This window comes from Toxotes jaculatrix, chromosome 20 (assembly GCF_017976425.1).
Source record: "Toxotes jaculatrix isolate fToxJac2 chromosome 20, fToxJac2.pri, whole genome shotgun sequence".
NCBI lineage: Eukaryota > Metazoa > Chordata > Actinopteri > Toxotidae > Toxotes > Toxotes jaculatrix.
In genome coordinates, this window is record NC_054413.1 from 14,916,148 (window position 1) to 15,060,326 (window position 144,179).

Here is a 144,179-nt window from a genome sequence, read left to right on the forward strand (position 1 = left end):
TGTGTCGCAGTCGTGTAGCTGCCGCTTAGCTTGTTAGCCTAGCTGATTAACCTTAGGCTATCTCGGTTGCTCTGAGCTAAGTGGCCGGGTTCTCCCTGGCTGACCCATAGAGTAACCGCCTCTTCGCCAAATATGGAAAGTACCCTCCCACTAAAATCCAAGATGGTACAGCTCAAATGCCCATGGTTTGGTCACAAAACCGACTCCCCGAAACCAATGGGTGACGTCACGGGTGCTACGTCAATGTCTTATACAGTCTATGGTTCAGGTTGAGAATCGGTAGTAAACCGCTCTAGCGAGCTAGCTACTACATTTTCTATCAATAACAGCTAGTAATTGCTTCGTATCTGTATTTATTAGAGCCAGATTGTTCATAAGAGGTGAGTAAAAGGTCCACAAATCATTTATAAACATTAACAGACATTTGTAAATAATAATGTTCACTTTAGATTAAGGGACATAACGTCTGCAAATCATTTATATATTTTTTATGAATGCCTAACAAATCATTTGTTAAACATGAATAAACAAATAGTACAGTGGGTTTTTTAACACACTATACACTATTTCACCAATAATTTACTAATAAGGTTGATCATGTTGAAAATTATTTGATGATGAATAAATCATGCACAATGTTGACACAGCACTTTTAATAATGTCTAAATCATACATAAATGTGCAAATTTAGTTAGTCTTGACTGTCAATTTTTCTGTCTTTGTTTATTTTTTTGTTTAATAATCAAGCTTTTCTTTGTGTTTTATGCTATTGCTTTGAGTCATATTCCAAATCCAATAAGGTATATGGGCTAATTCTGTCTTATTACAACTGCCCTAACAGGGCCATCGGCTGTCCGATGTCATTTTGAAGTCATTCCTATCTGCCATTCTAGATTGTCAGTGAGGCCCTTTGGCCCCCAGAGGCCTGTGGCTGATGAGCCACTGGCTGTATATCAATCTCAATGGGCAGCACTTGCAATCACCCAAATCCAGTTTACACACACTCACTTGTCTTGTTAAATGGCAAGGCTTCCAGACTGTGAGTTCATGCAAAGCACAGAAAGAGAAAAATCTACAAAGTGAAGGTAGAATTTCCTCTGAATCTCCTAACAGTCCCGGCCAAGGACAGAGGGTTCGTTCCAGCTTCTGGAGGGACAGAATCCACACAGCAAATCACAATGACATATGAACAGTGTTCATCACAAACCGGATTAGGGGAGGCCGATGAAACAAGAAGATAACATGGCAAAGCAGTGATGCCTGTGTAGCGTCAGGAGTGGGCTGCGGTCATTAAGTCGTATTATGTCACACTGTGAGTCTGGATCTCTGTTGGCCTCAGGGCTCACTGCGTGGGACACAGTGCTCACATGATTTCAGAAATAGAAAGAGCAGGCTGGGCCGTCAGTGTTTGCTGGATGAGAAAAATGTGATGATTCATTTTAGAACGTGTTTTGTGGTTCAATAAAGGACAAGATGGCGGTGCAGGGATTTTACAATGTTCCTTACATTAATTCAGCTGGCCCAGAGACAGCTGTATTGTTTGATATTGTCTCAGCATTTATGCATAATAATTGCTACTGTGAAAATTGTATTTAATTTGACTTTTTCACTTGAGATTTATTTATTTATTATTTAAGATTTACTGGGTCATTACAAAGAAATGAAGAAGAGGAAGCATGCTTTGGTTGAACTATTTTGGTGATGTCATGATGTCTCATCAGCACTTCATGGGCCCATGAGGGGAAATTAAATTAAATTATGCTAGCAACTGCTTCTGCTCATGTGTTTATTCTAATTTGTCCACAGAGCCACAGAGAACTCACACTGTTAGCATTATCAGTGATGAAAAATTACTAAGAGGCCAAAACAAGATGAAAGAGGTGTCTGATGTGACAGGGTTAGGGTTCAGTCCACAGAGGAGTTTGACTGACGGCTTTCACTAGCCACAGCAAATGTGACAAAATACACAACCAAAACAAAGCTCCTTGAAACTAAAATATTTTTTCTGTTAAAAAAAAATGCTTTTTTTGTTTGCTGTCCTTCCATCATAGTTCAACATGGAATCACTGTCCAGGAAAACAGAGGGCATTTTATACTAACAAGATATAAATAGTACAGTTTTTCTTTACCTGGAAAACTACTTGGTAACAAGTAAGTTGAAATTCATTTAGAAACATGCAACTTGTACACACAAACCTGACATAATGAAAAATCTTGAAAATAGATTTTGATACAGTCCCTGTTTAAGACAAGGCCTGAAATTTAGGTAATGCAGGACCTTTCTAAGGTTCCTTATGACGACAGTTGATATTAGACTTGTATGGTGGTCTCAAAACAGAATTTTATTTCTTAATATGAAGAGATACACTATTTAAGAATGGTGTTTCATAGTGGCTGTGTATGAATGCTGCTAAGCCAATGAGTGGTGCAGAGGATTTTTTACTTTGACAGGAAGAAGATTTGGAAAAAGACTGTGAACATTACTGTTCTTTTTTCAATTAGATCAACATGAACTCACTGAATAAAGGCAGAAAATATTGCCTAGTAGCAATACTGACTGCTACTTTACTGTGTTTTGAGGTACAGTGGCTGCTGCATGCTTATCCTATCCACCTCTGGAAGACTCATGTTGATCCTCCTGTGATGGACACTGTTCAAGTCAGCATGAACAACTGTGACTCCTATAAATTACTACTACTTTTCCTAAATGTGTTTTGAAGGAAACATATTTGCTGACTGGATTAAGTTCTCTGGCAATATTCTTTCCAGTCCCCAGAGCACTTACGCTCTGGAACAACAGCAGTAATTTTTGCCCAAGGACTCCCTGACAGGTTAAACCAGCCAAGAATAAGCATTTCCTGTCTCATGCTTCAAGTCATTGTTGACTTTTTACCAAACCAGTTGCTATGATTTGCCTTAACAGAACCATAGCAACATTAATGGTGACTAAAGTGCCTGAATTATTCCAAAAAGGATGTGGACACAGACAGCAGATGTATACAAAGTTCTGTTTATAGTATCCTACACTGGCTGTAAAGCTGGTGCATAGGAGGATGTGTTCATGCATGTGCATTTGGCGCCATACAATCTGTTATTTCATTAATTTCAAGCTGCAGGTGGGCATTTGTTAGAAGTCTATAATGGGCAGTCGTGGACACAGACAGGCAATGAAATTTACGTGACATTGACCCTTGTAGCTTTGTAGACACATTTAGCTGTGGTGAGTAGGAAAACAAATCAAACAGAATTGATACTGTACATTCATTAAAAATGTTTCCTTGCAATGTTGATTAGAAAATGTAATCTAGACAGCATACACTCTTTCAAAGCAAAATGCACTTGCACATTAGTAGTATAAACACATAATTTCTAGAAGACTGGATTGCATGAGACATAAAAACATATTGTCACAAACCATATGGTCTGCCCATATTGGTAACAGGCAGAGAAGAAGTAGGACATGCATAGTTAAACACATTAATAATGTGAGTGCATGTGTTATGGACACAAACAAACATGCACACATGTACATTTAGTGCACATGTACATAGAGCCATGCCTGCAGGGCCTCAAGAGGTCCCTCAGTGCTGTCATACTTGGATTGAATCCATCACAGTGAGCGTGTCATATAGTACCAGCACACTTGGCTTTGGTTCATTTATGCTAATGGAACATTCATCCTCTGCCAGGCCAATGCTGTAGCCATGAAGATTTTTTTCTCTCTTGGTAAATTATGAAACCTCTCTCCACCTGAGGGATGTGCCATTAGTCCATATGTGCTGTCCAAAGTTTTCAAGAAATGAGGCTAAAGAGGCAGATCTCAGCCATGTTTTTTTTTTTTTTTTTTTTGCAGAAGAAACAACATTTTAAAAGAGAAGATACATTATTCAGCAGCTTGTCCCACGGAGTACAGTAAAGACTGTTTGAAATATATGAGCCACTGAAGGAGCCAGATGTTGTTATGAACAAACAACAAGGTTCAGGGAAATTCATGTCTTTGCTTTTGTTGTGTGCATGATTTCACACCAGTGTAACAAAATAAAAAAATATATAGTAATATGTAGTAATGCATGTTTTATTGGAGCACTAATTGCTATCAATGAGTCCTCAAACTCTTGGCAAACTCCAGGTCTCCATATGCATGTCCAGAAAAATGCTCAAGCCTTTGAATGAACTAAATAAACAATGGTGCTATTCAAGAAAGTTGGAGTCTTCAACCATGCCCTAAAAAAGTAAAGTGGAACTTCTGATAAAAAGCTTTTATTGGCTTCATGGCTTGTTGACAATTTAAGAGCCAAGCGGTTTCAACCTGTTTTCAGGATTTTACAGTCATCTCTTGGGAGGTTTGTGAATAAATGACCCTGCTCTTGATGCATGATTTTACCTACTCCACGGTTGACAAACTACATACTATAATCTATCCTTGTACATTTCCTGAACAAAAACAGTGCAATACAAAAGCAAAATGTCACTGTCAAAACTTTTCAAAGAAGCACTTAAAGGTACCCTGTTAAGTATTTGACCGTTTGTTTTTACTCATTCGTTCCCCTGTTTTGTTTTGTTTTTTGTCTTTCATACACACAAGGACATCCCTTCAGAGTGAATGTGCATATGGGTTATGCAACACAAAGTGCTGCCAATGGTTTCACACTACTCCACTAAATGACAGTCGGTGATGGGAACACACAGACATGGATGTACACAGTGTTGGTTTCAAGTTCTTTCAAACATAGGCTCTGCAAATGTTTTGTGAGGAAGGAAATGTATTGAAGCATATTGTTGACAAAAGATTTTAGTGAGCACAAAACCAAGAGCCATTCAGTTTGAAAGTTAACATTTGAGAGCCCACAGGTACAGATCTGTAAAAGCAGAGTCAGATTTGAGGGAGAGGAATGACAGAATTGTAAGAGTAACAACTGTGTAACTACATCTGTGTAAGGAATAGGAATTGTGGTGCTTGTTACAGTATAATTGAAACTGCTCGCCCTCACTTTTGGCAGTCTGAATCCTCTGAGTACAGACTCGTACTGAGAGTAGAGTGCAACTTCAGTTTGACCAATTTGAAATTGAAGGGTCAGCCTGTTAGACTCTAGCAGTTAGTTGATTACCTCAACTACCAAAATAAAAGCTCAGACAAAGGAGTCTTTTTAACTACCAGATCAAGACAATGAGCACACAGCAAGAGGGTTCCAGGTTCGAACACTGGTCTGGGCTCTTCTGTGCAGAGTTTGCATGTTCTCCATGTGCCTGCATGGGTTTTCTCTGGGTACTTCAGTTTCCTCACACAATCCCCAAAACATGCACATTAGGTTAATTGGCTACTCTAAATTGCCCCTAAGTGTGAGTGTGTGCGTGAGTGGTTGTCTTTGTGTGTGAGCCCTGCGATTGACCAGTGACCAGTCCAGGGTTTACAAAACCTCTCGCCCATAGTCAGCTGGGATAGGCTCCAGCTCACCCACGACCCTGACGAATCAAGCGGTATAGAAGGTGACTGAATGAATGAATTTCAGAGGAAATGAATTGAATTGCTATAAGTAAAACATCTATGAATAAGACTTATTGTCACTTGTGAGTCAAGTATATCACAAATCACAAATTTGCCTATACAATCTGTACAGGTTACAACAGCCTCTGTCCTCAGACCCTCTGTCCATAAAAACTGCAAGTCAGGACTGCCTGAGAAAACTGACAACATCATCTGTCATGCAGTCACGTGCTACCTCTGACTCTGGGGCTTGTCACCCAAGGAGGTCCTTGGCCGGATTTGACCTGATTTGACCCACTCAGACTACGACCTCTTCCCCAAGATGAAGAAGGAGCTCAATGATCGCCATTTTGACAGTGATGATGACATTATTGCTGCTGTGGACCACTTTCTGTAGGTCCAAGATTCTGACTACTACAAAGAAGGGATCCATATGCTCCATGACTGCTGGACTAAGTGTATAAATGTAGAAGGGGACTATTCTGAGAAATGAATATGCAAGGTTTTCTAAAATTGACTACCTTAGGCCACTAACTCATCAATTACCCCTTGTAGATTGTAAACATATATTAAGAATATGAACCCAGCAGGATGTCAAGAAATTTCCAGGAGCCATCAAACAAACAGAATCTGAGCCACATAATGTCCTGTCCATCATGAAGACCCAGAAAGAGGGCAGACTACACCATCACATAAGAGGTAAACTCAAGCATTGATGAGGGGTGGTTGGGTTTACAGTCATGTGATCCAACTCCATGTGGGGTTCAAAAAGCAAATAGTTCAAACAAATAATATAAAAATGAACGATGATGGGTTGTGGGTAAGTTCAGAGCGATAACAGGCGTGGTGCAAGTCTGACATTCTGGTATGGATAACCAAGATGATGGTTGAAATTTTAGGCTAAAAGAGAAAGGGCGGGTTATACTCTATTAGAATTAGTGCTGTCTGACCAAGTCAGAAATAAAAAGTGTTTATAAACTGGCACAGTTTAGTCAAAAGTCAGCTGTCATGGACAGAGGGGAGAGAAAAGGAGGAGACGCAGTATTGTTTAAATGTGAGGGTAACAATGCACATTTTCACACTGTCTCTCCAGGAAGCAAGAGAGAGATGTTCAAATCCAGTGTACTTTCTCATCTCCACATAGCTCACCAATTATAGAATGTGGGCCGAATTTTGTTGTAACTATACTTTGATAGGACAGGACAGGACAAATCTCTGGGAGATGAACTCCCTGTCATTTCATAGAATATTGGAATCTGATAACATGTCTGGCTGATGCACAGTTTCACTTTACATCTGACAACACAGTGAACAAATCCCGAAATTATATTTTTGCTCCAAATATACATCTGCAACAGATTCAAAATAAAATATGGGAACCTGTCCTTCCATAAAAACCAACCCCATAGGTTTTCTGAGGACACTGAAGATATGTCTTTTGTTTGTTTGTTTTTTTTTGTTTTTTTTTTGAGTAATTGGCAGTTTTAGTGATGAAGGGAAAGTTAGCATTCTATAATTAAATATTTACATGAAGCAGATGCCAGTATACATTCAGTATGTTAAATGTATCTATCTTTAAGCCAAAATCTATAAATAAATAAATAAGAAATTAACCACTTCCCTACCAGATTTTTACTTTTATTACTGGCAGAAAAACTGAATTAGACCTTTATCGTAGAAAATACAATTTGTAGACACTATAATGAAACATCTGAATAAATAAAACATGTAGAATCATGGGGTTTCAGCCACCCTAACTCTAACCTTAAAAATGGTTCTTGTGCATAAACCTATTTTGTTGTATACACTACTCACAATAAGTAAGGGATATTGTTATTTACATGAGTGCTTTTCCTATTTGGTTGGAATTTTAATGAAATAAGTAAAAGTTCCCTTTGATATTACTAATAATGAATGAGAAGAAACACCATTTTCATTAGTTTAATATTTATTACCCCAAAAATTTAGACAATAACAAGGATAGCCCCAAATAACAAAAACTGACAATGTCAGTAGCGGGTGTTTCCACCATTTGCTGCAATGACAGCTTGACAGCGACGTCTCATGCTTCTCACTAGCCTCATGATGTTGTTCTGAGGCAATGTGTTCCACTCTTCCACAAGTGCTACACGCAGTTCTGCCAGGTCACTTGGGGGTGGGGTACGATCATCCAGTCTCTGTTTCAGCTAGTCCCAGATGTGCTCTATGGGGTTCAGGTCAGGGGACATTGCTGGCCATACCATATGAGGCACCCCGACTTCCTGAAGTCGAGCTGTGGCAATTCTGGCACGATGTGGTGGAGCATTATCATCCATGAACAGAAAGTTGGGGGTGTGCTGGCGGAATTGGGGGATGATGATGGGCTCTATGATGTCTCTGAGGTAAGAACGTGCAGTGACTGAGCCATCTACAATAACCAAATCTGTTTCGCTGACGACCATCATTTCTGTGCAAGGTGACCTGACACTCATCAGTGAACAAGACGGTAGACCACTGCTGCATTGTCCAGGTCACATGGTCTTGTGCCCACTGCAAACGTTCACGGTGGTGTCTTGGCGTCAGTGGAGTCACCTGCAATGGTCGGAGTCGGAGTCGGTTGCGAATGGTTTGTCTTGAAACCCTAGTACCCCTCATATCTCGTAAATGGACCTGCAGCTGTGTGGCAGTTGCATAATGATGTCAGAGTGCATAGGTCCTTAGGTACTGGTCATCGTTGCGGTCTGTCACTCGTTGGGCTCTACTCCTGGGTCTGTCATGAACTCTGCCAGTAGTTCTGTGTATTGATGCAAGTCTGCTGATGACACTTTGAGACACACCAAGTTCACGAGCAACATCTGACTGCCTGCCACTGACCCAAAGGCGTGCTATGGCCAGGTGGCGCTGCTCATCCGTTAAGTGACGTTGTGTGTTCATGGCTGTTTGAATGATAAACTTGGAATGACTTACTGACAATACCAACTTTTTATACCCACAGAATGTTGAAATTGATGCCACATTGAAAAGGGTTGTCTTTTAGTATTTTTTGGTATTGTGTTTGATATTGGAGTTACTGCAATATTCTTTACTTGATTTTCATTATACTATACTTTTATTTTGTTTTCATTTCACTTATTTATTCTAGAAATTTTTTTCTCTTACCACACACTATGTGCAATTTTCCTCTTTTCTTCATTTTCAACTGGGAGATAAGTAACAGCAAGAATTTCCCTACGGGGATTAATAAGGTTATTCTGATTCTGATTTGCTGATGTGGACTGTGAGATACAGATAAATTCATTGGAACAAAGCTAGTTTGTGAACTTCCTCAAGTTAAGATTTATTTTGTCAAACAAAATATTTTGTGATTCAGGTTAGAAGAATTGTTGATAATTGCCAATGACCCCTTTACATAGTCATTTGAAGCATTGTAATCATAAACAGTTACTGGTAGAGCAGCTTTAAATAAATGCAGTAAAATTAAATTGGTCAATTTAGCAGTGTAATGATAACAGACTAGACAAACTCACAAAGCCTGCAAAAATCAATTTCTGACAAACTCTACTCATAAAAATCTGTAGTTACAGTTTCTAACCAAAAAGCTTTGGTAACAGTTGAGGTCAAGCACAGTGCATTACATACTGTGCAATAACTGTGTGCAAGTAGGAACAACCTCTTCAGCTTCAGAAATGTCACAAAAAGTGACATTTCTTATCTATTCCTCTCTCCCTGCTTGGTGGGGACTGTGTAGCTGTACATGCTACTAAGTAGGTTATCCTACACACTTAATCACATTAAATATTAGAGGGTTCTTTAAATAAAGTAGCAATGCCTTGGAAAATAGACACTCCACATGTGCTTTTTTAATGCAAAGGGGAATACAAGCGAGTGAGAAGAAAAGGGTGGGAAGGAGAGAACATGATTATACATGTAGGCCACATACAGAAGTGGTCTACCCTGGTGTTAAGTGTGCTGACGACTACTGTGTTCACTATTCACTGTTCCCTGCATGGAGGTCCCTGTAGAGAGAAAGAATTGTGTTGAATTGTTTGCACGTTTTTTTGTGTATATGACATTAACAGCACTCTCTTTGAAAATTGACTCCATCAGACTAGTGCGGACTAGATAGACCGATGCGTATGAACTGATGAAGCCCCTTGGATAAGAGGCGAAACGTCTTCCCAGACAAACATATGTCCAGTTGCCTTCGATTCAATTTTCAAAGAGAGAACTATGACCTGGATGAATGAGAACATTCACAGACATTAACAGCACTGTTAAAGTCTGCTCCTGTAATTAGTTCACACGTGAAGGCACAAAAGAGTTTTGTGATATTCTTTATTTTTCCTTCAATCCGCCATTCTTAAGAAAAGATCCAAACCAACAGGTAATGTATATCCAAAGCATGTTCTACATTTTTCCTCTGTGCCACAGAGCTCCATCTTTGTTCAAAACTGTAATTTATTTTGACTCAACCCCAAATACACCATCCTGCTGGCCCAAATACTCAGCAGACCACAAAATGTGTATTTGTCTGCTGCTGAAAATGATTCACAACAAATACACAAATTAAACTACAGTGACCAGCTGTTCTGGAAGATTTTTTTTTTTTAATGTTTTTTTTATGTGCCTCAGATCCATGTCTTCAATAGAATACTGTTACGGAGAATGTAATTTCCATTCTCCGTTTAGCTTTGGTTTTGTCTCTACCAACTAAAACTGAAGCAATATTTGCCAAGCAATTCTTTGTAAGTTGGGTGGACTTCTTGGCATTTTTAGTTGGAAAAACTCAACTAAATATGGTAATTGTAACTAAAAATTAGGTAGAGTTAATATGAGCTTACTTAAAAACCTTCACAGCACAGATACTGCAGAGCAGTAACACATGTGCTAAGTGTCCCAAGAAAGTTGACAGTAATCTTACTTTCCAAAAAGACAAACCTCTGGAAAAATAATTTTAGTGCAGCTCAGTATCTTGTTCATAAACACAGTTCATTACATAGTGATCTCTAACAATTTAAATATTTTCAGGCTCTACTCTACAGCCCACATACTGAAACACACAGTATAAACAGACACAGTAGTGGTGCTGTACACGGTAAAAAGAGTCATCATCCATGTCTAATTATCTAAGCCAGGCTGATGTACTTGTTGGTTAGCTGTTTTACACCTCAAAAATTTGGTGGAAAAAGACTGTTAGTGGATTTCAGGATCAACACTGCAACAATCCATCCCTGTGTGGTGTCAACAGGGTCCAAGAAGAGTCTCCTGGTCCTCCTGAGTACAAATGTCTGCGCCCTCAGTCACTTTAATCAACTCATACATTGTATTATACTGAGATAGTTGTAACTTAAGGTCTTGGCCCACAAGTATAGCATAGTACAGTATTAAAAGACATACATGTATTTACATTCTGCAGACTGAAGCAAGTCCAAAACCAGGTGTTTTTTTCTTTATCAGCTGAAGTCATGACATACCAAATTTAACATCACCTGTTCAACCAACCTCAACTGTGCTCCATGTGCAACTGACCCCAACATTGAAACTAGACCCAACAAAATAAGTATCAAACTGGTTCTATTGGTTGGTGCTGCGTAGGTCAACACAGAAACATTTGATTTAAACACTTCCACAGAGTTTTGTGAACACAACCACTTAAAGCATAATTTCATGAGAAAAATTAACTACCACAGAAACTTAAAGAGATTTCCCTATTGAAAGAATTGGAGTTTAGTGAAATAAAATGAGCCTAACTTCAGGTAAAGCTGATCATTTACTGACACATCTCTCTCTCTCTCTCATTAGTTGTTGATGTCAGTTGCAAATTTTGAACATGTTTAACAAAATTTCAGACTGGATCTTAAGACCTAAGATTAGAATTTTTTCATATCACACTCTATGAAACCATATGCTCAATGGTCCTAATGTGTGTCCCTGCCTTTAGATGTTTGCCCATGTTCTTCACTTCTACGTAACATTAATTAGGTTACCACAAACATGAGACACACAATGCTCTACACAGCACAATGCAGAGGGAGGGCCCTCCGCATCATGAAGGACTCCACCCATCCCACACACAGTTCCTTCCAACCCCTCCCCTCAGGCAGGCAGCTGAGGAGCATCCGGAGCAGGACCACCAGGCTCACGAACAGCTTCTTCCCTGAAGCTGTAAGACTGCTGAACTCTAGCCCTACCCTGTAGACCCCCCCCTCCTCACCGCACACTGACAGACCTGCACTACAACACTATCTCACTAAGTGCAATACTTGGCCATCATAGGGCAACATGTTCCTATAGGTGCAATATACGGACTACCTCTTTGCACTACCACTACCTCCTACTTGCACATGCGTATTTATGCACATGCTAACCTCGGCTTCCTTATCTTATTTTTATTTTTATTTTAATTGTTAATTGTTTATATTTCACAATGTTTATATATCTGCTCTAATGTTTATATTTATTTCTCTATTTTAATGTTTATATTTCACTCTTATTCACATCTTGCTCTTGATGGCTTAAAGTGGGACCTGAGTACTAATTTCATGCCATAACATGTAAATGTCCTGGTATGACAATAAAAGTTCCTTGATCCTTGATCCTTCTGTGTCTGCCATGTCTTACAGTAGGCTTTACATAATTATATTTATGTAAAAATATTGTGAATGCAAAAGCTATAAGACTAAACCTAATACACACCTCTCCTCTCTCAGCAAAACCACAAATCTTGACATTAATGTTGGACCAAATCGGGTTCTTCTTTTTAGGTCCTGAAAGTAGTTCATGAACAGACAGACAGCAAGGTAAAGAAAATGATAAAAATCCATCGACACAAACTCCACAGAAGTCAGATAATGGCTGTGGAAATAGGTTGAGCGCAACCTTTCCTAGAATTGTTTTTCATCATGGGGTGAATCTCCCCTGTACCTGACAAATGATAAGCATAAAACCTTTGTCTGTGTGCAGCAGAACTCCAGCAGAGTGATTTGTTTCAACAGCTTAAACCTTTTTAACAGACAAGCAGGGCTTTTCAGTTCAGGCCTGGAGTGATAAGCATTACATGTACTCCAAAAACATTTTCTAAAAACACATTTCAATCAGTATGCTGTCATAAAAGTGTTGAACATAACTGCTGCTTTCAGAATTAGTCCTGCCAACTGGCATAACTTTTTAAGACACTTTGACAGTGGGGGAGACAAAATATGTTTATTGTGGATACACAGCCTGCAAAAAGCTTAATTTTCAATCTGATATGTGTGATTCATTTTGAGTCTGAATACCTGGGGGAGACATTCTGCACCTTTGTTTTTCACATCATTTTTATGCTTTTACAGTCTACACACAGAAGGTGAGATCTGTCTATATAACTATACAACACCGAATATGGCAGGAGGGGGAGAGGGAGAGGGAAGGAGTACAGCCTGCCGGACACTACTATTCATGTGCAATAACCCATGGGCAATAACAATACTATCCATGTGCAATAACTCATGTGCAGTAATTTATTATTATTTCCACCTCTAAGAGTGCAATGTTTGTTTGCAATGTTTGTATATACTTTATATTTTAATTTTTTACTTGAATCCACCCTTGTTCTATTTTAGTACTAATTATTCAAGAGTTTATTCTACTTTTTTATTTCATTTACATTCTATTTTTATACCAGCACCTTAGTTAGTTACTTTAGTAACTAACTTAACTTAGTTAGTTACTTTTTACTTTTTTACTTTGTACTGCTGCTTTACTGTGTTTTTTGGTGTTGTACTGCTGCTGGTACCCAAATTTCCCCAAGGGACCTCCCAAAGGGATCAATAAAGTATATTCTATTCTATTCTATTCTATTCTATTCTTTATTATTATTATGTCAACATCTCAAAAACAATTTTATTCAGACTTTTCTTTTACATATTCAGTAATGAAAAAAGCAAAAACAAAGCTAGAGAAAATAGATTAGAAAAAAAGATTAGAAAAAAACACTATTAGAAAAAGGATTACAAAGACATTGCACAGAGCTAGTCTTCATTACACATGTAAACATGAAATCTCTATCGGCACAAACAACCAAACATTTGTGTAATAATTCATGGTCAATGGTTCATTAGGCATTTACAGCTTCTCTGCATAAAGTACAGCAGATCAGTAGTATTGTGTGTTATTCATACCATTCTGATGTCACATATTAGCCTAAAAGTAAATCACTAGCTAGATGTAGATACCACCTCCAGTTTATGTGAGCTATTTTGTAATGGAATGTTATAATTTTACTTTTTGGTGTACACTCTGTGCATAAAGCTACACTGGCTGATTCCTTTTCAGAGGACACCAGAACTTCAAATACATTGGCACAATGCCTCAACTTGTGTATTAATTGAAAATTTGATGATTTATTTGTGCCAGATCAGACTAAACAATACGTGAGATGGTCTCCGATTAGGGGATCCTAAATTCTTGCTGTGACTTGGATGAAAGACATAGCAGACTTCACGTAGGACGCCAACCAATAAGTGCTCACCACAAAGCTCAAATTAGGCTTCCTGTATCTACATGACAGTGTGTGTGTAATGTAAACATCTGCACGTCTGCATGACTGTACACATGAACATATGTAACACTTCAGTATACGCAGGCACCCAGTGCAGTGTCAACAGATCTTCTTGCACATTCAGTGTCCGTGTCTGAACTATAAACAGCCCTTAAAGGTTCACTGTGCAGTTTTTGACCTGTAGTAGTCCTACAGAGCTGTTTTTGTGTAATGACCATTATCATGCAGGTATCATGTAGTCTGATCTTGACATGAGATGTATCCATAACTATGGCCATGCCTCTAACTCCAACTACAGAATTCTGGTCTATTGAGGCTACTGTAAGGAAAACAGACAAGACAAAGACAAATTTTTGTCAAAAAACATCTTGTCTTGGTCTACTCAATAGCTATTTCCAGAAATTTTAACCAGATATCAGTGTGGAAAAAGCTGCATAAGTGGACCTTGAATGAAGATTTTTCTTTAGTTTCTTGGTTCCCAAGATCATAAACAAACAATTTCTCACACTCAATACACAGGCAAGTCTCCTGGAACCATGTCACCAACTATGAAAGTAGTTTGGTTAAGATTTGAGGAAAAAAAAAAACAGTGGTCATGTCTGAAATGCTATAATATGGCTACAAAAGTTACGGTCAGTCACTTGGCTGTGTGACATTGGTATTACTGATGCAATACAAACTTATTTGTTGTCATGGCAACATTACTGTAAGTCAGCAGCATTTTTAAAAGGCAGCAAAAAACCTCAGTTATATCTACCATTCTTCTATCAATGGTTTCAAATCCATACACACCACATTGCTTTGGAGCTTTTAGTGTCCTCTATGATGGAACTTCAACTATAGTTCACTACACCTATTTTGATGGTTGAGCACCACTTTCTCATAGTAAAGTTGGAAAATTCCAGCCAGTAAAGTACAAGAGGGTCACCCAAATGCATCATTAGTTTGGTCTGTCAGAAAGGGGTTAAACTTATGATGATGCCACACCTTGTGGATTGTGCATCCTTTCAAGGAGGCATCCCCTGAAATGGAACACAGCTGCTCACAATGGTAGGAGATGTTTCAAAGTGGCACTATGTCTTCTGCATGGAGTGTAGTTTGTATCTATGAAAAAAAAATGCACCACAAAACAGCAAAGTGGAACCAGAAGAGCCAGGGGTCTTTGAAATTTTGGCCATGTACAGGTGGTACTAAGTAATATGTGGATACTTGGATCACAGTGTAGGTTTCAGTGATGTCCTATCATCACTGGAATGGTGAAACTGGGATTAACTTCTTTGGCCAGATAGAAGGAAAGAGAGAAAGAGAAAGAGAGAGAGAGAGAGAGAGAGAGAGAGAGAGAGATGCAGTGTGCTTGTTTCGTACATGATGCATTTTTGCATAAGTGGATATTGATTCAAAGTCTGTATTAGGAAAATTTCTGGTAGACAGACAACAAATGCTTTATGTTGTTTTGAAAGAGGAGGTGATCTCCACACTTCTCCAAACTTTAAGAGACATCTTCCCCATCTCTTTGCTTACTAGGCTCCACCCTCTGAGACAGGAGGAACAACTCCCACACAGCCAGGCACTGAAAGAGAAGACAGACCATCATCAGCATCATTGTCATAGTATAGCTTTTGGTGGATTCCTTTAATGTTTAAGTTGTCAGTGGTATAAAGTGCTTGTCAGTTGTTTAACAGCATCCGAAATACTGCTACTACAACCAAACTACTTTGGGCTCAAATGACTCATTCCATTGCTATCTGCCACGGATCTCTCTCAAAGCGGACACATCACATCTGCTGTTTTCAATATGTGTTAAAAGAGAAATCAAAACACTGTGGGTTAACAAACAGCCAACCGGTGACAGCACACTGGGTACATGTTATTTATTGTCCAACATCAGTGATTAAATGTTAATGTTACAGCTCCAGGAGTGGAGAACAGTCTCTTTGCTACAGTGCTAGTACTGTAGGTGTAGGTGCAGGGCTTTTGAAATAAAACAGGCTACGGACTGAGTTTTTTTTTTTTTGCCCCATTAAAGATGGTTGAAATTTTGTAATGTGCTGCAATGTATGTTGATTAGCTGGTCTTGTTGATCAAACAAGCAGGGTGAGATTGCATGGAAGGCAGGATCTGTGCTGGATTCTTGTCCAACTTTAATATTTGTGGTGTGAAAGCAACCAGAGCAACCACAATTTTTCATAAAGCGATCTTACAAGTATTCCATATAAAGTAGTGATGTATACATTTATGTGAATCATTTGGTAACCATGGTAGCAAGTTTGCACATCCGCATGAGCACAGGGTTTTTCCCTGATCAATCAGTGTGTATTCTTGTCTCTTACTCCATGTACTATGGCAGGTCATTAAGTCAATTAAAAGTGTATGACAGTGATTCAACAGTAATACTGCCTTGATTCCTGTAAAAGATGTCTCTTTTTTTTCATCCCATTTCTACCTATTTGTCATTATTCATAACATGTGGTCAACTTGCAGTCTAATGAAAACCAGAATAATAGTACGGCTTTACAGTAAATTTAAATATAATGTATTATAGTTATTCTTTGTTGTAAGTTATCTTGCATTTATTTTGACATAAAATTTTAAAATGAGTTTTGTAAAATTTCCACGTAACAGAGAATCATCATTGGGATTTTTCACAACATTTTCCTAATTGCTGTTCCACTTTTACCTCTATGGTGCTCATTAGATATGAAACACTGTTCTATAACGGTCTGAGGAGCTTTCCCGTTCTCTTTTGATCAGTCTTTTCTTTCTTTCTCCAACTCCCTTGCCATCCCATCAGTGAAAGCACATTATTGCACACACACATGCACCCCTGTCTTACTATAGTTGTGAGACCCTTACCATCACCTAAAACTAATTCTAACCTGAACCCTAAGTCTTAACACTCAAACAGCCCTTTAAAGTTGTGAGCTCCAGCCAAAGCCTCACAATGATGCTTTCGAACCAAAATTTGTCCAACCAACCAAAGATAGACATGCACACACACACAGAGGCACTGAGAAAGCACTTGACAGAGCAAATCACACTTTTATGTCAAAGACGCAGTTATCTAGATAACAGGACAGGCAGGAAGTCATGCAAACAGAAAATGAAAATGACAAGTGCTCACCAACAGGCACAGATACGCTCAAAAGCCAATCTGTGAACTTGGGTTCCACTCTGTCAGCACACATCAATAAAGTGCAGTCAGTTTTTCCAAGGTAATAGCAGTTCGTTTAGAGGCGGCAATAAGTCAGAGCCTTGGCCTGCCAACTCTCCATTTAACAGCCAATTTCTCTCAATAGCATCCACAGAACCTCGGTTGCAGGCTGCATCTACATGGTCTACATTATCAGTGCAGGCCTAAATTTCCTTGGGAGGAGTCAAAAAGTTAAGTGCACAGGAAAGGGACATAAGACAGCATCAAAACTAGAACCCATGCTCCTAATCTCATGCTAAATACCCACTTACCTAGAATTCAACTTCTAACAATAAATGTCTGCTCACATGAAGAGGGTGCACATCCACAGTACATCCATGTCTCATCAAACAGAAGCATCAGCCATTTGCTTTCACCTGACAATGGTGACCAGGAGAGCAAACACATTCAGAGGTTCTCATGACACCCCCCCCCCCCCCCCCCCCCCCCAAGTCCTGTTTTACTGGCACTGATCATTACTAGTAAACTCATGCTGGAGACACTGCTGTTAGGGGTTGAACAGTAATTGGTGAGTGCTCCATGACAACTAATTCTTAATTCAAATTCTTTTGCAAAATAGTAGTTGACCAGTCGTCAACTAGTTGATCACCTTTGTAACATTTTGGAAGTTAGAGGTCTGACCAGTCAGTGTAAATCTCCTGCCCTTTTATCCATTTATTGTTCCAAACCAACATCCCAACAGGAAGTGAGGAAAGTATCTGTCTCATATTAAAAAGATGTAAGGCATATGTCTTACATCTTTTTTGAAGGTAATGTTACAGAATCATGAGTCAAGTGTTCATTAGCTAAATGCACTAGCATTGTCAACACTTTGTTTTTGTTTCACAATAAAGGCATCCTACTGTCTTCACAATCAACAAATTCATTGTGTTACATAGTAGTTTTATCATTAGCTTAACAAGTTATTTGGAGTGCACTGCAACCACGGCACTAGTGCGCTGGTATATACTGATAAGTACAGTAATATTTTGCACTGCTGTAAATTTGACAATACAGGCTGAAATAATATTACCCATGAGTAGTCACCCATTGCCTATAGTGCCTACTAGAGGTTTTAGGAGGTGACTACACGAAAAAAGGAAATTTAAAAAAAAAAGGAAATTAAAAAAAAAAGGAATCACATCACTACAGATTGTGATGGAAAAATCTGTTGTACATTTATTCAAATTGTCTCACAAGCAAAATGTTTTTGTAACCAGCTGAAAAGACTTCCAACATAAATGTTATTTTCATCAACTACATTGATGACATAATGGACTGACACTGACCACTTTTATTGACCTTACAACACTGGTTACCCTCAGCTTTAGCTTTCAATACACACTCCTGAATTCTGTTAATTAGCCTTTCAGAGAACATTTACATTTTTAGCACTGTAGATAATGTATTAAATGTTTGAACTGGCTTATCGACAAAGCCATGTGATTAAAGTTAGTAACAACTGTTTTCATTGCAGCATAATTTTAAATTCTAAGACCTGGTGCTTTTGGCTCCAGAGGAGGATATAACAGCAAGGGTGTTTCTAACAAAGCAGATTCAGATGTTCCAGCGGAGCACTAAATCTGTCCAAGAAGCCTGGATTTAACAGGCTGTCGACTCAGCACAGCCTTTTTTAAGGAAGACTACAGAGCAAGCCAAGAGACAAGGAAATTGCACGTTAATCTGACAACAACAAAAAGCTGGAAAAGGAAACAGGATTGATTCATTTCCAGTTAACACACAGAAAAGAATTCATGGTTTTGTACCGAAGCCTCTGATTGGATGGGGTTTGGATTCCTTTCAGTTTACTGGATAAACAACTGCTCTTTAAAGGCACAGTGAAATAAAAAATAAAATTTCCTCGTTTTAATCCTGTATCCCTGTGTTGATTTTTCAATCCCTTGGTTTATGTCCAAAATATAGTATGTTGCACATTTTTTATACATTGAAATCATTATACATTATACATAGTGAACCTACTATTGAGTAATCAAGCACTGATTTGATCAAATCTATCTAAAAATTATACCCCATCTGCATGTTTCACATTGAAATATGTCACATCCAAACTGCCATTTCAGTAGGTCTTCAGGTTTAACTTTTGTAGCTTCAGCCATCAGTTCTAGGCTGATAGTTCAGTTTAAAATTGAATAGTATCCTGGCTTTGATGCATGACTGAAATAAATAAAACACAGATAGTGATCCTCACACACTTCACATGAGAGTCAAGGTTTGGTTTAAATAAATACATGCATGGAACATAGACAAGAACACACTTATTAACATAACAGCACACACAAAAGCGCAAGGCTTCAATCAGCTACAAGTACATGCGCACACACACACAAGATTAAGCAGACAAACCCAGTGCTAAAGCTCTAATTACAGGGTTCATTAGGAAAGCAGAGCCCTGATTAGCTATGAGCTTTCATTTAAATAAATCCATCAATCAACAATACCAGCTTTAGTAATATATGTTGAATATTTCTGATGTTAATGATGGACTGTCACCTTTCTCCTATCTTGCTACTATAAGGCAATATGCAGACTGTGCAATAGGAACAACTGTGAAGAAAACTGCATGTAGACGTGCTAATAGAATTGTAAATATCAGCGCATCCTCATTCTGCTACGCCCACACACAGCACTGTGATGACAGCATGGCTTAAAGACCTAATACACTGTAGCACATGTATTTCTACCAGCCAGTATATATTGCTAAATTACAGCAGCATCAGGTTATTATTACTGACATTACAGAGATAAAATTTCTCAAACAGTGAGCAGGAGGTGTGTCACATCCACACATGAAATGGAGGTAATCACCTCCATTTCATAGTGTGAACCACATAAGTAGACTCTTCTCCACGTGTATTAATATCTACTGCCCATCAGTATCATCAACAGTATCATCAACATCTTCTTCTACATTATCTAATTCAGTGAAAGTGTCTTAACAGTAGAGCACTGGCAGAACAAAACACACACACACACACACAAACATAAAAACACATAATGTACCTAATGTTTTGTATGCACACATACTGACAATGAGGAAACATCAGGACTGATGCCTAAGGATTCACCACTGTCCTATCTTCCAGTACTGATGTGCATTATTAATGTGCATCAGAAACACCCTTGAAAAACAAATTTCATTGAATCCACACCCAAGATTGATACATACCAGTTACCATCCCTTAAAGTAATAGTTAAACCTAAACATTTCTTAGCTTTATTGCTAACAGGGAGATGAAATGATGGACACCATTAATCATGTCTGTCTGCTAAGTATGGAAACTGCTGTCCTGGCTATGTCCATCAGTCACTTATTCTCATGCAATCAAGGGCTCCAAAATAAGTATTTTTTCATTGCACTTAATGTAAATCTGCTGATGATTCTAATTAAGTTCCTTGTTCTTTTCATTGTCCAATAATGTGTTCATTAATCTTTGGTCTTTAAAATGCCAGGAAATACTGAAAAATGTCCATCACCACATTTTTTGTTTGTCTGTCTTATCTCACCTTCTTCATCCACTGTCCCCTCTGTATCTAGCCGTCTCACTAATATCAGAGCACTAGTGGAAAAAAAACAGTACATGTGCAGAGAGGTTTGAAGGTACCCCAAGGTCAAGGGTGCATTACATGCTAAACTGAAATAACGTGTACGTACCAGAAGAGATCTTAAAGTGTTGAACAGTTTGTGTTAAGTAGTGACTCCTTGTGACTTGAGGACACTTGCCAAATGTTACAACAATCTAGCCATGTAAGGGAGTCCTCATTGACTTGATATTTTGCCTTTGACTGGCACTTCCATATTAGATCAGATAAATCTCTCTTTGGTAACAGGGTTATGTTCCACAGGCTTTTAAGGTTGCAGTTATCAAACCTTTACTTAAAAAGCCTTCTCTTGACTCTGGCATTTTGGCAAACTATAGACCTATATCCAATCTCCCCTTTACTTCTAAAATTCAGTCTGTTGCAACTCAGTTGTGTGACCGTCTGCATAGGAACGGTTTGTTTGAAATTTTTCAGTCAGGATTTAGAGTTCATCATAGCACAGAAACAGCACTGGTGAAAGTTACCAACGACCTTCTCATAGCATCAGACAATGGACTCATCTCTATACTTGTCCTACTAGATCTTAGTGCTGCATTTGACACTATTGATCATAGTATCCTATTGGAAAGATTGGAACATGTCACTGGGATTAAAGGAACAGCACTAGGTTGGTTTAAGTCATATCTATCAGATAGATACCAGTTTGTTCATGTTAATGACGATTCCTCCATTTACACCAGAGTTAGTCATGGAGTTCCACAGGGTTCTGTGCTTGGACTGATATTGTTCACCTTATACATGCTTCCCCTTAGCAATATTATCAGGAAGCATGAAATAAAATTCCATTGTCATGCAGATGATACCCAGCCAGATGAAACAGATCAGTTAGCCATACTTCAGGCCTGTCTTAAAGACAAAGGTCTGGATGACCTGTAACTTTCTTCTTCTTAATTCAGACAAAACTGAGGTTATTGTGTTTGGTCCTAAACACCTCAGAAACAGTTTATCTAATCAATTACTCTGAATGGCATTAATTTAGCCTCCAGCACGACTGTGAGGAACCTTGGAGTTATTTTTGATCAGAATTTGTCCTTTAACTCGCATATAAAACAAGTCTCTAGGACTGCCTTCTTTAACCTGCACAATATCGTTAAGATTAGGAACATTCTGTCTCAGAGTGATGCTGAAAAACTAGTCCATGCATTTGTTACTTCTCGGCTGGACTACTGTAATTCCCTATTATCAGGATGTCCAGTAAACTCTCTAAAAAGCCTCCAGCTGATCCAAAATTTAGCTAAGTAAATAGCGGCATTTGTGCTGAGCACACAGTATCCACTAAGTGTTCTGTAATCTGAATGCTGGCCCTCTAACATTGTCTGCTTCCAACCCTGTTTGTATCATTTTTTATATGCTGCATGTCCTTCTCCTCCTCTCCTCTATTTCCAGCTGTTCTATCTTCGTTCTTTTACTCCTTTCACCCAGCCTGGCCATCGGCAGGAGGGTCCCCCATATGAGCCAGGTTCTGCTCAGGGTTTCTTCCTGTTAAAAGGGAGTTTTTTCTTGCCACTGTCGCCTTAAGTGCTTGCTCTGGGGTCAGGCTCTGGGTCTCTGTAAAGCGCTTTGAGACAATTTTGATTGTGGAAGGCGCTATATAAATAAAATTGAATTGAAATTGAATTAAATTGAATCAATATGTTCCATGTACAAGTTAGCTGGGTGGAAGATGGGTGACGACATGACTTTCATTGTTGTATTTTGTGTCTAATGTGCTGTGATACAGGGCCAAAGCAACGACAACAGAAAAGAAAATGGTTATCTAAGGTACAAGTAAGTTTGTCCTGCCTTCCGCTTCACACCCACCCTCCCATGCCTGCTCCTCTGTCACCCTGTGTTAATGGTACATGCACGTCATATGGGAATAACTGTCACAAGGACTTGACAGTTTAAGTGATGATTTGGTGGAATTCAAGCGTTGAAAAATGTCTAAATCCCTTAAGATGCCATGACTAAAGTTCTTTGTTGACAGAAGTGCTGCAAATAATAATTTTCATTATCTATTAATGTCTTGATTATTTAGTTGATCAATCTTACAAAGACTAGTTAATAAAACTGCAGAGAATAAGGACAAACGTCCATCACAAAGTCCCAAATCCTCATATTTAGCAAACTGGAACTGGAAGAGAATGTTGCACATGTCAGCACTAGTTGACACTGGTCACTAATCAGTTTTCAAACTTCATACACACATGCCCTTTGTAATGTAAATTATTTGAGTTCAATGCTCTCATTTCTATATTCAAAGCCTCCTACTTCCAGTCCTGTGTCTTCCTCTTGCTCTTTGTGACTTTGTCTTTTTCTGTTAAGTCTCCCCCACGTTCCCCAACACTCCTCACCCATTCTCGCTTCTTTGTGCTCTTTATGACTCCTTCTTTCCTCACATTGATCTTTTCCTTGATCTCCCCATCCAACCTCATTCATCCTCCCTCTCTATTTCCCTGCCTTCACCTACACCTCACCTAGGTGGTATAAAACCCTCCCAGGTACAGGTGTCTTATTAGATTCTTATAGGCCATCTCTCTGTGCTCCATTCCAATAAATCATTCACAAGCCCCGTGGCTACAATAGCCCACATCTGCATCTGAATAACAATATCGGCAGACAGCAACTAGTGATCTCATCCTTTGGGATCATTCTCAGTAGGGCACTAAGTGAGTTATTGTTTGCTCACCATGTACTACGGAATGTCTGGAAAACATCACAAGTGTTAAATACATTTTAAATTCATTGGTTTACTGTGTAGCCCCGAACTCAAGAGTTCTGCCAAAGGAGTTACCAAGACAATATAGTAATGAGCTGTCATTACAAAAAAACTGTGGATTTAATGACAGCTAGTATCACTATGGAGAAAGGCTTTTATTATTATTTATTTATTTATTTTTTAATATCTCATATGCACAAGGATACTGATTGTTTCATGTTATTCCACTGATCTGACAGTAGCTGGTGGGAGGCAAGAAGGACTATTAGCAAGTCAACATGGATTTAAACAATGAAAATTCAAAATTCTTATAAAATCAGCTTGCAAATGAAGAGGGAAATGTATTCAGCAGCTTTGTCGGACTTCAACAATACAAAATGTGTTCTGGTGAGAAACACTGAATGTAAACATAACTGTCTCTGCACAGGGTACCTTTACTAGGTGGAGTGGTTAAAATTGGATGCTGTACTGGGAGATGACAGAAATTTGCCAGTTGTCAGAGTTTTTTCTATTGTGGTGTACATATATTTATATTTATATTTATATTTATATTTATATAGATATATATACAAATTGAGAGGTTGTAATTCTTTCTGCTTCCTTATTCATTTTTACTAGCTTGTCTAACAAAATTAACAAGTCTGATTATTTACAGTCCATAGCTGGAATTGAGTTCTATTATTATTTATACTAAAATCAATATAATACATTTGTTTACTATTTCATACATTTAAGCATGCAACTTAAAGGTAGTTTAACCACATAAAATAACATGGAATTCACTTCAGTCAAAAAAGATAGCAGTCACCGAGATCTGCTAGGCTGGTTAGCTTTAGTGGAAGCTCTGCGGAAGTTCAGCAGTAGCACAACAGATGTCAGAAAGTCAAAAGGCTGTGACTCAGTTTTGACAAGGATATGTGGTCACTGCATTTTGCCTTTGTAGGGCAGTATGGCTAAGCAGCTGATTAGCTATATAGCCTGCAAACTTTTGCAGCATTTGCAAAAGGACGTTAGCAGCTTTTGGATATATTGACATGTGTCCATTGTTTGTAGAAGGAGGTATTGTCAAGACAGCTAATCTGGTCATAGTTTTAGCTCTTGTTGTCTCTGTTAGTTCAGATTATGAAACCATTACTTTTTTTCCTCTTTGTCAATAGATTGCTACTAGTATACAAAGAAGAAAAAAAGTATATTGTATAGATTGTTGAGGAAATTTACAGAGCAAATTTGCATTCTGTAGCAAAAATAAATGAGTAAATGAAAAAAAAAATAATTGTAAAGCCAATGCCAAAACACAGAAAGTACATCATTTGCTTGTTACTATTAACTACAAGTCTTTGTTTAATAACTAATGGAGTTTCTGTCTCTTCCCAGTGACAGAGCAATTATCCTGGAGAGGCCACTGCAGCTTAATAAATAATAAAGAGAACACAGTGCTAACAAGATAAGTGAATGGCTGAGCTGTGTCAACTTGATGTACTGACTTGGCAGTAGACACATCTATTTGAATTATGGAACATGCATTGCATACATTACAGGGCATGACTGATCTGTGTACCCCTCTAACTTGCCTTCAAACAAGTTGTTTTCTTTGCATGAAGACAAACTTGTCTTTCAGAGCTGCTTCATCAAAAATGCACTCTGAAGCAACATAAGGGGAAAAATGAGTGATGGGTTTTTAACTGCCATCAATATGGCAGATACAATTATTATTAGGTAAGAATCATTGAGTATTGAATTTGCAATTCACTCAGTTATACATACACACTTAAAAGAAAATGGCAAACAGGACCAGGAACAATAACACTACAGCTTGCAATATACCAAGCCTTTTTTTACAACAGCCTTTAATTACGCACACATCATAACTATTAACCGGAAACTATTTTTTAGCTTGTTATGGCTCAGTTTTGTCCTGTCTCAGCGCACTCATCAAACTCGCTACCAGCAGCAGCAGGCAGCTGAGAAAAAGCTCTCATAAACCCAATGTACACTTAGCACCAAACTTCAGACAGGCACAGAAATTTTTCTCAGGAGTTGGACGAGACCAAACCAGAGCTAAAAGCAGAGAGAATATTGGACTGTTCATTTTCTGTAACCTTAATAATGCAGTCAGCTAATGATATGCTAATCCTTGGCCTTGGATGTAGCTTACTACGCTAGGTAGAGACCTAATTCACCAGGCATGCCAGTTCTAGAAGCTCAGATTTTAGCAGATAAATAAGCTATTCAATACATTTTTACATCCTTGTTTTTGGTTTTGGAAAGACAAAAACGTCTCATGATGCTTAAAAGTCTTGGTATAGTGAGGATCTCCCTTACTGCAGCCCCATGCACCTAGCTTCAATATGTGGAGAAATCCAGAGCTATCCAGTAGGCTACTGTCTTGTACTGATATGCTTAGACATCATTGGACACCTGCTGTTTGCATTGGGCAAAGGGGTAGTGAAAGGTCAATTCAACCTACTATTACCAAAATGGAGGACTTTGTATTACAAATATTTTCCCTAACAACTTTTATGTGGATCACATGGATAACTGTCTCCAAAGCAGAGCTTGAACACTTCTAAAGAAAAGGGAAGCCATTTACTCAGCCTTAATACACACAAATCTGTTGTTGGCATGTGAGTGATCAAATTAAGAATATTTGAGATTCATTAATATTTTTACATTTAAAAGTAGGGATTGCATTCAAAAGTAGGAATTACATTCAAAAGCAGGAATTAAATTTATGTATAGTATAACTCATACAAAAAGCACCCTCATTTCTCTTTATTATTGTGTATGTCAATGGCTGTATCCATGAGTCAGGCAAAATGATTGTTTTAAAGCTCAGTCTCTAACAAATAGTTTCACTGCTTATATTAGAAATGCTTTCATTCAGAAGATGAGCACCCTTTGGCTGCTTCTATATTCATATTTTTACACCACAGTCAAGACACGTGCATATATGCACAGACACACACACACGCACACACCGTACTCATTTGTTGTATTGCATTTACTTGCCGGGGGCCACGGTGCTGGGTGATGAGTGTTTTTGTCAGGGCTGCTGAGGGGAGAGGCCAGGAGAGACGGCCTACCCCTGCAGAGAGAGACACTGGAAAGAAAACCCAAATATGACAAGGACACACACATGCACACACATTCTCGATTATTACACTCACTGTTAAAGACGAAATGTCCACTCATACACCATCTTCAGATGTGTTAGCAGTAGTAGAAACTGTTGACTAATATTTATTTTTGCTTGCCACAGTATTAAAGTAGAAATAAAACATCTCAATTTTACAAGACATGGCCATAAATACATGGGCAATCAAAGTATGTACCTGAACATTCCAGCATTAATCTGTGGCTACAACAGCCTCTTCTCTCAGTTTTTCATTAGATGTTAGAATGTGGCTGTGTGGATCTGCTCTCATTCAGACACAAGAGCATGTGTGAGGTCTGCCACTGATATTGGGTAATAATGTCCATCCAGGGTTGAGGGTGGATAGAGCTGAGGTCATTTCCTCAAACCACTTCTTTATGCTGCTGGCCTTGTGCACAGGGATGTTGTTATGCCAAAACAGGGAAGGACCAAACACAAACTTTTAACACAAAGCTAAAAGCACACTACTGTCCAAAATATCTCTGTTTAAGCAGCATTAAGAGTTATCTTAACTGGAACAAGGGGTCTACACAGAAAACATTTGATACATTTGGTACAAATATCAGTTTCTGGTAAGTCTTTTCATTCTTGAATCATATGTCTGACATAATGTGGCCTGATAGGACAGATATCTGACTGATTCCATCAAGGCTTGATTGCTTATGATCCACAAGTTTGGATGTGGCTAAACTCGTTGACATTATTTGCTTGTTTTCTTGATCTTGTATGATAAACTGAACATCTCTGGGTTTTGGACTGTTCATGGGACAAAAGATTTGTTTTTTGACCAAATGGTTAAACAATTAATTGAGAGGTTTAGGCATAACCAATGTGTTAACCGTTAATTGCAGCAAAAGTCTGAATTTCACTGATTAAGACTTGACTTGATCTTTAAGTCTCAATCATAATTTCTGAACCTTTAAAAAATTCTGTGGTTTTTATGTTTCAAGATTAAGTATTCAGTTGTGATCAGCTTTCAAATTTATCATTCCATAGCTGCCATCCATCAACTAGTGACAACCAAGATCTTTATCTTCTGAGAAAAACTTCAGTCCTGCACAGAAGCAGTTCAACAGAGCAGTCAGCCAAAACCACTGATAAAAAGGTTCCTTATTTGAAGAGAGATAAATCTTAAGCGCTGCTACCCTCTGCTGGCAGAGTTCCAGTCTCCAGGACCAAAATACATCAAAAGTAAATGGAAGCATATTTCTGTCCTAACTGCATGCTTAAGACTCCAGCATGGCTAACAAAGCCTATAACGGACTAAATGATTTTTACTGTAACAGCTTCACTGTCTCATTCTCCTGCTGTAATGCTTTCTCCTTCTCGCTCACTCCATTGTTCTTTTCTCAGTATCTAACTCCCTTCTGTCTCTGCTGAGCTGCCTGCTCGTTAATCTGGATATAGGATCATCTCTTCTACATTGCAATTTGCTTTCTCTCTGTTTCTCTCCTTACTCTCCTCCCTCCTCTATCGATATCCCTATCCTCTCCCTCTGAGATCAGTCATAAAACACAACTCGCTAGCTTGGGTTTTGGTGCCAAAATTGATACAAGACAAATTTAGATTTTTTTGCTGGGTGACAAAGCATTTGTAAGAGGACCAGCCTTAACTAGCCTGTGTGACCAATCCAAATAAGTCTAGGCATGACAGGAGACACTAAACAGTCTGATGGAATTCATTGTAGAGAGCTCTTTATTGCAGCAAATCGGTAAAAAGGCCACAGTAGTGTGTGTTTACTCTGATTGTAATGGAATCTCCTGTTTGAGCTAGACTATACCACACTACATGTTGACCACTTGAAGCACCTGCTTCATGGACTCCCTAAATCAACTACAAGCAGAATATGAAGAAAACAGCCATTTGGTCCACAAGATGGCAATGACTGGTATGGCAATGATGAATGACCAAAGCATCCTGAGAGAATGGGGCTGTGGGTGGTCCAAAGAAGCAACCTACCAAGACCTGTGAATCCTCAAGGGCAAAATGCAGCAGCAGCAACCAGATGCAAGCAGTCCACAGTACTACTGATCTCCCCATTGCAGCTGGTGCACATCATACCTTGCCCATCCGAAACCTTCTTGCAGTTTGACACTACTGGTAGAGCAAGCAAGAGCTGCATCAGCACCTGGACCAAATGGCGTACCCTATAGGGTGAACAAGAACTACCGCAGGCTCCTGAAGCTTTTGTGGAAGCTGATGGGCATTGCCTGGAAAACCCAAATCATCCCCTAAGTGTGGAACAAAGTGGTCACCATTTTCATAGTGAAGAAAAAAGACAACATCAGTCAACTCAGAGGCATCTGACAATATTCTTTATTCATCCCTAAATGGCTGGACCTTCCTAGTTGTCTTTCCAACATAGCACTGTTTGGAAGAAAGACCCTGAACCTTCCACTGTAATCCGTTAGCATGGGCTACAAATAGGAGAGGGCCAGGCTCATGTTTTAGCTGGGAGAATCACCTGTCCTCTCTGTCCAAAAAACCAAACCCCAAGTTCACACAGGACACAAGTGGAATGCTATCGAAACACCAGAACAGACAAGATTGCTGGGTTGCTGCAGCAGTTTGGATGTGAAACAGCACCTATTATGTGGCCCCAGGATAAGTTTAAAAATCAGAGGTGGGAGCGAACAGCAGCAAGGGAGCTGGAAAACCTGGAAGGCTGTGATCAACAGTGATGTTAGTCGGAAGATACGTGAAGGGTACCCCAAGCATGGCTGTGTTCCCTTATCAGGGTCACATGTGATAGTCTTCCCTGTGCCCGGAACCTGCACCTCTGGTATGGCTCAGAGAAGACTTGCCAACTCTATGACTCCCTGGGTATTTAAACATTACAACGACTCCCAGAATTTTTAAACATTATAATGACTACAATTTTTACACAAAAATATATTTTCTTACTAAACTATAAAATAAAAAAAAATATTATTATAGGAATATAACTGTATGCTGACAACAGTTTAATTTTATGGCTGTAGCCACTGGCTGTTTGATTAGGTGTATAAGCACAGCTTCACTGAAAAGAGAGGGAGTGTTGAACAGATGGAAGTTGTTAACTCTCCTTTTGATTCAAGTACTGAAGTTGCGTTTGTTTGCTGTGTTTTAAACTAGCTAGTACAAAATCAGATGAGCTGGACTGGTCAACTGTTACAAAGTGAGCAGACTGAGAGTAACAAGTCCATGAGTATGGACGTAATTATAAATATGGAAGTATGACTAATTCAGCATGGTCTTGCATGGCATGAAGTTAATTTATGGATTCTCCAGTGCTGGGGGGTTCTGGTGGTTGTGACAAATAATATTTTTTTTAAATTATACTTTCTGACAATCTTTCCTATCTTCTGTCCTATGATTTCTGTCAGATATGAGGACAAACATGCTGGAGTCAAATGTTACTTTGTCTGACAGCTGATGGATCTCAGTGGTAGAACGAAATAATACATATACACTTCTGTGAATATTATTATGTTTAACTGTCCCCAGCTCTCTTGTTACTTCCACACATTCCATTAGAGGCCCCAGTCATTTCCTTTTGTTTTCTTTTCCATGCAGGTAAGAGAAAAGTAAGATTATAATCAGGCTGAATAACTGAGAATAACTGAGAAACGTTTACTGAACTTTGTGTCATTTTACTCGATATTTTCTTCATCACATTATGTCTGCAGTAATATGTTCTGATAAACTGTGGGTAGTTGACTGCTCTCTATTTTGCAGCCCCTCAGTTGTAACAATGTGTCAACCAATTACTAATTACTGTCCTCTTGAATTATCCACTTAGCTGCTCCTATTCCACAGTCGTCTAGTTCTCCAAGTTGATGTGAATCTATGTGCTGCCACCCTCTCCCCCATTCATACAAACTATCCCATTAACGTGTGAAGACAGAAGTTTTCTAGATTGATGATGACCTTCTATAATTAAAAATCAACTCCAAATGCAGTTCATTCTTAGAACTTATTTAAGCTAAATCAATAGATTTAGCATTATTAAATTGATGGCTTGACAGTGTGATTATATATAGATACATATACATATTGTTCTTTGGTCTGAATCTTGAGCTCACCTTCTCATAGTACTCCACATTCTTCTCAGCCATGGAAATAAAGGCTGATTTGAGGTCAGTTCTCATGCTGTTTTGCCAGCGGGACCAGTCCCCCTTCAAGGCATTGTTAGCCACCTCCATCCGGTCTGCCAGACCATCCACCTCTTCCTGCAGCTGCCAGTCAAACACACAAAGCAATGAATGAATACTTAAGAAAACAAAAATCACAGTCTGACATCATGTTCATGAGATTTCACTGTTCATCATAAAAAAAAACAACTACATCTTCCTGTTCAGGTTGTGGTAAAGTTTAATTTATAAAAAATGTTACCCACTAGTAAAAAGAACAATTCTACACAGTGCAGCTTGTAATACTGCTTTTGGAAATCGGCAAACAAATTTAGCAGCCTCAGAAGTATTATAGAATTAGACAATATTAATAGTACATCTATCAACAATGTGTCATCAGACTACTACAATATAGACGTAACTGCCTAACATGAAGTGAAAACTATGCTAAAACAGTCTTTCTGAAATAAAGCAGTACATTACTAATATGAGAGATGGTCAAGGGGACATTGCAGTAGAAGATGAAAAAGATGAAGAGGAAGATGAAGATGATTACATGATGAACTGAATATGTTTTTTTTATTTATATATTTTTGGCATCATATTTAAACTCCAAATTCATTCATTAAGGCTTTATGATTTCAGGTCAAGAATAGATAGAGAGAGAACGCATACCGGTTAAAACAAATCAGTTCATATGTGGTTCTTGCATATGGACCACTGTTTATCAAGTTACAAATAAGTCTTGGCTATGTAATCCAGAGTAAAATCTAACTTCAAGACCAACAAGCCCAAAGTCAAGTCTTACACTTTGCATTTCAAGTCTTTATGTGCCCTTTAATGTACTCTTAACACAGTGAGAGCAAAAGTTAAATATAAAATGTGTATGTGGACCATTGCTACGTTTCACAGTATTTAGAGCCAAAGTTAGCTCGCTACATCCATTCCCAGGTTGGCATTACACCCAACTCAACAAAAATCACACTGGACCATACGAAGCATATACAAAACAATAAAAATATCACAAAAATTTCAGTGAAAAGCACCTGGTCACCCATGCCTCTGTGAGTAATCCCTTTTAAATGACTATGTGTAATGTGAGACGTTTCACTTGTAGTGATCACTGACTCCACATTTCCTCTCAGCTGTACATGGTGTTTTAGCCTTTTGCCCTTTTGTTTCAGAGCTAAAAGTACGGTGGCCATTGGACTGAAATTTATCAGGTGGGCAAAAACTAAATTCCAAATAAATGATAATGTTGCTCTTCATCTGAAGTGGAAGTAGGCAACTGTTTGTAGGCAACCTTTGTAAGGTTATATCATGCTTTTTCTGCTGCATCCCCAGTGGACATAAAAATCAATGAATACTGCTTTAAAAATAGTTTTAACTTGAGTTTAAAATGATCCCAAGCCAGCCATGGTGTTCTGTGGCTGAGGAGTTTCACATATTGATCCTCTGCACAGGGAAAGAAATCAGTACAAAATAGGTTTTATTAAAGGGTATCTGTAATTCCTCTCAGACACACTGAGTTACTGAACCAAACACCCTGAGAGGTTTCACTAGGTCACTGAGCATCACAGGAGCCTGCTTATTTGGTCATTTATGGACAAATCTAGCATGAGACAATTTAATAAAATTATGAAAAAGTGAAATATTTAGCGATGAGATCTTTTTTTGACTTCCAACCCAAAATCCTATCTGCATGATTATACTGTAGATCATCAGCAGACTTGATCAATGTAGAAAGTGCTTGCAATCCAAAAGCTGTAAATGTGAAAAGATGGCTGAATTTTAAAAATTATATGCAGCATAGAACAGGAAATAATGAGCTTAAATGCCTGTACATTTGTTTGGCAATCATGTTCATGTTCTATTTGAGTTAGTGTGTTTTTCCTTTTCCTCCATACAGAAGTTCAGTACACTGCAGATAACTAAGGAGGAAGCTGGGGAGTTAGAAATAAGCAGACATTATGTTTTTTGTAAGTTGTAAGTTGTAGTTCATAAATTATTGGCCTCTAAGCCACTTTAGAGCAGCATTATATAACTGTTGAAAAACTACTGTAGACAATAAAAGAAACACCCACCACATCAAGCAATCTTTGCTAAATGACTCATAAGTTCATTACACTAAACCAAAGTTATTATTAGGTACACCACCTACCACCATGTTTTAGCATAAATACATTTAACCTGAAACTGGGAAAGGACCTAAAGTTCATATAGTTTTACCCTATTCAAAGTGCAAACAACCGGTTGTTATCATGTTGCTGGATGAAGGTGGATTCACTGAGCCTGTGCAGGGATTAGCTGTCTAACATTTAGACTGACAATGGCATTTACTCAAGTACACACACACACAGACATACATGTGTGCACACAAACACACCATGGGGATCTCAGTGGCCTGCTTGTTACTGCAGTGATATCGATCCAGCCACCTTGTTAAGGCTATGGCTGAACAGCATCTAGCATCTGTGTGTGTGAACCATTACTTTTCGTCCTTGCAAAAGTTTCTGGTTGTAACATATGGGCCAAGGAGAGCATTACCTGATGTAAATCAGTGTCTAGAGTGTCAGAGCTACATAATTAGACAATGAAATAAAAAATGCCTTCAACACATAGTAATTCACTCAATGAATGTGAAAAGTAACACTAAAACTAAAAAGTTATTTACCTAGTATTAAACTGCACAGACTGTGCTGACTTGGCTGGCACTGACTTTTTCTCCAGAGTTTTACTGAGACCATTTAGAGGAACACTAGAATCACAGTTTAGATTAGGTGTTTGGAATATGTTGGTTGTGTGTTGCTGGGAAGCTTCTCAACAAGCCAACAAAATAATGTTCTACAGCCTGTAAACTGACATACTCTTACAATTAAAACATTATTTCTGACATATTTTTATCCTGATTCTTGATTTCATCAAATTAAACCAACTGAAGTTTTTAAATGCTAAAAAAAACATTCAAATGAGACAAACATCCAAAAGACTTTGGATAATAGTGGGATATGCTTTAATGAAACTGTGTGCTGCTAAATTAGGGCAACACTGCCTCCTCCTGGCTGTGTTGTGTCATAGAAACTCAATACTGACACAAGAGTTCAGTACTTTCTTTCCAATAAAGGTCAAGTAAATGTGTACAGAAGAGAAGAATTTTATTCTATGATGTTCAGATGTTCAGAAAGATTGTCATCATTTTGGTTAGTGCAGTTCTGAATTACTGCACACACCTCACCTTTCTGGATGACTGTTCGTATCTTTTCCAGTCTGTAATCCAGATCTGGCAGCAGAAGGAACTAAACAGCAATGCTATAAAGAAATATACTGCCACACACAGTGATGATAACAAAAGATGCTACATGTTTTGTGTTTCAGACAGTTCAGTCATGGTATGTGCCTTTCAGTTCAGACTGAACAGATGCCACAATCCAAACTGATCAGCTTCCCTCTGCTGTGTCTGAGTGTTCTTTGTGACACTGCCTCAGCCAAGCTGGCTTTTTGGGCCACATCTAAAAATATAACTCCATTCAGCTATTTGTTGGTCACATCAGAAAACATAGTGAGGGGGGAAAAGAATAAAGGCCTGCTAGCAACCTCCATAATGTTCATTAAGACATATTGTCACTCAAACTCAACCTGCTCCAGTCAAACTCATTTTAAAGTCAGCCTATCTCACGTGACATTTCCTATGTTAGGTTTTGGGCAATAGAAACCAAATGGACCAGTGAAGACCTCCAGTCTAGTTCAAAGACCCACAAGCCATTAAAAAAAGCCTTTGCTCCTTAAATTCCATTTTTGTATGTGTTTTTTTTCCCCCGAGATGCCTTTTCATGGATCATCATCCAAGTGTGTGGAAGGAAATTGTTTGTTGAAAGGTGTGGGAGGTGAGGGTGTGGGGGTCATCCGAATCTTTAGGAATCATCACACTCACTCTGTCAAGTAGTAAAGGAGATATAGTATCTCACTCTGGACCAAAGGGCTGAGCTGCAAGATGAACAGACTGAACATGGATATGGTGAGTGGGTAGGTTTGGATATTGAACCACAAGTTTTTTGATACCTACACAAATGTATCTGCATCACCAACCATGGAAAACCGTCAAATACTGAAAGTTGGAATCAGATGTCTGGCCAGATTATTAGTTTACTTATTCTGTGATCATTAAAAAAAGAAATAAATAAAATAATTTTTAAAAAAGAGTTCTTGTAGGACTACTTGTGCTTAAACAACCCGAAGCCATTGAAACATTTTGGTGAGTTAGCTTCAAACTCACCAAAATGTACAACAAATATACTTTTTTTTTTTTTTTTTTTCCATAATCAGTATATTTTTGACAGATCTAAAGTTCAGAATGTCCGATCAACACAGGTCTCATATCCTTGGAATACTAACACTCTCCTCTATGCATTCATAAACACACTGTATACTGATTATGATGTAGTGGAGGTTTGTTTTTTTTTTTTTCTTTTTTTTTAAATAAGTATTTCTGTTCTCCTCTGCCCAGAGGTAATAAGAAAATTGCATTTTTTTTTAATCTAGTAACACAGGTGGTCTTCCTGATTCCTCAAATGACAACTTCTTACAAATCAACATTTTCCCCACATACTAACTGAAAATGTATAACTCAAAGACAGCTTCTTTAAATAAAAGCTGAATGAAAGGTGTGTCAACAGAGGTAATCATTCAACTTTTTCCTTCTCATTACTCTGTGCTAAATCCGTGCAGAAGCAGATTTTGTTGCATTAGAAGCTGGAGGACCAATTCACACACAAACACACACACAGAACTAATTAAAGGAGAACTAGAATACAAGTCTGTGGGGGAATATCTCAGCCCTGTTTGTTAATTAAAATTTCACAGACAGAGTTTGATATCAGTTGGGAGACACCTGCACATTTACATACAGGTGACAAATTAAAAGAAAAACGAACAGAAAGTGTAAAGTAGGAAGGTGGCCACCATGTGCTGCCAGACCAGCTTCAGTGCACCTTGATACTTTTTCTACATGTCTCTGGGTCAGTGTAAAAATTTTCAAACCAGTCTGATGTTCAGCTAAACACTGGATGGGTTTCAGTAGGTGCCACACACGACTTAGCGTACATTTCCCGAGTGGATCATAATGAGACTGAGGGATCCCATTAATAAGAATGTAGTGACTCCAGTCCAACTTAGTGGCGGTAATGCACCTCTAAGCTGGTTTGTCAATGGCCATTAAACACTAAGAAGAAGAAGCAGAGTGAAGCCGCACAGTAATCAGCAGGACAGCTGAGTGACACATCCTGTTTTTATTTTTCACAATAACCATTCAACTAAACTTTTCTTCTTGAGAAAAACTGTAAAAATGTTATTTACGACCAACAGACCCCTGTAAATAACAAACACAAAATACAAAGGCATAAATCAGTAGCCTTCTCAAAAAGTGCAGTAAGAATGGAAAATGTAAACTAACTGTAAACATCAAGTATCAGTCAAAATTAAATATTGATCTGCCTTGTCTACATTTTTTGGTTCACCCCTTTGGTTGGCTTAAAATCAGAAATAATGCTATATTGATGCAGTTTTGGTTTTCTCTGAGTCTACACCTCCCATCTCTCTTCTCGCTGTTGCCCCAGAAAGCACATGAATTTTCAAGTAAACAAACACAACAAACCCCATGCACAAGTTGCCCCTCCCTCGACTGAGATTTGATCTCCTTCATGTTGCCGGCTATGGTTCTGCTGTAAATTGCACACAGATTGTCAGATACTAGTGGCTTCGTTAGTTTGTGTATAATCAAACATAATATTATGTTAATCATGTTGTCATATTGTATATTACAAATGCAATACAAGTTGAATTTAGCACCATGATGTTTTTGACACAGGTTGCTGATGAAGGCTGCTTTTTAACTGCCAAAAACAGTCCTTTAAAAGATATTATTATTAGATTTTATAAAGATACATAAGCAAGAGTGATATTTTGTGACTGCGGAGGCTATAGCATATGATTCACATAATTTTCATACTCAGAGACCACTCCCATCAGGACAGAAATGTTTGATCATAGAATAAAGGTGATCACTCAGAACAATTCCTTATTGGTTTTGAGTGACCTTTCCCTCTGAGGGGACAAGTAGACCCAAACCATGCCTGTAAAATGCCCCCCACACACAGAACAGAGCCATCCCCTCACTAAAGGGGTCAAGTATTCAGACCTCTATTGTTCTCTTGGTGTTCGCCACAAATGTAGTGAAGGATGACTCATCTCAGCATATCACATGTTCCCACATCTCTTTAGAGTAGTGCCTAAAGTTTTTGCACCTCTGAACACTCAAATATGCATGTGTCTTTGGAATGAGGGGTTTATGCACTGCAACCCTACTATAATATCCCTTTCTATGTAACTGTCGACAGATTGCTCTTGCTGACACAGTCAAATCATATCCTGCACTGACATTCTCAGCCACCTGAGGAAGAGTTGTTTTTCCTTACACTTCGCACTAATGCTCAAGCGTCAGTCATCAAATATGTACTGGTGACCATGATTTCCGACCCTAATTACTGATGTCTTCCCATATATCTAAATGCAAATGCAAACTTTAGACATAGTTCCTATTGAAACACTAGCCAGCTGAGCAGTGACTGAAGCTCCTGTCATCTGTGCCCCAACAGTGAACCCCCTTTCAAAGTCACCTAGATCTTTTCCTCTTGCCATCTTGATACAAAATCAGAGTCCACTGTCCCTGCTCGGTATTTTTTTAAACATGCCACAAAGCATGATTGAATGTTATTTGCTTAACTCTGTTTGAAGGCCTCCGTATTCGTTATGCCTCTCCAATCATTCCTTTTAATTCCTTTTTAATTTATCACCTGTGCAAACACACTCACAAACCCATAAAGGATATTCACAAAGATGCAAACATGCAATTTAAGTAAAGTGTGTAAAAATAGCTCTGTCCTTTGCTTGCCTACCTTTGTGTCTTTGTTCTTTGTCTCCTGACATTTTGAAGCGAGCTGTCGTCTAAAAAGGATATGGGAATTTTCATTACGCCACGATTAGCTGCTGGGCTTACAGTGTAAAATAATATTGACAGCTCCTACTATCACTGAATGAGGACTGACTTCCAGTTGACAAGCCTGGATATCTAGATAATCCTCCCAGGAAGTCCTTTTTCCTCCCAATATGAGCTGAGGGTGGCCCTGTGGGAGAGGCCCCACTCCATGCCTCACTTTATTACACCTAATCTCTGGGAGGATGACTGGAGGACACACAAACACATCAGCTGGGGGATGGAGGGAGGGAGGAGGGGAGCGTGTGCGTGTGGGTGTAAAATCATACTTACTGCTTCTTGGTCAACTTTTTTGGATGCCAGGGCCTCGTTCTTGGCTTCAAACTCAGCTTGGATGTTGTCTCTACGTCTCAGCACAGCCTAGGACAGACCAGTAAAGTGTTACTTTTAATAAAACTTGCTCAAAGTCTTATTTTTTCCAGTAATAACAAATTGTCAGTGGGCCCATTTCCTTGCATAATCTATCTAGGAATATTGTTAATTTACACAAACAGCTGTCAAAGGCATCCAAACATCTCTTTCGATGGTGCCAGACAGGAACTGATTTAAGAGGAAATGACTAACTGAGCTATATGTTGTTTCCCAACCCAATTTCTTGGAAATTTTCAATTACATCAATCAGTATGTGGCTATATGCTTGGACCCAGCTCACGGGCTAGGGGGCATGGTTGTATACATCAAAAACAGTGTTCAGCAGATAATAACATCAATCAAAGCATGTAGACAGTGACATAATGAAAAAACAAGAAGACAACATAACCTGCAACTTACATCCTTTTTGACAACACAGGGCCAGGAAATAAATGGAAAGTTAGGTACTAAAAGTTTATTTTTTTTACACATTTCTGTGTAAATAGAACAGTTTTCACTGTTTACGTTTCTACCACATCTAATGGATTAGTAAAATTACACCAATAAGAGGGTGTGGCTTTGTTGGAGACAATGCATTTTTTGCACATGATGAAACAACCACACAATCATCAGTGTTGTTTGTAATGTAATGTGCGTCAGGCAGGACAAATCTGCAAGGAGACTAATGACACCAAAGCACCTGTCTCAAAAGTAAAAAAAAACAAACCACAAATTCTGTTTATCTCACATTTTCCAACTACTCTCATGGTGTTGCACCGGGGATGTCAATATCAGTCAATCGGGCAGTTACTCCAGTCCAAACTGAAATATCTCAACATCTCATGAATAGATTGGCTCAAAAAAATTGCATCCTGATGATTTTGGTGTTCCCCGACCTTTCACCAGCAGGCCAAAACTTTCATTGAAACATGTCTATGGATTGACACCAATTCACTCATGTTCCCCTCGGGATGAATTGTAATCACTTTGGTTTTCTGTTCATTTTTTCATCTAGCACCATCATCAGATCAGCATTTCAGTTTGTCAGATACTTTGGTTTAAGCCAAAAACCAAAAACCTACAAAACTAACGGCACACACATCAGTCTCATCTGTACATTTTGTACACTATAGTACTGTATTGTAGTGATGCCTGGGAAATGTTATGGATGGTGATCATGGTAAAAACTCTAACTAATAAACATCAGCATGTTTACAAAATCACTGTGAGAATGCAGTTTAAAAATAATTAAGAACACAGAAAATTAAAAAAAACAAAACAAAACATGGAAATCAGCATTAGAGTTAAAACAAGTACAACACAGTGGAAAGAAAAAGAATAAAAACATCCCATGCTGTAGAAAAATATATGCCAATACGAAAAACAGTAAAGTACTCTATGTAAACTGTTTCATTTCTATTTTTTTTTTGTGGGGCAAACAAGACCATTTCTTTCAGAGTAAATATTATTAATGTCTTTATTTAGTCTTGTTTTTTCTAGTACCTCACTGCTGAGTATGTGGGTTAATATATAAGATCCAGTGGATCTGTTAATATACTACAATAGTAATTTGCAAAGTAATCTAACAATGACATTAATTGATAGTTATATTTACAGTTATGCTGAAAACTATAGTAATAGTTTTGCAATCTATGTTGAACCCAAAGTTCTGTGGTCTGCCAATCTTTATTGGACCCTCAAGTAAAGAGACTCGCCTGTTAAACAACTATCCCCATACTGTATCTTTGTTTATCTTTGGACAAGTCAGTTGTGCAAAAAATAGTTTAGCTTAATGGATCTTCATTCATTACTGTGGTGATCTCAGGTTCTCAGCTAGAAGACAATAATACTCTCTCACACAATAAATAAACTAAACATCTATAGACTGTAAGTCTCCTGTCTATACCATTGTGAGGTGGATTTCAGATGGGAGCAGCTCACCTTCAGAGTCTCAGCACAGAGGACATACTCATGCAGGGCAGGGACTAGGTCCTCAGACAAATGGTGGATCTGCTCTTCTGTTTCCTTACTGCACCGCTCCACACAGCTGGCCACACCCTTCAGCGGTTCTGTGAGATCCTCCTCTAACCCCGCCCATTGTGTGCACGTGGGGCCATGCTGCTTCAGCTCATCCAGATACTCTGAAAGCACGGAGGGCACATTTTAACACATCATTATCATTATTATTATTATTATTATTATTATTATTATTATTTAAGGATCAAAAATCCATTCAGCAGAACTGTATATCATTTCTATTTCCTTGCATTCTTCCTCATAAAAACCTGGCAGGTTTGCAGGGGCTTTAAAAGCCTCTGGACTGGAGCCGTGACCGAAGAGCTGCTGAAGTAGGTGAACGAGTTGAAATGGTAGCGGGAGTGTGAAGTAATAAAAGAATGGATGACTTCTTCCAAATCTTTAGGCTGAAGGAAGAGAATGATTTTTGCAGTGTTCTTTAGTTGGATAAAGCCAGACTGGACCAAAGATTTCACATAAGCTCCAAATTTTGATTGAAATCAAAACATGTTGGACAAGCAAACCAACTGAACTTGAGTGTTTATGGGGTCAATAGGCAGTGTGTACAGAGATGACAGGACTGAACTAAGAATGGCTGATGTCATAAAATGTCACTATTGACGGAGACACAGAAAGATCAAGAACATTTAAAAAGGATGAAATTATGGATGGATGGAAAAAAACCCAATAATGACAATAAATGAAAATAAATCTATAAATGTAGAGTGTTGTCGCGACGAGAGCAAGGACTTGGACCCAAACGCACGACCCACCGACGAAATCAAAAATAATAGTTTTTATTCTAACAAAGTACCAACAGAAAATCACTCACAGAGGAAATGGCTTACTGCAATAATAAGAAAAAAAAAATCACTCCTACGAGGAAAAAGCTGACTTTAGTTGTAAGGCAACAGAAAATCACTCTTACGAGGAAAAAGGCTAAATAGCCAACTTGGCAAAGTAACAAAACAATTCTGAATTAACAATAGCAAGGACCAAAAGAAAGTATCAACGAAATACAAGACCTGACTTGATAAGGATTTTAACATGGAATAACGCTGGTTCTCTGACGATATGACAAGAGACAAGACATGAGACAAGAACAAACTGACAAAGAACAAAGGGAGACACAGACAATATATACATTCGGTAATAGGGAACAGGTGACACCAATTAGGGCGGGGCAGACGATCACAGATGGTGGGAAACAAGACAAAGACAGGAAGTGGAACAAGACAAGATATACAAGGGCAATGACTTCAGAATAAAACAGGATCTATGAATAGAACTTAAGAAACTAAACAAGACTCTGAAAATGTCCACAAAAGAATTCTAAACATAACAAAAAGGGTTCAGAAAAAAGCCCCCTTAGGGGCTAATCATGACAAGTGTTCAGTTCAAGCTTTTCTCATTTCTTTCAAAACAACACTGCAAACATTGTTTTTCCTCCATAAAAATTGTATTTTTACTATTTCAAATATTTTTATTCTTTTATTATTTCTTTTTTTTCTTCTTCTTTTTCTTGTTTTCCTCAACTGAATTATTATTGATTATGATGAGTGCACCATTTGTTCATCTCCCTCACTGCGATATAAAAAACTGGAAAAAGGATAATGACTGTGATGGAAATATTGTACATGAAGCAATATAAAACAGGATGTAAATTCAGAAACTTCAGAAATGAGTAAGTGTCAAGATTTTATTAAAAAATTCATACAACTTACTTAGTTTCTCTATATCCAGTGTGACATCCAAAACAGTATTTATGATATGCTTTCTAACTCAGACTATAACTTCTGCAAATAACCTCCATAATGTGAGTGTTGCAGTACCTCTCTGTTCCTTGATGATCCTCTGGGTAACTTTGTCAACAGAGCAGATCTTGTTGCTGAAATCCTCCACATACTCCTGCATCACATTGAACTCCTCCGGTCGGCTTTTCAGGCCTCGCACTGAGTTGGCCACTGCCCTCACTGTCTCTCCCACCCTGCTTAGGAATCCTGGACCCTGTTTCTTGTGAGGCGTCAGCTCCTGCAGGAGGTTGTACCACAGGACTTCAAAAACTGTTCCAGTGCTGAAACAGTTGAACCGTTAATACTAATAAAGTTGAATGAAGAGAGAATTTGCAATGACCTGCAACTAAAAACAAACACCAGCTCAAACGTCCCGCAGGCTTGATTTAACAGCATAACCATTATAGGAATAGCTCAAAATCTTAGAAAATAAATTTTTCTTTCTTTCTGAGAGAGACGGAAATTAACCTCTGTGTGTTAAGTACAGAGCTGAAGTCAGGACGTGGTTAGCCTAGCCTAGCATAAAGACTGGAAGTAGGGGGAAACAGCTAGCCTGGCTCTTTCCAAATTTCAACAATGCACCTACCAACACCTTTAAAACTCAGTAATTAACATGTTGTATCTCATTTATTTCATCTGTATAAAAACAGAAATGTAAAGACACAATTTGTAGTCACAGTAGCAGTCAAGTGCTAGAACTATTTCTTGAAGAGCTACTTCCTATTTTTAGTGGGGTATAGGGTGTTAAATTGTGTGGTGGTGGTGTGTAGCCACTGTGGCTGATATGGCTGTACTCTGTAGAGGACGTACTACACAAAGCACTACACATACCCCCTGAATTCTTGATGTGAAAATTAGGGCATTTTGGTCGGTCCTCATTTTTTGACACACCTTCAAAAGGCTGTTTGAGAATTAAGATGTGGTTTCAAGGCTCAGATTAAAATTAGGTTAGATTTAGAGTAAGTACTGGGATTAGGCATTTAGCTGTTACGATAAAGGTTAGGGAAAGGGGCTAGGGGATGCATTATGTCAATGCAAAAGCAGAAGTACAAGTTTGTTTTTCTGTGCGTGTGTGACCTGTGCAGTGAGGAAGACTTTGAAGTGCTGGCTGTAGGACAGGAAGGGATGCTCAGAGATCTTGTTGAGGAAACGGTCCAGCGCTTTCCTCCTGGTCTCGATGAAGTCATCGTTGAAGCGCTCCACCATGCCTTTCATCACAAACTTCTCCGGGAGCGGCTGAGGAAAGACCACAAAAAAAATCAGATTTTTTATCCTTTTATATTTCTTTTTTCTAATCCTTATTTTTCATACTAGTCCTTTAACACAATTTTAAGAGCAAACCACTCCATATTTCTCTATACAAACTACTTTATGTGCCAAAAAAAACCATTGAATACTTGTATCAGGAAAGACAATGCTCATGTAAAATTAAGATATATTAAGCCAAAGAAAAACCTTATTTTCCTTATCTTCGAAGAGAGTTAAGGTTTTTATTGTCTTTCAGTTATAGAAAAACTTACAGCTTTAATCAGAATTATTACAAAGAACCACTTTAACTATTTGTCCAGCAATATAATCTCACAGTCAGCATAATAACACTAATAAACCATTTTTCTTGGTGATCAGCCAAGAGTGTTTGTAATACGAAAATTAAGTTTGGGAAGGAATTAACTTAAACTCAGATTCATTAGGGATGTTAGCGAAAACAAAGGCAACAACTACCTAAAACACTTATAACTATCACTACTAACAAAGAATGACCAAAGAAAGACAATAAAATGCTAATTACACATACAATGGTGGTACTTTGAAGGGATAGAAGAATGCAGAATCAGAGTGACAAAGTGAAATAAAGGTAGTGACTGTCACTGGAAGCAGCTGATAAAAGCCGTGAAAAATGCATAATCACATTTGAATAAAGAAGGAAATTGTGATATCTGAATTCACCTGCTTAGCAGAGAAGAAGTGCACTATGTGTGTGTCTGTGAAATGCACTTTGAAATCTTCCCTGCAAACTCTACTACTTAAAAAGACACCATGAATTAAGTGTGGACAGAAGGTGGCCCAGTATAGAGAAAGAGTCCTGCGTAAGACCCAACAAAAACAGCCTGACTGGTAACAAACTACCCAGAATACTAAAAAAAGATCCAATGAGACACTGCTTTTGGCTTGTAACACACAAGTTCACTGCACTTCACTTGTGTAAAAGCATTTCATCTAACCTCAACTAAGTTACTCCTGCTCTCACAATGAGTAGTTACAAATCAGCTGACTGTCTCTGCTTTTTTAAATAATAATAATAATTTTTAAGTAATAATAATTCAGAAAACAACTACAGTTTCAGTTCTCTACATGTTGATTTCCATGCTGCATGAAATAAATGAAAAACCAAAGGAATTCTGGATGGTAAGAAAATCAAAAAATCCACTGAGATCTTTGGAAAATGGCTGATGGTAATATGAAGCATGTGTGGTAAATCAAACATCCAAAACTCTGGTTTGGTCTGAGAGGACTCTGAAGCAGCCCACAGATGTATTAAGCAGATGATGTGGTGTGCTAATACATACGTGGACAATGAGGGTCGGGTGGTTTTCTTCCAGTCTGCTTCGGAGCCACAGGAAATCCTGGTAGCGCCGGCGTACCTCATATTCGCTGGAGTCGAACTCACTCCGTGTGGTCTATAGAAAGAAGTTGCAAATTAGTACAGAGCCACCATGCAGTTTTAATTACATCTCACAAAGCCAAGTCAGATCAACTTTATTTATATATTGTTAAATCGTAACAGAAGTTTTCCCAATTTTCATCGAGAGCAAGTCTAGACCATACACTTTATAATATTTACAGAGACCCAACCATTCCCACCACGAGCAAGCACTTGGCAACAGTGGCAAAGAAAAACTCCCTTTTAAGATGAAGAAACCTCAGGCCAAACCAGACTCAGGGTAGGTGGCCATCCGTCTCAACCAGTTGGGTTGGGAGAGAAGATAAAGAGATGAGAACAATAACAATAATAATTGTAGTTTCAGGTGTAGGGAAGAAATATGAGGGAAGCAAGAGGCTCAAAAGAGTCAGAGTGTTGCATGTCAAGCCTCCCACTTTATCTACAAGACTCATGTCATCATCTGCGATGTGGAAACTTCAGATTTCCAAAGAAATAAGACATGTTTCCAGGTCCTAGTTCAGTGATAAAGACAGACCTCATCTTTTCTGCGGCTGTTGACAGCCAGCTGAAGTAGTGATTATAAAAGGCACGGCAGTATAGAAAGCAGTGCCACAGTCTGCTTTGGTACTTGGACAGTACTTCAACCAACCTGACCAGCATTTGGCACTATCCTTATGTGAGGTGATGTGAGACTTTGATTTTTAGTGCCATAACTGTTTGTTGCCTAAACTGTAGCTTTTAAAAAAGCTTATTCTAATTTTGCATTCCAAAAGCATCTATCTTCCCACAGACTGTTTCTGTCTGACCTCCATCTCCTGCTGTTCGCAACAAGTTACAACACCTCTCCAGCTGCCTAAACATTAGCATAGAAATGAGTCATTTCCTCACGTAAAAAAGTTGATAAAATTATGCTTTTACTCTTAGCCATTCAAGTAAGACCAAATATGTCACTTGTAGAATTTTCAGTCAGTTAGCACTGGCCTTCTACTCTGTGATGCTTGATGAATAACGTCATATTACTATGCTGCAAGCATACAGATATGTATGACCCCCTCACCTTGGTCAAGACCCTGTACATGATGAAGGTCTCGATGGCAGTGACATGGCTCTCTGGGTTGTCAACGGTGATGAAGATGTCTTTGGTGTTAGCATCCTGATCTTCTTCCTCATCGTCCTCCAGTCTGTACTGGTTGACCAAGGAGCTGGGAGAGTTGAGCATGGGGCTTCCATCTGCCAGAGATGTGTTCTAGACCAATGAGACAGTGTTATTGTTAGCCCACACTGATGTTTACAACAAACAAATTCCTAAAGTTTTGTTGCTTTTCATGTTAACGACAACATTATGCATTCATGGAGACACTGATTATTCCCATTTGTACTTTTTGCAAGGAGCCCATCTTCTTCAAACAACTACACAGACGAAGTTCATTAATGCAAAATATGTACATTTTATTACATCCTCACAGCTTGGTATAAGACAAAAAAGTGAAAAAAAAAAAACAAAAAAAAGTGTTGAGAGCTTCACTGTTTAGCAGACCAGGGACTGCAAAAACAATAACTTAATTTAATCAAATTTCTCTTTTTCCCCTTCATTTCTGACAGGACATAAAGGACAAAGTACAAGATGTGATCATTGTTTCTAAGAGTAGCTCAGAGCTGTTTTTGAGGTCTGTACGAAACACTAGTGACCCTACAGCGTGACTGTATTCTACGGTGTGACTGTCTTTTTGTGACTATAATGCACTGTAATCGCATAATTTCATAAACCTTCTAAACAGCACAGTTAATATTTGCACAAGCTTAGCTTAACTTAAAACCCCACTGCTGGAGGCAATTGGATTGTCTGGTTATGATAATATGACAATATGAAAATACAGATGACTGCCCAACCTCATATACTTGCCAGAGTGCTTTGACAAGTACAAATGGGCTTCACCTCATCTGCTATGCCAAAACACCATCAGAGCAAGCTCCATTAAATTTCTAAAACCTTTAACTGCAGTGTCACTGTACCTGTATTTCCTCTCTCTTAAAAATGTATCTAGGGTGCAAAATTTCAATCCCATAAATTGCCAAGAACAATAACAATACGCCCAGTTACTGGGAATACTGAAGTAACCATAGTTTAGTTCAGTGCATTTAAATGCATCCATCTATAACACTGAATACAATAAAGGTGTCCAGGGAAATGCAGTAAATTTGTAAATTAATGCTCTGAGAATACAGTGTATTGTTAGGACTCCTCATTCACTTAGGCTTACAGAAATAGGTAAGCATTTTAGGAAATGTACTTATTCACTTACCAGCAGAAACTTGGGTGTCTGTTCATTAAATCTATGGCTTAGCACAACCACTGGACACAAGGGGAAACAGCCCGCCTGGCTCAGTCTAAAAGTAACAAAGCCCACCTACCAACACCTCCAGAGCTCACTGATTAACAAATAACATATTGTTTGTTTAATCCGTACAAAAACGCAATTGTAAAAACAACAAATCACCATTGTACAGGGGTTGTGTCCCAAACCATTTCTTGGCTTGGGTAATAACCTCCTAGAGGTCTCACTGATTGGCAACTGGTGCGGGCCAAGACATAGCAAGCCAAAGTTTTCCTGGTCTTTTCCTGACATTCAAGGTTGACTAAATCTGTGGTTCCACTTTTGTTTGTTATCACTGTCTTTGAATCTAATTCTACACGCAGACTCTTCCACTCTTCATGGTACAGCCTTTATGTCAGAACAGAATATAACTATTCTTCCTCACCATCACCGTGTTTTTGTTGTTTCTAAAAAGTTTCCTCTTTTCCTGTCTCTCACACACATTTGATTTATTCATCAATGTTCTACCCCAGTCTGCCATGTGGGGTAATGCACACTTGTCATTTATGGATGCAGCTTAGTGAGAAATTAGGTTATTAAGAAAGCTTATTCTCAGGTACTTGGACTACTGAAGCAGTCCTTACTATGATGATTACAACCAAAATTTTCCTTAACTACATGAAAATACATATATTCGAGATGACTGTGACTGTTCTGACTTTCAGAAGTGAAGGTTTTCCACTATGATACACCCAGTTTATTTTCAACTACTAACTTTAGGAGCCATCTGGGCCTTGTGGGCGCATTTTCACTTTGCAAACCTATGCAGATGGTGTGTGGGGTAGAACTTGAGTTAGGTTAAATATGCTCTGTAAAAAAAAAAAAAATTGGACTGGATTAATCCCCACTTGGTGAATCTCCTAGCTCATGCACCGACTGTACTGTACATTCAATAATAAACAGATACACTGTTGTCATTCTCAACTCTGAACCCAGAGCAAGTTACAGCAGAGAGATGAACATGAGAATAAGCTATGATTCCGAGATGAGAAATATTCCACGCAACCAACAGCAATGAAGTAAGAGATCTGCGGTGACAACACTTAATTTACATGATGAGAGTTCATGCATTTTACATAAAGATGAATAACAGCATCTCCAGTACCTGCTTAAGAGGGTGATTTGGGTATACAGACTGAATTGCATTAAAACAACACAGGGGCTGTAATGGTGGGTGCATGATGCTTCAGGTATTGGTACTACACAAAATACAACCCAAGACCATTTCAAATAACAGTTCCTTGAATTTAAAAGAAAGCTTATCAGACAACAAAACAGAGGCACAGAGGTTTATAACTTGGTGTTAACTCGGACAGTGAAGAACCTGGGTGTGACCCTAGACAACAAATCACCGTGCTGCTGGCACAATGTGCATGCCAGCAGCTCCTGTGGCTCCTGTAGATTCATCCTGTCCAGCATTAATAGGTTCCATTCCTTTCTCACCAGGGAAGCAGTCCAAGCCCCTCATTCAGGTACTTCTCATCTCCCACCTAGACTATCACTACTCCCATCTAACTGGAGCCTCCGAATCCACCATCAGACCTCTACGGCTTATGAGAAGCTGATGCTCATCTGTTGTTTCAACCTCTCAAAGTTTTCCCACACCACTCCTCTTCTCTGTGCACTACACTGGCTTGCTGTTGCAGCTCAAATCCAAGACCCTGCTCATTCCTAGCTTCAGCCATGGTCAAACCCTTAACTCTGGGCTATCATTCTGCTTATTCACCTTGGAGTGATAGGCTTCCCCCATCACTTAAAGGATCCTGTGTGATGAACCTGAACTAGGCCCACACGCCGGCAGTATCTTGACAGCAGATCAGCATTCAAATGATCGAATTCATGCAAACAGCAATGAATTACAAGCGTACTGTCTGCAGGTCTGTTTCCTGTAACAACAGCTGAGAAGTTGCTGAGGTCAGCAGACGGCCCAGAGCCCCACCATCCTGTACTGCTCCACTGTACAAAGCAATGGCGACAAACACATTGTGACTTTTCTCTTGTTTATCATGTGACCGTACATATGTAGTAGGGAGCTCTCACTCTGTCTCTTTTTCCAGAAACCACCAACAAGCAGTGTGTCAGTGTATTATTGTAAACTGAGTAACACATGATTCATATTTGAATCTGATGATTGACTGATGATGATTCCTACCTGTTTTCATGTGGTACAAATGTCATTGTAAAGTGTGGCAGATAATCAAAACAAATTTAACTGGGACTTTCTGAAATCAATTAAGATCAGTAAAAAAATCCAGTCTTACAATAAATATTACAGATAATGCTTTGAATAGCAAATAGTCAGCAATAAAGCATAATTAAAACATGAGCTTTGAGAAGATCCTGTAATATAGACTGATGATTACAAGGCATACGCAAGTAAAAATGTAACACAAGATGTCCTAATACAAGTAAATAATGGAAAAGGTGGACACAAAGGAGACATGGGTGTTTACACAACTGAGTCTATTATTTCTTACGACAATACACCTCTGAGTGCATTATCATGCCAACGTCACTTATCAAGGAAAGAAAAGGTATTTAAAATAATTTTAAAGTGTGTTTGTCACTCATGGACAAAATATGCCAATTTTATTTCTTTTTTTGGGTAACAGCTCTAATGCTAAGTGGTCATTACTGTTCTGTTTAATTTATCTATATTATGAATATGATATATTTATTTCACTAGCTGATTATCCTTATTAACACACAGGAAAAAACACTAAAACAAATTCACTGAATATTTTTATGCATTACATGTGAGTTCCAAATGCTTTAACATTGCAACTGGGTTAGTATTTCTGTCTGTTTCAGTCTGTTATTTAAAAATAATTAGCACTTATGAATTTCCTATATGTTATAGTCTTTGTTCAAGACCTTTAGAATGTCAGCTTTCTTGCTTGTATTTTTCAAATACCACAGGACCAAGGCTACTTCTCTAAAGCTTGTCTAACAGCATACTGATCTGTCAGTCTCTGAGGAAAAGAGCAGCTGTGCCCGGAAATGATTTGACAGATAGAGTAAGGTGAAAACAAACTACCCATAACCAAGCTTGGACTTTACAGGTTTGAGGTTAGAGCTCGTACCAGGATGTTCCACAACAGAGACAGCATTAATCTCAAAAAAAAAAAGATCAACCAACACAACAAAAAACACACCCTCCACATCTACCGATTCCAGCTCCCAGGAACCTGACTGAGAATGACTAAAAGGACTGAGCACCACCTTCTACTTCATAGAGCTGCCAGACCAAAATTTGCTTCCCATTCTGTCCATGTGAAAGGGGGCACGACACATTCCCTTCTAGATCCAAACTGTCACTATAATTCCAAACTGTCACTATAATTTCCAACTTTGTGGGCCGCTGTTGTTTACCCGCTTATCCTTATTATTTACTGGCCTCCCTGCTTTTGGCCACACCACAAAGATTTTAGTTTGACTGTGCCATTAGACATCTCCTCTGTGGAAGGATAACAAAGATAAACTGATTAGGCTATTTCAAGTTGATACCACTTCCCTGTTAGAAGTATCATGGTGGTTCTTAAACCTGCATTAAATATTTTTTGGCCACTTGTAGGCTGCAGAAACAGTTTGTGAATGCAACATCACCTTTAAGTTGTTTTTTTAGCAAACTGTTGCTTATTTACCCATCCAGCAGTTACATATCAAAATTATCATTCATTTGGAAGCGTTTGCTTCTCCCTGATGAAGTTAAGTCCAGTATTCGCTCTCTTTTACCTGTTCAGGTTTCCACCAACTTCTGAGAAAAGTATCTGGCTCTTTAGCTAATGTAAGTAAATGTTCCACTATGTTCACCAGCTAGTCTCTGACTATGTTTGCCCGTTGTTTGATGCTGGGCAGATGTACAGCAGGCCTTATACAGTTCTTTTGAAAACAGAGGCCTGAGGAGCCCAAAAATGGCATTACATGAGCGGTGATTATCAACACAGTGGTTCTTTGTTCAAGCCAGAGAAGGAACAAATAAGTGAAGACATACAGAAATATTCACGTGAAATACTCAAATATTCTCTGGTTGCAATTTCTCCATTCTAAGAATTTGTTGCTTTTCTTTGTTTTACAAACTTGTAAACTGAAAAAAAGAGACAAAACAAGATAGATGACATCATCTCAAGCTCAAAATAATCAAAACATGGATAGATAACCAACTAACCTGTTTGCATTTTCATGACATGCGACTTAATGCAAATTTTGACTGACATCGTGTTTCACCAGTAGCAAAGAGGGAAGTATAGAGATGGATAGCTGGCTGTTCAAACTATCCTGTCCATACTGGTCTCTTTAAACTATGACCACAATCTTTTCTAAACCTATTCTAAGTTGTTCTGGATACCTAAACTGAATAGAATGATGTACACACAAATAAATGGAGCATTAGATTCAATTTTTGTGCTATAATAACCATAATTTTGTTCTTCTGTGAAAAATGCTGAGAGAAATGGTGGGCAAAAGTGATGAGTATCTGTGGAGAACATTAATTGCTTTAATTTATTACTGAGAAGTGGATGCAGAAAGAAATCACGCTACAACAATTATTTTCATTACTTGTTGCTGATTAATTTCTATTAATTGTTCACATCATAAAATGCATAATAATAATAATAATTCAATTAACTGTCATGTATAAAAAAGAACAGCAGCAAATAGTGTCATTTCAGAGACTGAGACCAAACCATTTTTGGGATTACTTATTATACGATTATCAAAAAAGTTGCATCTATCCACAACTGTCAAAATGGAAAGAATAGGGCAAAGTCAATATGGAGAAGAAATAACATAATCTAAGAGGCAATTATTGTTTGTATGAAAACATCTGAATACATGGCACACATCAAGTCTCACTGTTGTCTATTATCTTATAGTACCAAACTACATTTATGATCCACCTATAAGGACTGTGACCTTGTACCTGATCTTGGAGCCTGACTGTTGATTTACAATTAAGTAGACTGAAGCTGCAGTTCTTTGACTCCAATGGCTAGGTCCCATTTAGAGTTAGAGCTCAGTGACTGCTGAGCTAAAAAAGAGTGTGACACGAGTAATAATAATTTGTAGATGTAGATAGAAAGTTAATAAATCAGAGGCTATTGTAACAAAAATAATCTATCACATAGTGTATTTGAATAAATAAGCCTTAATACCGAAAACGTTCTTGCATGCTGAGAACGCTGCGCCAAACTCCATATAGAAATGTCACAATATAATGTTTCCTTGATTAAGCCCATTGGGCAATATAAGAGGCAAAAAACTACACCTGGGCTTTCATACAAACATGTAATACTTAAATTCGGCAGCTATATAATCCACCAACAAGTCCCACTTCAATACCATTTCAACGTGAAAACGTTAATTCAACCCTATAGATTGGTAAAAAAAATACTGGTAAAAACTGTATACAGTTTTGCAGCTTAGCATTTATTAGAATATTTTAAAAAGACTGAACACAGTTGAACGTTAAACTTCCCATAAAGGCACTGTACAGCAAAGAGACAGTCGGGACAGGACAGTTGGGTCCTAAGGTCAGCTCATCAGCTGATCCAGGACATTTGGTTTCCTTCCTTCTCAACGTGACAGTCTGTAACCATGATCTCCAACACGGACTGTTACTACATTCTGCACAGAGCGAAATAAACTTCAAAAACTATACTTTCTTCTACATGCTGAAGATAAGGTATGCCAGGGTCAAATCCACGTAGCAAGAAAGCCAATGGAACTATTTGAAGCTGGGAGTCCGAAGCTTTCGGGTTATTTTTGTTGCGTTTTTCTTTACCTTACTGAAAACCTCAAGGTCTTCGTCCTCGTCCAGGTCCAACATGTGTCCTGAGAAGTCCGCAGGGACTGTCTGTTCGCTCATCTCTCTCTCTCAAACTTTCTAAATGAACTGGGTTCATGAGACAGACTTGAGAGCTAAACTTCCACAACTTTAGAGCAGAAAAAAACACCCCAAGAGCGAATGAGAAGTGCATTTCCTCTAAAGTATTTCAAAATAAAAGCCAAATGTCTGCAACCACTCGGATGTAATGTGATTGATTCAACATTCACAAAGAAATTGCCTGTTTATCAGCAACCTATTTTTGAGTCACAGGGCTGTAATGAGATACAAGTTAAATACTTTTGTTTTCCATAGTTTTTTTTTTTTTACTCAAAAATGTTAATGCAATATGCAATTATCAGCCAATCGTGCAGCAGTGCAGTGCAAATTAACCATGCAGATGCACATCAAGGGCTTCAGTTAATATTCACATCAAACATCACAATGGGAAAAAATATGATCTCTATTGTTGTTTGGCATATTATGTTATTTTTAATTCATTCATTACTTCATTCATTTTCCAGAACTGAGTGGACTGAGGTGATGGAGGATTTTATTTTGGCGAAAAATCTAAGTACTTCCGGTATAGTGCCGGTAATGTTGTCCCTCTTGATTCAGTTGAAATTCTGAGCGCGCAGATGCGGAAGGATCAGAGCAGAAATCACTCCATTCGTGAGTCAGGGCGGAGATACTTAGCAGGGCCGGTTGCAAGATTCAGCACTTTAGTTTTCCACATGACTCAAGCCAATGAAAATAAAATAATTTCTGCTCTGAGAGCAGATGAGAAGCCTACAGACTGTCCACTGCACTTGTAATGACTGTTTAAGCTGAAATAACTTTCAAAATATACGTTAGATATATGTTGAAAAGAAAAACAGTGCAGATACCAGCATAGTTTGCATTGTAGTGGTTTTACATGCAGAGTGCTCTTTAAAATTATAGTACTGCCTGAAAGAAAGCAGAAAATACACCACAAGAAAAAATCCTTTTTAGATTCTGAACTTTATTTGATATCTCACACATCTCTCTCAAACGTTCAGAAGTACTACCCATTGAGCACAGTTTACTTATTCATTCATTAACTAACTGTATTTCTGGTTTTACTCCATCAGATTTTTTGTGTTTTTCCTTATCGTTTGTGTTTTTCCTTCTTATAGAGATACTTTATTAATGCCCGTGGGGAAATTCGTTTGTAGCAGCAGTCAGAAGGAGACAATAAATACACTCTATAAAGGAAAAATAGATTTGGAAAAGAAATACAATATATACAGGAGGGGGTCTTATATACACAGACATACACACACACATAGCAGCAGACAATTGCACATACATAAATATATATATATATACACACATACATATATATACATATACAATATATATATAACATATATATACAGTTAATGTAACTGAGATTTATAGTGCACCCTAGATGATGCATTAGTCCAGGTTTGTGAGCACGTGAGCATGTGTTATAGTGGCTGATGGCGGACGGCAGGAATGACTTCCTGTACCGTTCCTTAGAGCACCGTGGTAGCAGAAGTCTGTTGCTGAAGCTGCTTCCCAGATTGTTCACAGTTTCATGGAGCAGGTGGGAGGGACTGTCCATGATTGTCCTCAGCTTTGACAGCATTCTGTCCCTCGCCACCTCCTCCAGGTTGGCAAGTTTAAAGCCTACAACAGACCCTGCCTTTTTAATGAGTTTATCCAGTCTGTTGGCATCCTTTGCTTTAATGCCAGCACCCCAGCACACCACAGCAAAGAAGATGGTGCTCGCCATTACAGACTGGTAGAACATGTGGAGCATCCTGCTGCAAACACTGAAGGACCCGAGTCTCCTCAGGAAGTAAAGTCTACTCATGGCCTTCCTGTAGACAGCATCGGTGTTTGTGGACCACTCCAGTTTGTTGTCCAGGTGAACACCAAGGAACTTATAAGAAGTCACTATTCCTACCTCTTTCCCTCTAATACAGACAGGAGAGGGCGGGGACTGACTCCAGCTGAAGTCCACCACCATCTCCTTTGTCTTGGCCACGTTCAGCTGCAGGTGATTCTCCCCACTCCACCAGACAAAACTCTCCACAAGGCCCCTGTACTCATCCTCCCATCCTCCCATCCTCCCATCCTCTCCACACACCCGACTATGGCTGTGTCATCCGAGTACTCCTGGAGGTGACATGACTCAGAAGAGTACTGGAAGTCAGCTGTGTAGGTGGTAAATAGAAAGGGAGACAGCACAGTTCCTTGAGGAGCCCCCGTGTTGCTGGTCAGGAGGTCAGACTCACAGCCCTGCAGCCTCACAAACTGTGGTCGACCTGTCAGGTAGTCCTCAATCCATGAGACAAGGGGAGCCTCCACCTGCACCCCTTGTCTCATGGACTGAGGATTGAGGATATCATTCTCTTTATTATTTTCCCTGTTATTTATTTATTATTTTGAATTTTTATCCTACCTCTGGTGTTTCCTCATTGCAAATCCATGAGATTTATGATAGCATTTCCTCAGTTCCTTGGTTCCTGTTTTTATTGAAACCACTACTTTTCTTTTACACTGTGATTATTAATGGATTTTGGGTGTGTGCATGTGTGTGTGTCTGTGGGTGCCTGTGTGGGGTGGGGGGATTATTGGGGCCGTTGTGTAAAGCACTTTGTGCTACAATGTATTTGTATGAAAACTGCCATAAAAATAAAGTGTGATTGATTGATAAAGTTCTCATGTATGAAGTTATTTTCAATTGCATAAGTGGACTTGCTACATGTATAAATGTTTAAAAAAAGGGGGGGGCAGCCGTGACGCAGCAAGTTAAGAGTGCGGCTTTGGACTGGCTGTGGTGCCCCTGCGCAAGGCACCGATCCACCCCAGCTCCCCAGGCGCCTCACTAGGCAGCCCTCTGCCCCAGCATCTCTAGTGCATGTGCTTGTGTGTGTGTTTCGTTCACTTGGTGTGGGTAAAATGCAGAGAGTCATTTCCCCAGGAGGGATCAATAAAGCGATTAAAATTTAAAAAATTAAACAGTTTTATTAGGCATCTTATTGGACAGCTGGGAATGGAGGAGAGAAGGACATGCAGCATAGAGCATAATACAAGCAGGGTTAGATTACAGTTAGTGAACAGTTAGTGGATAACTGTGTGCTCAGCAGATTACAGTAGGAGACAGAGCACAGAAGCAAAAAGCTGTCATAATTGGTAATCATTTACATTACATTCTGCAGAGAATATTAATCCAAAATGTATCTGTAGCAGAGTGGAACATTAAACATAGTAATGTGTTAGAAATGGATATTTGTAGACAATATGTTCTCTGGCTCCACAGACATGTTCTCTGTCTGTGGAGCCAGGACCACAGACAGAGAACATACAGCTCCGGAGCCAGAGATACCTGCAGAAAGGTACAGAGAAAGAGGGACCAGAGAGAAACAAGCACAGGACTACGGGAGAGAGAGGACACCAGAGTCAATGACATGTAATAAAGGCTAATACATGTGAGAGTGGGTCTGAGGAGAGAAAGAGAGAAGAAGTGGAAGAGGAGGATCATAGGAAGTCCCCAGGAAGTCCCCAGCAGCCTAGGCCTATAGCAGCATAACTAAGGGATGGTTCAGTTGCCTGAGCCACCCCTACTAAAGGCTATATCCTTAACTATAACAGTGTCTATAGAAATAATTGTGACTAACTATAGGTTTAGTCATAATAACTAAGATTGTAACTACAACTAATTCTAAGCTTTGTCAAACAAAAAGGTTTTAAGCTTAATTTTAAAATTAAAGAGGTTATGTATGTTAGGTAAACCGTAGATTCTTAATTGCCCATAGCTATGAATGTGAGTGTGAATATATGTGGTATGTGCAAGATGTACCTCGCTCAGTGTCCACTGGAATCAGCTCCAGTCCCTCATGACCTTGTGCAGAATGAGCAGGCATGGATAATGGCTCAATGGATAGACATACCGTGTACTACATGTGTTGCATTAGCCTACTTCCCTCTATGTAACAATGTTTACCTGTAGTGCTTGTCTGGTGAAATTAACAATCTTGTTAAGTTATTCTTTGATCAGATAGTTCCTGATTTAAATTTTTTGGCTGTATAGTTGATTTTGTTCAACATTCTCAGAATCTCTTAGAACTTGAAGTTTTTGTTCAATAAAATAAAAGGTTTTTGAAAAATCAGTATAATTTTGGTAGTGATACTAAAACATAGATCTTGTCGGCACTCACAAAAAAAAGAAAAAAATTAAAACCTGCTCTATACTTTATGTCTGGGCCTCCATATATGCAACTTCAAGTATTCCAAAGTTGTTTTATTTACATTTTCTGTGTTCTTCACTGGTCAAATCACTGGCAAATGTTAGCCACAGGTACACATACATTCAGGAGTCACCACTTTTTAGAGTTGGAGGGTGTGTAATTGTGCCTCTGACGTCCGGACTTCTGGAGAACTGTGCAGTCCCTAAGTAACTCCTTGGACGTAAATCCCTCCAAATTGTGGGGCTGCCTGCTTGTTAAACTGCAATGTCTTGATTTCTATTTCCTCATGTGTTAAGTAAAATATTCAATATGGGGGTGAGGAATAATTAGTAAAGAAATGTAATAAATTGTTCCATGCATAATGTGAAATGAGTGCTTCAACTGCTTATCTGCACTGTAAAAAAAAAAATTCAGTGTATTTTACGGTAAAATAACGGCAGCTGTGGTTGCCAGAACTTACGGTAATTTACTATGAAAAATCTTGATACTGTATACCTGTTTAAAGTAATTTACTTTAAATTTTACACTTAGTATGTAAACTTGTTTACAACTATTTGTACTAAAAATACCTGGCATATTATAAATATGTTTACGGTAAATTATTTTAAAACAACAAATGTACTATGAACCAAATTACAGCATTTCTCAGTGATAAAACACGACAACTGTTTAACAAATTACGATACTTTATTGAAATGCTGAAATTTACGGCAAATTTCAGGCACCTGCGGTTGCCAGAATTTTTCCGCAAAAAACGCAGTACAATGCATATGGAAATACAACTGGCGTTGATCTACAACTTATTATTGTTGCTTATCAAGGCAATCACAAAGCCCCTTTGAATTTTTAAGATATTGTTTCACATATTCATACAAAAAGCAGTGTCAAAATCTTCAATTTTTTAATGTTGTAAAAACAACATTAAAAAATAAGCCACTTCCCTATGTGGATCAAGAGTAATGAGTCCAAACCTCACTCAACAAGCCACAGTCTCATATGGTCAGAATGTCTACACACAGAACCTGTGTGTATTGTCTCCAGTTCTGCTCACAGTACTTGCATGTTGTCACTCAGGCATGACCCTCTCTGCACACACAAAAAAAAGAAAAACAATACTTTAACTGATAATAGTGCCTACACAAACAGGATTCTGTTCAACTGAGCTCCAATGAACTGTAAAGAAACCATAGGACTGACCAGCAGTCTAAAATACAGTTTAGGTCACTTTTATGATACAATTAGGCATCAAGGTAAAAGGTATTGGACACATTTCTACACTCAACTAATATCAGTCAATGTGTTGACTCAAGAAATTAATCAAGTTTACTGAAACACAGATTAACAACCAATAAAATATAGCGGTGAAAAACATGGACTTGGAATAGCCAATATAGATGGTAGTACCAAATCAAGAACACTTTTTACAGTTGCCAGTTAGCCGAATACCAGACCTTGAGTCACTGCATTGTCTTTATTATTGATGTTTAAAATAGGTAAGAGGGAAGAGATAGGTAAGAAGCTGTAATCACATTTCAAGTTGAAGATCTTGGTTAAATAAGCACAATATCATCAGTCACTTTGCTCATGATAAGATATAATCTTACCTTATAATCTTACTTTTTTGTCACAATACAGGTTTCTTCTGTATATCTACATGAAGCTGTTAGCCTTTTCACTTGAGACGGATTAAGATTTGAGCGATGCACCTATTGCTGAAGATACAAGGGCTTACCTATATTTGGCCTTGATGGGACCATTGTCTGAGCCATTGTGTCCGGACATGACTGGCAGGACAGACAGTGTCGTAGAGAGGCTGCTGTTACATCTTAGAGGAAGTTTGAGCAGGTGTCATCATTTCACCTTGAAAAGTGGAGCTCTTGACCAGGTGTTCACTGTCAGCTCCTACAGTTTTCTCTGCAGAGAGCAAAAACATAAAAATTGTGGTGATGATTTTGACACCTTTTCATGGATTACCAGACTGACACAACATTTAATTCAATTCAATTCAATTCAAAGTTGTTAATTTGTATAGCATCTTTCAACATCAGAATTATCTCTAGATGCTTTACATTAACACAGAGCCTGACCCCCAAGCAAGCACTTAAAGGCAAACTGGCAGAAATCAATGATGAGATTAGCAATATTCATTTCTAAGCCCATATTTGGGTTAAATATTTGGTAAAAACAGTAAAACAAAATTATGTTTGTCATCAACATGCTCCTTTGTCATCAGGAGTTATTTTAATTATACACAGTAATTGATGGTAAAAAGAAAAACTGCCTATGAGGAGAGAAGGTCAAATGAATACAGCCGAATGTCAGAAGATTTCCAAACAAAGCCTCCTGCCATAATGAAGACACAGCAGTTCCTTTAACAAGACAATGATTCAAAATACAAAGCACAGTCTAATTTTTCATTATTTTATTATTAACTTTATTTTTTAACACTTAGCCCCTTTTTGCTTCCTTTGATGATGACCCTTTGTAGTAGCTGAATGTCAATTAAAAATTATGTTGTACTTAAAAAAGTGATTTGTTGTAAAGGAGAAGACAATATTTGTTTACCTCTGAAGGAACTCAAGTGTGGAGGCCAGGCCCACAGGATAGTGGATATTGAGGGTATAATAACTTCCAAACATCAAACAGATGGCAGAGATGAAGTTGGGGATCTGGTCATTTACAACATTGTGGTCCACACTCAACATGAACAGCTTTGCAGTATAGCATGAGGTTCCTGTGAATATGACACAATTTGAAAGTAGTTAACAATAAACCAGCCAAATGCAGTATTGCTAGTTGTGGTTCTTCTTTATCCACAGGTATTTTCATCTATAACACTGAATGGATTGCAGTGTTATAGAAGAAAATGTGTTTGACCTGCTGACCTGTAAGTGGATTTGGATCAGCAAACAAAGCACAAGAACACGATGCACACGTTATGTGTTCTCCTGCTCAAACTTCGTGGATCTTCTATATTAGTATGGAGAATACTAATGTGTGGGTCGGAAAGAACCACAACCAAACATGACATCCTTTGACGTGAATTCCTTACATTTGCTAACACTTTTTTATTAAAACAGAATATCAACTTACCACATACAATGATGCATGGTGTAACATGCAAGCTTTGCACTTGTACTTCTTTTGCCAGATATGTTTCTTCTGCATAGTGGAAGAGGGTGTCCTCTTGTTCATCAAAATAGCAGAGAAGAAGAAGCACCATGTCCTTGACATCTTCTGAGCAGCCTCCCAACTGTCCTCTCAGAATTTTCAGTTTTGTGACAGCCTGTAGAACTTGTTTGCTCTTGTCTGCACAAGTGTTTCTCATGAAGTCCAGAAGGCGCTTTCCCTTTTTCTACACTGGTGATGAAAGTCTTTTTTAATGATACCCCTGTGAGCTCTTGGAAGTGGAATGTCATGCCAATTTCCTGGAACAAAAAAGGCCACTCCTCCACGAGGGCTCGCACATCTGTTCCCCTGTTTATATCTTTACGCTGGGAGTAGTAAGTACTCTTCATAAGAGTTTTTACCTCATCTAGGTTGACATTAGTCTGTTCACTTAGCACCTTCAGTTTGTCTTTTCTTTTTGACTTTCTGTTGTCTCATTTACGGGTATGAATTTCACATCCCACTTTATGCAGCCATATGTGTCCTGACCTGCAGCTCTCTGTTCTGCTGGGATTTCATCTGTGTCATTGTCGTCTGACTCTTGTTTGCGTTTCATTATTCTCGGTGCTGAAGACCATTTTACATTTTCAATTCGAGCTTGTAACTGCTTGACCTGTGAGTGGTATCCAGATCCCACTACATCACCTTCAATGACATCTTGCAATGACTGTGGATACTTTGTCACCATTTTTTTTGCAACTTCTGTGGAGGTACGTTTACTGGGAGAAGCACAGGCATTCATCATCTGAGAAACAACAATTCGGACCATTTCCCTCCGTAACCGTGGGCTTGGCCAATCAAAGCTTCAGGAAACTTCTCCCATGGAATCTGGAAGCTGTCCACCCAATCTGAAGGACAAATTGGGTAGCTGGGTGATGGGGAGGGAGAGAGTGAGGAGCATGTTGAGGAAGCTGGAGAATTTAATAATGCCTGGCTGTGGACTTATGTTGTCTGTGCTGCAAAACAACAAAGAAATGGACAAAATAAATTACGTGATTGTTTACATCAGGGGTGGGCAATTAATTTTTTACAAGGGGCCACATGAGAAATCTGAATTGTGTCAGAGGGCTGCACCAATGATAACTTGAATTTAATTCTGCTCAATATTAACTTTCTCCAAAACAATCATTGAATCAGTGTTTCATTTCAATTTTATCTTGTAAACATCTGTAACTACTTCAAACAAAAAACAGCAAGTTTAATGTTTTTCACTTCCCTTTACGGCTTCAGTGAGAAAAATCCAGTCTGTCTTGGGCTTGAACAAGTGCACTGAAATCTGGCTGAATGTCTGAGGTGGCTATGCGAAGGACAGCTGAGAGGTGATCATCAGTGATAGCGGATCTGTGTTTGGATTTGTCGAACTTCAACACTGCTTCTAACATGGATGAGTACCTGTGGAGGTGATCAGCTGATGGGGTGGCTTCCTTTAGAGTTGGCAAGTGGGTGAGAATGTTGTCCTTTATTTGGCTTGAGAGAAGCTGCAACTTTCTCATGAAAGCTTTCACTGCACTGTACAGTTCATGCACAAAAACGCCCTTAAATTGCAGTTTGACATTTAGTTCATTCATTAATGCAGTCACATCCACAGCAAAACTGAGGTCTGCCAGCCAGTCTGCATCTGGAAGCTGTGGGATGGCATGTCCTTTCTTCACACAGAAATCCTGAATCTGTTCTCTCAGGTCCCAGACACTTTTCAGCATTTTGCCCAGGCTGAGCCATCTGACAGTGGAGTGATAGCTTATGTCACAATGTTCATTTTCCCCCAAAAGTGCAACAAACTGTCTGTGATTTAATGCTCTCACTCTGATGAAGTTAACCATTTTAGTTACAGCATCAACAACATGGTTCATTTTTAACACAGACTTACACAACACTTCCTGATGTATAATACAATGTAAAAATGTCAGTTTCTGCTCAGGATTCATTTCTGTCACTTTATCTTGCATTCTCTTTAAAAGTCCAACATTTTTCCCCATCAGATTTGGACAACCATTCGTTGTCACACCTCCCAGCTTGTCCCACTTCAGCCCCAACCTGTCCAAACATGCATTTACCTCTGTGAACAAATCACTCCCGGTTGTTGTCCCTTTCATTGACTGCATGGTTGCCAGCTCCTCCGTGATTTGAAAGTCTGCAGTTATCCCATGTAACAAAATGAGGTTGAGCAGGGTGGGGCGCAGGTGACTAGGGTGGGTCAACAAAGGTAAAACAATATAAGGTACCTCACATGTAAAATAACACACACACAAATTAGTGCTAGTATATACTTCATCCCTTACTACTATGGCGCAGTGGTAAGAACATATTCTTACAAGAACAGTGGGGTGAACAGTTGTGTGATAACCAGTACAGCACAACAAAACTACTTATACAAAAACTTTGCCCGCCTTTCTTTCAAATTGGCAAATTTCTCTATGACTCTCTGGTTGAAGTCGGTCATTTCAGTAACCAGCTTTTTTTCCATGGAGAGGGTGGCCAAGGCATTCAGTCTCTCTTGGGTCATTGTGTTCCTCAGAAAATGTTTTACCCTTTTCAAAGTGGAAAAACATCTCTCAGCCTCAGCAGTGGTCATGGGTGTGGTAATAATTACCTTGAGAAGGGTAACTGTCTCTGAAAATACCTCTGACAGGTTATTGTCCATGAAGAGCTGAAAGAGGTCTAGAGCACCACAACAGGATCTGAATTCTTCCTTGCTGTAAATAAGGCTGAGCTCTGTCTTGAGTTTCCTTCCATTGAGCATGGGGTAGGCCCTCAAGGTGGTGTTCAGAGCTGCTTCAGGGAATGCTGTGTTGAACTCAACAAACCGGTCGCCCTGCAGCAAGGTGGCACTGATGAGGTGGTCTGTGAAGGAGAAGCGTTCCCTGGTGTGTCCTAGTATGGTATCACAGATCTAGAGAGAAAAAAATATATACTGTGAATAATTTCCAACTGTCCTTCTTGGCTGCTTTTTGTTCACTCATCTGAATTTAATTTCTACAGTATAAACTCACCTCTGTGGCAATCTGTTCATGATCCTGTGGACTGAGAGCTCGACGCTTCTTCATTTGCTGAGAGCCACTGCTTTGCTCTCCCACCATTGCATGGAGAGAATGCCTGGGGGATGCAGGTTACTTTCATTAATTAATATCATTGTAAATAATAACAATGGAATAATATCTAACTGTAGTAACTACAATGTAACATTTACATTACCTACCTGACATTTTGTATGTCTTGTTGGAACTGCTGGATGCATCCATTTATGTAGACAGAATCTATCTTCCTCTTCTGCAGTTTGGCATAGAGGAAGTCCACATGTGGCATAATGTGGTGAAAAACTTGCAGGAAGAATTTAAAATCTGAATCTTCCAGTAGCCTGGCGTAGGCTCCAGCTTCTCTGACTGTACTGGGGTCAAACTCACCAGAATCCCGTATGCTCTCAAAACAGTAAATGAGAGCCTCTCTGTGCTCAAACACAGTATTGATGGCACGACCGTGAAAGTTCCATCTCACACCGCTTGTTGTCGGCAGTCTGTGGGATACTATTTTATCCAAGACCCCAGTCCGCTTGGGCGATCTGGAAAAAAAACTGGCAAATCCACCAAGTTCAGAAAAAAAAAAATCTCACTTTAAGGATGTGAGAAGTGGCCTGTTGCATTATCAGGTTGAGCTGATGTGCATAGCAGTGGATGTAGTGGGCATTTGGGTACACATCCTGTATTTGCTTCTGAACACCTGCAGTAGCACCCCTCATAACACTGGCTCCATCATATGCCTGGCAGATGAGTTTACCTTTCTGTTCATCAGGAAGGATGGCAGCAAGACGACATTTTAATGCTGCAGTTATGGACTCGGCTGTTGCTGACTGTAGAGGAATGAATTCAAAAAATCTTTCCTGCACATTATTACAGCCATCAATGTAGCGCAGCACAAGCACAAGTTGTGTCTTTGTGGCTATATCCGTTGTCTCATTTGCCTGAATGGATAAGAAGTCGCTGGTCTGGGCTTCTTTGATGATGTGCTCCCTCACAACACTTTGCATACAGTCCAGCAGCTCGTTCTGCACTGTTTTTGATGTCCCCTTGAACACGGTGGCGATCTCAAGGTGCTCCCTCAGCACACTATCAAGTGAGGCCACAAAGTCCACCAAACCACGGAATATCCCCGGGTTATCCGAGCTTTCACTCTCATCATGCCCACGCAAAGCCAACTCAAATGCACCGCAAAATTTTACAATTATTCTAGATAAGATACTTCGATTTTTTGTCACCTCTTCGTTGTGCTTCTTGGTGGCAATTCTGTAGCCTTCTGTAGCCAAGTTGTTCCGCGATGCTAAGTCTCCCAAAAAGACTTAGCTTCATGCTATTATCCAAATGACTGCGGCTACTTTCATGTCGTTTACATTTTTCGCTGAGATGTTTTAATTCCCGCACACCTGTAGCAGTCCACAACGTTTCAGTTCCAGGACTCTGAAAAAAAAGACAGGGAAAGCAAAAAAAGGCATTGCTCATATCACATCCAGCTAGCCACGGTCGTCTGTCATACAGAGAGAGGGAGAAGCTCCTTGTGTAAGATCTTCCCCGATCCGTTTGCTGCTGTTCAACACGTAGTTCTGGACGGTCGGGTCCAAGCTCTTTCACCCTCTTCTTTTCGGCATCTGACCTCCTATAAAATGGGTTTTGTTGTAACGACACAACAGAGTTTTCTTTCACAATTTTTGCGCTTGACATTGCCTCTCCTCGCTTCTGCCGGGTTAAGTTCGGGTTGCCTACTGACGTATATCACACCTAGCGACAGCCGCTCATTGGACAATCTTGTTGGCTATCTAATAAATCTAACAATGCCATTGGTTCGGACGCACAGACAATGCATCCCTGTGGGAATGTTTGATGTCCAATAAAATCTACCTAAAATCACGTCGTAGGGGAAAACATTCAGCTTCTTCCATAGACTTCTATATTGTCTGCGATCGCTACCCCGGAAGGATGTCTCTTTACCCGGGCAGGCATAGTTGCTGACATGAACTTACAGCCAACCATGTATACTGCACAAACAAACATTGTTAATATCTGTTTAGTTTCACACTTATTAAAGTTGTTTTATGTTGTCATATATTTTCTTCTCTTAATATTTTTATGAGGGCGGCGCCCTTCCGCCCTCTATTGACCGGTCGCCACTGGTGTCACGCACATCGCAGCTCTCATCCAAAGCCAGGGAAAAATAGTCAAAGTTGGCCGCTCTGTTTTTCAGCTGAAGCTCCAGGTTTCCCGCGATGTCCTCGACTCTCCTCGTTACAGTGCGCCGGGAGAGTGGCATGTTCTCAAATGCTCCCTTTTTCTCCGGGCATATCAGTGCAACAGAGTCCAGTAAACACTCCTTGATAAATTCTCCGTCAGAAAAGGCCTTTTTTTGCGATTTTGTGAGAAATGACATAACTTGTCCTGACGGCTGCATCCCTGGATGTGCAAAGTTTTGTAAAAAGTCCTTGTTGGGTTTGCAGTTTTGCTAGCAAAGCATCCAACTCCCTTGCGCGCTCTTCATCAGAGAAATTTCTGTATTTATTCTAATGTTTGATCATGTAGTGGCGATTCGAATTGTAGTCTTTTAGCACAGCGACCTGTGTACCACAAATTAAGCACACGGCTTTACCTTTGACTTCTGTAAAGAAAAGTACTTGGCAGTCCAAGTCTTGTTGAAAACACGGCATTCACTATCAACTTTTCTCTTCTTGGCCTGAGCTGACATTTTGAGCGTAACTTGGCTGGCATCACTTGTCACAGTTCACTCAAAGCTCACGCACGCGCATGCATGCGTGCACACCCACCTGCATCCATACGTAAAACGTCACGCTTTTGGCTTTTCAAAATAAAATCAACACAGTAGTATTGCATGGAGGGCACGGAATATTTTTTTTATTTATATTCTAATTTATGACTGGCCTCACGCGGCAGAGACGCACAAAGGGTCGGGTGTGGCCTGCAGGCTGTAATTTGCCCAGGTCTGGTTTACATGGTTGATAATAAGTTTTGTTGATAGGTACTTACTAGATTGTTTCCATGCAGCCACAAGTTTTCTTGCTTGGATTGGCCTCAGTACTGAAAGCAAATCAGCTTCCTGGAGGAAGTGAAAGTCCTCTGTGGTCTCCACCCCCAGGGATTGTAGTGTCTCCACAAGAATATTTAGAATTGAGTCTGGGAGGTCTGGCAATACTTTAGTAATGGCAATGTGTATGATGGTTTGCTCTGCACTATCCATCTCTGTGTGTAAAGTGTGAAAACAACTCAGTTAACACCAGTGACAACTTAGGGTATTCATTACTGTGACAACACACTGTGTTTCAAAGGAACAACTTGGTATCCATCCTTCATGTAAGATGGCAGTGGGTAGAAATCAATCAAGTCATTGATGTTGAGACACAGCAACTTTCATAACACAGTACAGGTGGTACTGAGGAAGGAATTCTGCTATGTACAACGAGACCAGTAGAGTCAATATCACTATAAAGTGCCTTTGGTGTCCTCATCAGAATCACTCAGTCATCATGACAATGTAGCAGAATAATTAAACTCTGAGGTCTTATTATAAGTGACCAAAGATTTGCACACATATCAGTACAATAATATGTCTCTTAAAATGTGTTTCCTTCATTTTATACCATTTTTTTCTTTGGATGTATGCGATTTTGGCATGTCCCACACACTGTTCTGCTAACTTCAGTGTGTGTAATAAGTGGTTAAATGATACTAAATCATTTTTTTTACATGGTGTTCTGCCCTGAATATGTTTAATATGTTTAATAGACACTCAAAATTACATTGAAATGCTTATTACAGTTTTCCTATTCTTATATGTATTAGCGGCGCCTTTATTTTGAAAATCTCGCAAGACCGGAAGTAGGAAATAGAAACGAAGAACGAGAAAAAACGTGTTTACGTCGTCTCACGGCCGCATCTACGCTGTTAATCTCTCAGAAAGCAATCTTTCTTCAGTGGAGACTGAAACAGTGGCTAGTTGCAGAGTAAGTATTTACACTTATGTTTTGTAATTTTCATCATATTAGGTGTGTAGTTAGATGTTGTCAAGCTTAACATGTCCACTCTGTCATAGTGAAATATCAATTAATATAAAAACCTTTCACAAATTCGAAATATGTGTTAAACAGTACGCAGTCTGCTTGCTAACTGAATCATGTTGCTAAGTGAAGGTCCACCATGTGCTCATTAAATGCTAACATTGGCCAAAAATATCCACCCTGTCATTGTCCACCCAGTCAGCAAGCCTTCCATGACAGGGTGGACATGGTTCATGACAGGAAGGACATTTGCATAGTTTTGGCCACATGCTGATAATGTTACACATATTACAACAGCTATTACAGACATTTTATAACAGTACATGCTATACATAGTAAAAATGTATCAGCAAGCCTCATTTGATCAGGCAAGCCAAGTTTACCGGGACTCCCAATTAAAGTGTTTAAGGGAACATTTTGAATTGTCTTTTTCAAGCTATGAGATCAAAAGGAGCTGAGATAGCAAGGAGATATCGAGAACGTTGTGATGCTGACCCAGAAAGAAGAAGAAAGTATTTTGAGAAGGAAAGGGACAATGCTTTCTCATTTGTCACCCAATGCTGAAAACTCCTGGGAATGAGAACATCCGTTTATCTCAGTGGATGACAGAGAAGATTACGAAGGATGAGAATGTGTCAACAATCACAGTGAAAAGGGAGATGACAACAACAGAACATGACCTTAACACAGATATCCCAGAGAGGCTTTTCCATTTTAGGCGCTATGTTTTCAACATTAAATGGCAGTTTGATGCCTACAGGGAGCTCAGGAGCAGCCTGAAGCACAATGAGTCCCTCTTGCATATAGATTTTAGTGAAAATTACTCATGCAAGTACAGTGGAGAAATACAATTTTGGAGGTTCACACAAGTCAAGTGGTGGCCAGTCTGCACACTGCCAGTCTGCACACTGGAGTGCTCTACACCACTGGTGAACAAGCGCCACACACCTTCTGCTCCATATCACCCTCCAGAAGACACGACCCTGTGGCCATCTGGGCCCACCTCGATCCAGTTCTGAAGGTAGTGAGAGAACGACACCCACAAGTCAGCATACTTCATTTTTTCAGTGACGGGCCTGCAACGCAGTATCGACAAAAGGGAAATTTCTTCTACCTCTCAACAGAACCCTACAAGTATGGCTTCAAAGAAATAACATGGAATTTCTTTGAGGCTAGTCATGGCAAGGGGGCACCAGATGGTGTGGGTGGGGCCCTCAAGAGGTCAGCAGACCAGATTGTAGCCCATAGAGAAGACATTCCCGATGCCCAGAGCTTGTATGACAAGCTAAAAAGCCTGGACACATCTGTCGAGCTGTTCTACATCCCAGAGAGGGATATTGAATCCAAGACTGAGGTACCTGCAATAGCTGCCATAAAAGGCACTATGAGAATCCACCAAGCTATCAGTCTGAAACCCGGCCAAATGAAATACAGAGACATTTGATGTCTGTGTAAAAGGGAGGAAGGTGTTTTGGACTGTCCCTACTTTAACCTTCAAGAGGTCACTCTAGCTAACGTTCCTGTTTCATCCGACGAGTCCCCAGCATGTGGAAAGACACCAGATAATCCTTGGAGACCAGAAATGATTGAGGTAAAGCACATTAGAGAGTGGTGCGTCATTAATTACGACAATGAGGCATACCCAGGTGTCATCAGAGATGCTGAAGGGCACAGTGTGAAAGTTAAGTGTATGCACCGCCATGGCATAAACAAGTTCCATTGGCCAAGTCTCCGGGATGACATCTGTTGGTACCATGACTGGCAGGTACCTTGCCTAATACCAGAACCACAGGCTCTGAACAAGCGCTCTGTACAGATTGAAGCGTCTGCATGGAAGTATGTGGTACAGCAACTGCAGAATTGAGTCATGCCTCTGCAGAAAGGGAGACTGTTTGGAGATGTGTCTCAGTGATGTTCAGTGATATTGAGAAGACTTTAGCATAGCCAAACTCTTTGAAATCTTTCTCTCTACACAATAAAACAAGTGATGTGATCTGTGTCATGAAGTACATGAAGTGGCAAATTAGCCACAGATGCATAAACAGCTAATATTTTATGTCTGGTCTTTGCAGAGCCTAAAGGGTTAACAACCTCAAAGGCATCCTGGTACAGTACTAGCTTCAAACATGATGGATTTTGATGAAAAAATGAATTGGATTTAAATATCTTACCATCACTAATGTCACTGAGAACATCAGAGGAAGACTCATTGGAGTGCTCCAATGGAGTGCTCCACACAATTCTGCCAAAGATCAGATTCTAACAAACATTTTAAAGTCTCTGTCAGAGGTACATAATAGCCAAACCTATCTGTCCTGTTTTCATCTGTTCCTAAAAATATTTTCTTTGGTTCCAAATAGTTGAACATTTTTTTGAAAGACTGTACTCTTGAGTATGCTGTCCTCATTGGCCCTCTATGACACTCAGAGAAAAGATCCCATCCCTTGACAGACTCACAAACTTTGCGGATCTCCTCATCTGATGATGTGTCATTTTTTAAAAGTGCAGAAAGCTTACTTAAAGTGTTTGACTGACTCAACTCATGTAAGTTTTGCAGTTTCTCAACAATGTTTTGTATGGTTGAAGCCAGCAGGAGAAACTGCCCCTGCAGTTTCAAGTAGAATAAACTTACATTTCTAAGAAAAAGGTCACTAAAATTTTCTGTCATATCCATATCCAATGCAGATGAACGTGTTTCTGCTGTTTCTGTACCGGTCAGAACTTCAGTATTTTACCAAAAATAAATGGCCTATATCAATATATGGAAATAAGTATGTTTCAAAAAAGTAAAACACAATATCTATTAAGTCAGAAAAATAAAGATTTTTGTTAAAGGTGATAACTTCTGTAAGCAATCATCTAGACTCGATAAAAATTGTGTATTTTATAAAAATGGATATTCTTGACACCATAGTGATAACTTAGTAGCCATTTTGTGCACTTTTGTAACCACCTGCCATTAACACAATCAGTACACTTTACAACTATCTAATACGCCTTACAACAACATAATCGCCAGTGGACAAAATGAGGTAAATAACTACTTTTGTAAGTTATAAGCAGTGGTGGCTGGTCAATAGAGGGCGGAAGGGCGCCGCCCTCATAAAAATATTAAGAGAAGAAAATATATGACAACATAAAACAACTTTAATAAGTGTGAAACTAAACAGATATTAACAATGTTTGTTTGTGCAGTATACATGGTTGGCTGTAAGTTCATGTCAGCAACTATGCCTGCCCGGGTAAAGAGACATCCTTCCGGGGTAGCGGTCGCCGACAATATAGAAGTCTATGGAAGAAGCTGAATGTTTTCCCCTACGACGTGATTTTAGGTAGATTTTATTGGACATCAAACATTCCCACAGGGACGCATTGTCTGTGCGTCGGAACCAATGGCATTGTTAGATTTATTAGATAGCCAACAAGATTGTCCAATGAGCGGCTGTCGCTAGGTGTGATATACGTCAGTAGGCAACCCGAACTTAACCCGGCAGAAGCGAGGAGAGGCAATGGCAAGCGCAAAAATTGTGATAGAAAACTCTGTTGTGTCGTTACAACAAAACCCATTTTATAGGAGGTCAGATGCCGAAAAGAAGAGGGTGAAAGAGCTTGGACCCGACCGTCCAGAACTACGTGTTGAACAGCAGCAAACGGATCGGGGAAGATCTTACACAAGGAGCTTCTCCCTCTCTCTGTATGACAGACGACCGTGGCTAGCTGGATGTGATATGAGCAATGCCTTTTTTTGCTTTCCCTGTCTTTTTTTTCAGAGTCCTGGAACTGAAACGTTGTGGACTGCTACAGGTGTGCGGGATTTAAAACATCTCAGCGAAAAATGTAAACGACATGAAAGTAGCCGCAGTCATTTGGATAATAGCATGAAGCTAAGTCTTTTTGGGAGACTTAGCATCGCGGAACAACTTGGCTACAGAAGGCTACAGAATTGCCACCAAGAAGCACAACGAAGAGGTGACAAAAAATCGACGTATCTTATCTAGAATAATTGTAAAATTTTGCGGTGCATTTGAGTTGGCTTTGCGTGGGCATGATGAGAGTGAAAGCTCGGATAACCCGGGGATATTCCGTGGTTTGGTGGACTTTGTGGCCTCACTTGATAGTGTGCTGAGGGAGCACCTTGAGATCGCCACCGTGTTCAAGGGGACATCAAAAACAGTGCAGAACGAGCTGCTGGACTGTATGCAAAGTGTTGTGAGGGAGCACATCATCAAAGAAGCCCAGACCAGCGACTTCTTATCCATTCAGGCAAATGAGACAACGGATATAGCCACAAAGACACAACTTGTGCTTGTGCTGCGCTACATTGATGGCTGTAATAATGTGCAGGAAAGATTTTTTGAATTCATTCCTCTACAGTCAGCAACAGCCGAGTCCATAACTGCAGCATTAAAATGTCGTCTTGCTGCCATCCTTCCTGATGAACAGAAAGGTAAACTCATCTGCCAGGCATATGATGGAGCCAGTGTTATGAGGGATGCTACTGCAGGTGTTCAGAAGCAAATACAGGATGTGTACCCAAATGCCCACTACATCCACTGCTATGCACATCAGCTCAACCTGATAATGCAACAGGCCACTTCTCACATTCTTAAAGTGAGATTTTTTTTTTCTGAACTTGGTGGATTTGCCAGTTTTTTTTCCAGATCGCCCAAGCGGACTGGGGTCTTGGATAAAATAGTATCCCACAGACTGCCGACAACAAGCGGTGTGAGATGGAACTTTCACGGTCGTGCCATCAATACTGTGTTTGAGCACAGAGAGGCTCTCATTTACTGTTTTGAGAGCATACGGGATTCTGGTTAGTTTGACCCCAGTACAGTCAGAGAAGCTGGAGCCTACGCCAGGCTACTGGAAGATTCAGATTTTAAATTCTTCCTGCAAGTTTTTCACCACATTATGCCACATGTGGACTTCCTCTATGCCAAACTGCAGAAGAGGAAGACAGATTCTGTCTACATAAATGGATGCATCCAGCAGTTCCAACAAGACATACAAAATGTCAGGTAGGTAATGTAAATGTTACATTGTAGTTACTACAGTTAGATATTATTCCATTGTTATTATTTACAATGATATTAATTAATGGAAGTAACCTGCATCCCCCAGACATTCTCTCCATGTAATGGTGGGAGAGCAAAGCAGTGGCTCTCAGCAAATGAAGAAGCGTCGAGCTCTCAGTCCACAGGATCATGAACAGATTGCCACAGAGGTAAGTTTATACTGTAGAAATTAAATTCAGATGAGTGAACAAAAAGCAGCCAAGAAGGACAGTTGGAAATTATTCACAGTATATATTTTTTTCTCTCTAGATCTGTGATACCATACTAGGACACACCAGGGAACGCTTCTCCTTCACAGACCACCTCATCAGTGCCACCTTGCTGCAGGGCGACCGGTTTGTTGAGTTCAACACAGCATTCCCTGAAGCAGCTCTGAACACCACCTTGAGGGCCTACCCCATGCTCAATGGAAGGAAACTCAAGACAGAGCTCAGCCTTATTTACAGCAAGGAAGAATTCAGATCCTGTTGTGGTGCTCTAGACCTCTTTCAGCTCTTCATGGACAATAACCTGTCAGAGGTATTTTCAGAGACAGTTACCCTTCTCAAGGTAATTATTACCACACCCATGACCACTGCTGAGGCTGAGAGATGTTTTTCCACTTTGAAAAGGGTAAGGCAAGGCAAGGCAAGGCAAGGTTTATTTATATAGCACCATTCGTACACAAGGTAATTCATAGTGCTTTACAGATTACATTAAAATCATAGAATAAAAGCAAATCATATTACATTAAAATCATAAATAATAGATTAATAGAATAAAAGTAATATATTAAAACATTGGAGCAGAAAAAAATAGAAAACAGTAAAATAATTAAGTAAGAAGAGTGCAGTTAAGACAATTTAAGAGAATGCGTCAGTAAAAAGGTGTGTTTTCAGGCCTGACTTAAATAAGCTGAGTGTTTGGGCTGACCTCAGGTATTCCGGAAGTTTATTCCACAAGTGAGGGGCAGAATAACTAAATCCTGCTTCACTTTGTTTAGTCCTGACCCTAGGAACACACAGTAGGCCTGTCCCTGATGATCTAAGGGGTCTGGATGCTTCATAAGGAACCAGTAAGTCCATGAGATATTTTGGTCCGAGACCATTCAGTGCTTTGAAGACCAAGAGTAGAACTTTAAACTGTATCCTTTGACTCACAGGAAGCCAGTGCAGTGATTTGAGGACAGGTGTAATGTGGTCCATTTTTCTGGTGTTAGTTAGGACTCTGGCAGCAGCATTTTGGACCAGCTGCAACTGTCTGATAGATCGTTTGTTTAGACCTGTTAGGATGCCATTACAATAATCTAGCCTACTGAAAATGAATGCGTGGATAAGTTTTTCTGTGTCTTGTTTGGATAGTAAACCCTTGATCCTAGCAATGTTTTTCAGGTGGTAATAGGCAGACTTTGTGATAGCTTTTATATGGTTGGTGAAATTCAGGTCTGAGTCAAGGATTACACCGAGATTTCTGGCTTGATTTGTAACCTTCAGTGACATGGAGTCAAGGTGAGCACTGATCTTGGACCTTTCATTTTTGGAGCCAAAAACAATCAATTCTGTCTTATCTGCATTGAGCTGGAGAAAATTCTGGCACATCCACTCATTGATTTGCTGAATACACTTGCTTAGTGAACGTAGGGGACTGTGGTCGTGCGGTGACACTGATATATAAAGTTGTGTGTCGTCTGCATAAGTGTGGTAAGAGATATTGTGATGTTCGATGATCTGAGCTAGGGGCAGCATGTAGATATTGAACAGGAGTGGTCCAAGAATGGACCCCTGAGGAACCCCGTATGTAATCTTAGTTCGGTCAGATTCATAGTTACCTATTGAGACCAAGTAATCCCTACCATGTAAGTAAGATTTGAGCCAACTCAACACTGTGCCAGTGAGTCCTACCCAGTTTTCCAGTCTGTCAAGGAGTATATTGTGATCAACTGTATCAAATGCAGCACTAAGGTCCAGTAATACTAAGACAGAGACTTTGGATGCATCATTATTCAGATGTATGTCATTCAAGACTTTCACAAGTGCTGTCTCAGTGCTGTGATGTGCTCGAAAACCAGACTGAAATTCATTAAAAAGATTGTTTTGCACCAAAAATGCATGAATTTGTTGAAAAGCAGCCTTTTCAATGATCTTTCCCAGAAAAGGAAGGTTGGATATTGGTCTCTAGTTGTTTATAGCTGAAGCATCCAGATTAGATTTTTTAAGAAGAGGTTTAATAACTGCAGTTTTTAGGGCTTGGGGAAACTGCCCTGACTCAAGAGACTTGTTGACTATCTGCAACACATCTGAAGCTAAGCAGTTAAAAACATTTTTGAAAAATTTTGTTGGCAGATCATCGAGTGAGCATGTTGTAGATTTTAGTTGTTTGACAAGTTCTGTAAGTGCTGTATTATCTAGCAGGTTAAAATGTGCTAGGCTAACTGGTGGACAGGAAGGCAGAAGTGACATCATCATTTTACCTGAGCTGGAACTACAAACTGTTTGTCTTATTTTTGATATTTTGTCTGTGAAAAACAGTGCAAAGTCGTTGCATGATCTTTCGGAGAGCAGTTCAGGTGGGACTGATACTTCTGGGTTTGTCAGTCTGTCTATAACAGAAAACAACGTGTGAGCATTGTTACTGTTTCTATCAATAATGTCAGAAAAAAAGGATTGTCTTGCCACTTTCAGTTCTTGGTTGTAGTTATGTAGGCTTTCTTTGTAGATGTCATAATAAACCTGGAGTTTATTTTTTCGCCATCTGCGTTCTGCCTGCCTGCAGATTCTTTTTTGAGCTTTAACCAGTGTGGCATTTCTCCAAGGTGACCTTTTCCTTCCTGATAGAACTTTGGTCTTGAACGGGGCAATTGGATCGATAATAGTTTTAACTTTGGAAATGAAACTATTTACAAGGTCATCAACGGAAGCTGTGGGCAGGGTTGGTGATGGTACAAATGCCTGGGTGAATGCTGCACAGGTGTTATCATTAATACAGCGTTTTCTGACCACCTTTTCTTCAGCTTTGTTATGATTAGCAGGTGTGATGGTTTTAAAAGAAACACAGTAGTGATCAGAAAGAGCAACATCAGTCACCACAACCTCAGAAATATTGAGACCTTTTGAAATAATTAGATCCAATATATGTCCCTTGTTGTGTGTTGGATCTGTTACATGCTGCAAAAGTCCAAAGTTGTCCAGGATGTTGAAGAGTTCTTTAGCACTTCCATCTTTAGGATTGTCAACATGGATCTTAAAGTCACCCACTACAATAACACAATCGAAATCAATGCATACAATAGAAAGCAGTTTGGCAAACTCATCAAAAAACATTGCGTTGTACTTTGGGGTTTTGTAGATGGTTATGAATATTGCTTGGTAGGAGGATTTTACTTGAAGAGCAACATATTCAAAAGAGTCAAACTTTCCATAGGATGTCTTCTTGCATTGGAGGCTGTCATTGAACAAAATTGCGACTCCTCCTCCTTTCTTGTGCAGTCTAGCTTCACTCACAAAACTAAAGTTAGGAGGAGCTGACTCGATAAGAACTGCTGCACTGTTATCTTGCCCCAGCCATGTTTCAGTTAAAAACATAAAATCAAGGTTGTGCTTTTGAATAAAATCATTAATTAAGAATGATTTGCCTGCCAGGGATCTGATATTTAAAAGAGCTAAGTTTAGTTTACTAAAACCCATGACCTGTCCATATTCTGGGACAGACTGTGGCTGACATGGAATAGGTTTTAGGTTTGTAGATGTATTTCTTAAAAATTGACACTTTCTTTTCCTTTTTCTTATCAAAATCGGCACTTTGTGTCCTGGCTTTTCCTTAGAAACGTCAGGAAAAACATTTACTTTACTGTGGGAGAGTGTACTCTCCCTGGGCCTCGGGTTGATAGAGGGATTATTGTGGCTATATGTCCTCAAACAGCAGAGACCCTGGGCATCCTAGTTCCTGATAGCAGTCTTGGTGCTTTTAAAGGCCTTAGCAACCAGTAGTCTGGGTGGGGGTCGAGGAGGCCTAGATGGTGTGTTTAGCGGAGTGGAAGAAGGAGGGGTGGGTTCAGTTGACCTGAGCTGTATAGTTTGTGGGGAAGAAGGGGAGGGGATACTGCATCTGGGGGGCTTTGGAGGTGGTGTCCGGGGGGATGCTGGTTGGGGTTGCAGTGTTGATGATAGTAGCACCCTTGATCTGGCTAGGTTGGGAGTTAGAGGAACCATTTTTATCCCAGACTTCACCAGACTCTCCATGTGACTTGGAAATCCGAGGGGTGAAGCAGGCGGGGAGATGGATGTTGGGGAGTCGGAGGAGGATGCAGTTGAGGGGGTACAGGGCTGTAGAGGAGGACGTGGGATGGGGAGATCCATGTGGAGGGCCAGTGAAGCAGTCCTGTCGTTGTCACCATGCAGCTGTTGCTCTCTTTGCGGTAGAGCTGGTGGAGTAGGGGTGTTGTCTCTCCTTGGGTGATGTTCACTCTGCATTTGAGCTTTAGGCTGGCCCCGAGGAAGGTCAGAAGGGGTTTGGTGCCTCAGTGAGTGGAGAAAGTGATCTGTTAGTCGCCTCAGTCCACGTCTATTCAGATGAGGGCCCTTTCCTTTGAAGAGGTCATCACGTTCCCAAAACAGGTTGAAGTTGTCAATAAAGTTCATTCCTTTTGTTTCACAGGCTTTGGCCAACCATGTATTCAGTGCAAGCAGGCGGCTGAATTTATTTATTCTTCTATCAATGTTTGGGAGCGGCCCGCTGATGAAAAATTGAACATCTGATTTAATGACCATCTCTAAGAGCGCAGAGAAGTCTTTTTTTAGAACTTCTGATTCGCCCCTCTTTGTATCAACTGCACCCACATGCAGAATGATATGTTTGACTCCTGGATGGTTTGATATGACCTGGGGGAGAAGTCCAGCGATATCAGTGACCATGGCACTGGGATAACTGCATGTGTGGATTCTTTCATTCCTTACGTCACTGATAGCGCTGTCTCCAAGCAGCAAGATATCTCTGTCCTTCACTTTTGGCATAGATTCATTGTCTCTGTATGCCCGATATCTCTTCTTCCCTTCGTTTATATCTCTCTCTGGAGATTTTTTATTCTTTATTTCACATTTCTTAATTACAGCAGTGTTTACTGGTTCATTTCCATTTAGCTCAGACAGTGGTTGGTATTTGTTTCTGAGCTGTATGCCCGATGATGCAGCATATACTCCAGTGTGATCAGCATTTACTTTTCTCTTTCTGTGTCGTTTTGGCTTGGCACCGAGTGTATGCCAGACGGGATCAGTCTGTTCAGGTCCTGCTTTCACAAGTTTTGGAAAGGACACAGTGTCATCCAAGTTTAGCCTATCGGAGGCAGAAGTATCATAAATAACACTGCTTTTTGTGGACAAAGATTTAGCCTTCTTACCACCAGGTGTGATCGGGAGAGTCTCATGAAGTCCCTTTTCAGCTTCCAGAGCAAAGATCTTTGCCTGGAGCTCAGTGGTTTCCTTAAGATATTTCCAGCAGTTTCGGCAAAGTGAGTTTGTTGTGTTGTGTACGCCAGACATTTCTCAACCCGGCTGAGGAATAGACAAAACTAAGTTGTAGCTGGTCCGTTCGGTTGTTGAGAGGTTAAATCCAGGTATCCAGTAGTTAAAATCAGGTATCCAGTAGTTAAAAACTTGAGTGCAGTTAAAGGAATGTCATAAAAATTGTATTGTGAAAAAAAAAAGAAGTAAAAGAAGTAAGAAAGCAGGCAGGAGCGGGAGCAAGCAGAAAAGCGTCTGCACTCTTCAGAAGCAAGGTCAACCTTGCTTCTGAACATTTTCTGAGGAACACAATGACCCAAGAGAGACTGAATGCCTTGGCCACCCTCTCCATGGAAAAAAAGCTGGTTACTGAAATGACCGACTTCAACCAGAGAGTCATAGAGAAATTTGCCAATTTGAAAGAAAGGCGGGCAAAGTTTTTGTATAAGTAGTTTTGTTGTGCTGTACTGGTTATCACACAACTGTTCACCGCACTGTTCTTGTAAGAATATGTTCTTACCACTGCGCCATAGTAGTAAGGGATGAAGTATATACTAGCACTAATTTGTGTGTGTGTTATTTTACATGTGAGGTACCTTATATTGTTTTACCTTTGTTGACCCACCCTAGTCACCTGCGCCCCACCCAAAATTTTTATCACCAGCTGCCACTGGTTATAAGGTTCAGTCAGTGCCATTCTTTCGGTGTTTAAATGGTTTCCATGTCAGGTTTCTTAAGATATGTATTACAAAGAGCCTTTAAATCTACAAAATATTACCCTTTTTAGCTAGCAAACTGTCAGAATTCAGCAACGACATTTTGATATCAGAATTTCCCTGCCTATCTAAGATAAAAGCGGGCCGTCTAGTTGTTTTTGGCCACGGCTTTGGTTAAATTGTGTGTGCATGCATTAGGACCGTTCAGATTTAGCTTTGTTTTCCTTAGCTATGTTTTTCTGCAAATTCACAGCGCACACCTCCTTGGACCTGCTTTTATTTGCATGTGCGATTCCGGTATTATGCGGATTCAAATACAGTCGACTGTTCGATATGGTTTACTCTATCGTTACTGCATACTACAGTATTCCTGGCAGCTGTGAACACGACAGTATACAGTAACATTAAATAAATGTGCAAAGCATTTGGCTAGGAGGGGCAGGTGGGCGAGTGGTTTCAAATACAGCGCTCTAGTTCGCCTTTTCACTCTGCTTATAGCGTTAACCGATCAGCTTCCCGATTGTAGTCTGAAAGCACAGAGGAGCCGTGTACAACTGCAGGGACGAACGATGATGCTTGTGTTTAACCCCCGTGTGGATGGGTTATGTTAAGTGTCCTTCTGTATTTAATAAAAGTGTATTAAAAATGCATGTAGTTTAAAAATCAGGCGAGAGAGCAGTTGCTAAAACCAAGAGAACCACAGATCTTAACAGGAACACGGGTGTTTATTCATAAAATAAGAAAAAAATATAAGAACACAGATAAAAACTAAAAAGACTATAAGACCGGGGTTGGTAAAAAGGTATCTTAAAAGGAGAGAGGCTAAAACTGAATGATGGGAGAGTCCAATGGACCAATCCAGGGTCTTATCTGTGGAGGCCGGGTTTGTCGCACACACTCGGGCGCTGGCGGAAAAGGGTCGGTGGCCGCAGAAGCGTCGACCCGTTCGGCACCACGGTCCCACCACGCCGCTGCACCGCGCCCTTGTCTTCCTCGGAACGCCGACCTCGAACCAACAGGAAAGCGGGACAGCAGTCACTGCACTTTTAAACACATACAGGTATCGGTTACGCTTCGCCGCAGATCACTACTCACACCGCTGGGCAGAGTAACACTCTGCCCGCTTCTTCATGGAGCCTGCAAACAATCCGTCCCTGGTTTCTCCGTCAACGGCAGCTCCGGCGTGGTCCTGCAGCCTGTCCCCTGTGTCTCCTCCGCCTCGTCTGTGCTCTCCGCGTCCTCTCTTCCGGTTTCCTCTCCAAACTTATCAGTGCTCGCCAATCTTAAGCTCCACAGGTGCAGGTGATTACACCGTGAGGAGTGACATCCGCATGGGCTTTTCAGAATAAAAGCACAATATACTCCCAGTGTGCAATACATGCAATAAAACACACCACACACTAAAATCAAAGAATATAAATTAAAAACACACTGGGAGTTAAAAGACACACAATAAAATCTTACTTTACCCATGCGTCACCCGTCACACAGCAGAAGTTCAGTGAAGACCCAGAGCACTTGTTCTTCCATGGCAGGGCAGCAGCTTTATTGTTTAACTCCGTTCTGTAGCTACATTTGACACACTTATGCACGCTCTCTCTTTCTCTCTCCCTCCCTCACACGTACGCACACACTCACTGCCGAGTTTCTTAAAGGAGACATGCCACTCTTATAACAGATTGTTGTGGCTCAGCGGCAGAAACAACTTCATAGAATGCAAACAAACTGAAACCGGCGAAGATGCAACAAAATGCGTACTGGAGAGCAGTGAATCGTACTTAAGGGTCAAAATGGGTGCTGAGTACGAGAAATGCGTACATGTTGGCAGGTCTGTAGTTTCCCCAGATTTCATGTCGCTCGAACCGATAGCGATAGCAGTGAGGTAAGCTATAAGCTGTTGTAGGCTAATTCTCGCTAGTTGTTGATATGTCACTTTATTAAGTTCTAACATGTTTTTCATGCGAGAAAGGTTCCGTTTAGATCCCCAATAAAGTTTTCGGAGAAGTGAAGAGCCACCTGTGGGACCAGCCGATCGGCGGCCGCCAGGGTGCTCAGCTACTACCAGCCCAGCTGCTCGCCTCTGAGTGTCAGCCGGGCTCTGTCGTCACCCCGGGGTAGAAAGCAAGCCGATTAACTTACCCACAGATTTTTAGAGGTTAACGGCTGGCTAGTTAAATTCTTCTTGGAAGATAAATGTTGGTCTCATTGATGAAATTTAACAGCTGTGGCAGCCACACTGTTTGAATGAAAAATGAAGCTACAGGTGTGTACTACTGGACAAAAGCGCAGCGCTGCCTCTGGGTTCAGTATTTGGATAGACAGATGTTCACATCATAGAGCATGAGAACATGAGATTCAGAGGGCTACTGGGGTCTCAGCACTATAAATAAATAAAAGCATATTAGTTATCAGCAAATGAGGTGTGGCAGTGTGGAGCAGTTCAACAGTGAGTCTGACTGCTGTATCATGAGTCATTGTTGGCTGGTGAATTAGCTTTTCTGACATGTTGCTGCTTCATAAAATGTCCAATTTTTGGCAAAATGAAATATGAGTCCTGTAAGAGTGTAAGCTGAAAAAAAGAGAATCGTGATTGATTTTTCATTTATTTATTTTTGGACATATTTCTGAACATGTTCCTTTTACAGGTCTGGAGGACTGGCTTGGAGGATCTGTGCCCCAGATGACTTGGATCTGCAAGTATTGTAAATTTTCCACACCAAACCAGCGTAGCATTATAAAACATTACAAAGTAAAGCACTCACATTACAGCAGATCATGCCCCTTGCCATGTATTTATAATGACTTTGTTCTTTTAAAACACAAGTTGCTTTAAAGAATCATTTGTTGAGGCATGGGTTTCATTCTTGTAAATCTGAAGGACTGACTTCTCGATTACAGTGTGATTTATGTGATTTTTCTGAGCCTTGTAGCCTTAAACAATATTTTACTCATTTGAGATGTCATTTGAAAAATAGGGAAACTCTTAAGTGTCCCTTTAAATTGTGTGCATTCAAGTCCAGTGTGTATTCTCACAGACATTCTAGATGTTGCTGTGATACAGGAGGACAAGATTGTCATTCATCAGCTAAAAACTGTACCACACGCCTTTGCTGTGCTAATTGGCCTCTTGTATAGTCTCAACATTGACTACCCAAAGGGACTGAAATATACCTTTGAGGTGATGCAGAAGGTACTCATGGATGTTGGCAGTGCAGCATGTTCATCCAAAGTTCTTGCACTCAAAAACAAGCTTCTACAAAGCATAGTTTGATGAGATCTTTTCAAGTAGTCCATCTGTAGTTGTTTTCCTATGGATAAAGACAGGTGGGACCCCTTAAAATGTTCACAATTTTTCAAGTGCAACTGTTAAAAGCACCTCGAACTTTATAACTGTTATGCTGGTGATTACATGTATTTGGTGTTATGAATTCATTCGGTGTTATGAATTCATGTGGTTTTATGGATTTATAGCTTTGTGACCAAATAAATATTATTTGGGGAAAAAAAGTAATTTCCTTTCAGTCCACTCAGTCTTTTTAGAAAATAAGTGATTTAGTTGGCCTGACAAATAATTCAATTTAAAAGTATTCATCAAACCTAAAATTGTTAGTGAGGTCGACTTCCACTGAAAAAGTTACCTGGCTGCCTTGAAATTTTATGTTGATTCAACTAATGGGTTTAGTTGGAACAACTGATGTTTCCTTGTTTGAGAAACAAATGTAGAAATACATGTTTGTTTGTTGGACATGTAATGTAATGTCATTTCAACTAGGCATTTAGTTCAAACAACTTAAATGTCCTTGTTAGTAGTACAAAAAATTATATTGACTAAGCTTAAAATATCAAGTTGATCTAACTGTTTGTAACTTTCATAGCCTATTAGTCATTTAAACTTATTATTGTAAGTCATAGCAACTTACATGAAAGTGTAAAGAACTAGACATTTTTAGTTGACCTAACTTAAAAATTTAAGGCAGCCAGGTTACTGTTTTTTTTAAGTTGAGCCAACAAATCCATTTTTACAGTGTAGTACCCCCAGCATGTTGTAGGTCTTCCCCCGGGCCTCTTCCCGGTGGGACATGCCCAGAACACCTCCCCAGAGAGCCTCTTTGAACCACTACCTTATCGTGGTAGAGGGTTTTTGAACCCAAATGATTCTAGGAGCTATTTTGTCGGGGCTAAATGCCCTGGTAAGGTCGCCCAAGGCAAACAGGTCCAAGAGGACGGGCCAGACTAAGAGCAGTTCAGAAGCCCCTGTGATTAGAAATGGAGCAAGGCCAGTTATGTCGCCGGACCTCTCCCTATGGGGCCTGGTTTGGCAGAGCCTGAAGGAGCGACATGGGGCCATCCTCCCATGGACCCACCACCCGCAGGAGGAGCTGTAGGGGGCCGGTGCATTGTGAATTGGGTAGTGGTCGAAGGCAGGGGCCTCTCTGGACACGGAAACTAGCTGAACATGTGATTCCAAAACCATGAGCATTAATCTGCCACCATTCCTTTGGTTTCAGTCTTTCCACCAGATGTTGAACCTGGGTGCAGGGATCTTCTCCCATTTAGCCACAAGAACATTAGGGAGCGTTCATGCCTAACCTGTTTGGTTCATTTCATGGCTGGACTGAAAGCAGTCAAGCAAAGTAAAAGCAAAGTAGAGCAACCACATCTCTTAAGATAGTATAGTATGATAGATATGTGATTATAATGGAATTGTACCATTAGATCAATTTGCTTACTATTGAGACTGTCAAAGTAGTTATCTCTATGAGAGGTATATTTATTTGTGAAAGATCATTAGGTAACCATGGTAACATGTTTACTCATCAATACATGTGCAGGATTTTCCTTGATACATCAGAAAGTGAGGAGGAGTTAAATCACAGTTGTGTTATGTATTGTAACAGTTCCTCATTAAAAAAGGAGTGAACCATAGCGAGCACTCGATGACTATCTCTCTAGAAATAATACTGTACACCTACCTGGTCATCATTATTCATGAAGTCCACTTACAGTCCAGATGAGTAGGCCAGTGGAACACTCATAATCAGTTATTTCTTCATGAATTTTTCATGATACCAGAGAAGTATCAAAAGTGCAGCATGACTTGCATTAAATGAATCTGTTTCCACAATATGGATCCATGTAGTGCTGACAAGGAATGAATACTGATGAACTAAAAGGTGGAAAAGCAACCTTAGTGATGTCCAACACTAATGTTGGATGCTAAGTCATGGCTTTCAGTCAGTATTCCAGTTCATTCCAATGGTGTGGGATGGGCATGAAGTCAGGGCTCTGTGCAGGCCAGTCTAGTTCCTCCACAGTGATATGGGAAGGCCGTTCCTTTAAAATCCTGGCTTTGAGCATGGGGGCGTGGCTGATACAGAAAAGCATTGAAAAGCTTGATAATTTCTCAACCTGTGAACATTTCCAGGTCCAGGCTTTTATTTGCTTGCTGTCTGAGCTCACCTCTGAAAGCTCATTTCATGCTCAGCCAACACACTGCACCTGAAACAATATAATATATTCCTCTGTATTTGTCAGAGCAAGACTTCCTATCACCTTCTGCCTTGTCAACACATGGCTGCGCAGTCAAACTCTCTGTCGCCTTGAGGACTCAAATAACTGTCAGAACACAAAGAGAGAGTGCAGGCTAACACGAGGGAGCTATGTACAGATGGAATAGTCATTTGCATAATGTGACCATAATCTTTATTTACTGTAGTCTGGCTGGCCTGCAGGCTGCACTGACTGACAGCCTCAGCTCCAACAGCAGAGGAGAAACCAAAAGATGTCACTGTTGCACAAGGCATATTGTATATCACGCTTCAGTCTGTCCCTGATAGACATCCTGGCCAATGATCACAGGCTGCACTTCCCTCTCTCTGTTCTTCACCACAGCTGCTGCTGCCTCATATATTCACTGTTCCTTCACTTTACAGAAAACATAGATCCTGAAAGAACAATTCTTACGTATTTTGGGGGAAAAAATTGCTTTTCTTGGTTGAAGAAGCCAGAAATTCTTCACTTTTCCTTTTATGGCCTCCAGAAAACTAAGTCTCTTGAAAAGCATCTTTTTAAATCCAATTTTTATTACTTTTTCTACATCTTTCAACATCCACACTGAGGGTGCAGGTGAATGATATGGCATTGTTATAAATAAACATTTAACCCAAACATATTTCCACAATGGACACATTTTCTAAACCAACTGTGTCTTCACCTCCCATCCCATAACTTAAAAAAATCTAGATTACAATGGAAAGAACAAAATAAATACTAAAATAATAACAGTGCAAACATTACTATATTCAGTTACACACCAAGAGCTCTGAACCCATCCCCTGCTCTTGCATGCAAATGCTTATAAAGGGCAATTCAGAAAACAAAAAAGCAAAACCAATTAATCATTTCTGTAACAGATATTTCACCTAATCAGCTACAGAAGTCAACGAAAGCCAACACATAAATGGCTATGAGAGTATGCCATACTTTATTTATATCATATATAAAGCATTCTGGCTATTATAAACTTAATTTAGCATTACAACTACTTGTGGATATGGATATGACGACATGCTGTTGGTGCATGTTGTTCATTGGCATTATGACATGGTCTTGGTCTTACACGTTATCTAATCAGTTTTTATTTGTCAGATTGGTGGGGACAGTACTTTGATAAGCTGCTGTGAAATATCAATTTATAAGAACTTTTAGAATTGCTGTTTAGGCTGTTAACATTATAATTTCAAATAATTTCAAAGATGAAAATAGAAATCTTTTACATGTTAGAGAACCTTTTCTCTGAGTCATTTGATTCATGGGGGGGGGGGGGGGGGGAGCAACAGTGAGTCTCCACTCATATTGATTGATCCAAATAAAGCAAAGCTATGGATGATCAAGTTGTGACACATAAACTAAACTGACTGTCAAATTGTGCATTTTCTTTGAAATCGATGATGTTTTACTCCCAGCTCACTTGTGTTGATTTGTCATCACGTCACTCGCTCAAACATCACCAATTATTCCTAATGGACAGAAGATAATCTATACTTATTGATCCATTCTCTCCTCTACAGTAACAATTACTGCTTGTCTTCCACTTGCCTGAGTCAGATTGTTCAGTCTGCAGTTAGTGCATGTACATACAGACGTATGCATACACACAGCGCCACACATAATTATCTATTCAAACGCTCCACAGGATATTTTTTCTGTATTTTCTCTAAATGCACACTGCCAGTGGCATTACAAACAATGTGTCGTTCCACTTTTGGCATTTTGCAATTCAAAACGATGCAAGCGCTGCCTGAGCAGAATACCGAGGAGCAGAAAGAGGCGCTCCAGCCAGCAGCATTAACATACAGGAAACCATTATCACATCTGGCCTTTGCAGCCAACAGGAAGGCTGCTGAGTGAGTGTGTGCATTAGTATGTTTGAATGCACGTTTCAGTCTTACTGCATGTTTCTAACTTTGTGTGTCTGTGTTAATTGTTTTCATGCATGCAGGTGTGTGCGCAATTTCAGCTACGTGGTTGCATGCTGTGTATGTGTGCTTACACGTGTGTGTGTCAGTGCATATGTGTGTCTTTAGAGGTACATATGCATAAAGAAGCTGCAATACATGCTTGCATGTGGTTTGTGTGTGTGTGTAGCTTACGTGTGTGTGTGTGTGTGTGTGTGTGTGTGTGTGTGTGTGTGTGTGTGTGTGTGTGTGTGTGTTTCCCCGTCCCCCACCTTTCAGATTAGAGGCTTCTGTAATGGTTCTACAAAGGTCAGGGTTTTTCACTGGTTGGGATGTAGCAGTAGGCCGTGTTTAAAGGTCACCACGCCACATCATCGCATTATCTCCCTGCCATTTCATACCAGTTCAGTCTGTCTGATTGATTTTTTTTTAAATAAAGCTTCACCTCCTCCAAGCCTCATTTTGGCTGCTTTTTCTTTCACAGTGAAAGCAGGGAAAACAGAGGAGGAGGAGGGCGTGGATGGGTAGGAGGAGAGTGTGTAGTTGAAGCTTTCCGAGTCTTAGACCTGAAGAGAGACATCTAGTTGTCCTGTCTTTGATGGTGATGATGACGAGCATTTGGTGCTGTATGGATGTTCTGGGTTTTGTTGTGGTTCATTGTGATGCTGTGCGCTCCATCTGAGCAGGTGTAGAAATCAAATATCATGGTAGCCAGTTCTCTGGCTTTAACATGGGAGTGTAAAGAGTAAGGGCGTGTTTGTGGTGCAAGGTGCAGCCTGGTATCTACTGCCCTACAGCACAGAGAGGGAGATGATCTGTTGTCTGTTGACAGTTTTTACATGTTATAATTTTGTTTTCATTTTTACACTGAATCTAATACATGTTTGATACATGGTTGTTTTTCTCTTGTTCATTCATTTATACTGTGTTTGATTGTCCTTTCACCTAGCTGTTACTTGGATAGATAACACAAGTCTGGATTTTTCATTTTATCAAAGCCAGCTTACAGAAGGATATTTCAAACACTATTGGCCAGATTTTCAAAAAAAATGTTGGGTATATTAATAAATTACAAAATAAATTACTTATTTTAAATATCTTTTTTTTTCTGAAAATAAGCTATATTTACTGAAATAAGTTTGGTTTTAACTGGTATTTCTTTCATATTTTTCATCTGAGAAGTACTAAATATTGTTTATATTGACTGGACCGCTACTAGGGTGAAGCAGGTTTCTTTATAGGTTTCTGTAGTAATATTCTACCACAGCACAATGACAAAATGGTTGAATCTGTAATATACATAACAATAATAAACATATTGGCTACCTGTCAATATGACAGAGGAACCTCATCATGTAAGCTGTGGACTGGGCCACAGCTGATTCTTAATTAAAGAAATGGACGTATTGGTGTAACACTGCTAAAACAGACTCTCCATGTTCTCCACTCACAAGATAACTGGCACAGTATCAGGATCTATGCAAAGCCACCAGCAGCATAATAATCAGATCAACCAATCCCCATGCCTCCTTCAACAATGGCTTACGTAGATCACTGCTGTCAAACTGCTTTTACACACTGTCATGGCCATTAGCCTGCACAGGCCTGAGTGGCTTCTCACTAAGACAGAAAGGGAAAAAAATCAAAGCAAATGGAAAACATTCACTGTGACTGTTTGCCCTGTACCACATCCAAAATGACTAAAGTAGAAAAGCATTACTGACAATTATGGCACAACTCTTGTGTTTGTCAGTTTCCAATGTTTTTTTTTTTCTCCCCCTCATCTCCTTCCATCCTCTCTGTCTAATGTTGAATGAATTGCTCTTGTTCAGGAAACTGCTGCTAACAGTGGCAGGCAGCTCCAAACATGTTCCACTTAAAGAGAGGGAGAGAGACAGACTGATTAAATGGGGGAACTTGGCCACCTGGATGAATGCAGGAACTGAACAATTAAAAATCAATTTACCGTCAAAAAGCTTTGCCTTCTAATTAGGACTGCCTGCAGGCCAGAGGGGCTTTTCTGTTGAAGGGCACTGTTTTTTTTTCTCCCTGCACATTGTTTCATATTTGTGTTAATGTTTTTCCCCCCCTAACTATCTCATTGTTTTTCATCCTCTGCTTACATGCCCACATAATGATAATGCAGCGGTAAATAGTGTATTATTCAGACATGGACGAGTACAATAAGCCTAAATGTATCTGCCAAAATGGAGAGACATCTGTTTTGATTCTCAGCAGGTGTGCAGTATGGACCAGTCTTTATTCTGATGGAAATGACAATGTCCCATAGAGCATGAAACTCTACAGCGTCTCGTGCAGCATAACACTCAGAGAACATGTAGCAACAAATACATAAATGGTGCAGGAAAACAAATAAAAGCACTTTAAGTGTGATCTGAAAAGCCTGATCCAGCACTCACACTGAAGATTTGTCTCTTTGCCTGACAGTTTGGGTGGCAGCCATGTTGTTGATCCTGTCAGTGCCAGGGTCCTATATTGTGACTTATTAAACCAGCGTGTTTCACATGTAAAAGAAATGACAAAGAGCAATGTTATATTCTAGACAGTTTTGTATAGAATGATAAAGGATTTATTATCATGCCATTCTTATTTATATTTAAAGGCTGTGCACACATGCAGTTGATATGTATTCTTGCTAATTATACCTTATGTAGATGTTGGGTGTAGCTATATTGGATTAGTGAAATCACTTCACTTCAAAATCTATCAACAATTATAATGACCCAGGTACAACAAAACAAACCTTTGTTGGCAATTACTCTTCACCTGCTTATGACTGAGCACACCCACGCTGTCCTGAGAAGATGTTGATGTAATGTTAATGGTGAGTGACCAGTGCAAAGAAAAACCACCCTTGTGAAAATGTCAACTTTATATGTAATAATCTAGATAGACAGATTGCAACATGAGATTAATTTAGCGCACATATGGTAATCCTTCCCTGTAGCATGTTTAGATAAGCTCTAAAATAGCACAGCCGCCAGGATGTTGTTTATTCCATCTTTCAAATTAAATGATGAGTACGGCAGCCTGTATTGGCCACTAGAAGGGCTTTTAGCCTTGTTTATTTAAATCATGCTTATTTATTCATGTGTGGTCTATTTGTATCATTTCTTTTCAAAGAAACATACTGCAAAGAGCAAAGCTGTCCAGGCATCAGTGTTTTCTTTATATAGCACTTGTGCTCTACCCACTACAATGACTTTGAGAAACAGTCCATCAGGAAGAAGTCTATCCTTCAACCAGCAGAGACTTTCTGAGCCACCAGCATGGCCACCCACTTACTGTATGTCATGGTCCGTAAATAATGCCTTATGTTTTGTCTCGTGTCTATGTTGCCTTGTGGTTTCCTGTTTTATTTTGAAATTATTGCCCTTGTGTGTCTTGTCTCATTTTACTTCCTGCCTTTGTCTGGTTTCCCGCCGTTGTGATTGTCTTCCCCGCCCTAATTGTTTCCACCTGTTTCCCCTTACCTGTTGTGTATATATAGTCTGCGTCTCCCCTTGTTCCGGGCCAGTTTGTCTTGTCCTCCGTCAAGAGAACCAGCGTCATATCTTGTCCTCGTATATCTCATCAGGTTTTGTTTTGTTTTTCCTTTGCCTTTTGATCTTCCTTGTTTTGACTAGTTGCCTTGCCTTTGCTTTTGTTCCTCGTAAGAGTGATTTTTGGTTTCCTCGAAAGAGTGATTTTCTGTTTGTTTTGACTTTAGTTTTTTGTGCCTTTTTCCCCAATCGGTTGATTATTATTTTGTCACTTTGTTTAATAAAGACTTTGTTTTTCTGAAGTTTCGCCTTGGAGTCGTGCGTTTGGGTTCAGTCCATGTTCAGTCCTGACACTTAAGAGAAATCTTTATTTTTTAATCAGGGGACAGTTTATACAGTTTAATGATAATATCTCATCAGAATGAACATTGTGACCATGGATTTATAGGCATTTTAACCCTGGTTTAAAACAAAGGATCCAACTCTGTCTTGCAGTCCTCCGATATGTCTTGAGCCCCACTTCTACTTTATAGTCTGAATACACATAAAAAATTAAGGTCAAAATCCAGAATCCTCACTTAATGCAAATGAGTGGGTCCAGAGGTGCAATCTGTTTAGTACAAAATTAACTATGTGTTTCCACAGCATGTTTACTGTCTGAGCAGGAAGAATATGTCCTGGTGGTCACATGTGAGCTTGCTGCCAGGACACAACAATGACAATAAACTTACACATGAATGTTTTGGTTCAGTTGAATACACTTAGGGGGTTTTACTGCCACAGCCTTACCCGTTCTGGTATAACCCAATAGTTTACAGTGGCTAATGTTAATACACTTTAAGTAGATGCCATTTTGCAACTGACTTGGATGATCACGGGATACTGCTGTTCAGTGCAAGTGACATACTTTGAAGGACAAGACAGGCATTATTCATTACTTTTTTCAAGAATCAGCAATATGTTAGTCTCTTAATACTTTTTGACCCCCCCTATCCTGAATATATGGAATGAAAGTTTGAATATATAAACTGAAACTTGAATATATGGAATGAAAGTTTGAATATATGGAATGAAAGTCTGAATATAGTTTCTATTCACAATGCCTTGTGGGATGTATTTACCACATGATCAGACTTTGCTTTCATTGATATGCACAATTTTCCTCAATTTACCTTTAGGTATGCATTGATGTTACCAGGACATTGTTCAATAAATGTTAACAAAAGAAAAGAAGGACTTAGTTTTAGAGTTGAGAAGATTTGCAAGAGCCACAACTTCAGTGCAAAATCAGTTGGCAAAAGCACACGAAAATTGGACCTATGTCTGGAAACAAGTTCTCTGGACTGACGAAAGCAAGTTTGAACTATTTGGTTCAAATCGCATAGTCTATGTCGGCAGACAAACTGGTGAACGACTTAAAGCACCATGCGTAACACCCACCTCCAAAAAGCATGGAGGTGGTGGTGCCATAGTATGGGGATGTTTTGCAGGTGATAGAGTAGGAGATTTGTTTGAAGTAAAGGGTATCATGAAGAAGGAACAGCACCACTCCATCCTCCAGCATCATGTAGTTCCATCCAGACTAAGACTTGTGGGTCAAAAGTTTGTTTTGCAGCAAGATAATGACCCTAAGCATTCTTCCAAGCTCTGTCGGGGTTACCTAGACAAAAAAGAAGAGGAAGGTGTCCTTCAAAAGATGCTTTGGCCCCTCAGTCTCCAGATGTCTCTCCAACTGAGCTTGTGTGGGACGAATTGGATTGATCAGTCAGAAAAATGTGTCCCACAAATCAGCAGTCCCTCACTGATGAACTTAAGAAACCTTGGAAAGCAATTCCTGACACATACCTTAAAAAGCTTGGGTTTGCATAGTATATGCCATGCTGTTGTTAAAGCCAGAGGAGGTTACTTTGAAGAAAGCAAAATCTAGGCAAGAAAAACCCAAATACCTGATAATTATAGCAAAAATGTATTCTCATAAGTGACTCTTTTTTATAATAATCATGTTTATTTTGCTGCAAAGTACACCAATGAAACTATGATTTTTTTTTTTTGGACAAATTTGATCTTGCTTCCAAACTTTTGGCCTGTAGTGTATAAATATATATACACACACCGCCCAGTTAGCTCAGTTGGTAGAGCACAAGACTCAATCTCTCGAGGGTGTGGGTTTGAGCCCTAAGCAGTGCAGGAGGCACTCAACCCAGTGCAGGTGGTGGGAGAGAGGAGGATGGTAGCGAAGCTATCATTGATGAAGGCGAATGAGACCCACCCCATGCAGGACACACTGACAGCACTGAGCAGATGAATGAGTGATATTGCAGGTCCTTCCTTGCTGCTGCCGGTTGGTGAAATAGTGTAGATGTGTTAAAAAAATTTGATTTGTTAGGAATTCATAAAAAAATCTATAAATGATTTGCAGATGTTATTATGTCCCTTAAAATGAAGACTATTCATTATTTACACATCTGTTAATGTGCCACCATTTGTTTATTCATGTTTAACAGATGATTTGTTATTCATAAAAATCTATAAATCATTTGCAGATGTTATTATGTCCCTTAATCTAAAGTGAAGGCTATTCATTATTTACAAATGTCCGTTAATCTTAATGAATAATTTGTGGACCTTTTACTCACCTCTTGTGAACAATCTGGCTTTAAAAAATACAGATACGAAGCAATTGCTAACTTGACCTTTCATGTTGAAACAAATGATTTGTTAGACATTCATAAAACATCTATAAATAATTTGCAGATGTTCTTATGTCCCTTAATCTAAATAAATGTTTGCTAAAGATTTGTAGACTTTTTCATCACATGTAACAAATGTAGTAGACAACTTTGGGATCCATCCTTCTTTGTGACATCAAACAGTGACAGAATTAGGAGTACAAAGTATAAGTGTATAAAACATTTTATTAAAACAAGCACAGCAACCAATGTGCTACGAAACAACATATAGCAATAACAATAAAGTGCTTTTCAACAGCCCTCACATTCAAAACACTGTTAATACAGATTAAAAATTGTTTGTTCTACCAACAGGGCCTCCTTCGCTTTGGTCAACGCCTCTATTTTTTTGGATTGTGCATCATCTTTTTCCTTGGCCTGTGTGCTTAATTTCTTGGCCGACAGCACAGCTGTGGGGTACAGTGGCGTTAGGTTTCCTGAAACCACACAGAAAGGACCAGTGGCAGCTAGTTAACCAAAACTGATAGTTACTATAACTTGGGATGGGAATTGGTAAAATGTTATGGATATCAAATCTATTATCAGTTCTGCTTATTGATCTGATTCTTTAATGATTCCCTCATCAATTCCTGATTTATGTGAGAAAAACCTCTAAAAATCATCAGCCAGTTAGAATCAGACAGGATGCCTGCTGACCTGATAGAAGGTCAACAGGTTGCAATATCTCAATTCATATAACTGCGTTTACATGGACATCTTTTTTTTTTTCAATACAATTTTAATCATTCTAATTAAAAAAAAGTTGTCCATGAAAACAGGGTTATTGATAGAAAATGTAGTAGCTAGCTTGCTAGAGCGGTTTACTACCGATTCTCAACCTGAACTGATTCCCATCTCTAGTTATCACGCCAGCTAAAACAATTACTACTATGCTTAATAGCACAAGCACACGTTCTTCAATGTTTCATGTTACGATAGCTTATCCCCTTGCATCAATCTGCATTCACCATGTGGGGTTAGCAAAACTATCCAAACCACACTGACATGTCCTGTTGATAAAGTTGGCTAGACTAGCCGATATAGCTAACAGAGCTAACTAGCTAAAAATGGATTAGTGTTTGTACTTGCTTGATAGTTTAGCAGATTCAGCCAGGTAATATAAGTCAACAAATAAGTTAACCAGCAAATGTGAATTTAGAACTGTGGACTTGTAACATTACTGTAACCGTTAGCTTAACTTTACCTGCGCTGCTGCTGCCAGCTCCTTCCCCGTCTTCAATAGTCGAAGGTCACTTGGAACACTTAGCTCTTGTTGTGATGTACAGCTTCAGAATGGTTTAATTTTTGTGAGCTGTTAAAATGCCTGGTTTGGCCAGTATATTGAGATAGCTGACAGAAGGGAAAAAACTACCAAAAACACCACAAACCGATTAAATGGTCCAATGATTGTGTGGACCAATTTGCTAAGATTTTTTTTATGAATACCTAACAAATCATCTGTTAAACATGAATTTTAAAAATGGTGGCACATTAACAGACGTGTAAATAATGAACAGTCTTCACTTTAGATTAAGGGACATAACATCTGCAAATCATTTCAGGCCTATAGATTTTTTTATGAATGCCTAACAAATCATCTGTTAAACATAAATAGACAAATGGTGGTACAGTGGTTTTTTTTTTTAAACACATCTACACTATTTCACCAATAATTTACTAATAGGGTTGATCATATTGAAAATTAGTTGATGATGAATAAAACATGAACAAACAATGTTGGCACAGCATTATTAATAATGTCTAAATGATATATAAATGTTGTACAACTTTAGTTATAAATGTTTTATAATCATTTACAAATGTATATGAATGGTTTATTCATGATTAGTTCCATGGATTAAAGTTCTCCGTCGCTACGACGGATTTCCGTCATTTGGAATTCACAGAGGCAACTTATGAGATCAATGTAGATCCGGGGAGAAAAAAAATAATAATCATGTCCCATTTCAGAGTGGAATGTAAACACGGAGCTGTGGCGCGATAGCTAGCATGGACTCCCTCATGATGATCAACTGCTCCGATGTATCGGATATTGACCAAACACAAAAAAAGTGTCAGCGAGTCAGCAAAAAAGTGCTGACTCGCCATCAGACTGATGCGTCTCACAAGGCTGCCCTCCGCGCTCTCAAAAATACATCCTCACTCCCAGGTGCCACAATAACAACAACGGAGGCGCAACAATCCATGGCAGACCGTGTTTGCAACCACAAAGTACGCATATGTTTGTTTATTGCGGAACATGATTTGTCGTTGACCATCGCCCAACCACTGGTCGAACTCATTAAGTCCTGTGCTGAAGGCCGGTGCGCACTGTCGAGACTGTCAGTGTCAAACTCCCATGCGTCCTATCTTTGCACACATGGTATTGCCGCTCATCAAAAAGAGATAATGGCTCTTAAACTGAAAAAATGTACCATAGAGATTTGCACTCTTTGTTATTTAATCCTGGTGCTGTTTGTTTATGTATTTTTTATTTCTATTTTCTTATATGTAAAAGGCTTACTTGAAATAATAAGAAAAATAACATGTAATGAAAAGTTATGTAGATGCTTGATTATTTTAGAGAGAAAGATATGAGCACGTTTTGCAAAAAAATTTGAAAAGCCAACAAAAAAAATGCAATAGATGCTATAGAACAGCTTTTTAAAATCCTCCTCCTGTAAAATAATATTGGTCGAGCATTTAAACATGATAGCTGCATTTGGTGCTGAAGTCCTATGCATTAGTATTTCTTACGCAGGTGTCAAGTAACCTAACCTGGAACTTGTTTCACACACTGCGTGTGACTTGACTGTAGCGCGAAAAAAATTTCAGTCAGATTTTTTTTACTTTAATCCATGTAGTTCAATATCTACTAATAGTTTATAAATGTCTTGTAGCTTAAGTAATAAGTGTTTTAATAATCATTTACAAATGTATATAAGTGTTTAGTTCATGATTAGTTAACTATCTACTAATATCTACTAATAGCTTATAAATGTCTTACAAGGGTTCGTTATTCTAAAGTGTTACCCTAGACGGTCTATACTGTTTGCATACTGTGTACAGTGGTTCAATATTGTATTGTATTGTATTGTATTTGATATTTTGTATATTCTGGGTGAATCTGCCTCTTTGCTGCTGTGAAGGATGCAATTACCCCATTGTGGGACTAATAAACTTTCTGACCAACAAACCTCACTAATGAGTTGTGAACATGATGTGTTCATGTTCACAACTCATTAGACTTTGTGAACAAAATCAAAGGTTTGAAAATGGCACAAGAAGAAACCATGGTGTCATATGATGTGACCTCCTTATTCACTTGCATTCCAACTAAGGAGGCGGTGGAAACAGTGAGGAATCACTTGAAACAAGATAACACACTACATGACAGAACCAATCTCACACCAGACCAGATCTGCCAGTTACTGGATTTGTGCCTCAACACCACATATTTCCAGTTTAACAGCAAATTTTACAGACAAAAACACGGCTGTGCTATAGACCCTTTTACAGCCCACGTGATCAAATAGTTGCGCGCGCATTTTGGCAACGGAAGCGGTGTTGTTCACCAGTCGCTCTGACAACGCAGCCAGTTGTTTCCCAGCATCAAAATGTCTGGTTGTTGCATTTACGGTTGCACTAATCGATACTCCACAGGTGGGCTGAAGTTTTATAGGATTCCGACAGGATCACGGCCGTTTCAGAAGAACCGGCGGCGCCTGTGGCTGCAGGCGATTAAACGGGCTGATTGGAATGAGGAAATAATCAAAAATGCTCGTGTCTGCAGCGCCCACTTTATATCAGGTAAGTTTATCTACCTACTCTTGTAGTAGTAGTCTGTCCATCAATGCTACCTAAATTTGATCGCATGCAGTTAGAGTTTCATATGCTGGTGTTAAATTTCGCTAGTAAACAAACGCGTGTGTTTGCGGATGAGGCGTCATTGGACTCTTGTAATCCTGTTTTACATTAGTGATTGTCTTTACGATGTACCATATCAAATCGGCTAAAGTTTGATGAACACTGTCAGATATGAATGAAAATAAAAATTTGGCTAGTAAACAAACGTGTGTACGTGTGTTTGTATGTGATTTGCAGGTGAGGCATCATTGGACTCCAGCAGTCCTGATTTTGTGCCTTCTGTGTTTGTGTACACAAAACAAAGTCAGAACCCAGGAGCAAAGATGGACAGGTAAGAATAATTAGAGTTTTCTCCCTCTGTTTGTTTTGCTCTCTTGCATAAGCTTTTGGTGCCTTTAGCTGATGTTTTTAGATAGATTGGTCTAACTGTACATTTCTGCTATTTTTACCGTAGGTACCATAGGAAAAGGAGAAGAGATGACAGACCTAACATTGCAGCAAATCAGCATGTTCCTTCTGAAACTCCTCAACAAGAATGCAGAATGGATCATTGTGATGGTAATATATTTCATCTTACAATTAACTGATGATGGTTGTCAGGGTTTCCACCATTGGATTTTGTTTCTCCCACGCCTCACCTCCTCCTGTATTATACCCCACTTACTCCACCTCTACTTTTCCTGTTCTCCTACTGCCCTTGTAATCATACAACAATGTAGGCCTACCTATTTTAAACAACTTAAAAGTTATTGGAATTGGGTAACATATAATAGAAACTAGAAGAGTCAGTGCTCTGTGCTCCAATTGCATGTCCATGTGTATGTGTACATGCATTCGTCACAGCACATGCTAATTTTTCACTTCTGTATTAAAGCTGAAGAGGACATCTCAGTTCCAAAGAGGGAGTATGATGACCTCAACCACAGACACAGTCAACTTCAGGAGGACTATGCCCACCTGCATCAGAAGTTTGACACACTACAGGCAGAAAACGCAAAGCTGAAAGAAGAGCTGCAAAAATCCACGTTTTCCTACACCACTGTTAAGTGCAACATTGGACAATTGATTTTTCTCACAGGACTGACCTCGGTGCTCTTTGAATGGCTGCTTACAAAAATAGCGGGCAGCATAGAAAGAATTAGCCAAAAACTTTCACTGGAAGACCACCTATTGCTTATATTGATGAAATTAAGGTTGGGCCTATGTAATACTGACTTGGCATATCGATTTAAGGTATCCAAAACTACAATTTCAAATATTTTGCGGAGCTGGGTCCCTCTTATGGCTTTGGTCCTCAAGCCACTCATTAAATGGCCAAGTAAGGATGCAATACTTAAAAATATGCCAAAAACATTCAAACAAAACTTTAAAAAATGCCGGTGCATAATAGATTGCACAGAAATTTTCATAGCTAGACCCAGTAATCTGACTGCCAGGGCCCAGACATGGTCAAATTATAAACACAACAACACCATTAAATATTTAATTGGCATCACTCCAGCTGGAGCAATTTCATTTCTGTCTCCTGGGTGGGGTGGACGGGTCTCAGACAAGCAGATCACTAAAGAGTGCGGTTTCTTAGAACTTTTGGAACCTAGGGATGAGGTTTTAGCAGACAGAGGGTTTCTCATCAGAGACGAGCTTGCAGCTTGTGGTGCAACCCTCCGCATCCCTCATTTCACAAAAGGAAAAAAACAGCTTTCTGCGCAGGAAGTAGACACCTCCAGGCAACTGTCTCGCGTGAGAATTCATGTGGAGCGAGTTATTGGTCGGTGGAAAAACTTTAAGATTTTGCAAACAGTTATTCCATTGTCGCAAGTTAACATGCTAGACGATATGGTGACTGTATGTGGTGCACTCACAAACCTCTGTAAAAGTGTTGTTTCCAAATGAGTAACACATGACCATGTACTATATGTATTAGTTATTAGTTATTATTAGTATGTTGATGAATGTTCTCAGTCATCCAGCTCATAATTCATTCTGAATGTTGATGCAAGGCAACTGGACTTGTAGAGTTTTTTTTTGTTTTTTTTTTTTTTAAAAACCTCTTCAACCTTCAGAATACTAGTTATAAAGTGATCTACATTTGTAAAACATGTATTTACTGTAATTAAAACTAAATTACCCACCTTTATTTGTAACAATTTTATTCACAGTTTCTTTCAACTGTTTGAGAAATGTATACAAGCAACATAGTTGCATAGTATGACTTAAAGTTAATAACATTAAAAGTGGGAGTATGTACAAAATATTAGAATCAAACTGGTTTTGTATGTTGTTAACAGTAAATGATCATTTTACGTTGTAAATTATCTCTATTTAATGGATACATAGCATTACAGTATAAAACTAATGTTTAGTTGCACTGAAGTGCATCATCACACAGCAGTCAATAACACATAACAAGTAAGGAAAAGGCTGTGGATTAATTAATTGTTTCAAATGTACATAAATGTAGGTCTGGGTGTTATGAACCAGATTTATATCACAATACAATACATTTCCCAGTCCTAAATGAAGGCATTCAAACCTCAACTTTCACACATTCCCTACATAACCATGTTGCTGGCTTCCTTTTTATAAGTGCACAGCTGTAGTGAAAATGGTTGCTGCATTTGACACAGATTATCATTTTTCCAAAATCAGGCCTTTCACAGTATTTGCAGGCTCTCTGTGATACCAGCTCAGGGTCATGACTTCTTGTCAATAGTTCAGGCAGCACACTTGAGATAAAGAAGTCTTGTGCTTTTGGCAAAGCTTCCTTTAGAAACTCTTCATTTTTTAGGATACGCTGCACAAAGAACTCCTCCTTAGACCACAACACAAAGTCACAATACTTAACATCACACATAAACATGTGAAGTTGAGTTTGATAGTAGTATGTGTGTGAATGTTTCAATGTCAATGACTTGTCCAGACAAAACTGCTTGTCTTCTGTACATCCTTGAAAGCTATCACGATATTTGTAGGGACACTTTATCTCTACCACCCCTTTGCCACAGCAAGTACATCTTGCTATCCCATCTGGGGACGATCCAAGGTGTGGCTCAGAAGGTTGCACTACTAAGCCACATGATCTGATGCTGAAATCTGGATGGTTCTGTGACATAAATGCAGTGTATGCTTGTCTTGCCGTTTCTTCCATGTTTTTACCCCAGAGAACAGATGGGACATTCAAGTCTGTGCTGTTATACTGCATAATATCATTTAAGCATGTTTTGCTGATCTTGTCAGTTGTGGTCGCATGGTGAAATTTAGTGCTTGTGATCCGGCCAGCCCTGTAAGTGTACCAATCCTTTGACTTTGACTGTTGCCGTGTCACAAATTCCAATTTCTCACATTGATGAGGTTGAAGTGTACTTTTAAGTCTTTGAAACGTATCCTCACATTTCACCTGCATTTCCTGTGGTGAGAGTTCCCTGTGTGTTACATTAAATAAAGCAGTCAAGGGTTCAGGTAAGTCAAGATGCTCCTCTGAATCAGTGTCAGATGATGCAGTGTCTGTGTCACTATTTTCTAGGCTTGTCAGCACTGCAGCCCCTGGGTCCACAACCTGAAGTTCTCGGATGTCATCATCTGTCAACACTGATAATACAGGAACAAAAGCACACAATTACTGTGCTGCATAATATTCACATTTTAAGAATACTGACTGAATTATTCTTAAATGAGTTAAACAGAGCTTTAAACCCAAGGATGTACAATAGATAAAAAACACAAACCTGAAGACAAATGCAAACATATATACTGACAATATTTAAACTGTCTGTAGGCCTTTTCATCTCTGCATCACCAAGTAACACCTTGGAAAGAAATCTCTGAGAAGCTCTGTGCACAAGCCCTGTGATGTACTTCTGTTTTACCTTAAACTCTTTACACTTATCTCATGACTTTGTTGTCTCAGCTGAGGAAGACATGCTAATTCAAATAATTTACAGAGACAGTGACATGTTAAATGTTATCAAAGAAAAGGTAGACTGGTTCTATTTCCGTGTATACATGCAGAAATGTATGCAATGTACATGAATCCAGTCACCAGGAAGAATGTAATGAAATGTAATGTATGATGTAAATGTTTAATTTGAACGTAAATTGAAATTAACTATACATTTATGATGCAACACTGACTGTAGTGACTTGATTTTACCAAAACCTATAAGCCACCAAGTGGCTACTATGCCCGTACTGAATGACAAAGAGACTCAGCAGACATCCAGTGCATTTATTCACAATCTTCTGGTTCATTACCCATTGCTTATCTATACAGTAGAATTGTATCAAAAAGTGTATTGTTGATGAAGGTTCTCAGTCATCCAGGTCATATTCATTTAGAAGGTTGAAGCAAGGCAACTCTTGAAGACGTTTCACTGCTCATCCAAGCAGCTTCATCAGTTCTGTTATTCTCATTCAGTTTATTTTCTTTGAATCTTCGGATTATCCTCTTCTCAACATGCACTCTTAAACGAGCAATGGACTGCATCTTCAGAACATCCACCTCTGACATTTCTGTCCTCTTGGAGAGAAAGGCAGGACGATGAACAGTCCCAGGTACAAGGTCATCCACCAAGAAGCCCTTGTCAACCACGATGGCCGTGTCTGGTGCTAAGAGTGATGTATTGCCACCATGGCTTTGAAGGTGCAGTGGGACTTGCAGAGGGAAAAGACCTCACTCTGAAGGAGCAGAGATGAAGGAGTCTGACAGCGTAGCTCTGTGCAGTCAAGGACCACATGTGTGTCACTGTAGCTGCCATGAAAGTCCTCTGGAAGACTGGCCTTCACAGCTGCAGGAGACATCCTGGTACATACCGAGCCCAGTATGCTGTAGAGAAAGTTGGCCCAGGTCACAATAATTTTGCTGTTGCTCGACGGATGTTGAATCTATGGCCCAGCTTCCTCTGAGTACAGCCAGTAGACAGAGGAAGAGGAAAAGTTCATCTATTGGCAACAGTTTCTGTGGGGAAATGTTAAAGTAAAATTAGATCATAAGCATCATAAACACAATCATTCATAGATGTGTGCATTTGTGCATGAGCCTGCTACTTACAGTTGTTGTGCTCATCATTGTCTTAGCTCTAGTGCTTTTGACCATAACCATTTTCACTGTAGCAGAACTGATCAAGTCCCAAAATACCATCAGATGCTCATATGAGAAGAATCTATAATACGATATGATACAGTATTGTAGTTGAAGTAGCTTCTCATATCGCTCCTGGTCAACACACACTGTGGGACTTGCTCCACAGTCGTGGTCGCAACTTGTATAAATCTCTGACATAATATTTTGTTTTCTTACGGTTACAGCTGTCATTTGTTCACTTTGAGTAATATTTACCGCCGATGTGGCAGGAAGTAAACCGGAAACTAATCTGCGAGTCACTGGGTAAAATGGAAGTACATCACAGGGCTATTAAATACTATATGGCAATAGAAAGCTTATCTAGGCTCTGTCAACTATTACATGCCTCTGGGTGTGATACTATTCTTCCTGGCAGATGCTGAAGCTGTTGGAAGCTGCCTGCCTAGCCTCTTTGGTTTGTGGAAGCTGATTTCCTTCAGTGGAGCTGGTCTGACTTCTTTCCTGCTCATGTCTTTCCACATGCACATGCCAGAGGTAACTGCTGCACTCTCACTCCTCCCCATCCTACCATAGAGCTCAACTTTGAATAAGATTGAAGCTGCATGACTGCAGCATGACCCAAGCCTGAAAATTCACAAGAACATACATACTGGTTGATTTTGAATTGTTTGAATTGAACTGTTGAATTTTGAACCTGTTGCCACTGTGTATTTCATTAAAATATTGTTTCAAACCCTGGTTATGAGAATGTCTCAGAGGCAAGGCATACGACTTTTTGATATGGAAAGGAGAGTATAGCCTAGCTTAAATCTGAAAGGACAGTAACACAGAAGCATAATTTGCCTTTGCATGTCAGCTACGTATAGAGCTCTGAAGTATGTTAGCTACAAGCCCACAACACCAAAATAAGCTACTACTTACCCCGCCATACAGGTGCAGTTCGCTGTGAGGACGTAGTTTTGTTGTTGGTTGATTATAACCCAAGCCTCATACATGGTTGTCTTGTGTCCTTGTCTTTGACTAGGTAGAACCTCGGATTTCAACACACAAAACTCCGAGTCTATTTCATGATATTTGACGTTCTGTACATGACCACAGAGTACGTATTCATAAGCATCCAGTGACTTGTAAGCTCGTAATTTCTCTCTGGTGTACACGCTCGGTTTCTCAACCAAATACGTATAAATGTCTGGCCACTGTATATTCGGCCACTTACTAACATCTTCTACCCACTCCACTATTGCACACGGATCTGGTAGCCGGATACCATTTGACAAAGTCAGCTTGTTAAAGTAACATTCGCGATCTTTGATGGATAATCCACTCGCGTAGGTTGACAAACTACTGATTCCTGCCATACTTCCGTTGCCAACATGCGCGCGCATACGTTTTACGTCATCATTGTGTACAAACAGTAAAAGGGTCTATGGGCTCACCAGTGTCCGCCATTGTGGCTAATCTATACATGGAAATGGTAGAACAAAAGGCCCTTAACTCATTCAAAGGTACACCTCCAAGTCACTGGTTTAGGTATGTGGATGACACATGGGTAAAGATCAAAACCCAAGATTTACAAGCTTTCACTGAACACATCAACTCTGTGGACAAAAACATCAAATTCACAAGAGAAGATGTCAAAGATAACCACCTACCATTCCTGGACTGTGACGTTCACCTGGCGGAGGACAGGAGCCTCTACATTGGGGTATACAGGAAACCCACACACACCGATCAATACCTACTTTTTGACTCACATCATCCACTGGAGCACAAACTGGGAGTTATCAGAACCTTGGAACACAGGGCGGACAACATACCAACCTCCACTCGGGCCCAAGCAGAAGAACATAAGCATATAAAGGGAGCTCTGAAAACTTGTGGCTATCCGAGTTGGTCTTTTGGCAAAACAACACGCTCCAGAAAGAATACCAACAGGGAGGATGTTGAGAATATGGAAGATAAACACAAAAACATTGTCATTCCATACGTGTCTGGGGTCTCAGAGAAACTCAGGAGGATTTTTAACAAACATCAAATTCCTGTATGTTTCAAACCCAGCAACACTCTCAGACAGAAACTGGTACACCCCAAAGACAAGATACCACACAATCATAAAAGCAACCTAATATATGCGGTCAAATGCAGTGAGGAATGCAAGGACCTATATATTGGGGAAACTAAACAACCTTTGAGCAAACGCATGGCCCAACACAGAAGGGCTAACTCCTCGGGTCCAGTCTCAGCTGTCTACTCACATCTAAAGGAAAAAGCACACTCCTTTGAAGACAGCAATGTCAAAATCCTGGACAGGGAGGACAGATGGTTTGAGAGAGGAGTCAAAGAAGCCATCTATGTGAAAGTGGAAAAACCATCACTAAACAGAGGAGGGGGTCTGCGACACCACCTATCCCCCATTTACAATGTAGCCCTTTCATGTGTACCCAGGAGAGTAAACAACTTAACCTCAGACGACTCTCAACGAGCGTCATCCACCAGGGACTCACCTGACCCTAACGACTGTCGTTCACATGAGACACAAACTAGGTCACATGAGCCTGACGACTGTCGTTCACTGGGGACCACAACAATGGTCAGGTGAAACCAGTACTTTCACAGGTACTTTGGTGGTCCCACCCACAACAGGTTAAATACCTTACTCCACTTTCTTGGTCAGACTAGTGCGGACTAGATAGACCGATGCGTATGAACTGATGAAGCCCCTTGGATAAGAGGCCAAACGTCTTCCCAGACAAACATATGTCCAGTTGCCTTCGATTCAATTTTCAAAGAGAGAACTATGACCTGGATGAATGAGAACATTCACAGACACTTCAGGAGGGTGAAAAGAGGCACACACAGCCCCATTCACATCAATGGGATGACTGTTGAACGTGTCTCCAGCTTCAAATTCCTGGGGACTCACATTACAGAGAACCTGTCCTGGTCCACCAACACCTCCAGCCTGGTCAAGAAGGCTCACCAGCGCCTCTTCTTCCTGAGGACACTGAAGAAGAACCACCTATCTTCAGCCGTTCTGGTGAACTTCTACCGGTCTGTGATTGAGAGCATCCTGACCAGGTGTATCACAGTCTGGTATGGAAACTCTTCAGTCGCTGACCGAAAGGTAATGCAGCGGGTGGTGAAAACTGCCCAACGCATAACTGGGACTCCACTTCCCTCCATTGAGGAGGTCCAGAGAAAACGCTGTCTGCGACGAGCTCGCAACATTCTCAAGGACTCCTCTCACCCTGCAAATGGCCTGTTTAACCTCCTGCCCTCCAGGAGACGCTTCAGGAGCCTCCGAACAAGAACCAGTAGACTCAGGAACAGCTTTTTCCCCACAGCTGTTTCCTTATTGAACTTAGCCCCCCTGTAACCCCCCACCTCCACCTCCCACACCAACCCTGCCCCCCGACGACACCCCCCCCCCATTACCCACACACACCAACCATACTCCTCACACCACCCACTTTTCTTCTCTATATAGTGTACATATATTCATAAATCCATCTATATAGTAAGTTCATTTTACCTGTATATCTGTACATACACTTAGATACATAATGCATCTGTATAGTATGTTCATAATACTTATTTAACTGTACATACTGTTATAAAACACTCATCTGTATATCATGTTTATATATATTCATATATGTATATATCTAATGTGAATACTGTACATATTTTTTATTTTTTACTTTTTTTTGCCATATCCTGCACTTGCTGCTTTTGCACTTCTGGTTAGATGCTAACTGCATTTCGTTACCCTGTCCCTGTACATGTGTAATGACAATAAAGTTGAATCTAATCTAATCTAATCTAAAGGTGTATCTTATCTTGTGAGTGTTTCGGGCAGAAGGACGTCTGTGAATTTTAATCAAATTAAATTACAGTGTGTGTGTTCATTGCAATGAAATGTCAACCACTGTGGCTCAATGATGTGCTGTAGACAGCACTTTTTCCACATTTTGTTTTATTACAGCCTTATTCCAAAATGGATTTCATTTGCTTTTTTGAAATGTTTGCAAATTTATTAAAAATCAAAAATCAAGAAATCACATGTACATGTGTATATACAAGTATTCACAGCCTTTGCTCAATACTTTGTTGATGCACCTTTGGCAGCAATTACAGCCTCAAGTCTTCTTGAATATGATACCACAAGCTTGGCACACCTATCTTTGGGCAGTTTCGCCCATTCCTCTTTGCAGAACCTCTCAAGCTCCATCAGGTTGGATGGGCAGCGTCGGTGCACAGCCATTTTCAGATCTCTCCAGATGGGCCACTCAAGGACATTCACAGAGTTGGCCTGAAGCCACTCCTTTGTTATCTTGGCTGTATGCTTAGGGTCATTGTCCTGCTGAAAGATAAACCGTTGCCCCAGTCTGAGGTCAAGACTCAAGATTCAAAAGGTTTATTGTTATTTGCACAGTACAAAGCAGCAGTTCACACTATGCAATGAAATGTTTTTTTTGCCACTCTCCCATCACACAATGCTATATATAAAAAATAGATCTTACAAAAAGTAAAAGTAAAAGAAATAGCAGCTATATATGTACAAAAAAAATTCAGAATAATTTAAAGGAAAAAAACAAAGAGGTAAATGAAATAGCTGAAATATGTACAGATATAATTTAAAAAGAGAACACAGTAAGATGCGAAGCAAAGAGTAATGCAAAGAGTAACAGTGTCCATATACAGTGGGTATGGAAAGTATTCCCACCCCTTTAAATTTTTCACTCTTTGTTATATTGCAGCCATTTGCTAAAATCATTTAAGTTCATTTTTTCCTCATTAATGTACACACAGCACCCCATATTGACAGAGAAACACGAAATTGTTGACATTTTGCAGATTTATTAAAAAAGAAAAACTGAAATATCACACGGCCATAAGTATTCAGACCCTTTGCTGTGACCCTCATATATTTAACTCGGGTGCTGTCCATTTCTTCTGATCATCCTTGAGATGGTTCTACACCTTCATTGGAGTCCAGCTGTGTTTGATTATACTGATTGGACTTGATTAGGAAGGCCATATACCTGTCTATATAAGACCTTACAGCTCACAGTGCATGTCAGAGCAAATGAGAATCATGAGGTCAAAGGAACTGCCTGAAGAGCTCAGAGACAGAATTGTGGCAAGGCACAGATCTGGCCAAGGTTACAAAAAAAATTCTGCTGCACTTAAGGTTCCTAAGAGCACAGTGGCCTCCATAATCCTTAAATGGAAGACGTTTGGGACGACCAGAACCCTTCCTAGAGCTGGCCGTCCGGCCAAACTGAGCAATCGGGGGAGAAGAGCCTTGGTGAGAGAGGTAAAGAAGAACCCAAAGATCACTGTGGCTGAGCTCCAGAGATGCAGTCGGGAGATGGGAGAACGTTCTAGAAAGTCAACCATCACTGCAGCCCTCCACCAGTTGGGGCTTTATGGCAGAGTGGCCCAACGGAAGCCTCTCCTCAGTGCAAGACATGCAAGCCCGCATGGAGTTTGCTAAAAAAAAAACGATGGTGAGAAATAAGATTCCCGGGTCTGATGAGACCAAGATAGAACTTTTTGGCCTTAATTCTAAGCGGTATGTGTGGAGAAAACCAGGCACTGCTCATCACCTGTCCAGCACAGTCCCAACTGTGAAGCATGGTGGTGGCAGCATCATGCTGTGGGGGTGTTTTTCAGCTACAGAGAATAGGACGACTGCTTGCCATCGAAGGAAAGACGAATGCGGCCAAGTACAGGGATATCCTGGACGAAAACTTCTCCAGAGTGCTCAGGACTTCAGACTGGGCCGAGGGTTCACCTTCAGGTTCACCACAAGACAATGACCCTAAGCACACAGCTAAAATAATGAAGGACTGGCTTCAGGACAACTCCGTGACTGTTCTTCAATGGCCCAGCCAGAGCCCTGACTTAAACCCAATTGAGCATCTCTGGAGAGACCTGAAAATGGCTGTCCACCAACGTTCACCATCCAACCTGACAGAACTGGAGAGGATCTGCAAGGAGGAATGGCAGAGGTGTGAAAAACTTGTTGCATCATTCCCAAAAAGACTCATGGCTGTATTAGCTCAAAAGGGTGCTTCTACTAAATACTGAGCAAAGGGTCTGAATGCTTATGGCCATTTGATATTTCAGTTTTTCTTTTTTAATAAATCTGCAAAAATTTCAACAATTTCATGTTTTTCTGTCAATATGGGGTGCTGTGTGTACATTAATGATGAAAAAAAATGAACTTAAATGATTTTAGCAAATGGCTGCAATATAACAAAGAGTGAAAATTTTAAGGGGGTCTGAATACTTTCCGTACCCACTGTAAGTGATCAGTAGTTAAAGTGATCATGTGCGTGCTTGTGTAGTGTGTGGGGGGTGGTCCCAGTGGGGAAGGTGGACGTGTTGGGGGAAGTGTCTGTATTCAGGAGTCTGATGACTTGCGGGTAGAAGCTGTAGCTGCAGGAGCCTAGTTGTTCGTGTTCTCACACTTCTGTAACGCCTCCCTGAAGGCAGGAGTGTGAAAAGACTGTGCTGTGGGTGTGTATTGTCCTTTATGATGTTGTGGGCCCTCCTGACGACCCTGCTGGTGTAAATGTCCCTGAGTGATGGGAAGGCTACTCCAGAGATGTGCTGTGCAGTCTTTATCACTCTCTGCAGAGCCTTCCTGTCCTGAGCAAAGCTGGCTCCGTGCCACACCGTGATGGAGCTAGTTATGACACTTTCCACTGTGCATCTGTAGAAATTGCTGAGGATTCTGGGTGACATGCTGAATTTCTTCAGCTTTCTGAAGAACAGTCTCTGCTGTGCTTTCTTTACAAGGTGGTGACAGTTGTGAGTCCAGGTTAAGTCCTCACTGATGTAAGTCCTGAGGAATTTGAAGGTTTTCACCCTCTCTACCTCTGTCCCACTGATGTGAAGTGGTGCATGCTGCTCTGTCTTCCTCCTCCGTGGATCAATAATCATCTCCTTGGTCTTGTATGTGTTCAAGGAGAGATTATTTACCTGGCACCAGGTCACCAGGTCAGCCACTGGCCTTCTGTATGATGTCTCCTTTACACTGGTGATTAGTCCAATGACTGTGGTGTCATCCATAAACTTAATGATGCTGGCATTGCTCTGTGAGGCCACACAGTCATGGGTGAAGAGGGTGTACAGAAGTGGGCTCAGTACACAGCCCTGGGGGTCCCTGTGCTTACTGTCCTGATTCCCGATGTCCGGTTTCCTATCCTGACTGACTGAGGTCTGTCTAACAGGAGGTTCAGCACTCGCGTACAGAGGGGTGGTGCCAGTCCAAGATTGCAGAGTTTTTCAGCAAGTCTGTGTGGTATGACTGTGTTGAATGCCATGCTGTAGTCGATGAATAGCATTCTAACATAGGTGTCCTTGCCTTCCAGATGTGTGAGGGCTATGTGAAGGGCGGCGTTGACGGTGTCTTCGGTGGACCGGTTCTGCCTGTATGCATATTGTGAGGGATCCAGGGTGGATGGGATGGATCTTTTGATGCAGGTCATGACTATTCTCTCAAAGCACTTCATCACGATTGGGGTCAGTGCAATGGGACGATAGTCATGTAGGCCAGTTATGATGTTTTTCCTTGGGGAGGGGCACGATGGTAGTTGTCTTGAAGCAGGTGTGCACAAAGGACTGAGACAGGGACAGGTTGTAAATGTCTGTGCGTACGTCAGCCAGCTCTGCTGAGCTCTGCACACCCTGGACTGCGTTTTCCACAGAGCTGCCTGCATCTCCACTGATGTCACAGAGAGCGGTGTGTCCTGTGTCCCTTCTGTGGCCACACCTCCTCTCTGTCGGTCAGTGTTGGCAGCGTCGAAGAGAGCACAAAACTCGTTGAGCTCATCAGGGAGTGTGGTGTGGGTGGAGATGTTTATCGGGTTTTTCTCTCTGTAGCCTGTGATGTGCTGGAGTCCTTGCCAACTGTGCCGTGGGTCAGAGGTGTTGTAGTAAGTAAGTAAGTAAGAGTGCTCTGGAACAGGTTTTCATCCAGGATGTTTCTGTACATTGCTGCATTCATATTTCCCTTTATCCTGACTAGTCTCCCAGTTCCTGTCACTGAAAAACATCCCCACAGCATGATGCTGCCACTACTATGCTTCATTGTAGGGATGGAATTGGCCAGGTGATGAGTGGTGCCTGGTTTCCTCCAAACATGACGCCTGGCATTCATGAGTTCAATCTTTGTTTGCTATGTGCCATTTACTAAGGAGTAGCTTCCGTCATGCCACTCTACCATACAGACCTGATTGGTGGATTGCTGCAGAGATGGTTGTCCTTCTGCAAGGTTCTCCTCTCTCCACAGAGGAATGCTGGAGCTCTGACAGGGTGACCATCGGGTTCTTGGTCACCTCCCTTACTCAGGCCCTTCTCCCCCGATTGCTCAGTTTTAGATGGTTGGCCAGCTCTAGGAAGAGTGCTGGAGGTTCCAAACTTTTTTTTACAGATGATGGAGGCCACTGTGCTCATTGGGACCTTCAAAGCAGCAGAAATGTTTCTGTACCCTTGCCCAGATTTGTGCCTCAAGACAATCCTGTCTCGGAGGTCTACAGACAATTCCTTTGTCTTCATGATTGGTTTGTGCTCTGACTGTCAATTGTGGGACCTTATATAGACAGGTGTGTGCCATTCCAAATCATATCCAATGAACTGAATTTACCACAGGTGGACTCCAGTCAAACTGTAGAAACATCTCAAGGATGATCAGTGGAAACAGGATGCACCTGAGCTCATTTTTGAGGGCTGTGAATAATTATGTACATGTGATTTCTTGATTTTTAATACATTTGCAAACATAAAAAAAAAAACTGTTTTCACATTGTTATTATGGGGTGTTGTGTGTAGAATTTTGTGGGAAAAAATTAATTTAATCCATTTTGGAATATAGCTGCAACATAACGAAATGTGGAAAAAGTGAAGCGCTGTGAATACTTTCCAGATGCACTGTACATGTACTAGGCTTTGGATGCACACATAATACTTTTTTAGCAGGATACATGCCTTGCTGATTTGGGTCTGCATGTTGTATATTTTGACAAGAAGAAAAATATTGAATATCACCAGATGGATCCATTTAGAAAATTTTGTGTAAAAACTTCAGTATTACCTTTTTTCATTTCTTCCCATTTTATTGTATGCAGTATTTTGTTCAGTTGTCTTTTTCTACAGTTTTTTGTAGATGACAACTGTGCTGTCCTCAGTATTCCACTTGCATACACTGACAGCCAGCTAAACTCTTCCCAAAACATCAAGACTCTGAAGACTGCTTTGTCATCCACAGGTTTAATGACGTATAAGGAAAGTGAAACTGAAACATACAAACACAGTATAATCAGCACCAAATAAGCCTGATAACCTCATAACTTTTTAAACATACATGAATTAACACTTCCGTTTGTAAATGCATGAAATGTCAATCATTAATTCAGAACAAAAATCCGTACATAACGCAACGTAGCGCGATATAGCGCGACCTAGCGCGACGCATTACAGCCTGCCTTTTTACCATTAGTGAATGTCTGCCTAGAAGACACGAAATGAAACTAAAGATACACAACGTGCAAAAATTAGATATAGTGTAGAGTAGTAAATATGTACCAACGATGATTCCTTAAGCGTAAAGAATGAACAATACAGCTGCACGTAGTCATTTCATCCACAAAACGTGTGTACTTCTTACAGTGTTTTCATTTCCTGACTACGGGTGCCGCATGAGACAAACAGCACATAGTAAAACAGGATTCATGAGAGAAACGTGAGAATTTTTATACCTGTTCAAGAATATCAAACAAAATTAATAACTTAAATAATTTTGTTAATAAGGTGTAAATAATAATAACATTTTAAGTAAGTTCTAACCCATTTGTCTTTCCCCTTTTTTCTTAACCTCTCTCTCTCTCTCTACAAGACAAAACAACAACAACCCCCAACATACACTGTAAAGCATAATAGCAGTAAATTTATGAAGAAATATAATCTCTGAGTATGTGTACAAAAGGATGTCAGTATATAGAATACATCATTTCTGCATCTAATTTGAAGGGAGAGTGAGTTTGGGAGTAGGGATAGACAGATGGTATAAGCCACTTAATGCTTTTTCCCCCCATTGAAGCTCCCTATAATGTCCCAAATGTCACCGCTGCTTTAGTGGTTGAATATGCGCATGTACGCCAGAATATTTTACAGTTCTTAGATTGTAAATGTGAAGTCATAGTGAGAAAAAGGTATGTTATGCATAAGATTCCTCAATTCGGTGCACAAACACTCTACAGTTCTCCACTCCTTCATTTATTATTATTCTTAATCTACTGTTACAACTCAGACCATTTTCAACAACAGGCCTCAGTTAAAAGTGGGTGTAATTATCAACAGTGCTCAGAGTTGTCCTGTAACCTGTGAAATCTAAGTCCCAGACTTTGTTTGGCAAAAAGAAACAAAACCAAGCATCGTGCTGCTCTCAGTGGTGGCTCTGGTGCCACAAAGAACAGAGTCCTCAAAAATCACTATCTGTACTGCATTGTGTGTGATTGTGTGTGTGTGGCTGTTTGAGGGTTAAGATTTGGTTTTAGGGTTAGGGTTAAGGTTTAAATTGGGGTTAGGTATATACATTCCTATCACTATCTGTACTGCATTGTGTGTGATTGTGTGTGTGTGGCTGTTTGAGAGTTAAGACTTGGTTTTAGGATTAGGGTTAAAAATCTTAAGACCAGGAGAAAAATATTCACATTTCACACTGGTGGATCATAACAAGGTTGAAAGTAGAGCTTCGAAATGCAAAAAGAAGAAACAGGAGCAACTTTTGTGTTTGTAGGGGGGTGTGTGTGTATCTGTAATCTGTAATCTATTTTTTTATGTCTAATCTTTCTGTAATCTTGACAGTTTTAGGTACCTCTAGCGTTTTATGTGCAGTGTGCAGGCTAATGGCTTACAGTAAACTAGGGAATGTGTTACAAAATGCAGTATTTCTTTCTGCTGCTATGCTTTTTTCAACATCTCCCTGAGCCAAGCGGTCGTCCCCAAGTGCTTCAAGGCCACCACATTAATACCAGTACCAAAGAAACCACACCCATCCAGCCACAATGACTACCGGCCTGTAGCACTGACACCCATCATAATAAAGTTCTTCGAGCGGCTAGTGATGCAGAACCCAGAAGGATGCCATTGCAGCCGCACTCCACCCAGCCCTCACCCACTTTGACTCCAAAGACTATTATGTGCGAATGCTGTTTCTAGATTTTAACTCAGCATTTAACACAATCATCCCCCAGCAGTTAACACACAAATTGGGATACCTAGGAGTCAAGACCTCTCTGTGTAACTGGGTGCTGGACTTTTTATCAGAGAAACCACAAAGGGTAAGGGCTGGCAGCAAAACCTCTAGGACCATCATGCTGAGCACAGGGGCTCCACAAGGGTGTGTACTCAGCCCGCTACTCTTCACCCTGCTAACTCACGACTGCGTACCCAGCCACAACACCAACCACTTCATCAAGTTTGCGGACGACACGACCATGGTGGGCCTCATCACCAACCAGGATGAGGCAAACTACATGAGTGAGGTGAGCCAACTGGTCCAGTGGTGTAAGGATAATAACCTCTTCCTCAACATGGGGAAGTCCAAAGAGATGGTTGTCGACTTCAGGAGAAGGCCTTCACAGCATCCCCCACTGACCATCAACGGCACTGCAGTGGAGAGGGTGAACAGCACCAAGTTCCTGGGGGTGCACATCTCTGAGGACTTCTCCTGGTCAACAAACACAACACAGCTGGCCAAGAAAGCTCAAAAACGCCTCTACTTCCTCCGCAAACTGAGAAGAGCCCATGTCCCACCTCACATCATGTGCTCTTTCTACCAGGGCACCATTGAGAGCATCATCACTGACTGCATCACTGTGTGGTACAGAGGCTGCACTGCCTCCTGCCGAAAGACACTGCAACACACAGTGAATGCAGCCAGTAAGATCATCGGTGTCCCTCTGTTGCCCCTCACAGACATTTATAACACACGCCTCACCCGCAGAGCCATCAGCATTGCGGAGGACAACTCACACCCCTCACACTCCCACTTCAGCCTCCTGCCTTCAGGGAGACGGTTCCGATGCCTCCGGGCCCGCTCCACAAGACTGTCCAACAGCTTCATCCACCAGGCCGTCAGGATGCTGAACTATGTACACTACCCCACTGGTTTTGTTTATTTATTATGTAAAATGCACATTGCAAAGAGAGAGAAACAACATTTCGATTCCATTGTATGTCTGACATATGGTGAAATTGACAATAAAAAGCCTTTGAATCCTTGAATCCTTTAGCCTATTAAAAGTGTCACATACTATCTGCAAGTGCTGATGCCTCCTTTGTCATTAAACTGGAATAATCCTTTACAGAATTGTTCTAGGCCTGACCATTCACAAGATGCATGGAGAGCTAGTGAGCAAAGAGCTCTATTACACAGAGCAAATCTGAAACATTGCCATAAGTAATTATTTTCTGAATAAATAATACTTGTATGCTATGCATACATTTGATGTATTCTTAAGTGTAATTTATATCCAAAAGATCAGATCAAATGTGCCTTCAGAGATGATCACCAATGAAGGTGAAGTGTCCTGCATAGCAACCCCCTGTTGATGAGGGTTGTGACAGTGGTGTTGTTGAGCATGACGGCTTGCAGCTATAAGGCCATCATACTCCCTAGACTATACTGCCGCTTAGACAAGGACACCACCATGTCTTGCTAATCCTTTAAAGTAAAGTAACCTAATCATGGGCAGTGGCAGAAAGAGGTGTTAGGAGGCCTTACCATTAGCAGACTCCTGGCAGACCAGGCAACACTACCAGACACTCTTGACATCTAAACAATAATTGTTCATTTTAAAAATACTGAATATTTGTCAATATATTATACTGAATATAAAAATCATTTGAATGCCAACAGACAAAGATATAGAGAGAAGTAATGTTTTTCCATTTCTAAGTCAGCATATGGTGTGTATGAGTCACTACTTCCTCTTTTCTATCCTGAAGCTTGGCCACATGATCCCACTTCTTCCTAATTTGCAACCCAGTGCCAAGGCAGTCTGTAAAATAGTTACAAAATTTAATTTTTTTGATTATTTGATTTTTTTTTCTTTTTAATGAAAGTAAGATATCAACCTGCAGTGATTACAGTATTATTACACTTATTTATGGCTAAGCTAAGGCACACACAGCAGTTGATGATGGTCGGTGAAAGATAATGGTCTGATTTAAATACAGAAAAACACTCACAGTGACTTCAAAAACGTGTTCATTTAGGTTAAATCACAACCACAATCTTTTACTAAAGTTAACCAAAGTGCTTTTGTTGCCCATGCCTAACCAAACATAGGACTCTGGTGTTATGGTCGCCTGCCATCCACCCCAACCACATCCTTGCAACTCTGCTGCCATTAATGAATGTAGCTCTTTGTTCATTCAAAAATGTTTTCAGTTGAAATACATTGGTTTGAAAGTCGTGCTGAATGTCATGAAAAAAACTGCAAATGTTTTACTGCTCAGAGAAGATTCAGAAAAACACATAGATCTCAAATGCATAACTCAGTTCAAACAATTCACCTTGCAGGCAAAACCAAGCAAAGGGGAGAAGTTGGGGGTTGAAGTCCATTGTAGGGTTGGAGTCAGGAACAGGCAACAAGAAACATAGGCAAACAGACCAAGCAGTGGGCTAAGTATGTTGACCTCCCAAAAGAAGGCAGGGTGCAACAAAGCCAGGGAATCCAATAAAAGGGCAGATCAGGCAGAAAGATGGGAAAAAAGGCTTTAAATCTATGTCTGGTAATTCAGGACACATAATTTCAGTACAAGCAGCCAAGTGGAAGAAACCATTCAAATCAGCCTCCAACTTGTAATTCTGAGTTGATGTCTCAGAAATATCTGACACTGGCAATATCTCCCACTTGGTGGAAAGAGCTACTCATATTTCAACAACTTGTTGAGAGTTTAGCACTAGGCTTAACTACCTTAGCAAATGCTTCAACATAGAATAAGTGCAACATGTGACACAACAGACAATATGGTGGGGAATGGAACTGTGCTGGTAGGGATATTATGGTGTAAAAGACTGGGGTTACTGCAGGGGAGGTGGGAGAGGCAGATATGGATAAATAGGAGATTTAGTGAATGAAAAAACAGTCAGACATGAATGAAATAATAACGAAATAGAACTGTGACACAAACAAACTGTACCAAGTGGGAAAATGAACCAGTCTGTTCATCTGGACTAGACTGAGCTAAATAAAGTTGATGTGGTCTGAGACTGGTCCAGGTTCTGAATAGTTAGGATTAAGATGTGAGTCACTCAGTAATCTTCAACCACAAAGCCGCTGTGAAAGCTTCAGAAGACAACACACTTTTTATTGTATTCCCCAATCTTAGTTTCTGTACGCAGAACATGGGAGAACATTTAAACCTCAGAGGAGGGATTAATAAAGTAACACAACAGCATGGGGATTAGGAGTGTTTCCTCTGTCGTTTCCCTAATGAGATTCTCCCCACCCTCAATCCTTCCATTAGCTTTGGGCTTGAAAGCATCTAAAGCCAATCCACTTGTCCGCCCTCTACCTGTGTATCCAGCAAAACTCCATCATATTAACATTCAGTCTCATATTACATAAATCCCCCACCCACTTTCTCCATCTGTCTCTCTCGCTCTCTTTTGCTTTCTCTGTCTCTTCAGTTCAGCTCAAATCTGGTTACTGGCACAAGCAAAATTGATCAGTATTACATTCATTTAAAATATATTTCAAATGCAATTTTTTCTTCCAGTCTTCTTCCTTCTCAATCATCTTGACCTTTTTCTTTCTTCATTTATTTTTACTTTAATATTTTAACCCTCCATCACCATAGCTCTCTGTATGTTTATTCTTTTCCTTATTTTTGCTGTTCCTTTCTTTAACATATTGTGTCTCTTTACCTGCCTGCTGAAACTATAATATTCAACTTTGAGTTTTTTAAGGCAATACAATTATAGATATTTCATTCATAGACAATATCAAATGCTCCTAAAGCTGTATAAATGTGTTTTGCAGCCAAATGGTTGCATGCTGGGATAAAGGCCTACAGCTGCTGAATTATGCACATAAAACCCTCTATTGGCTTGTAAACAACACCAGCCAATTTCTTTGGACCTGTCTCACCAAGAAATATTACTGTGTTACTGTGCTAGATGTAGGTTTTAATCCCATTCCATAAAATGCCTTGTTTTCAACTGGAGCATGACTGATAATAGGATTTTTGATGCCAATATCAATATTTGAGAGTTTAAAAGATAAGAATGTATTAGCTATTATTTGTTTTTTGTTTGCTTATTTTTTATTAAATATAATATGAACATCAGGATTGCTTCATTTTTGGTCTTAAATAATTGTAACCAAAATTTACTACAGTGTAAAAACTTTATAACATTGATAGGGCAAAAAAATGCAGGAAGTTATAAAAAAAAAAAAAAAAAGAAAGAAAATCCTGGATCTGCCCCTTTAACCAGATCTGCACCAGAATTTCCCTGGCCCATGTCCCATGCCTCCACCAATTTTGTGCAAATCGGTTCGGTAGTTTTTGTGTAATCCTACTGACAAATAAACAAACCTAAAAACATGCACAGGTGAAAACGTAATCTCACTAATGGAGGTAATAAACTTGTCAATGCTTTCTAGTGGATAAACTACACAGAAAATTTTTAAGAGTTAATTTTACTCAATTTGAGTAAAATTTTACTCCCAAAAAGATAGTATTTGGTCCCAGTCCAAAAAGAGTAAAATTTACTCTCGTCAAAGAGTTAAATTTTCAGTTATTTCTGCTCTATCTAGAGTTCATATTTTACTCCACAAGATTAAAATTTACTCAATTTAGCATAAAGTGAGAACAACTCCAACACCATTTCACTCAATACAGAGTTGTATTTTACTCTGTTCAGAGTAGTAACTGCCTCATAAGAGTTCTTTTTCTACTATTAATAAAGTTGTATTTTACTCTGTTCAGAGAAGTAACTGCCTCAAAACAGTGGTCTAATTCTACTATGAATAGAGTTCTATTTCACTCAATAAAGAGTTATATTTTACTCACTATTGATTATAATAACAACTCTGGATTAAAATGTTTGAAATAAAAAAGACAAGAAATGAGTATTCAACAATGGACTTGTATTTTTCTTAAATGTATAACATGCACTGAGCACCCATAATAGACATGTCAATACTGTTTGGCCTTTGTAATATGACAGCATTGTATAATACATGCAACAAAAATCTCCATGAATAAGGCTCCACAGGCAGAGTAATCAATATGAGGGGAAAAAAAGTCTTTCAGGGTGACACATCCCTATAATTTCATAATAAAAACAAACAGAATATTGCAAACAGGTATGCACACTATCACCACACCATCAGTAGCTGCATATAAGCCTGTAAATTTTTGCAATAGCCATCAGTCCAGTCAAAACATTCACACCCAATTGGTGGGCCATCACAATTTGGACACAGTGTGCTCTCTGAAATTGGGTGGATTAGATGTATCAGATAAAAGAGGAGAAAATAAAAATAAATTACAATTTGAGTTATGGGCAAAGAAATTCTGAAATCCATTGTTCATCCCCAGTGCAATAGTTAGAGCTTAGCAATTCTTTTATCACAGGAAACAGTATGGAACAATAAATGAACTTGAATCATCATTACTGTATGACATCTGCATATCGAATGCTTTGTAACACAAAAGCTCTTTGACGTCAACAACATGAGGTCCATCTGCAGTACACACAACTTTAAATGCATAAAAATGCTCATCCATACACACTGTTTGTAGTGCAAATGTAAACAACAGTAACCTCTCATCTTTAAGAACAACATGGTGGATTTTGTGAAAAACTGGCATCTCATTAAGCACTTTCAGACAAACAACTAAACCTGGACGATACATATTTCCATGGTGTTTGGCCCATCTAACATCTAACACCTTAGTGTCAATTGCTACCTGAAGAGCCTCTGCTATCTCACAGCCCCTGTCCATCACGTTTAAAGCTACCATTTTACTTGGACCAAGCACCAGTCTGTTGGGCTCAAATATCTGCCAACTATATGCTACTTGACTTTGGTGTTTCTTTGCCAATGTTTTAGTTATATTTTTGAAGCTTTTTAGTTGCTTTTTAAAGAAATTGTGCTTTGCTTCATAGCGCATGCACCAGGTATGCAAAAGTGGTCCAATTTTACGAATACATGTAGGATAATGCACCATAAAATGATGCTTTGGTAGTAGCTTCTTTTTGGGAAACAAAATACTTGAATAACCCATGGTGCTCTGAAATCAAATGTTTCAAATAAGTGGTAATGCCAGTTGATAACACAGGAGAAAATACAATATCTGCTATTTGAAGCAACAACAGAAGCAAATACCAGTGTTGATCATCTCGACAAACCAAGTCTCCAAATATAAGTGGTAGATTGCGAAGTAAACACCAAGATTGGATCGCATTTAAACCCAAGTCATTTGAGTCCTCTACCAACTTCAATGCAGGTGGCTTGTTGTTTTGTTCCATGTAGCCATAGTTAAAGTTCTTAATTCTTCTATTTCCTTTGATGTTGTGTAGTTTTTGATCAAGTGTAGTATTAGCAGCTTCATTTCATATTGTGCCACGCCCTCCAAGATATCGTGCATAATATCTACAGAGAAGTTTTCACATGTATTGAAGTACTGCAAGGAATTTAGAACACAAGAACCTTTAACCCTGTGAGACCTGAACTATGAAAGAATGGTCAGAAAATTCTAATTTTTCAAATATGAACTCTTTATTTGTCCCTTTGACAAAATGTAAAAAAAAAAAATTAAAAAAAAAAAATTCTAAGTATATTTTTTGTTTGTATCACACATGTCAAAACATTTAGAAAAGTGAGGAGTGTCTACCAGGAGTCAGTATACGAGCATAAGAGTTCATCTAAAAGGGTTAAATGCAAAGTTTATGCTTGATGGTGATGCAATGAGTCCCAGAAATGTGGGTATCATATATGATACGTACGGGCTCACAGGGTTAACACCCATCACATAGGGAAGATTAGCAGTTTTCTCCATTATTTGGCAGTGTTCTGCATGAAGTGCTTGAGTTCGCATCACTATCTTGGGTGAATCTTCTGTGAATTCTGTCTGAAAGTCCTCTTTCTCAGCAAGACAAAAGTGGCAACAATATCTGGCACTGAATGATTCTACGAAACCAAACAAACCATGAAGGCCAAGGTTATCACCAGTAACTTGGACAATAGTTCCATACACATTTTCCTCATACAGTGGGACCCGAATTCCTTTAGTCTCCAGCTCTTTAATGTCTTTCACAATTGGATCAAGTATTTTAGAAAAGCCATATGTTTTAATGTCTTGGGCATGGAATAAAGCGACCAAATGAATATTAAGCAGCATTGAGTTGTGCTTTGGAGAAAGATTACGTAAGGTGAAATAGATTGCTCCTAATTTATGTATTCCCTTTTTACTGCCCAATGGATTTGCGCATTCAAAATCATCATAGAAAAGTTGCAACTGAATTGCATGCTTCTGTTTTGAAAATAAAGGATTACTCTTGAAAAAATCGCCATCACAAAAGTCATTAAGAAGATCTTCTCTTGAACTGGAATGACTCTGCATCATCTCTTTTATCTTCGGGTGTTTGTAAATTAAGTCTAATATTTTCAAAATTGAGATATAAACAAATTTATCAGTAACAACGGCTGGATCATAAGTTCCAGTAGTCCGACTGCGCCGTGTATCAAATCTTGTACCAAGAACACATTCAACGGGTTCTACCCTTCCCCACTTCTCTTTGAAATACTGCCTTCTCTTAGTTTCAGAATTTAAGACACAAAAAGGATTTTCAATTTTTTCAAAGCACTGATCAATTTTACACTCAACCTCAGTTTTGATAGGTTCATATAAAGATAGAAACTCCTTCACAGATTCTTTTGCTTGATTATGGATATCATCAACAATCTCTTCCATTGAAGTGACCAAAGAGTTAATGATTGTTTCGCCTACACCTGCCACTTTAAGTTCAGCCATTGTTGCAGCACAGCTGTCTACAAGACTCTTATTAAGAAGGACTGGGTCAGAAGGGGCACTGCTTGATGGTAAGTCATCAACAAAACTTCCGGCTGAATCTTCAGTTGTAGAGGGGCCTTCACCAGGATCATCCCAAGGTTCATGTGCTTTAATATGCTTTCGAAATCCATAAAAAGTACCAAAAAAATGAGAACAACCAGGTTGACCACATTTCAGACGAAGCGTCTTTCCAGAGCAAAGTCCGTGGATCAACTTTAAGTGCTTAATTAGTGAATTGGCATTTGCCTGAGGGCCTTTGCAAATAAAACAAAACATCTCAGTCACAATCAGTGCAGCATCAGAGCCCTCAAAAAAGATCTTTGCAGTATAGCATCAGGACCCTCCAAACCAAAGCATCAAAATCAGTGCCACATCCGAGCTCTCATCTCTTTGACCCTGGGATTCACCTTGGTGGTAGCAGTATCAATCTGGTAAACAGCGGTTTGCAAGAAGTGGTAGAAATTGGCCAGATCCCTGTTGTATGAGGTAGCGAAGACAAAATGAGCTTTAAAAAGCTCGTCAAAAGAGGCAAGAGAATCTGGTGACTGACACGGGATTGCATGTTTGTCAATCACAATGAAATATTTGTGTATGACGCTCCTCTGGGTCCCCACAGCCAGTAGATAGGGTTGACAGCTCTCTGTGATGCTGTCCAGATGCCCCTCAACACTGGTTCCAGTCTGTTACAAGAAAACTTAATTAGTCTTGCTATTAAAATTAATCTGTTGCAGTTAAGGGCCCCATCATCACCACCAGAATCACTTATTGAAACAAAATGCAAGATGAACCATAACATTTTCAGCCTTATATTTTTTACTCTGCTAAATGTAATAGAAATAAACTTATTCATATCAGCATATCTCAGGCTGATGATAGATCTGTGGGGAGCCAAATCAGATAAATATTGCAGGGCCCTCACTGATTACAGATGAGTATGGTCATCGCATGATTTCACAAGAGTATAGTTTTAAGGTTTAATATTACGGACAGAACAGTGAGCCATCTTAAACTTCAATTAAACTGTAACATTACCTTGATAAATTTCACAAGGTGGTCAATGGCTTGTCTGGCGGAGAGCTTTCCTGGTCTCTTGTTGCGGCCATGAGGTGATGGAGGCATGAGGTGGATAAGGAGCAAGATGGAGGACATCTTACTGTCCCATCCTGAAAATACAAGAAAATTCGGAAAGACATTTTTACTAAACTGTTTATATTTTTGTTTCAAAACCATTTCCCTCATCCATTATTATTATTTCTTTAATTCAAGTGTACCATCTTCCAGTTCTTCTGTTGTGGATTCAGCGTTATGAAGGAGATCTTCAAGGTCGCTTGTCTGGGTGAGGCCACGGCTTTGTTCAAGGACTTTCTGCCTGTAGTGAGTAGGCCACTTCTCCAGGAACTTAGCAGAGATGTCATCACCAAACATCAGACTGAAATCCTGCTCTATCTGCAGACAAGATGGAATACAGAAAACATGGCATACATTGTTAATAGGTGCACCAGCGATGACCAGGGATGTGATCTGTTTAAAGTCATTTTTCATTTCAGCTCGATTTTAATGCAAGGCAGTTTAAGAGCAACATACCATCCCTGTGATGTCAAGAAATCTTGGAAAGGTGGTGAATACTTCAGAGGACTTCACTGGGTTATGAACCATTGCTTGGCGGTAGGTGAAGGTCTGTTTCATCTTCTCCTTGATGATTGCTTCATCAGTTGTATGCTGCATGAGTGCGATGGCCTCACGACACTGGGTTTTTGTGGTTAGCTGGTTTTCCTTACTGAAGGGGGTTCTGTCACCAGAATCTGGACCACCTGTAACAGTTATCAGTGAACAGTGACCTGTAACAGTGAAACCACATACCGCAACAAGACATAACATGCGACCCCAGGAAATTTTAAAAATTAGACCAGAGCTCATTAATGAACATTTAAAAAAAAACACACTGTAAATTCTTCAACAAAAACAGAATATAAAGCGTCTGCACGCTGCAGTTGGGAGTATAGATGGTATGAAATTAAATGATCAAAGGTGACCTGATATGAGGTAAACATCCATTGTGACTGAAAATGCCCTTTAAAAATGAATTCTCATTTTAAAAAAATCTAACTACACTCAAAATCATGTACCTGTCAGTGGCTGAGGGTTTCTTTTCTTTTGTCCCTCTGAGGCTTCTTTTTGAAGCGTTTTCACTCTCCATGCAAGAAATCCACTCCCATCTTCTGGATTGTAATACTGCTCCTAAAAACCAAGAAAGCGTTTTATTTTTCCTCCTTAAAAAACTAACATGTCCTTGTCTGAAGAATTGCTAACATCAAGGTCAACCAGTCTGAAATCTGCTGTGTTCACCTTGTTGAGGTTAGGAGAAAGGGTCAGCATACAGAAATGTTAAAGGGATAGTTCGGGTCTTGACATGAATCTGTATGGCATCCTCATCAGCAGTGTAGCGCATCAACAGTGACTTACCCCCGACTGCATCCTGTGAGCGGAGTTCCAGCCTGGTTTTGGTGTTGACGAAGGTAGTCCGGCTAGTTGACTGGGGTCATGAAAATGAAGTGTTTTGCTTCTCAAAACAATATGCGTTCAAAAGAGTGATAGGGGAAGGTGTGGTAATGTGAGACACTTTTTACATTTCCTCCCCTCCAGGCAAGCTAAAATGATATGTCAATACAATTTGCACATTTATTATTAGTTTAGGATGTTTTCTAGCAACATAAATCATCAGAATGTGTTTAGGACAAAGGGTAGTGGAAATATGATTGTTTTAAAAAAAGTGGTCAAGTGTCTCACTTTGCCCCAGACCCGGTGTAAAATGGGACAGACGAGAAGAATCAATGGTTTAATGTGAGACAGCTTGGGGTAATCTGATACACTTACTTTTTTCCCCTTAAAAACTACCATAACCACACATGTTGTAGCAGTAAGACTCCTGACAGCTAACTTGACAGCTACACATTCTAGAACTAATAACAGAATCATGATGATCGGTCAATAAGCACCTTTTTTCTCAACACTTGAAATCACTCTAAACAAAATCAGAATCAGAATCAACTTCAATGTTGAAAAACTTTAATGTTGAAAAATTGTCATTACAACAGCTCTGTTTGCTGCAATAGAAGGGCAGTGAACATTCAAATGACTGAACCAGTTAGATTAGAACAGTCTTGGGTTCAGAACACATAACCTAGCTATTACTCAGTCTGGGGTAGAACACAGGACCCTTAGAGCCAGCTAGTACACAGTCTGGTGGTCAGAACACAGGACCCCTAAGAGCCAGCTAGAACAGCATTGGACTCAGAACACATGACAAGTCCCACCTGGATTAGAACATCAGGCTCCTGTCATATCCACACCCTTCTAAGCTTACGCTATATTCCAGCCATAAAGGTTACAGGGAAAGCTAAGGAGTTGCTCTCTCCGTGTGGTTCCTCCACGCCTTTTAGGTTGGGGCAGCTTCTTCATCACATCCTTTATGGGAACATGTGCCACATCATTTTCCTTAATGGCAAATGTGGGTCTTTCCCACTCTTTTGTATTTCCTGGGATTCTTCTGAGAAATTGTGCAATTATTTCGTCATCCTCAACTTTCTCAATCATGCCAATGTAATGGACGCTCCTGGTTTTTGTTGCAAAGTTTACTATGACAAAGTCACCCACGGATAAATCTGTGTTTCCTGGATCACTTCTCTCATCCTCAGAGCTCTCTTTGTCAGGACCATCATCAAGTGGGACAGGGGCATCACTCTCCTCAGAGCTGCTAACTATGATCTTCTTTTTGGATGCTTTCTTTTTCGGCTTTCCCTTTTCTTTGATAGTTTGCTGTTTACCTGCCAGTTTCTTTTGTCTTTCTTAATGGGCCTTTTCGATTGCCTGCTTCTCTGGAGTATCAGTCAGTATGGCTGTCTTCACACGCTTTCGTTTGGTTTGTTTTCTGGGAGGACATTTGGGAAGTGGTAAGATTTCAGGAGGAGACACATATCCAGGTTGGCTGGAGTCACATGGCAAATTGGAGTAAGCTGGGGAGGCACATCCATGTGTAGGAGATGAAGAAGATGGATTAGCATCAGTGAGTACAGTATCTTCAGCGGGTGGGATATCCGCAGGTAGATCATCTACAGAGTGTGGACCATCTGAAGTGGATGAACCATGTGGATCGTCTGCAGTGGCAGGCTCAGGGTTTGGCCGGTCTGACACCATGGATTGTGCAAACGCTTCATCAGGGAAAATATCTCGGTTATATGGGAAAATCCCAGTGGACCTAAATCCCGAAGTGATGCTCCGTGGTGTCACTGCTGACATGAAGGCCTCATTCACAAGTCCTGCAATCTGGTAGATGGAGACTGTTTTGCCAGGGTTAGATCTCATCCAGCCATCCATAGCTCGGCTGTAGTGGGTCTTGAACGGGCCATATACAGTGCGGTCGAGAGGCTGCATGCGATGAGATGTGTGCGGTGGGATGGTGAGTAGAACAATACCATTGTTCTTTGCTGTTTCCACAGCCTTAAGAGAGACATGAGCTTTCAGATTATCCAGGAGTAGCAGTATGGGACGGTCAGGGGTGCAGTTACTGTGCTTTATCAGGTGGTCAAGGAACTCTGCCCAGGTGTCTTCGTTCATCCATCCAGATTGAGTGGCGGTACCTTTGGCTCCTGGAGGTGCTCCGGTCATGAAGCAGTCCTTAAACCTAACTCTGGGGAAGACAAACATCGGGGGTGCGGCATTTCCAGCAGCATTCACTGCACACACCACAGTCACCAGTTCACCTCTCTCAGCCGATGTGACAGAACCAACCTGCTTTTTTCCTCTCTCTGTGACAACCTGAATCAAATAGAAAGTTTAGAATTAATGGCATGTGCAATCAGTAGGCTTCTGCAGGTCTAAAGGTACATCTATTTCTTTTCAGTCTCTTCATTTTTTCCAGTTCATAAGTTCAAAACATTACTTAGCATTAGTTTCAGCATTCTGTCAAAAGTTAGTCATTCTCACAACCCACTCAGTATCATTCTGGTGTTCTCTAGTGTATTGTGTATAGGTTACCCGCCCTGGCTTTTGGACTGTAAAGACGCCAGTTTCGTCGACGTTGTAAATCATGTGTGGAGGAAATTTATGCCTGTTAAAGGAGAGGCAAGAGAAGAACCATATCAGAATCAAAACCAAATTCTACAGGTAAATCCTCCATAAAACATTAGCAACTAAATAATTATTTCTGTCACCTGTCCATCACTACAGCCAGATTATCAAAGAACTCCCCCACTGTCATTCTGTTGAAAGCTGTAGCTCTTCCCAAGGATGTTGCCTCCGGAGTTCGGACAGAGAGATTGCGACGTGCTAGGAAGCCGGAAAACCAAGATTCACCTAAAAGAGTATATAATTATTATAAGATTAAGCTTTGTGGCAATATCAGTTCGTTAACCTACACAATCATGTGATCTCTTGTATACCCTAGCCTACCTGCACACTGGTTCGTTGTCCAATTGTCAGGGACAGGGATATTGTTTTTATTGGCATATTCAAATGCCAGTTGGCGGCACTTGAGTGGATTGAGACCATGAAACTGGTCAGCTAGTTGTTTCAAGTGTTTGGCAAGGTCCTCCTCCATCTCATCTGTGAATATTCTCTTTGCCTCAGCTACTGCACCCCAGGCTACTGATTTTACTTCCCCTTTCTCTTTTTTCTTAATGAATCTTTGGAGGCTTGACTTGTCTATATTCCTATCCTTGAAGTCCCTTAAGGACTTCTTTCCTGCCTTGACCTCAGCGGCTGCCTTCTCCATCTCCTCAAGGGATGCTTTGCCCCAGGTGGTCTTTCTGGTGTATTTTCTTGGCATTATGGCTTCTCTACAATGGCTATAACATAAAAAATAAAACAAATGTAATGTAATATTACTTAAAATATGTTTCAGACTGAGCTTAACTTCTACCTCATGATGGGGTAAAGTGAGACATGTATCACTTTACCCCAGAGCATTTGTCTCGCTTTACCTCACATCCACCTTTTTAGAAAAAACACCCTCTCTAGCATTTCAGGCTAATCTTCAACTAGCATCAATCACAGAGTTTCATATGATGGTAGTTCATAAACATGGATGATATAAGTTGTTCTACCTGAATCAATTTGTTTTGACACAATCCTTGATTAAGTTGACAGGAAGAAATTTAACTTTTACATGCAAAAAACATATTTTTATCAAAAAAGCATGCTTACCAAATCACCATGAGGTTCTTTTCTTCATAGCCAGGGGGAAATGGGAGGGGCTTGAAAACACCATGGTCACATGACCACAAATGTGTTCCATTGCCTAGATACAGGGGTTGTCTCACATTACCCGATGTCTCACATAACCTCACCTTCCCCTATATTTGCATCACAAAACAGTTGTCCTCAAAAAAGTCAGACCTCAAAATCGCCTGGCGCTATTTTCTCTCCGTTCATATCACTGCGCGCTGCCACTTGTGGAGAACTGCGCAGGTTTCCGTCAGGCAATTTTGAGGTCTGACTTTTTTGAGGACAACAGTTTTGTGATGCAAATATATCACTCTCTTGAATGCATATTGTTTTGAGAAGCAAAACACTTCATTTTCATGACCCCAGTCAACTAGCCGGACTACCTTCGTCAGTGGTTCAGTTTCATTTGAGTTCACCACGTAAACCTCGTATAATTCCATTCCACTCATTGCTACGCGGGGAAATCCACAACTTATTTATGTAACGGATGAGTGTTCCTCACAGCCAGTGTCTCCATTTGTGTCTTACATACACACACAAAAAAAACACTTGCTAACCGAAGAGCAGGTAAAACCATAACGTTAGGTTAAAATTACATAACTCAAAAGTAGTAGTAAAATACATGTGCTTGCTAACCAAACAGCAGGTGAAAATGGTCCACAAAAAAAAAAAAAAAGCTAACCAAAGAGCAATTAAAACGGGCGGTGTAAATGCTTCAATTCAGAGTAAAATACACGTGCTTGCTTGCTAACGGTAGGTTAGCTAACCGAAGAGCAATTAAAACGGTCGGTGTAAACGCCTCAATTCAGAGTAAAATACACGTGGCTGCTAGCGGTCCACATGTAGGTTACCGTAGCTAATTGACCGAAGAGCAATTATAACGGTTGGTGTAAATGCTTCAATTCAGAGTAAAATAGGTGTGCTTGCTAACTGTCCACACAAAAAACCACTTACTAAGCGAAGAGCAAGTCCGGTAAAACGTCATGACTCAACTCAGAGTAAAACACACGTGCTTGCTAACCAAACAGCAGAGAAAACAGTCCACACATACAAGACTGGCCCATAAAAAAATAAATTTAAACACACTTACTAACCGAGGGCACAACTAAAACCTTCTTCGATAAAATGGTCAGTAAACCGTAAGCTCAGTTAAAACGTGGTAAATTAAGCTAGCGTGAGTGAGGCTCGGTTTTCACATCTAACATCATAATTTGTACTAAAGCTAACGTTAGCATCGACATTGGCAGTTATGCAGTGTGTGAGACCCACAAACTCGCCAGCTGCAATGTTACTCACAAGCATTACCTTTCAAGCAAGCCAACAAAAATTCTGCTGACATTTTATCTTAAATAAAACCGACTTCAGTAAGCTACTTTGCTGACTTACCTGGCTTACCGCCGTCCACCACTTCACCTCGACCTTCCACTGCGGGGATAAAAGATGGCGGCAGAAACGAAACCTAAGAAACATTAGTGGGCATGTTCTTGATATTACTCCAGTAGGATTTTCTCTATTTTTTCCTCCTACTCTAGTGGCCACTGGAAATAATTACAATCCAAAATTAATAAAAAATACTCTTTTAGAGGAAAATAATGGTAACTCTGAAAAAAATCACTCTCTCATTTTTCCTGTGTACTTAATGGAAACATACCTTTCACATTGCTGTACTAACATTTCTTGTTATTCATCAGCTGACATATACAGTATGCTGATACCAATTTATCTGTGCTAAGATAAAATCTGCTGCCCTAGCCCCTGGAGGTCAGACAAGTGTAAAGTATGCTGCCAACAAGTTCTCCTACCTAAACAACCATATTTGTCCTTACCCTTTGACACAACCCACAGGACCATGCCACCAGCCAGGATACCAGACCTTTGTCATCATAGTAAGAATAAAATCTCACAGTTAAGTTTGCAGAATGGTTATAAACAAAAACAACTAGGTCAAGTTTAGGAAAAGACTGTAGTCTGGATTGGAAATAAGTGAGCTCAAAGGACCTTTGTCATCATGGTTACAATGATAAACACAGGGTTAAGGTTGTGAGACAGTTACGAATAAAAGAAACAATTTTGACTGTCACTTTGCAATCAGAAACACATTAAAGTCCTGTGTTTTGCCAACCCATTGTTCCACCCCTAACCTCCTCCTTTTTCAATAATGTGAAAAAATATATATTCACTGTGTTGATTAGCATAATTTTATTCATTGGTATGAGTTAACCATATCAAAAAAAATAAAGAGTTTTATGAGTGTTTGAGTATGGCTAAACGTGATGAGCAATATGATGCGATAGAGACTATTCAGGTTACATTTAATTTTCCATTGGCTATACCACTTTTCCTTTGATGGTCTCGGGGGGCTGAGCCAATCCCACTTGACAATAAGCAAAAGGAGGAGGACACCCTGGGCAGATTGCCATTCTGTCACAGGGCTGACATATAGACACATAGCCATTCATTCTTACACCATTTAAAATCACCTAACCTACACTCAAAAAAACAAGTTGTCCAATCTACTTAATATTTATGTCAACAATTTCCACATAACTGTGTTGTGTTCAAACTAATTTAATACTATAATTACAGAGCAAATAACTAACGTGAAACCAGCAAAACTGTATTAAGTCATTTCAATATAATCTGGTCAAGTTAACTTTAATTGATCAGGCTGTGTTCAGCTAACTAAACAGACACTGATTATACTAACACAACTCACTCATGTAATTCTAACTCTCCCTGTAGTTCCAGCTTAACTAACTTGAATAAGCACAGCAGTATGTAAATAGTTTTCATTGTATAAAGCTAGTGAATTAATGTTGGGCTTACTAAACCTAGTTATGTCAACAATTTCCACACAATGTTGTTAAGTACATTCATCTCAAAATACCTTTGTTCAGTGAAAAATATTATTCATTGCCAATGGAACACTAAAACCATCACTTAAAACCACAAACTTGTTTGGCATAAAAGGACTAATGGTAATATGGTTAGTAGTACAAACATGAGTAATACCTCAAAATTACTCCAAAATTACTGCATATCAAAGAAACCATTTAGTTATATTTCCCAATTTCAAAATAAAAATGTTTAGATTAAAATGTTTCTCTTTAATTCACAGCTTTGCCCAATGAACCCCACACACACACACACACACACACACACACACACACTCATAATTACTGTAACACCATGAAACCTTAGTTATTTTTTAGATGAACCATCATGAATAGAGTAAACAAATGTCAGATGAAAATAAATCAAAATAATAAATAATAAAAAAATCAGTGCAGTTATAAAATTAACACACAAAGGCAAAAATAAACAAAAACAAATTCCACCACATTCAGTGACGAATGGACATTTTCAACCACATCATAGCAAATTTTCTGAAGGGTCTTAGAATCCATGTGTATGGTGCTGTGACCAAACATTGCTCATTTGTTTCTCTCGTCCTCCTTTCAACAACTCAATATTCTCGATCACTCTCCATTTCACACTGTTGATCTCTTCTGTGACATAAATTCAAATTTCTTTCAGCTTTTTGAGTTATTATTCTCTCTTACTTTTGTTAACATTTTTAACTTTCTTAATCATATAGTGTATCTGATCCACTCTTCACAAACAGTTCAACATGCAGATCCAAAAATCAGTTTTCTGCCATATGATTTGGGCTGGAATCCTTCCTCCAAGTTTCCTCTGATGATCAGGAGCACAAAACTTCTCTAAAATGTCCATTCAAACAGTTTGTTCTTTAGCACTTAGGCCTTTGATTGTTTGTTGCCATCTAGTCCCATCACAAGTTTTTGCAGAACCTCAAATGTGTACGTCAGGTTTTTGTGTCTTTGTGTGTGTGTCTTTGTGAGTCTCTGTGAGTGTGTGTCTGTGAGTGTATCTGTGAGTCTCTGAGTCAATAGTGTGTGGTACTGCCGCATGGCACACTATTGACTGTGTGTGTGTGTGTGTGTGTTACTGTGTGTCAGTGTCTGTGTGAGTCTGTGTTTGTGTCAATATGAGTCTGTGTTTCTGTGTGTGTCTATGTCAATGTGAGTCTGTTTCTGTGTGTCTGTGTGTCTTTGTGAGTCTCTGTGAGTGTGTGCATCTGTGTGTCTCTGAGTGAGTCTGTGTGTGTGCATCCGTGTGTGTCTGAGCGAGTCTGTGGCTGTATGTCTCTGTGGGTCTGTGTGCTTCTGTGTGTGTCTGTGTGTGTCTTTGTGAGAGTGTGTGTGTCTGTGAGTGTGTGCATTTGTGAGTCTCTGTGTGTCTGTGTGTGGCGCTTCGCACCGCACACTATTGACTCTGTGTCTCTGTGAGTCTGCGTGTGTCTGTCTTTCTCTGTGTGTCTGTGTTTCGGGAAGAAATAGTGTGCATGCGAAGCATTGCACCACTAATTAAAAGATACCTTATCCAAGTTAGCCATGCTATTCTTTATTTTATGTCCTGCTGTTTCCCCCTTTCTTTTGAAGATTGTCATTAGCTGTATAGAGTGATGATCTAACTGTTGCATGAATTTTGATCTCAGTGGGACAGTGGTGATGCGAATAAACTCAGCTTCCACCTACACTCATTTAACAATAAAGTATAAAAATAGCAACACAATACAGGTTGATACAAGAATCAAATTACTGGACCAATGAAATGTTAATGTGACTTCCTAAGATGAAAATCATGCTTGGATGTCCCATGACCAAGTAGTGTGTGAATCTTTCTAAATTAAAACATCAGACTACAACAAGGAGATCCATTATTTTTTTTATTTATGATTGTGGAAGTGTAAAGAGTGTGTTAAGTTATATTTTTCACAGGTATGATTCTATAGCCCAGTTCCACTGACCACCACTAGCTAGACTCACCTCATGCTCAAAGAAAAGAGCTGGCCACCTTCTTTTGAGATCAGCAATGGAAGGCCTTTCTTCAATCACCTCATGACGCCTGTAAGCAAATGTGTTTTCCATTTTCTCCTTAACCACCTGTTGGTTGTTGCTCTTTCTCACTTCAGACAATAGTGCCAGCTTGTCTTCTTCAAGGCTTTCTTGGGATTGTCCTGTTGGATAATCTGGACAACAGTTCACCTCTGCTCTCCTAGCTTTCTTCACTTGATTTGGAGATGTGCGTGGATCACCTTGTTTACGCTTGAAGGAATTCAGACTCAGCTCAGAGCATCCAATATTGCACAGCCTTGTCCTGTAGTTTGCCATCTTATATTTTAAGCTTATTTTCCATCCATAAAAGCCAGAAACACAACCCTGCTCCTTTAAACATAGGTGTTTCTTCACGAGTGCTTCACCCACTGCATCAAATTCAGCACTGGATGGGTAAGCTTTATATTTGATTATATGGGAGGGCAAACTTTCAAGAATGCATGATTTCATGCTTGGACTTGGACTGAAAAGTATTTGCACGCTGGAGCTGCAGCTCAACAGCCTTGTAGCGCCGTAGCAGCTGCAATAATTATCTATCTGTGGAAAACGAATGATACTAGTTTAAAACTTTTTGTTATCATTCAGGGCAGTTATGAATAACTGATGAAAAGTCACGTTTCTGTCACAACATACAGCAATATCTGACATGTTTCTCAAACTTTGCTTTCTCTTCTCTTTTTATCACAAAATGTGGCTCAGAATATACTTAAAAAGCGTTAATAATTTTCAATGCTGAGGCAATTCTTGAGTACTCACTCACTCACTCACTCACTCACACGCCAATAAAAAAAACAAAGCAAAAAATCTGTCACTCCGCTAGCTTAGCGTTAGCAGTTGGCCTGCAGTTAAATTACAAACAAATGACACTGCTTTTCAACCCAGCTGTTTTAAAAACTTTCTATCCCTAACTTGAAAACCATCAACACAATTTTTAAGGTCGCCTCACCTTGCTAGAGAGCTCTAATGCCCACACAATAAACTGTTATGAACTGTAATTAAATGCCATTAAATTAAACCAATGTAACATTGCATTCGAAAGGAGATTACTAAACTACAGTTACAGTCAAATTGATCATTTAATGTATGTCTGTCATTTGGCAATTTTGTTAATTGGCTAACGTTCTCATCTATGATCATTTTCACAAGACAAATACAGTTGGACCAGCAATATCACCCTCACCATGCACTAATCTTTGCACATCACAGAGCACGTTAATAAATATACTTACTCAGACAGAGATAAGTGCAGTTCGAAGCAAATCCCACAGTTGCCCGCCAAAATGCATACAGCACTGCTTTCAAAATGTCCGTGCAGTCAGTTTCTGAGCATGTGCAATGTCAGGCCTACGGAAACCTTTCTATGTTGTGCGATTTACACAAGAGTGTTATGGTGAATTTACTTAGCTGGTTTCTATTGCTTTAACAAGTATACATTTTAACATACATTACATTGGAGTTACTTAAAAATGTTATGCCAAGTGGTTTCACGTAACTCTGTTAAGTATAGTTTCAGAGGATTCATAGACAACAGTAATAGGAAATTACATAAGATTGCTCTATGCTCTCCTCCACAAATTCAATATAGCCTACTACTGGCCACTACTCCAGTGGTTCCAAACCTGGGGTACAGGCCTATGCAGAGGTACTGCAGGCAGTATTTGATACAAAGAGAAGGGAGAAATACTGTAGACAGTTTTCTGTTGCAGTTTTTAGGCAAAATGCTGTAGTCAGATAAAGCTGGATTTTGAAGGTAAAGAGGATACTGAAAACCAAAAAAATTGGGAACCACTGCTTATTGTAATTACTGTAAGGTTACAATGATTCCTCTCAAATGGTACCCTGTAAATCTGCTTTATGGTCATCTGACGCTTCTTTAACACAGCTATAGACACAAGATACACAAGACTTAGTATTCCTTGATATTACCTGAGGAATGTATGTATCTTTTCAAAGTAACCATCCGTACAGTGCTAACTTTGTAATCAGAGAAGGAGTAACGATCCGGAAGTTGACTCAGTTCAATCACAGAAACATCCCTTGGAGAAGGATCCAGCTCAAAGGATCTGTAGTGTTCCCTGTACCATGAACCATGAACCATGTTTTTACTATGAAGGCAAGTTCATCTTTCAAAACACAGATCTGCACAATTTCAGCAAAACCTGGCAGTCCACCAACAAATCCATGCACTATTATCATGCCACTTCTGAAGTTGATACCATCAACAGATATATTCTGTTAAAGATTAACAACAGTAAGATGAGGGTACTTCTGATGGAGGCTATTTGCTACCTCCTCATTAAGAACATCAAGGGGGACTGTTGAGACTCATTCAATCTCCAGAGAGCTTTTTTCACAGCTTGATGAAAAAATACTGTAGCTCATCATGAGCTGATGTTTAGTGGCTACGGAAGAGGATTAGGACCACTAAAAAAATATTTTTTAAATAAAAAAGATTTTTTTCGGGGGTGTAAGAATTCTGACCCGACACTTATAACAGAGTTCATTAGGTAGCAGCATGTTGGCTAGCTTGCAATGCTGGGTGGACGGAGTACTGTACACAGCATCACAGGGTTTGTTGCGTTTTATTTTGCTTCTCTTAAGTTTGAACTACAGTAAGGAGCATAATACTGTATTGTGCTAGCTTGCAATGCTGGGCGGACGGAGTACTGTACACAGCATCACAGGGTTTGTTGCGTTTTATTTTGCTTCTCTTAAGTTTGAACTACAGTAAGGAGCATAATATTGTGTTGTAGGCGCAGGAGGACACCATTGATTCAGAATGTGTGCCACCGATGTTCAGTTGCTGGGCTGGCAGAAAAATGTAAACATATCGTGTAATCATATTAGCGAACGTTAATCGTTCTGCACATAGTGTGTTGGGGTCCCGATGCTGAGGAAGTGAGAGAGGGAGAGAGACTCACACCTATGTTGATTATCCATTATAAAGCTATTAGCTTACTAGTAGGTCTGTCTTTTGAACCGTTTCTTGGCCTGTTATATTGTAGAAGCCATTATTATCATATATATACATCAAATATTACAAATGTAGTGATGGTGAGTTGTTTGGTTATCTGTTGGTTTGGTCTGGTTGTCATGGGGATGACAGCCAAAGTTGACAAAGGGGCATTCATGTAACGCATGTTCCATCGAAACTCTGTTTTTTTTATGAAATATGATCTTTAAAGAAAATTATGTCTTTTCTTTCCTCTTCTGTACAGATTGACAGTGACGTCATTGCACTGATGGATGATGCAACGCTGGCAAATTACATCCCCTGCTATGGAGGCCGAATTGCTCTCTTCAATTTCTGCAAAAGTAGACGTCCTGTCTCAAAAAGAAAACAAGGACTTTTAGAAAGACTTCGTGAAAAGATGAAACTCAGGAAGGAAAGTTCCAAGGAGAGCTCTTCACCTCCAACCACAAGAGCAAGTCAGACAAAGAAGCAAAAGCCAACACGAAATGTTGAGATAGGATGGATACATAATGATGGAAATGTAACTAAGCAGGTGAGGGCAAAGCAGGGAGGTGGCACCAGAAAAATTAAAATGGCCACTGAAGCTGGATTAAAAGAGATTCTTTTGGAAGGAAAGAAAGTTTTCTTTCCTGATGGAGTATCTCCAAAAGGACCAGAATGTGATTTTGAGTTTCAGGTTTGGGACTTCAAACAGAACCTTCTTACAGCTGATACTTGTCAGTCCATTGGCAACATGTATGAGACAGCAAAGCTGACAATACTATGCTTTTACATTGCAACAAAGGCAAAAGATATTGAAGATGATGCCAGTGAAACATCTGAAGTGGTCCTTATCTCCACACACAGTGGCAGTGAAATCAGTCCAGTAGAACTGGTGGAATTCGCAGATGACTATGATGGAGCCCATCATACTTTGGAGATTTCTGTGGATTCAGAAATCACCTTTGGTCCTGTTTACAACACTGAAGAGGAAGCAGAGGACACATTGATCTATGAGGCTTTTCCTATGCTCACCATTCCACATCTAGAGGATGAAATGACAATCACCATACATCATGCTGACACTTTTCATGACATGATTACCGCGTTCTCTGATGCACAGATTATGAAGAAAGCACTGAATGTGAAACGCATGTTCCAGACAACACAGAAGAAGCAGGTACTGGATCTGGGGTGCTGAGAGATGTTCTCAGTTGCTTCTGGCTCGAATTCTATGAGCGATGCACCCTTGGTACAACAGTTAAAGTGCCATTCATTCGCCATGATTTTCCTGCTGAAAAATGGAAGGCCATTGGCAGAATCCTTTTGAAAGGGTACCAAGATTGTCAGTATTTCCCAAACAAACTTGCGCTCCCCTTTGTTGAACAAATACTTTTCAATTGTGTGTACAGTGATCTTAAAGCACATTTTCTGCAGTTTGTGAGCAGACAGGAACAAGAAGTTTTGATGCAAGCTGTAAGTGATTTCTCTGCAGTTGACTGGGATGATCTTGTGGAAGCTCTTGACAGCTATGGCTGTAGACGAAGAATCACAGCTGAGACCTTTCCTACAATACTTAATGAAATAGCACACAAAGAACTTGTCCAAAAACCTATGTTCGTTATAGACTGCTGGCGGGAGATCACTGACCATCATCTGTCTCTCAGTCCAGAGGCACTGACCAAGTTGTTCTCTGACCTGCAGCCAACCTCCAAAAAGGTCTGTGCACTGCTGAAATTTGATGATAATCTGACTCCCAAGCAAAAGGAAGTGGGAACTCATTTGAAAAGATTCATCAGAGAGCTAGATGAAAACAAACTTCAGAAATTTTTGCGCTTCTGCACTGGATCTGATCTTTTGGTAACAGACAGTATCCATGTGGAATTTCAGGAAATGACAAACTTAACACGAAGACCAGTTGGGCACACGTGTGGGAAGGTTCTGCATATAGCTGACAACTATGAGAACTTCCCAGATTTCCGTACAGAATTTAATGCAGTTCTTGAAAGCAATGTCTGGGTGATGGACATAGTTTAGATTCCCACAGCTAGCAATACTGCTATAATCTACTATGTTTGAAGTATTCAGCAGACTAGTACATGCAGACCTACAAGGAAACATGAATAATTTGGGATTTCTATACAGTACTTCAACATGTTCTTTAACATTTAGAGAGAAAATACTTCATCTGTGTTGCCGGTTTTGGCTACAGATACTCCAGGATTGAACATTGGTACAGTATAAAAATAATGCACATAGTTTTTTTTAATGCTGCATTGTTCATTGGCTGACTGTGTTCCTGCAGTCCAAGTAGATTGACCACTATTGTGAAATATGGCTGTTATTGTTTAGTCAGAGCCTGTTACCTGTTAATTGTTGGTCATCAGATGCAGAACATGTGATAGAGAGACTGTATGAGATCATCTAAACATATCTAACCTTTTTTCAACCACCAAAGTTGAAACTTTGTGCCTCACTTATTATGTAGAATTCTTTTTTTGTGCACTGCTTTCAGCTGAGAACATTAATTTAGATTTATAGTATTGAATTATTTGAACTCTTCAGAACTTTTTCTATTTTTACATGCTCAAAACGTGTTTAACAGTTTTAAAAGTTGAGCCATTCTTGTTATACGCTCAGGGTATGAGTTTACACCATGTTAATGGATTTAACAATGTTTTTTATAAACTTTGTCAATAAAAATCTACCTGTTACACCACATACCGTATGTGTTTTGGTCTTAATTTTCATATAAAATAAGCTCTCTACACATATGAATAAAAGTGATGATTAAAATCCATTTCATAGTTATTCATACTGATCACAAATGTGAGAGAGTCAGCTGGAATAGAAAACAATTGAAAAATCATTACATAAGTTCACACTACACTGTAAACTAGACACTGGATATTGAAACCGGAATACAGCAATATTCTGACAAAATGACAGGACAAAAATAATAGCTGGCATTTAATTTGCTTGAATTCAGGATGCATTTACAGTGGAACAAATGGCTTATAAAACTGCCATACAAACATTGCCTGTTACACAGAAATATTTCCATATGCAATAGAGCACTAACAGGACATAGAAATAACTATCAAAATATGTGACTGTAGTCTAGGAGTAGTCTACAGTATGTGATTGTGTTTACACATGTTCACTTTGAATTTGTACCATTTCTTAAATACTTTGCAGTATTTTCTCTCTTAACATAATATACAGATCAGCTGCAGCAAGTGCATCTGTTGGAGCATCCCATTCATTTTCTTCCATGAGGAGACAACACAGTTCAAAGACAGTTTCATCACATGGAAAATGGCCTTTTGGAGTACACTCTTCCATACACACAGATACTTCCTCCGTGGAAACAGGCTTCAGTCTGTCGACAGCACTGTGCAGCTCTGGGAATGAATACATCACAACAGGCCTGATGCAACATCATCACTTGTTCTTGGTCGTTTTTTGTGTGAGTTCCACGTGTTCACCACTTCATCAAGTTCTTCCTGCAAAGAAAGCAGTACAGTAGGTAAAGACTATAAATATGTGAAATAGACTTTTACCAAGCAAGTGCTGCTAAAACTGAGGATCAGTTTGTTGTGCTGCCTTTAGGGATCACTTTGTCTTGCCAATTTGACAACAATAACATGAACAGTTGATCCCATTGGTGCATTGAACAAAACTGAATACTATCAAAAAAGGAAATACTGTTGTGACGAGTACTACAAAAATATCAAACAGAATAAATTAGAGGAGAGAAGAAGAGTACTTGTGACTGTATTCTTCTTTTACTATGTTGGGTGAGGAAGCATTTTACCTGGACAAGATTAAGGAAACAGAATTGGATAAGACTTTTATCCAAAAAATCTCCTGTGAAATGTCCATCATCCTGAAAAGCTTGAAATAAGTTCATCCAGAACTGTGCACTCTGTTTGCGAAGGATACCCCACCACGCTTCGATGCGCTGGTTGGTTGTGCTTCTTCCATAAAGGAAACTTCTCTCCCCTGCAAAACTGTCAGTGTGGTTTCTTCGCAAAAACATCTGCATTTCTTCTACACAACCATTTTCTGTGCCCGTGTCTGGGCGTATCCTCTCTGGACATCCACCAATACATGAAACCGTTTTCATGAAGTAATTTGCAACCACTTTCGGATCACTGTTCGTGGTATATGCCTCCATCCACAAGACATAGCGGCTAAAACCGTCTATACAACCATTGATGGCGATGCCATAGAGTTTTAGTTTGTCGTAGCCATCCACGTGCCAAAGTGGATTTGGCCCTCTGCAGCTGTACTGACGTCTTCTCAAGCGTCGTGCTCTTCTTAATTCCACACCCTGTGGATCAACCAGTCTGATGATTTGCCTTATGGTATCTTGCGAGACAACTAATCCCTGTTGAACTGCGCGAAGATGTAGCCACCGATAACCCTGCATCTGTCCATTTGTCATTATCTCATGTTGGACAAAAGCCAGGACTTCCAAGTCTAACTGGTTCTTCCTTCTGAATAGACCAAGTCTTTTACAAATTCGTTTTAAAGTACGAACACTTATAATAGTATGATTGCTGTGTGCCAAAATTGCAAGTATTTCTTTGTTGCTGAAAGAAAGTCTGAAGTACAGTCTGATTAAGTCATCCACATTTGACATTGTAGTCAATGGTTGTCTTAAGAGGAAAAACTGATGAGAGCAATTCAGTCTCCATAGCAAGGGATGTAATTTGCCAGCGTTGCATCATCCATCAGTGCAATGACGTCACTGTCAATCTGTACAGAAGAGGAAAGAAAAGACATAATTTTTAAAGATCATATTTCATTAAAAAAACAGAGTTTGGATGGAACATGCGTTACATGAATGTCCCTTTGTCAACTTTGGCTGTCATCCCCATGACAACCAGACCAAACCAACAGATAACCAAACAACTCACCATCACTACATATGTAATATTTGATGTATATATATATATGATAATAATGGCTCCTACAATATAACAGGCCAAGAAACGGTTCAAAAGACAGACCTTCTAGTAAGCTAATAGCTTTATAATGGATAATCAACATAGGTGTGAGTCTCTCTCCCTCTCTCACTTTACCTCAGCATCGGGACCCCAACACACTATGTGCAGAACGATTAACGTTCGCTAATATGATTACACGATATGTTTACATTTTTCTGCCAGCCCAGCAACTGAACATCGGTGGCACACATTCTGAATCGATGGTGTCCTCCTGCGCCTACAATACAATATTATGCTCCTTACTGTAGTTCAAACGTAAGAGAAGCAAAATAAAACGCAACAAACCCTGTGATGCTGTGTACAGTACTCCGTCCACCCAGCATTGCAAGCTAGCCAACATGCTGCTTCCTAATGAACCCTCTCTGTTTTAAGTGTCGGGTAACCCACCAAATTAACAAATATCTCCCCGTCACTCACCTTTTGCTCTTCCATTAAGCCGACTGCTTCTTCTGGAAACCCTCGCGCTCTCAAAAAGTCACTTAAATCCGACATGTTGAGGGAAATGTCTTGGCTCTCCTCCTGTATCTCCACACCAACACAATCTCTTTGAAGTCCCTGCCTTACAGGTACCCATAGTTCTGAGATTAAAGTCAGAATTCTGAGATTAAAGTCAGAATTCTGAGAAAAAAGTCAGAATTCTGAAAAAAAAGTCAGAATTCTGAGATTAAAGTCAGAATTCTGAGAAAAAAGTCAGAATTCTGAGATTAAAGTCAGAATTCTGAGAAAAAAGTCAGAATTCTTACACCCCGGAAAAAAATCTTTTTTATTTAAAAAAATATTTTTTTAGTGGCCCTAATCCTCTTCCGTAAGTGGCCAAAGACAGTGTTATGTTTTTAAAACAGTATGTATGCCTCACAACTTGTTTAAAATAACTGTGCTTGGACTCAAACCTCAAAGTCCAGAAAGAAACAAGTGGACCAAAGCAAAGGATCAGTGCTGGATAATGTTCCAGGTAGTGGTGCTTTGGTAGCAGTTTTCTTTCTGGGAAAAGTGTGCGATACCTGTGTCTGTGCTCTGAGATTTTATTCTCCAAGTATGCAACTGACTCATTCGTATGTATAGGGCAAACGGTCAGGGACGGGGTAAGTAGTGGAGTGGACACAGGCGCAGAGCCAGTGTTTGAGAAGATCAAAAACGGTTTATTCAGTCCAAGTTCAAGTAACAAAGAGAGAAGGCAAACTCGTAGTCCAAAAAAACAGGCAGGGATCATACACGAAAGTAACAGGCAGGGATCATACACGAAAGTAACAGGTAGCACAAGAACTATAACCACAAAGGAACACTGGAAAGCTTGGCAGAACCACGAGGAACACACAAGACAATCTGGCGACGAGTGCAGGGAGGACGGGGACTAAATACATCAGGAAGAGGGGAGACAATTACACACAGGTGAAACACATTAAGGGAGGGAGGGTAATCAGGAGGTGGGAGGAGCACACGAGGAGAGGGAAGTCAAGACACCTGGAACGAGAGGAAAAGCGGTGAACAAACATTACCAAAATAATATCCAATAAACCCCACAAAGTTTATGCTTTTTGCGTGAGGTCCCTGTTAGAAAGCCCACTTACATACAATTGTTGTATTTGTACTTTGTTAGTTCACTTACCTGTCCTATTTCATTGAATGCGCCAGAAGTTGTAATTTCCCAACTGAATGCATCTCGATCGTGGGAGTACGGAGAAAGACAGCAGTGTGTACGTGCTTAAAGATCACTCACTCATTCACACATACACACACATTGAAGGAAGTACAGAAATAAATAGACTAACTCAACTGGACATCTGGCATGTTCTTTAATTGGGACACCTACATACTCTGAACCACTCTAAAAAAGAACATTACTGGAGCCTATCTCCTCTTCAGTCCCTAAAGGATTACAGATTTCAAAGTCGTCAATTCTTAATTCCTCACCTGAGAGAAACTCATTATTTTTAAAGTGACAACCATCTTGGAAACACCTATACTCCCTATTTACAGAATGCAGGTCTGCATGGCTAACAACTTTACTGAGTATATTTTTCTGTTTGAGCAACTGCTATAAAGTCTTCAGAACAGGAACATACTGGAATGTCCGTTTTCTTCAAATTTTTCCTTGTAATACTACGTTTATGAGCAGTAGCTACTGGTCCATCCTTTGCTATAGCTTTTAACAAAGGATTACATGAAGATAATTCTGTGGTTGGTTTTTTAATCACCAGCTGGTCCACACATTGTTCCTAAAGGTTTCTAGAATGAGCACAGACGCAGATCCTATCAAACAATGCAATTCAGCAAGCAGTTCATCTATTGCTGTGCGTGGAACATGGAAATAGTTTTCAAGTTTTAGTTTAAGGGATCCTAATTTCAGTTCTATGGTCTTAGATAAATCCTGTTCTTTTGTTTCAGGTTCTATATCATTATCACAATCAACATCACTGTTAGAATGGCTGTTCAGACAGGAGAGACTTCAGAAAGACGAAAATGCCAAGGCAAAGGTCGAATATGCAATGACATATATTTCTGTATTTTCTAACAGCAGCACAGGTACCACAGTAAACCAAAGGTGAAACCTAACCAGCAACAACAGCAGATGTAAAATTTGCTCCCTTTTATACTGCACTCTGGTAGGTGTAATTGGATGAATACAATCCCATGTGTTACCAAATATACATTTATAAACATAAATGACTAATATGAAAATATGATTATTTAACCAAAAATATTTAAAATAACCTGCCTGCTGTAATCTAAACCCCAAAACAAACACTATAAATATATTTAAAATAACTATATACATAAGGCAATTTCCAGACTCCCCCCTTTCTTCACTGTAAAAATAACTCATATGGTTCAACTTAAAAATGTGAGTTAATTTGCTGCCTTAAAAATGCAAGTAAGCTCAACTTTAAGAGAAGCTTTATTTAAACCCAAAAAGACAAGTAACAAAAAACAGCTTAACTTGAACCTATTTGTCGTTTCAACTTGGTCCTCCAAGTTGAAACGAACATGTAATTCTAAAGTATTTTAACTCACATAATCAAGTTAAAAGAACTATTAACTATATTCATTCTAAATGGCATTTAAAGTTAGCCCTCTATGGCATGAATTTTTATTTTATGAGGAAAAAAATATTTCACCCTGGTTTTGGGAACTTGGTGGGATCCTTATATCAATCAGAAAATGTGCCCCCTCCCCCCCAGCAGATTTTGGTTTGTTGCCTCAGGGCAACAAGATGCTATGAGGGTACTAAAACGCCAAGGATTATTTAATAAGTGGAATGAGGAACAAATAAGCAATAAAATAAGTTTTATTTCAACAACAATAATTAAAAAATTTTTTCTTTCAACAACAATTTCAACAAGTTTTAACAAACAGCCACAAATGGTTTATCAATTAGTGCATTAGAGATTAACTGCAGTGTGTGTTTATGTTTCTGAATGTGTGTTCCTGTGGGGTACTGAATGACTCTGTGACTCTCTTTTTTACAAAGCACTCTGTATTATTCTGTATGGAACCTCATGAAGCAGTTGCTGGTGGATGTGAAACAGAGGTGGACGTCACATTTTTGGCACTTGGCTTTACGTGTACCTTTGCATCTTGGCACCTTGCATCTCCCTTTCTTTTCATCCATGACCATCCAGTGGGCTGTGGCATCCAGACGCACATCAGGGACCGGAATAGGTGTAGTGGGTCCTCTTCTCCTCTTTTCTTTGTACACCCCAGCAATTGTGGAACTGGGACGACCTCTCTCGTGCTCCAGATTCTTGCCACTTTTGCACAAGCTTTCTGCAATATATGCCTTGAACGTATAAAGCCTGATCTGTTCCTCTGCTCTCATCCCAGTGCTGCTGCAGTCTCTCTTGTAGAGTAGCCAGGCAGTCACGATGGTCATGTCGATGAAGTGGAACATCAGCCGGTGGTGCCACTTCTTCCACCTGATTTTGTTGCGGTACAGTGCAATGAGAGAGTCCAGCAGATCCACTCCACCCATATTCTTATTGTACTCTCTCACAGCAGGACAGGGAACTTTGATGATCTTTTTTTTGCTTGCAATCCCACCTATCAACGTCAGCACCGCACATCAAGTAGGTAGTCTGTTGCTACGAACAGTACCAGTACAGTGAATTCCCTGCTGAGCAAGTGTGAGCATGAGAGGGACACTCGTGAACCAGTTGTCAAAGAACACCTTGTAGTTCTGCTGTTTGGGTATTGGCTGGGCCAGGCAGAGGACAACGTTGCCACTTGCTCCTAAATCTGGCAGCTCAGGGGGTTGCACAACTCTCCCTGTGTAAATCTCAAAATTGTGCGGGACACCATCAGAGCCATCCAAGACGAGTATCTTGTAGCCCCATTTCTTTGGTTTTGCTGGCAGGTATTGCACGAGTCTATTTCTTCCCTTGAAAGGGACCATCTCCTCGTTTACAGCCAACTTCTCACCCATTGGGAACATCGGCAGCTTCGAGGTAAGATGAGTGACCAGTGGTCCGATTTTGTGGAGTGGATCAACATTTTCTCCTTGTCTCACTTCATTGTTGTTGAAGTGCAGGGATTTTTTGATGAACTCCCATCTGTTTAGTGCCATGGTGTCAGCTACCTGGGACACTCGGGTGGCTTTGTTCCAAAACATGCCGGTGCCTGGTAATCCAAACAACGACATGTACACTGCTGTACCCATGAATTGCTCCAGTTCTTTAGTAGTGAGGTTAAGGGGCTTGTTGGTGTCACACTGAATGGCATATAAATTTGACTGCTCTACAACTACTTCCAGAA

General features: G+C 39.8%; 2 protein-coding genes across 2 annotated transcripts; one reads left to right on the plus strand and one right to left on the minus strand.

Moving 5' to 3' along the window:
• Window positions 1–13,325: 13,325 nt before the first annotated feature.
• On the minus strand, window positions 13,326–52,965 carry snx7 (sorting nexin 7). Its single transcript, XM_041065524.1, has 9 exons — window positions 52,809–52,965; window positions 45,706–45,894; window positions 44,554–44,664; window positions 43,064–43,222; window positions 42,026–42,224; window positions 40,119–40,318; window positions 38,100–38,186; window positions 30,731–30,883; window positions 13,326–15,573 (listed from the first exon to the last, which is right to left on the minus strand). The coding sequence occupies exons 1-9, from the start codon at window positions 52,890–52,892 to the stop codon at window positions 15,493–15,495; spliced, it is 1,263 nt and encodes a 420-aa protein (XP_040921458.1). The 5' UTR covers window positions 52,893–52,965; the 3' UTR covers window positions 13,326–15,492.
• A 41,312-nt stretch (window positions 52,966–94,277) lies between these two features.
• Window positions 94,278–103,630, plus strand: LOC121200823 (the record flags this gene model as incomplete). The annotated part of the gene is made up of 3 exons (XM_041066326.1): window positions 94,278–94,499; window positions 95,498–95,765; window positions 102,636–103,630. Coding segments are annotated over exons 1-3 (1,485 nt in total), but the record flags the coding sequence as incomplete, so codon positions are not given.
• Window positions 103,631–144,179: the final 40,549 nt, after the last annotated feature.

Bases quoted from the DNA above. Each gene is read 5' to 3' on its own strand.
- snx7 (XM_041065524.1), bottom strand. From the start codon at position 52,892: ATGAGCGAACAGACAGTCCCTGCGGACTTCTCAGGACACATGTTGGAC. The intron at 42,225-43,063 runs GTCACACACGCA...AACCTCCTGCAG, and splicing joins AAGTCTTCCTCACTGCACAG to GAGCTGACGCCTCACAAGAA. The intron at 38,187-40,118 runs GTGAGCTGCTCC...GGTCTGTCCTAG, and splicing joins TCTGTGCTGAGACTCTGAAG to GCTGTGCTGAGACGTAGAGA.